The 144,179-nt window shown below is 41.6% G+C and overlaps 4 protein-coding genes across 5 annotated transcripts in view; 1 reads left to right on the top strand and 3 right to left on the bottom strand.

The window, feature by feature from the left end:
* Positions 1–21,952: 21,952 nt before the first annotated feature.
* BATF3 (basic leucine zipper ATF-like transcription factor 3) lies at positions 21,953–35,786 on the bottom strand. The gene is made up of 3 exons (XM_043923543.1): positions 35,480–35,786; positions 32,675–32,779; positions 21,953–22,601 (listed from the first exon to the last, which is right to left on the bottom strand). The coding sequence occupies exons 1-3, from the start codon at positions 35,555–35,557 to the stop codon at positions 22,416–22,418; spliced, it is 369 nt and encodes a 122-aa protein (XP_043779478.1). The 5' UTR covers positions 35,558–35,786; the 3' UTR covers positions 21,953–22,415.
* Positions 35,787–74,292: 38,506 nt separating this feature from the next.
* Positions 74,293–114,209, bottom strand: NSL1 (NSL1 component of MIS12 kinetochore complex). The gene is made up of 6 exons (XM_043923904.1): positions 113,942–114,209; positions 108,108–108,186; positions 97,692–97,822; positions 96,110–96,164; positions 78,270–78,337; positions 74,293–75,782 (listed from the first exon to the last, which is right to left on the bottom strand). Exons 1-6 carry the CDS (start codon positions 114,173–114,175, stop codon positions 75,504–75,506), a joined length of 846 nt encoding a protein of 281 aa, XP_043779839.1. The 5' UTR covers positions 114,176–114,209; the 3' UTR covers positions 74,293–75,503.
* A 50-nt stretch (positions 114,210–114,259) lies between these two features.
* On the top strand, positions 114,260–128,063 carry TATDN3 (TatD DNase domain containing 3). 2 transcript variants are annotated; one of them, XM_043924058.1, is made up of 10 exons: positions 114,260–114,398; positions 115,753–115,785; positions 116,698–116,771; positions 116,982–117,066; positions 119,761–119,823; positions 120,732–120,841; positions 121,012–121,067; positions 122,379–122,491; positions 125,340–125,417; positions 127,124–128,063. In XM_043924058.1, exons 1-10 carry the CDS (start codon positions 114,333–114,335, stop codon positions 127,265–127,267), a joined length of 822 nt encoding a protein of 273 aa, XP_043779993.1. In that variant the 5' UTR covers positions 114,260–114,332; the 3' UTR covers positions 127,268–128,063. The 2 variants fall into 2 exon arrangements, with proteins under 2 accessions (XP_043779993.1, XP_043779992.1); XM_043924057.1 differs by having other exon boundaries at positions 125,337–125,417.
* A 14,536-nt stretch (positions 128,064–142,599) lies between these two features.
* The window catches only part of SPATA45 (spermatogenesis associated 45), a 10,547-nt gene continuing 8,967 nt past the window's right edge, over positions 142,600–144,179 (bottom strand). The window contains exon 3 of the mRNA XM_043924688.1: positions 142,600–142,846. Within this exon, the coding sequence (XP_043780623.1) occupies positions 142,827–142,846 (20 nt within the window). The 3' untranslated portion in view covers positions 142,600–142,826. The remainder of the gene's footprint in view (positions 142,847–144,179) is intronic.

The raw sequence follows: 144,179 nt of genomic DNA, 5'->3' as shown, positions 1-144,179 counted from the left end.
ATACTTATAAAAATTAACCTTATTGAGGTATAGTTTATATACACAAGCACATCCATTTTAAGTATACACTTGGATGAATTTTGACAAATTTATACACTCATGTAATCAAGTTACGGAACACTTACCTCATTCCCCAAAGTTTCCTTTTACTTCATCCTAGTCAATCCTGGCCTGCAATCAAAAACGTCACTAGAAATTAGATGTGACTTTTCCAGAGTTTCATACAAATAGAATCATACAGTGTGTACTCTTTTTGTATCCTGGCTTTTTTGGCTCAGGGTAATGTTTGTATCCATCTTCTTTCTCAGTAAATTCTAGGCAAGCTAAAAGATTATACCTCCCACCCTTCCTGGCAACTAGTTGTCAGTTCAGTTCAGTCACTTAGTCGTGTCCAAACTTTGTGACCCCATGGACTGCAGCACGCCAGGCCTCCCTGTCCATCACCAACTCCCTCAGCTTGCTCAAACTCCTGTCCATTGAGTCGGTGATGCCATCCAATCATTTCATCCTCTGTTGTCCCCTTCTCCTCCTGTCTTCAATCTTTCCCAGCATCAGGGTCTTTTCTAATGAGTCAGTTCTTTGCATCAGGTGGCCAAAGTATTGGAGCTCCAGCTTTAGGATCAGTCCTTCCAATAAATACTCAGGACTTATTTCCCTTAGGATGGACTGGTTGGACCTCCTTGCAGTCCAAGGGACTCTCAAGAGTTTCTCCAACACCACAGCTCAAAAGCATCAATTTTTCCATGCTCAGCTTTCTTTATGGTCCAACTCTCACATCCATACATGACTACTGGAAAAACCATAACTTTGACTAGATGGACCTTTGTTGGCAAAGTAATGTCTCTGCTTCTTAATATGCTATCTAGGTTTGTCATAGATTTTCTTCCAAGGAGCAAGCATCTTTTAATTTCATGGCTACAGTCCCCCTCTGAAGTCATTTTGGAGCCCCCGAAAATAAAGTCAGCCACTGTTTTGATTGTTTCCCCATTTTTTGCCATGAAGTGATGGGACTGGCTGACATGATCTTAGTTTTCTGAATGTTGAGTTTTAAGCCAGCTTTTTCACTCTCCTCTTTCACTTTCATCAAGAGGCTCTTTAGTTCTTCTTCACTTTCTGCCATAAGGGTGGTGTCATCTACATATCTGAGGTTACTGATATTTCTCCTGGCAATCTTGATTCCAGCTTGTGCTTCATCCAGCCCAGCGTTTCTTACAATGTACTCTGCATAGAAGTTAAACAAGCAGGGTGACAATATACAGCCTTTATGTACTCCTTTCCCAATTTTGATCCAGTCCATTGTTCCATGTCCGGTTCTAACTGTTACTTCTTGACCTGCATACAGATTTCTCAGGAGGCAGGTCAGGTGGTCTGGTATTCCCATCTCTTGAAGAATTTTCCACAGTTTGTTGTGATACACATAGTCAAAGGCTTTGGCATAGTCAATAAAGCAGAAACAGATGCTTTTCTGGAATTCTCTTGCTTTTTTTATGATCCAATGGATGTTGGCAATTCGGTCTCTGGTTCCTCTGCCTTTTCTAACTCTAGTTTGAACATCTGGAAGTTCTTGGTTCACATACTGCTGAAGCTTAGCTTGGAGAATTCTGAGCATTACTTTGCTAGCATATGAGATGAGTCCAATCGTGTGGTAGTTTGAACATTCTTTGGCTTTACCTTTCTTTGGGATTGGAATGAAAACTGACATTTTCTAGTCCTGTGGCCACTGCTGAGTTTTCCAAATTTGCTGGCATATTGAGTGCAGCACTTTCACAGCATCATCTTTTAGGATTTGAAATAGCTCAGCTGGAATTCTATCACCTCCACTAGTTTTGTTCATAGTGATGCTTCCTAAGGCCCACTTGACTTTGCATTCCGGGATGTCTGGCTCTAGGTGAGTGATCACACCATCGTGATGATCTGGGTCATGAAGACCTTTTTGTACAGTTCTTCTGTGTATTGTTGCCTCCTCTTCTTAATATCTTCTGCTTCTGTCAGGTCCATACCATTTCTGTCCTTTATTGAGCCCATCTTTGCATGAAATGTTCCCTTGGTATCTAATTTTCCTGAAGAAGTCTCTAGTCTTTCTCATTCTATTGTTTTCCTCTATTTCTTTGCATTGATCACTGAGGAAGGCTTTCTTATCTCTCCTTGCTATTCTTTATAACTCTGCATTCAGATGGATATATCTTTCCCTTTTCTCCTTTTCCTTTCGCTTCTCTTCTTTTCTCATCTATTTGTAAGGCCTTCTCAGACAACCATTGTACCTTTCTGCATTTCTTTTTTCTTAGGGATGGTTTTGATCACCACCTCCTGTACAATGTCACGAACCTCCGTCCATAGTTCTTCAGGCACTCTGCCTATCAGATCTAATCCCTTGAATCTATTTGTCATTTCCACTGTATAATTGAGGACTTCCCTCATGGCTCAGATGGTGAAGCATCTGCCTACAACGCAGGAGACCTGGGATCTGTCCCTGGGTCGGGAAGATTCCCTGGGAAAGGAAATGGCAACCCATTCCAGTACTCTTGCCTGGAAAATCCCATGGATAGAGGAGCCTGGTAGGCTCCGTAGGGACTACTCTCCATAGGTAGAGTCCATAGGGTTGCAAAGAGTTGGACACGACTGAGTGACTTCACTTCACTCGCTTCACTGTATAATCATAAGGGATTTGATTTAGGTCATACCTGAGTGGCAGTGGTTTTCCCTACATTCTTCAATTTAAGTCTGAATTTGGCAAAAAGGAGTTCATGATCTGAGCTGCAGTCAGCTCCCAGTCTTGTTTTTGCTGACTGTATACAGCTTCTCCATCTTTGGCTGCAAAGAACACAAGAGGCGACGCTAGACATGGACATCAGCAGATGGTCAATACTGAAATCAGATTGATTATGTTCTTTGTAGCCAGAGATGGAGAAGCTCTATAAGTCAGCGACTAGCTGTGGTCATATGATAAAATGAGGGCCAAAGAATCATAAGTAGAAGGGTCATGCGGGACTTCAGGAAGACTTTGTAAAAGTGAGAGACAGACAACATTTTTCTTTTCTTCCCCTTTCTCTGGCTGATGGCCAGAAATATGGATATGATAAATGGTGCCCCAGCAGCTACCTTGGAATATGAAGTGATGTTAAGAATAACCAAGAAAAGAAACGAGCCTAGGTCTCTGATAACACAGTGGAAATCTCATGCCATGCCAGCTTGACTCCCTTCCTCTCATATTGCTTGTAAATGAAACACAGGCACACACACACATACCCACACATTATATTTCTTGCCTGGAAAATCCCATGGACAGAGGAGCTTGGAGGGGTACAGTCCATAGTGTCACAAAGTGTCAGACATGACTGAGCAACTTAGCATGCAGTCTTGTATAAGCACAACTATTTGGGGGTTTTCTGTGTTTGTAGTTGAAACTAATGCTACTTACTCCATAAGTAGCTTATGGAGCTTATTCCATAAGCCTTCTAGCACTATCTGATGTTTTAAAATTGTGTGTGTTTGACTAAAAAATAAATTTTGATTTAAATATAAACTTTTATACAAAAATCTGGCAAAAACCATTCAAGAAAAACATCACAGACCAATATCTCTCATGAACATAAGAATAAAAATTCTTGACAAAACTTTGGCAAATTGAATTCAGCCATTTGTAAAAAAAAATAATGTACTATGACCAGATGGGGTTTATCCCAGGAATGAAAGGTCAACACAGCATTCAAAAATCAAAATCAATCAGTGTAACTGACCACAATAACAGAACAAAGGATTAAAAACCAAGTAATCAGCTCAATAGATGCAGAAGAAGCATTTGAAAAAATCCAGTAATCCTTCACAATAAAGTGCCCAGCAAACTAAGAATAGAAGTAAATTTCTTAAACTTGACAAAGGGCAATTCTAAAATAAAACCACAGCTAACAACATACTTAACGGTGAAAGACTGAATGATTTCCCCTAAGAGAGAGAAAAATGAGAAGATAACTGTTCTTTTTTTTTTTTCATTTATTTTTATTAGTTGGAGGTGAATTACCTTACAATATTGTAGTGGTTTTTGCCATACATTAACATGAATCAGCCAGAGAAGATAACTGTTCTTAACACCTGTATTAAATACTATGCTGAAGCACTAGGCAAGAAAGTGAAATTTTCCTTTCCACAGTTTGGAAAGAAAAAGTAAAACTTTATTTATAGACAACATAATTATCTACACAGAAAATCCCAAGAAATCTTAAAAATAAGAATACCTACACTATAATTAGAACTAGTAAGTGAATTGAGCAAGGTGAAATACACAAGATCAATACACAAAAACCAATAAACCAGAACAAACACCTAGAAAAGTATAATCTTACAAATCCCACTGACACTGACATCAGCAAGCATCAGATATTTAGGGATAAATTTAACGAAAGATGTGTAAGATGTCTACAGTGAATTTTTCTAATAGGTTGTATAAGCTGAGAGATATTTAAAATACTTATTAATAAATAAAAGGCTAGATAGATACATCACCTGCATGGATTAGAAGATTCAAGATTATCAAGATGTCAATTTTTCTTCTTCTTCCCAAATTGATCTATAAATTTAATGCAACCCTACTTGAAAACAACTGTGGTTTCTACACTGACAAGGTAATTCTAAATTTATATGAAATTTTAAAAATAATACAGTGAAACTAAAATAGAATAAAAGAAGATCAGTGCTATCACAGAGACACATGCGAGGGTTCTACAACTGCACAGAGGAAGGAAGAATAGTTCTGATTATTCCAGTTCTGACTAGGTAACTCAGGGGATGCCTCTCAAAGGAGGTGCCATTAGAACTGTGAGTTGAAAGATGGCTGAGGGCTTACCAGGTGGAGACTTTCATGAAGGCTGTTGATTTACTTAGGCTTTATTGATCATAAAGAACGAAAACTGTCCATGTGGAACTGTACAGGAAAAGTCTCATGAAAATTTTTGGTGAGACCCCAGATCCTGGACTTAGAGGGCAGTTCTGCATCTGAGGTTCTTTTCCTGACCTTAGCAGCCAGAACCCCTAAATATTTAATGTAGTCTTCTATCTTTTCTTGCCTTCTCCAACCATCTACTTTATTCTCTGTACTTTCAGATATGAAACTAGAAGGATAGGTTAGAAGCAGATGGTGAAAGACCCTGTTTGGACCCACAAGTTCATTTCTATCTTTGTAGCCTCTGAAGATTTTTAAGCAGGAGAAAGAAATGATCGGAGAGATGTAGAGAGGTTAGAGACAGACAGACCAGAGGAAAGTATATGAAGGTCAAAACCAATGGAACTCAATGAACGTGGGGACTGGGTAGTAGCAAAATATATTCTACCATGGTCAACAATTTTATATCCCTTTAGGGGACAGGGACAAAGAGGGTTAAATCAGCTACATTTTGAAAAAAACTCTCCAGTTGATCTTGACTGAGAACTACTGGTCCAAAGTGACACCCATGCTGACAGAGAAACATCCATGGTGATAGAAATGGATGGAAGACAGGGATCGATTTGGAGACCAACTGGACTTGGTGGAAGGAGTCCACTTAACTGTGTAGTCTCCAGCTCAGGAAGCTGAGAGGATGATGGTTTCATTTTCCAGGACTTGGGAAATGAACGACAGAGTATGTTTACATATGAGAGTGGAGAGTGAGAGAGGCTGAGAGAAGAATTACACCCCCAGGGAGCTCAGGAATTCAGTCTCACTGTGTCCAGCAGGCAGAGAGCTGGAGATGGACTGACTCCAGTCAGCCTTTTCACTTTTCCTTCATGAGGCAGACCCTGCTGGCAAGAAACATGTTACCTGGGCATTAGTTAGTCAGACAGATGCTGAGTCTAAGTACAAAGCAATTTTCCCCAAGGTTTTGGTGATGGTGATGTTCCTTATCACAGATTTGTTTGTTGCTAACCAACTGGTCCTTGGTTTATTTTGTTTTTAAAAATCACTGGTGGAGAAGGAAATGGCAACCCACTCCAGTATTCTTGCCTGGAAAACAACATGGACAGAGAAGCCTGGTAGGTTACAGTCCATGGGGTCACAAAGAGTCGGACACGATTGACTTCACTGACTGACTTCACTTTCACTGGACAGTTGTTGCCAGGTACACGCTTTTTAGAGGTAGGATGTGGTCTTAGATAGCTCCCAATTGTGCTTCCAGGAGGTGGTTACCCAGTCAATCACTTTCCTGGTTTGATAGTCTATCCTCTTCAATGTTCTTTTCCCTCAAGTATCTTCTTTGGCCATTTCTGGAAATAACTGTCTCAAATGCCCTTCATGGAAGCCAAACAACTTTCTCATACTCTCCCCTGCTGAAGACAGTTGGGGGCTCAGAGGTTTACATTTCCAGGAGACCTAGTTCTCTCAGTCCTGGATGTCCATATTTTGTTAATCAAATATCTCAAAAAAAAATCTGGATCTTCTTTTTTCTTTTTTTTTCTTCTATTCTTTTTTTTTCCCCCAGTGTATGTCATGGGTCCCAAAACAGTCATAATTTTCTGGAATGTGCATTTTTTTCCTACTCTTAATCTTGGACGCGGTAGGTTTCTGTGGGACTACGTCAGTAAACTTTTTCAATATGACTGTCTTCCTATGTAGAAAATGTTTTGTTCTATGATTAAAAGTAATTGCTTCTGCAACAGACAAAGGATTAATCTCAAAAATATACAAGCAACTCCTGCAGCTCAATTCCAGAAAAATAAATGACAAAATAAAAAAATAGGCCAAAGAACTAAACAGACATTTCTCCAAAGAAGACATACAGATGGCTAACAAACACATGAAAAGATGCTCAACATCACTCATTATCAGAGAAATGCACATCAAAACCACAATGATGTACCATTATACGCCAGTCAGGATGGCTGCTATCCAAAAGTCTACAAGCAATAAATGCTGGAGAGGGTGTGGAGAAAAGGGAACCCTCTTACACTGTTGGTGGGAATGCAAACTAGTACAGCCACTATGGAGAACAGTGTGGAGATTCCTTAAAAACCTGGAAATAGAACTGCCATATGACCCAGCAATCCCACTCCTGGGCATACACACCGAGGAAACCAGATCTGAAAGAGACACGTGCACCCCAATGTTCATCACAGCACTGTTTATAATAGCCAAGACATGGAAGCAACCTAGATGCCCATCAGCAGACGAATGGATAAGGAAGCTGTGGTACATATACACCGTGGAATATTACTCAGCCATTAAAAAGAATTCATTTGAACCAGTCCTAATGAGGTGGATGAAACTGGAGCCCATTATACAGAGTGAAGTAAGCCAGAAAGATAAAGACCAATACAGTATACTAACGCATATATATGGAATTTAGAAAGATGGTAACGATAACCCTATATGCAAGACAGAAAAAGAGACACAGATGTACCGAACAGAATTTTGGACTCTGTGGGAGAAGGCGAGGGTGGGATGTTTCGAGAAAACAGCATCAAAACATGTATATTATCTAGGGTGAAACAGATCACCAGCCCAGTCTGGATGCAAGAGACAAGTGCTCAGGGCTGGTGCACTGGGAAGACCCAGAGGGATGGGATGGGGAGGGAGGTGGGAGGGGGATTCAGGATGGGGAACACATGTAAATCCATGGCTGATTCATGTCAATGTATGACAAAAACCACTACAATATTGTAATTAGCCTCCAACTAATAAAAATAAATGGAAAAAAAAATAATAATTGCTTCTAAGGATCAAAACCCAAAGTATCTACCAATAATAAAATAATCTTCCAAAAAGAAAAATAAATAAATAAAACTCATTGGCCATTGGTGATTTTTTAAAAATATTTATTTATTTTTTGACTGTGCTGCATCTTCACTGCTTGGTGAGTACTTTCTCTAGTCGTGGTGAGTGGGGGCCGCTCTTCATTGCATTGGGTGGGCTTCCCATTGCGGTGACTTCTCTTGTTGCAGAGCACAGGCTCCAGGTGCGTGGGCTTCAGTAGTTGCAGCATGAAGGCCTCAGTAGTTGCCGCTCAAGGGCTCTAGAGCTCGGGCTCAGTAATTGTGGCACTTGAGCTTAGTTGCTCTGCGGTAAGTGGGATCTTCCGTGACCAGGGATCGAACCTGTGTCCCCTGCATGGGCCCACGGATTCTTATCCAGTGTGCCATCAGGGAAGTCCTGGCCCTTGGTTTAGAATGCTGGACCAAGTTTGACCAACATATCAATCAGGTACCAAGATTCTACTCTATGGAAGAGCTTTTAGTGAAGGGACAATTTAGAGGGAGGTGGGCAGGATTAAGGGTACCTTAAGATGTTGAGGCACCCAAGGGATACAAACAATGGATACAGACTCATCTAGGCCTGAACAGGCAGAAGGAAAGGATGGAACCCAGTGGAGGAGGGGGCTGTTGCTCCAGGGGTAGCTATTGTCACAGAAGAACGTGACACTGTCAGGTCTGAGGTTCCAGATCCGGGAGGGACAGGCAAGAAACATCCCAGCCCGCCTGGTCCACCTTTCCCCCGCCAGTCTCCTACCGGTGCTTCCCATTGGCTGATGTAAGTTAGAAACCAGCCAACAGCGCAGAAGGGGCTGGAAGACGGAGGGGTCAGCTTCCTGGACACAGAGCGAGGCAGAGAAGGGTGAAAAAATGGCTCAGGGCGGCAGGCGAGGTACACCAGCACAACCACATCCTCCGACACGGCCTGTGCAAGGCAGTGGTGTGAGTCAATTCTGTGGAATGGCAGAAAAATGACACCCGAGATATGGAGATAGGAGGATTCCCGACAGTCCTGGCCCTCCCGCCCACCAGGCATCCCCAGGGGCACGTGGCTTGCCTCTGGGGCTTCAATTGCTTCAGCTGTCAAATGAGTCAGCTGGACCCCGTGACCCTCAGAGCCCTCCAACACAGGGTCCCTTGATGAGGCTGTGAGTCGGCTGGCTCCGTCACCAGCACAGATTGGGCTCTGCCCCCACTGTCCCCGCCTCCCCGGGCTCCACCCGCTGCAGATAAGACGCCAGGCCCCCCCAAAGCGCAGCCCAGAGGATCCTGGGGCCGGCGGCCTCTGGGACTGCACTTGGCGCTCCTGTCTTCCAGTGAAACCCTGGGACGTGCAGAGTCGACCAGGGACTTTCTTTCACTATGACGAGGCACATTCAAAAAGAAAGCAGCGTGTGTTCATCCCCAGAGAGCAGCAGCTCCCGGCCTGGTGCCCCCCTGCTCAGTTCCTGATAACTGAAGGTGAAACTTGAACAGCAAAAGGGAAGTCTCCCGTCTCCTACTGGGTATCAAATCCTGTTTCTAGACAGTTTCAGTTCTTAAAGACACAGGATTCCATACTTTCTCACCAATAAGCTGGAAGGCAAAGAAACTTCGGTGACCACCAACCGCACTGCCTGGCTCTGGGGTGAGATGCAAGTACGCCGCAAAGCCTTTCTGAAATCCTGGTTTGAAAGCGTGGTCCAGAGATTTCTGAAATGCATCATCATCTTTCTCCTTATTAATGCAAAGAATTAGACTGGATAAGGGCACAGATTTGTTCAGCCTGCTCTGGGGCCCCGCAGTGCCTCTTGGGCGGCTTTCTCCCTCCTAGCTTTCTGCAGGCTGAGATGACTCAGACCAGGGCAGGCCATCGTCTCCTTGTGGAGGTGTGAAGATGGTGCCTCCAGCTTCAGGGACACGCCAAGAGTGGCCACAGGGAGAAGCCCGCTCCTTTGTTGTGCCCTTGAAGGTCTAGACAGCTGGAGAACAGCTTGCAGTGCAACGTGTCGGCTTGTACTCACCTTCAAAGCATTTGTTTGCAGTGACAGGTTCAACCCTGTGTTCTTAGTTTTCTGGACTCTGTAGCTCACTGAAAAGGATAGAGGAGGAAAGAAAGAACACAAAGAGGAAAATATGAATAGGAAAAGTTGAAACAGGTGTGAGTTTTTTTTTTTTTTCTTTTTTTGTTTTGAGGTATAGCCGATTAGCAAACAATGCTGTGATAGTTCCCGGTGAACGGCGAAAGGACTCATACATATACAGGTGTAACGGTTTTTAAGCACAAAGGCATTTCAATACAAAGTAAATTTTAAAAGGCCATGTGTCTGCTGAAAATGAAGGAAGAGAAATATTTCCACAGAGATTCCGTTCATACCCGAGAAGTTTTCTCACGGAAGTCGGGCACCAGAAGGGGTGGTTAGAAGGTGCTGTGAAGTCTCTCACATCAGGATCCGTTCTTTTGCATATTTGACTATTTAAATGCGCTGTAACAAAGCATGGGGTGTATGCTGTGACTCAGTGTACCGTCAAGGGAAGCACAGAATAAGACCATTCAATCCAATGCGTTGGGGATCCAGAAGGCTTCCAGGAGAAATGACCTTTAGCCTGTCATGGAAAGGATGCTTTGGAACTGGAAGAAAAAAATGAGGAGGAGGAACAGCAAAATATGAGGACCTGATTCAGGATAATGCAGTCCAAGACAGCAGAACTGGAGAAAGGGCCCCAGAGACTTTGCTCCTTGGAGGTGACACTAGTCTCAACATACTGTCTCTGTCCACATGGGGTGAACATCTCCAAACCAACAATACTAGGATCATTTGAACCTGCTTAAAAATAATTTTTAAAAAATCATAGCTCTTATTCGGATATAAAATGAACACATGTTAAAATTTTTAGGCACATTTAAGATAAATAATTAAAGATTAAATTAAATCATAAAGAGTAATGATTATTAATCAACAGGGGAGCGGAGCAGTTATAACTAGTTCAGGAGAGAATGCAAAGCCTGGTCCTATTTATGGATTTGGAATATTGAAATGATTGTGCAAATTCAGGCAAACTGGTTTTTGGAGGGAGAGGACGGGAGGAAAATGATCATCTTTTGGTATAATTTGCATGTCTATAGGTAAGAATTACTTTGCATTGCTATCAGTTTGCTACAATTTATAGAATAGTAAAATAGCTCAAAGACACTGAAAGACTGTAATTAGGTAACCTGAAGGGTGTTTTCTGGACAAACTGAAGGGACACCTCATTTTATTGCTCTTTGCTTTACTAGGCTTTGCAAATACTGTGGTTTTTTTTTTTTTTTACAAATTGAAGGGTTGTGGCAACCTTGCATCAGGCAAGTCTATAGGTACCATTTTTCCAAACAAATTTGTTCACTCCATATCTTTGTTTCACATTTTGGTAGTAATTCTTGCAATATTTCAAAGTTTCATTGTTATTATATTTGTTATGGTGATCTGTGATTAGCGATCTTTGGTGTTACTATTGCAATTGTTTTGAGTCTCCATGAACTGTGCCCGTATAAAACTTCATTAGTAAATGTTGTATGTGTCCTGCTTCTTCACTGACAAGCCGTTCCCCCATCTCTGCCCCTTTCCTCATGCCTCCCCTATTCCCTGAGACACAATAATATTGAAATTAGGCCAGTTAGTAACCTCACAATGGCCTCTAAGTGCTCAAGTGAAAGGAAGAGTTACACATCTCTCACTTTAAATCAAAAAGCTAGAAATGATTAAGCTTAGTGAGGAAGGCATGTCCAAAGCCAGGATGGGCCAAAAGCTAGACAATAAACAGTTAACCAATTTGCGGATGCAAAGGAAAAGTTCTCAAAGGAAATTAAAAGTGCTACTTCAGTGAATACGCAAATTGACAAGAAAGCAAAACAGCTTTATGCAGATATGGAGAAAGCTTTAGTGGTCTGGATAGAGGATCAAATCAGGTACAACATTTCCTTCAGCCAAAGACTAATCCAGAACAAAGCCCTAGCTCTCTCCAATTCTATGTAGGTGGAGAGAGGTGAAGAGGCTGCAGAAGGTTTGAAGCTAGCAGAGGCTGGTTCATGAGGTTTCAGAAAATAAGTTGTCTCCATGATATAAAAGTGCAAGATGAGGCAGCAATTGCCGATGTAGAAGCTGCAGCAAGTTATCCAGAAGTTTAGCTTAGATAATTAATGAAGGTGGCAACACACTAAACAACAGATTTTCAGTGTAAATGAAACAGCCTTCCATTGGATGAAGATGTCATCAAGGAATTTCATAGCTGGAGAGAAGTCAATGTCTCACTTCAAAGCTTTAAAGCACAAGATGCCTCTCTTTTAGGGGCTGATGCAACTGGTGACTTGACATTGAAGCCAATGTTCATTTACCATTCTGAAAGTCCTAGAGCTTTGAAGAATTATGCTAAATCTACTCTGCCTGTACTCTATAAATGGAACAACAAAGCCTAGATGACAGTGTATCTATTTACAACATGGTTTAGTGAATATTTTAAGCCTACTGTTGAGACCTATTGCTCAGAAAAAAAGACTTTCAAAATATTACTGCTCATTGACAATGCACCTGGTCACCCAAGAGCTCTGATGGAGATGTATGAGATTAATGTTGTTTTCATGCCTGCTAACACAACGTCTACTCTGTAGCCCATGGACCAAGGAGTAACTTCTACTTTCAAGTCTTATCAGTATGTAAGAAACATTTCATGAGGCTATAGCTGCCATAAATAGTGATTCCTCTGATGGATCTGGGCAAAGTAAATTGAAAGCCTTCTGGAAAGGGTTCCCCTTTCTAGATGCCATTAATATTCATGATTCATAGAAAGAGGTAGAAATATAAATATTAACAGGAGTTTGGAAGAGGTTGATTCCAGTCTTCATGGATGACTTTGAGGGGTTCAAAACTTTACTAGAGAAAGTAACCGCAGATGTGGAAGTAATTGCAGATGTGGTAGAAACAGCAAGAGAACTAGAATTAGAAGATGTGACTGAATCACTGCAATCTTATGATAAAACTTTAACAGATGAGGAGTTGCTTCTTGAGAAAAAAAAAATGGTTTCTTAAGATAGAATCTACTCGTGGTGAAGATGGTGTGAAGATTGCTAAAATGACAACATAGGATTTATAATATTATATAAACCTAGTTGCTAAAGCAGTGATGAAACTGGTCAGGACCCTGTGGTAGGGTCTGCCCAGAGACAGACCCCACCCCTTCCTTATGTCCCCTACCTATGGTGGGCCTTCCCCGAGATCCAAAGAACAAATTTAATCAGAGAAGTGAGAAAATACCAAAACAAAGGAAAGCAGTCAAGCAAGACAAAAGAATAGTAGTTTAGCCATAAAACAAAGGGAAGGACCTTTAGTTCCTTCTCAAGGTTTACAGATCCTGTCCTGAGCCATACCCTTGAGTTGTTTTGCGGATCCTAAAACCTCCACCAAGTGGAAAAAGTTAACTGTATGCTGACCATCAGAATGTAGACCCCAGGCCACTTAGAACCAGAAGGTTGATAATTGAGATTCCAGAAACATCAACCTGTTCCCTCACCACCAACCAATCAGAAGAGTGAACACAGATGGTCATGTACCCTGTCCATCTCCATCATCTTGCCTTTAAAAACCCTTGCCTGAAAGCCATCGAGGAGTTTGGTCTTTTGAGCATGATCTGCCTATCCTTCTTGCCTGGCCCTGCAATAAGCTCTGAACTTTCCTTCAGCACAATCCAGGGTCAGTAGATTGGCTTAACTGCCTATAGAGTGAGCACCCCCAAATTTGCTTCAGTAACAGTGACAAGGATTGACTCCAGTTTTGAAAGAAGTTCTACAAGGAGGTAAAAATGCTATTGAACAGCATTCTATATTGAACAGCCACAAAGAAATTGCTTGTGAAAGGAAGAGTCAATTGATTAGGCCAACTTCCTTGCTCTCTTTTTTTAAGAAACCACCACAGCCAGCTTCAGCAACTGCCACTCTGATGAGATCAGTCATCAGCCAACACCAGCAGCAAAACACTCCACTGGCAAGAAGATGATGATTCATTGAAGGCTCAGATGATAGCACTTTTTAGTAGTAAAGGATTTTTTAATTAAGGTATGTACATTGGGTTTTAGATGTAATACTGCTGCATACTTTATTCATAGACTATAGTATAGTTATAGTAAACATGACTTTCATATGTGCTGGGAAACCAAATAATTCATGTGACTTGCATCATTGCTATAATCCTTCTAAGGCAGGGGTCTGGAACTGAATCCAGACAAGCTCCCAGGGATGCCTGTGTTTTTTCCCACTATGAAGTGAAGTGAAGTCACTCAGTCGTGTTGGACTCTTTGTGACCCCACGGATTGTAGCCCGCCAGGCTCCTCTGTCCATGGGATTTTCCAGGCCAGAATACTGGAGTGGGTTGCCATGCCCTCCTCCAGGGGATCTTTCCAACCCAGGGATCGAACCCAGGTCTCCTGCATTTCAGCCGGATTCTTTACCAGCTGAGCCACAAGGGAAGCATCCTATTAAATTTCTCTCTTTTTTTTTTTCCTCTCTCTCTAGTTGAGATTTACTGGTGATTAATGTATCCCACCCCTCTGTGCACAGGTGACAAGTTAAGTAATCCTAAATAAATATCAAAGGCTTAAATAGTAAGGATTGCAGGACAAATAAAATACAACTGTATTTCAGCTTTTAAATAAAATTGAAGGTGACACTTGAGATTTGTTCCCTGCATGTAATTCTGCCCCCTCCCCCATTCTCATCAACCAGCTTACTGTCCCTTTCAACAGTACTGTTACCAGGCCTTTAAAAAACAACTTCACTGTGGTTTATGGGAATCCCTAATTTACAACAGGCAGGCTGACACAGATGATAAATTACAGGAACAAGAAAAGTAGCTTAGGTCCACACTCTTAAATGGGGAAATAACAATGAGAAATTCACAGCACAAAGAGAGTAATAGTAAGTTTTTTGGGGGGAGTTGGAATGAGGGTGAGGCCTTAATTGGGGTGAAGACTAGGAAAATCCAGCCATCATTCATGCTTCTCCATCCATTCTTCAAACAGGACTTTTTACTGCTAAGCAAATGTGCTGGTTACCATGTTAGGCAACTAGGGATATATGAATAAATAAAACACAATTCTCGTCCTGTAGTTGCTTACATTTTAAAGAGAGGTATTCCCTGTTCCAACAAGATGGAGAAAAGCATTACATTTCCTCCAACTGACACGGGTCTGGAGGTAAGATTTCAGAAATTCTACGACAAGGTGGCCCTCTAAGGTATTTAAGGGCTTGGGGGAATCTTTTCCTTGCTGGTCCTGTTCCCCACCCCAACCCTGCCACACACACAATGGGTACTTAACTACTAATCATTTGAACAATAGTTAATTAGTGCATGCTAAGTCACTTCATTTGTGTTGACTCTTTGCCACCTTATGGACTGTAGCCCACCAGGCTCTTCCATCCATGGGGATTCTCCAGGCAAGAATACTGGAGTGGGTCACTGTGCCCTCTTCCAGGGGATCTTTCCGACCCAGGGATCAAAACTGTCTCCTGCGACTCCTGCTTTGCAGGCAGATTCTTTACTGCTGAGCCACCAGGAAAGACTAAATTCATAATAGTAACTAGTTATTAGTAATTCATTATTTTATTATTTTACAATAAAATTTTTGTTACTTCATAAATAAATGTATTGATATACCACAATAATGAATGAATTTATTTTTATTAATAAATTATTTGTTCACTGCAATAATTAAGATGAATTACAATAAGTAATCAATTCCTAATTAAGTTTCATAATGATTAATTATTTGCAAATGTGCTGCAACCACTCAAGAACTGCTGTGGGGACTATTTGCTGGTTCTTTCCACCCTTTGGCCTCAGGATGCTGGCCACCACTGTTGGTTCTTGAACTCACTTTCTCAATTTCAAAAAGTCCTGCCTGGCAAACTGAGGGTTTGTCAATTTGTCCCTTCTGTGGGTTTGTGACATTTCTGAAGGTACTTTCTGGTCTTGCTGCCAACCTAGAGGAAAGATTGCGAAGAAGCTTGGTGAACCCAGGATGCTCAGGAGACAATCTCGCTTTCCAGACCCCAGTGTCGTCCAAAGAGTTTTCCTCTGGGGTGTGGAACCACACGGGGTAGATGCAGAACAGAGTGCCGCCCTGCACAAGGTGATAGAGAACTCAAACCAGTTCAGGAAGACCCTTGATTACTGGATGAGTAGATAAGCATCTGGGCTTCCCAAGTGAAGCAGTGGTAAAGAATTTGCCTGCCAGTGCAGGAGATGTAGGAAATCCCTGGGTTCAGATCCCTGGGCTCGAACCCTGGGTTCAGAAGATCCCCTGGAGAAGGGAATGGCCACCCATTCCAGTATTCTCGCCTGGAGAATCCCATGAACAGAGGAGCCTGGCAGGCTACATATAGTCCATGAGGTCACAAAGAGTTGGACACGACTGAGCGACTAAGCAAGCATACAGATAAGCAGCAGGGTTATTAAGGGAAGTCAGGGAAGTTCCAGGTACACCTCAGGCCTTCCAGGACAGGGTCATAGAAAGCAAACCCTGGACTCTCCCTCGCGCTTTCCCTCGAGGTCGTGGTTGGAATCCGGAGCTAGGCCTTTGGTCTGACCTGTAGTGACATTTCTGATCTTCTTAAGAACATCATACCAGAAAAGGTCATGCTAGAGCACCCAGAAGAGCAGGTGAGCTGTCTCCAGGGACAGAATCTGCCCTGAGCCCCAGACTGGGGCTCAAACCCGAGCACGCCATGTCAAGCGTACCTCCACCTGCTCACTGCAGACTTTCAGCGCGCATCACGTTGACGGTGATGAGGTCCGTGGCAACGGTAGTAACCACACGGATTTCCTTTGCGCCCGATACGTGGGGAGGAACAGTTTCATCAAGGTGGTCAGTTTCTAAATGGGCGATCCAGGAAATGTCCCTTACCTCCAAGTAGAGCAAGGTTTCCGGAAGCTGGCCTTGACCAGCTCCGCTCTCACGCCTCACGACATCTGGCATTGTTAGGGGCCTTCCAGCAGCGGGCCCTCCTGGGGCTCTCAGCATAACTTCCCCAGGAACAGGGATGGTTTAGGTTCAGAGCTCAAGGACTCCCATCACCCTCTCCCCTTCTCTCCTTCCTCCCTCCTTCCTCCTCTCCATTCTTCCTTCTTTCTGCTGCCCTGCCTTTCGGGGACAAGTCTCCCCGCTGTGGCTCGGGTGACTCTGCCAGATTTCCTTCACATCCCGGAGGGAAGACGAGTCAGCGAGCTCTGGGGCTGTCCCTTTTCCTCCAGCTCCCGCTAGAGCAGAACCCACAGCGCTGGGGAGTACACCCAGACTGTGGGAACCCTAGCATTGATGGGAAAGAAGAGAGGGGCTTTTGGGTCTCTCACTTTCCTGTCCGTTAAGAGTCATCATTCTCAACCGAGGTTTGAGGCCCAAACTGGGGCCTGATTCAGTGATGGAAACCCCAGGTTTCAAGGCTGCGGTGGTGCAATACGGGGCAAGATTGCGGACAGGAAGTGGTGTGGCTGCATGGGTGAGGAGGAAGGACTTCCTCCCTCCCTAACACTTTCTATTCTGAAAGGGCCTTTCTCAGCCTGCTTCCCTTCCTTCCAGCCCAACAAAGAGCCACTCGCAGATTTAATTCACACACAGGGCCCAGTGTCTGGCCCACTGCGGCAGGGTGAACATAACCAATCAAATCCAGTCTCCAGAACAGGTCTACCTCCCCTGTCCCTCTTGGAGTAATTTATACAGATTTTCTACCTTTTCAGAGTAGGAGGTGGAGAGCTGAGACAGCCCCTACTGTTACTGGGATCTTGGCAGAGACGATCTTAGCAACCAGGTTGATCTCTCTTTGGTTTTCAGAACACTTGTCACATCTCCAGTTATCTTGGAGGGGACTTTGCCCCATCACCATTGACTCACTATCCTGGGCTACCGTAGTTTTGGTTCCTTAACTCCAAATTGACTGTTGACATCAAACGTGGGGGGACCTAAATGTGAGCTCAAACTCTGTGAGCATCCAGCTTAGGGAGGAAGCCCCAGAGCTCATCCAATAATCTGAATGAAGTTCTTGATAAGCGTATAAGGCGGCTGGCACATTGGAGCCAAGTGGCTGGATCGGGGTAGTGGGGTATTTAGGAGACATAACCGAAGGACTTGGAGGAATCAAATATGATGTATAGGTTTCTGACCAGGTGGATGTTGGAGCCTCTAACAGACAGGTAGAAACAGACTGAGAAGCGTATTTGAAGAGAAGATGATGAGACCAAGAGTCAAGCTTTGAACATGTTGAGGGGGAAACGCTTGTAAGAGGTCCTCTCAGAGACACATGATGGACAACTGAGTAGACAGGTCTGCCCTCCGAAGGGACAGCTGGGCTGTGGGTACCGATGGGGGAGTTGTCAGCATGGGGGAGGTGGTGATCGAGGCTCCGAGGAGAGGAGAGCCCTTTATACTGACAAGCAGCACAGAAGCTGGTGTCACAGGCCATTAGGAAGTAAAGGAAGACAAAGCCTGGGACATGCCCATTAGATTTGGCATGAAAGGAGCCTTTTAGGGACCTTTAAGGGGGCAGTTTCAGCGAGGTTTGGGGAGCAAAAGCTGGGTCTTCTTATGGCAGAGACTGCAGATATTCACCTAAGCCTCTTCCTCCAGCTCCCAAGAACGTGGCTGAATTTCATTTCCCAACCTCCCTTGCGGCTGAGTGAGGCCTGAGATCTGGCCCGTGGACTGTGGGTGGGAAAGGATGCCCTCTCACCTCCGGGATGCAGCCCTTCCCCACTGTCCTCCCTGGACCCTTCCTCCAAGTCTCCCAGTTAGGGGAGAGGACCTAGGGGGACCCAAGGGGGCCCAGGGCACCTACATGGTAGGGGACTGGGCCTTGGGTTGTTACATGGAGCCAGGGGGCTCTGGCCAGTGGGGCTGGCAGGCTCAGATGCCCCCGGGTCAGCAGCGGAGTGGGTGATCAGCAGTGACCGCAGCAGATCAGTCACAGGACAGTTAGAGGGGTCTGCAAGCTGGAGCTTGGAAGTACTGCAGTGTCCAGGTGAGCCCCAGCCGGAGGGTAAAATGCTCCCTTCAGGAAAGTGCTGGTGTTGAAAGACAGCTGCAGCAAAATGCCTGCGGGTTCAAGACGCACACTCCGCGTGTCATGCTCCCAGCTACATTGGCCCCTGGGACCCCGGCTCTGAGTCCATCCTTCGCAGAAGGGCCACTCGCCAGGACGGGGCAGCCTGGGGAGGTGCTGACAGACAGTGACACCACATGTAGCCACCGGCTCAGCCAGACCCTGCCCGGACTTGGCCCAGCAGCAGCAGCCTGACTCTGTCCACTAGAGTGGATCCACGGTCAGATCTGCCGGGGTCACAACCTGGCTCTGCTTGGCACCTACGAGTGAACTTGAGCAATCCCCTCCCCCTTGCCACACCCCTCATCTGCATCGTGAAGGGATGAGGCTGGATGATTTCAAAGTCTCTTGCACTGGGAATTCCCTGGCAGTTCAGTTGTTAGGACTCTGTGCTTTTGCTGCTGAGAGTCCAGGTTCAAACCCTGGTTGGGGAACTAAGATCTCACAAGCTGTGAGGCTAGATAATGCCACCATCCCCTTGAAACAGCTGCATTCAGGATGCTCTGACCTGGTCCTGCCAGCAGGCACGTGCTAAGTTGCCTCAGTTGTGTTCAACTCTAGGAAACCCCATGAAACTGCAGCCTGCCAGGCTCCTCTGTCCATGGGATTCTTCAGGCAAGAATACTGGAGTGGATTGCCACACCCTCCTCCAGGGGATCTTCCTGACCCATGAATCACACCCGCATCTCTTACGGCTAACCTTCATTGGCAGGCGGGCTCTTTACCACTAGCGCCAACCGAGAAGCCTGCAGGCACAGGCCCTGTTACCTAACAGCAGCCTTCCAGTACCTCTGACCAGGAAAGTCTCGTCACCATCAGCCGGTGTGAGTTAGAAGACACCAGGCAAGACTCCAGCAAGCAGGAGAAGAAAAGAGAAAGGAGAAGAAAAAGAGGCTTGTGGGGAGCAACCAAATGGGATCCTGGTATGAAATCAGCTATTTCTTCACCCCTGGAAGGGTTGCTTTCTATTTCCTTTCTTTCTTTTTTAACCAACTGCATTTACAGTTGGTTACATTTACACTTTCTTTTCTGTCCCTATTTCTTGTTCCCTTTATGTGGGCTGGCTCCACCTTCTACAACTCCTTTGTTCCAGGAATAAAAGAGAATTGGGAGGGGATGGGACTTGCTCTCCCATTTTGCTTTACTCACTGGGGCCTCCTTCAACGTGGCTTGCTTCTGATTTTTCCGGAAGAGTAGAGTTGACTGGGACCTTAGAAAGGAAATAGCCTCTCCTCTCCTCATCTACTCTAACATTTGTTTAAATAGGAGAAGTGCCGCACTCAATATGTCAGCAAATTTGGAAAACCCAGCAGTGGTCAAAGGACTGGAAAAGGTCAGCTTTCATTCCAATCCCAAAGACGGGCAATGCCAAAGAATGTTCAAGCTACCATACAACTGCACTCATTTCACATACTAGCAAGATATGCTCAAAATCCTTCAAGCTAGGCGTCAGTAGTAGGTGAACTAACTTCCAGATGTACAAGCTGGATTTAGAAAAGGCAAAGGAACCAGAGATTAAATAGCCAACATCCATTGGATCATACAAAAAGCAAGGAATTCCAGAAAAATATCTACTTCTGCTTCATTGACTATGCTAAAGCCTTTGACTGTATGGATCACAACAACTGTTGAAAATTCTTAAAGAGATGGGAATACAAGACCACCTTACCAGTCTCCTAAGAAACCTGTATGCTGGTCAAGAAACAACAGTTAGAACCAGACATAGAAGTACACTGATTCAAAATTGGTAAAGGAGTACATCAAGGCTGTATATTGTCACTTTGCTTATTTAACTTACATGCAGAGTACATCATGAGAAATGCCGGGCTGGATGAATCACAAGCTAGAATCAAGATTGCTGGGAGAAATATCAACAACCTTAGATATGCAGATGATAACACTCTAATGGCAGAAAGCAAAGAGGAACTAAAGAGCCTTTTGATGAGAGTGGAAGAGGAGAGTGAAAAAACTGGCTTAAAACTCAACATTCAAAAAACTAAGATCATCGTATCTGGTCCCACGATAGAAGGGAGGAAAGTGGAAACAGTGACAGATTTTATCTTCTTGGGCTCCAAAATCACTGTGAACGGTGACTGCAGCCATGAAATTAAAAGATACTTGCTCCTTTGAAGGAAAGCTATGACAAACCTAGTCAGCATATTAAAAAGCAGAGACATCACTTTGCCAACAAATGTCCATATAGACCAAGCTATGGTTTTTCCAGTAGTTATGTACAGATGTGACAGTTGGTCCATAAAGAAGGCTGAGCACCAAAGAATTGGTGCTTTATTGAATTGTGGTGCTGGAGAAGACTCTTGAGAGTCTCTTGGACAGCAAGGAGTCTCTTGGACAAGCAAACCAGTTAATACTACAGGAAATCAACCCTGAATAGTCATTGGAAGAACTGATGCTGAAGCTGAAGCTCCAATACTTTGGCTACCTGATGCGAAGAGTCAACTAAATGAAAAAGATCTTGATGCTGGGAAAGACTGAGGGCAAGAGGAGAAGGGGGCAACAGAGGATGAGATGGCTGGAGAGCATCACCAATTCAACAGACCCGAGTTTGGGCAAACTCCTGGAGACAGTGAAAGACAGGGAAGCCTAGTGTGATGCAGTCCATGGGGTCGCAAAGAGTAGGACATGACTTAGCAATTGAACAACTCTCCCATTCTATAGTGATTCAGACTTCTATAAAGGAAACTTGCTGCCTGATCCTATGAGTACTAATGGAATGGGAGGTGACCAACAAGTGTACAGAGAAAACACTCAGTGTACAGACTCAGGAGAAAATCAGCCTGGAATAGAAAATCTTCCATGACAATCCAGCCTGGGTGAGGAAGTTGACCAGGGTGGAGGGCCACGCAGAGCATATGACAAGCAGGAGTCAGGCCCAGCACACCTCTGTGCCACCCTACTGGGGGAGGGCAGGGAGTCCCATCCCCACCAGGTGCCTCCCCATCTAGCTTCGATATGTCCTTGGGGGTGATGACCAAGCAGGGAAACCAGACCCAGGAGCTGCAAAACCACCTGAGGGAACAGGAGACGACCTCTTCAGAAAGAGGAAAGGTATTGCGTCTCTAAATTCCAAGAACTTGTCTGAAAGGAGAAAAGGCAGCGCCCTTTTTTTTTTTTTTTTTTTTTAATATTTTTATTTATTTATTTGACCAAGTTGGATCTTAGCTGCAGCATGCAGGATCTTCCGTTGTGGCATGTGGGATCTAGTTCCCTGACCAGGGATGGAACTAGGGCCTCCCTGCATTGGGAGAGCGGGGAGTCTTAGCCACTGGACCACCAAGGAAGTCCCGACAACGCCTTTATTATGCATATGCGAGCGGAAATGATTCTGCAAGGGAAGGTACTAGCTGCCAAAGCAGAAGCACAGCGACTCCGGCCTGGCTCGGCTGGAGGCTCTGAACCAGGCTCCTGCGGGGAGCGTCACGCTGAGCCTGCGCCACCGAGGACCCAGCCCGGAGCTCCGAAGAGGTGACCCAGGCACACGGATGTGGAGAGAAGCCTCCTCCCGAGAGGGGGGCGGGGGGGCTGAGAACCGCCCACTCGTCGGGCTCCTCGCTGGGCCGCGGCGGGCCCTCTCTGGGCTTCACCGGGGCAGGCAGCCAGCCACGGGGTCGGGCCGCGGCAAGGGAACGAAGTTCAAGGGGCCCAGCAGCAGCGGGCACACCCTCTCGTGCTCCTTCAGCGCCTCGCTCAGGTGCTTCAGCTCCTCCGTCAGCTTCCCGATCTCCCTCCGCAGCACTGTGTTTTCTTGCTCCAAGCACTCGTATTCCTGGGAAGACAGGAAAGGCGCAAAATCGGCCCTGAAACCACGTGCCCTTCCTCCCTCCTCCCGCAGATCTAGCTGCGGGCCACGAAGCTCACCTCCTTCCCCGGCAGGTTCTCCTTAACCGCGCCTGCCTCCACCCCTCGGATGTGTTCGTTCATCTGCTTCATGTCTCTTCCCCCGCCCCCCACCGGGATGAAAGATTCTAGGAGCGCTGGTTCTATGAGGGCTTTGAATCTTTATTGAGGGGTGTGTGTGTGTGTGTGTATGTGTGCGCGCTCACTCGCTCAGTCGTGTCCGACTCTTTGCAACCCCATGGACTGCAGCCCACCAGGCTCCTCTGTCCCTGGGACTCTCCAGGCAAGAATACTGGAGTGCCATGCCCTCCCCCAGGGGATCTTCCAGACCCAGGGATCAAACCTCGTCTCCTGTGTCTCCTGCACTGAGGTGAATTATTTCCCTGCTGAGCCAGCGGGGAAGCCCTTACTGAGGTATAACTCATATAAAATAAAAGGCACCAACTTTACGTGTTTAGTTCAATGAGTTTCGACAAGCATAAACTGGGTTGATGGAGATGCAAAACGTCTCCATCCATCTGAAAGTTCCTTGATCTTGTTGTAGCCACGTGTTCCCGTAAACAAACTCACTCAGAAGACCACTGCAGATAGTGGAGACCGGCAGGCCCAAGGCAGAGTCTCCTCTTAGCCAAGGACCCCGACCAGTTTTTCAGAAAACCTTACATACCCTAAGTGTTCATGCCTAAACCGACCTCCCCAAATTCCCAGAAACTAGTCTGAACAAAAGAAAAGAAAGATACAAAGTTAACCCGTGATTCATATGCCTTAAGCCTAGGTAGTTAACAGTGGACAATTATCAATAGGCCTGTGGTCATACCCCAATAAGCATAATAGAATGTATGATTCTATTCAGTTACACAGATAATTAGGGTATTCTTTTAGGCAATGGAGACTCTAGGTACGAGCCCTGGGGCTCTTCCTTCCAGGGCCCGGTTTTCCAGTTGGCATGTCGTTTCCATAGATACTGGGCATAGAGCTCAAACTCCACAGTCCGGTCCAAGATGAGAGTCCTGCTTTCAAGATGGAGCCTGTTCTGCTTCCTCCTTCAGTCTCCCTCTGCAGTCAGCCACCCCTGCCCCCTAGCTGCTGATCTGCTTCTGAAGGTCTCTGCTGGGTTCACTCTTCTAGACCCAGCACCTGGAAAAGTGTCTGGAACAGAATGCATGTTTGTTGAATGCTGAGTAAATGAGTGAAGAATACCTCATGCTTTGGCTTTGCCTCAACACTCACCTGTTAGGTTTCCGCTATATGAGAGTTTACAGAGGCTTAGAACTGTAAGGGGGCGGGGGACGGGAATCAGACAGCCCTTAGCCCAACCCAACCGGTGTAGAAACCTTCCCTGTGTGATCCCATCTCCAACATCCGGCTCTCTCCTCCTTCCAAGGACACATCCTGCCGACGTTTCTGAGCCGCTCCATTAGAAAGCTCCACTCTGTACTGATCTAAAATCCTTCTCGCCTTCACACCCACCTACCGGGCTTGGTTCCACCTATGGAACCACACAGAGTACGTGCAATACTTTCTCAACATCACAGTTCTTGAAATGTGAGGAGATGGCCCCATACCACTTCCCCTTAGGTGTTCTCTGAGCCCAACTGCCTCAGGTCCTCCGGGTTCCTTGGGTTTTAGGACTTCTGCTTCCTCTGCCCCCCTGGAGGCCATTCCCAATGTACATTCCATTTGCCAGGGGCTCTGAGCAAACATTCCCCTAACGCAGTGCATGAGTCTGGGGAGGGCCTGGCCGTGCGGAGGGCAGCTGTCTAGAGGTAGTCTGCTCTGGGTGGGACCCGCATTCAAACCCACCTGGCTCTGGAGATTCTCCCCGAGCTTGCAGAGAAGTGCACGATTTGCCTGCATCTGCTGCATCTCCGTCCTTGCTTGAACGACCATTTTTTTTATATTTTGGCTTAAGGATGGGGTCTACATTCACTTCTACTGAATTTCACCCTGTTTCTTAGGCACCTTCCAGCCCAGCAAAATCATTTTGAATACTGATTATGTCAGCTCCTGAACTGGTGATGCCACACAGCTCTAAGTTTTCCCCTCATTTGATGAAGCAAGTCTTCTTTTTCTTCATCCAACTCATTGCTAAGTCCTGCAATACTCGGCCACTTGCAGAGCCTGACCTTCTCTTAAGGCTGACAGTCTCATTTGCATCTTGTTGAAAAGCTGTTTTCAACCGTTTCTAGGTTGATTCATATGATTAGGCTTTGTCGTACCATGCATTTTCTGAGCTGGGGACCCAACCTTATTATCTTACCAGTAATGTTTAAGAAATATTACAAAAAAAAGTCTGATCTTCATACAAGCATGAAGACACATGCAAATTCTCAGCTCTCCCTCTTTGCTAAAGCTGTTCTCCTCAACCGAGCTATCTTCCTTCTTTCGAATGTGGGCCCAGCTCAAGCACACCACCTCCAGGAAGACTTCCCTGATCACAGCACCTAATGAAACCACATCTCTCATTATCTGTTCTCTTCAGTCTTGTATCATAGTTCAATCTTACTTATAGTAAATAAAGTCTCTCCCCAAAGATTAGAAATGTATAGCAACCAGGGGCCTCTGCTACCTTCTCCTATAACCCTTCTGACGGGCCCCAATGCCAACATCTATGACTCCTCAACATCAATGACTTCTCAACTCTCGCCCTCAGTCTCCTCTTAGCATTCTTTCCTCCCTGCCTCCCACTTCTAGGCACCTTCCTCCTGCTCAGAACAAGGGCCCCAGAGGGGTTCCACGCAAGGTCATTGAAGATATCCCTCTACCTCCTGTCTTTCCAAGAAGGTTCTCAGGGTGGTCTGGAAAACTCTCCATGGCAGCAGGCCTCACCCACATGCCCGCAGGCTGTCCGGGGGTCACTCTGGCTCCCTCAGGGGGCTGGCCAGATCTGCCTGCAGCTCTCCCCCAGACCTACTATCCCCACCTCCCCATACCCTCCTCTGGCCTTTGACCAGCTCTAGTCCTGGAGTCAGAAGTCAGTCTCCTAACGCAGCAAGAGGCCCTCCATGGGCAGGAAGGGTCTGGATGGGAGGAGGGCATGGGGGCCTAGGCACCATGGGGAGCCTGCCCACAGCAGAGGGCTGAGAGAGACTATAGCTCTGGGTAGCTCACAGATGCAGGTATGCAGGTATGCGTGCGCACACACACACACACACACACATACACACACACACACACACACACACACACACCCTCCATCCTGCAACCAGAAAGTCTCTTCACTCCAAGTAAAATGGAGAACATGTTTGAATGGTCCCATGCTGGTGGCTCAGATGGTAAAGAATCCACCTGCAATGCAGGAGACCTGGGTTCGATCCCTGGGTGGGGAAGATCCCCTGGAGGAGGGCATGGCAACCCGCTCCAGTATTCTTGCCTGGAGAATTCCATGGACAGAAGAGCCTGGTGGGCTACAGTCCAGGGGGTCGCAAAGAGTCGGGACACAACTGAGCGACTAAGCACAGTGCAGTGAGCTAAGATTTTAACTGGATTCCAAAGAAGACTCCTTCCTGTGGCAGAATATTCCAAATGCCTTTGTGTGGTTACTGAACTGTGTGGCAAGATGCTCATGAGTGTCTGAGTTTTCCCTCTAGAAGCCACGGGGGCCACGCTACCGAAATCCACTGCTCGCCCCAAACTCCGGCTCAGAGAGGCCACAGAGCGGGCGCCCAGCAGGCCCCCTGGCTGCCTTCTCCCTGGGGACTTTCTCTTCTGCGATTTAAGTTTTAATCATTAATCTGCAGAGGGGGCTTTTATCGAGCTGAGGGAATAAAAAGAGAAGAAGTCAAAATCTTCTTCAGGTAAGACCAGTTTCATAAAAATAAAAAAGGGGAGCGGGGAAGGGGAGGAAGAGGAGGTGAGAACACTGACTGGATGGAGGGGAATGAGAAAGACCGTCTTCAGCCTGAGAATTACCTGGATTTAATATGTGTGTAAGACAAGCCAAGAATGTTAGACCCTTTGCTATTTCCAAAGAGATGATCAGTCTAGCTCCGATCTTGCCGACTCTCGAGTCTCCTGCCCCGGGAGGGTTTGAGGTCACCAGGCTGCCTTCTCTGGGTATTTGCAGGACATAGTCACAGAGCAGAGACGAGAATGGGAGGTGGCGAAATCACTGCAAATCCCAGTTCTGCCTTGGAAATTAAGCTGTCTCGGGCAGTGATTCCCAACTGGGGCAATCTTGGCAGTCCCCAGGGGACATCGGGGGTGGCTGGAGGCAGCCTGGGTGGCGACGGCTGCAAAGGGGCACTGCTGCCTCTAGGGGGCCGAGGGTTGAGCACGGATGCTGCCCGATGTCCTAGGGTACACAGGACACCCCCCACAGTGAGGAAATAGCTGACCCCAAATGCCAACAGTACTGTGGTTGAGAAACCCTGGTCTGAGCACCTACGAGAGGCTGGTTGAGGACTGAGGTGCTGTCTGGGTGGGGAGAGATTTGGAGTCTAAGATGCCTTTGACATAAAGACTGGTATGTGGGAACCAGGGGCCAGAGATGACAACTATGGCGGAAAGGGAAGGAGGGGAAGGGAAAGGCCATCAGGAGGACACAGACCCCCCCCCTTCACAAGCAAGGCAGCCAAGACTCGGAGGTACAGTGACTCTTCCGAGCTCATACACACTTGGGACCTGATCCCTGACCCCAAGATCAGCCTCAGCTCTCAAGCAATGATAGCAATTCTGCTTTTGCTTGGCAGTGCCTGGGCCCAAATTCCCCCCTGTGGTGGTTACTAGCAGGAAAGGACTACTCAAACTCAGGATGTTACATTAAGTCTCTTCCCAAGCCTTAAGCTCATACATTTCCCAGCAGAAAAATTGTGTCACCAGCCCAAGGCAGGACAAATTAGTGTCATAATCACTTTCTAAACCCAGTGAGGACTGACATGGAGCATTCTCTTAGAACATGCAATATCTGAAAACACCAGGGCAACACACACCACAATCACATTGCCCAAGACAGTTGTCAGTTTGTGACATTTAGGACTCCCGAAGACGGCGTTGCTGCCTTCCTTTTCTGACTCAAAATACATTCTCAGTCTTACATCTCTGGGTGCCTGGCTTGAACCAGTGTGACCCACTTCTGACACTCACAACTGGCCTTAGAGACCCGGACTGTCTTCTGGGGCTCCCATCTGTGAATGTGGACCCAGGTCGTGTGCCCAGTGTTCAGAGATGAGTACGGGCTCAAAATCCCCAAGAGAAGGGTAAGTGCTTTGACCGGATGACTTGAAAAGCCACAGTAAACAGAGAGGCGCACAGATACATACTAGGAACCGCTTTCCGTCACTGCAGTGTGGCTTCCAGCAACACCCGCCCGCGGGGGAACTCAGACAACCCTGAAGAGTGAGCCTGGCCTCTCCCTGGCTCTGCCTGCCCAGGCGCCCCTCCCAGCCTGCCCTCAGGGGGTCCTGCCCTGATGGGAAAGATCCCCCATCTTTGGGGCTGGAGAGCTGGGGAAGGAGGAGGGCACCTGAGAGACTTGTAACAGCCAGGACCAGAGGAGACTTTTCTGGATGTTGGAGGGGAAAGACGCTCAAGAACTGAGTGGGCAGGAGAGGACAGTGGGAATTTTTGAACACATCCTGCTCTAAATATTCCCCTTCACGGTGCTCAGGAAAGGCAAAGAGCTTGCATTACTTGGAGACATTTAGCAACGGCGGCCCACCAGATGGGATAGAGGAATTTATGGGATAAAGGCTTTACTCAAGGGGACTTCCCTGGCAGTCTACTGGCTAAGACTCCATGCTTCCACTGCAGAGTGATGTGGGTTCGAGTCCTGGTCCAGGAATTTAAAATCCCACAGGTTGCAGTTTTTTTTGGCATGGCCAAAAAAAAAACTCTTTACTTTACTCTTACAACGGGTAGGCTCCTCTCCTCAGGGAAAAGCAGGGCAGTTGTGGCTGTCGGGTGGTGGCTTTCCAAGCCCCTTGATGTCTCCCAATGAGCTGGCCTCATTCCGAGTCCAAGAAGGAGGTTTCCAATCACCTCTCACTTCTCCCAACCTAGACGTGGCCTGGGAGCCCCAAGGAGAACACGGGGCTTTCATCTGTGACCCACAGCGGTGTGCAAGGTCCCCTGCCCGCAACCCACTGGAGCACAAATTATTCATCCCCACACATCTGAACCAGACATCTCACTCTCAACGTGCAGATGTTTTTCAAAGTTTGAAAACTAGTCACAAAGGTGGCTACTGCCACCAGTGACCAATGACACTCGTGTGTAGCTAGTGACAGTAAACGGATCTGTGTGGTATGGATGGAACCACTGTCCCGGCCTCCTCGACACTGTTTCCCAACAAAACTGGCCTTGCTGCATGGTGCATGATCCCGATCCATCCTGGCAGTTCCCCCAGAGAAAGTGGGGGAGGCCGTGGTCTTCTGTGGAGGGCCTGGGTTTCAGAGCAATCGGCCCCATTTCTGGAAAGAGCAGCTGGCATGGTTATGTCTATGGATAGCAGAACAAGCTAAGAATGCTATGAATGGTCCTCCACCCACTGTTCTAACAGGGATTAGGCAGGAGAAAATGTGACAAACCACCCTTAAGTTTCCCAGAGGTCAAGTTCATTTGGTTATCAAATCCCACAATGACAGAAATTGAGAGAGACCCATCTCTTTTTTTGACGCTGTAGTAAAGTATTCATGTTCCCTTCCATGGTGCACAGAATAAGCTCCCCCCAACCCCACACGCATCAAAGAAGTTTACATCCGATCTCTGGAACCTGTGACTGTGCTACCTGGTGTGGCAAAAGGAACTTTGCAAATGTGATTTAAGTTGAGAATCTTAAAATAGAGAGATTACCCCGGATTACACAGACAGCTCTCACTGTCACATGAGATTATTAAGGAAAGAGGAGTCAGAGAAGGAGATGTAACAATGGAAATGGCGGCACAGTGATGCCGGATGAGACAGACTCAACTGGCCAGTGCTGGCTTTGAAAGTGGAAGGGGACCCCAAGCCAAGGAGTACGGAAGCCTCTTGGAAAAGGCAAGAAAATGACTCCCCTGCAGAGCCTCCAAAAGAAATGAACCCTTGTCAACCCTTTCATTTTACCCCACTGAGACCCACTTCGTATGCCTGACCTCCAAAACCGTGAGATAACGTACATCTGTGCTGTTTTAAGCCACAAAAAATTTGTCATAATTTGTTACAGCAGCCGAAGGAAATGAATACACTTTCCTTAAGACTCTTATTGGGTCTTTCCTTAAGACTCTTATTCCTTAAGACGCTTATCTATTCCCTGATAGCTCAGTTGGTAAAGAATCCACCTGCAGTGCAGGATTCCTGAGTCAGGAAGATCCGCTGGAGAAGGGACAGGCTACCCACTCCAGTATTCATGGGCTTCCCTTGTGGCTCAGCTGGTAAAGAATCCACCTGCAGTGAGGGAGACCTGGTTTCGATCCCTGGGTTGGGAAGATTCCCTGGAGAAGGGAAAGGCTACCCACTCCACTATTCTGACCTGCAGAATTCCATGCCCTATACAGTCGCAAAGAGTCGGACACAACTGAGCAACTTTCACTTCAGTTTCACTTTAAGACTCTTATACCTTCCCAGGACAGGAATGAGATCTGATTCCTCTCCTTGTGACCTAGTGGTAGTGCTGGCAGTGGTTCTTAATTAATATTTGTTGAGGGATTTCCCTGGGGGTCCAGTGGCTAAGGCTCCGTGCTCTGAATACAGGGAGCCAGGGTTCCATCCCCGGTCAGGGAACTAGATCCAGTATGCTGCAACTAAGAGGTGGCATGCTGCAATGAAGATCAAAGATTCCAAGTGCTGCAACCAAGATCTGGTGTATCCAAATAAATAGAGAAAAATAAAAATTTAAAAATATGTATCTGTTGAATGAATCTACTTGACCTGGTCCCATGAAAGATCCTATCCAAGTCATTTAGTCACCTCTGCACACATAATCACAGAGGCCTTAAAACCGAGCATCCTCTGGTGTGTTTTGATATTAACATGCCCATCTCCAACTAGAAGCTCCTCGAGAGGAAGGGTGCAGCTGTCAGGCTGGCCCATGTGTCTGAACATAGCGCTGTGCACCGACTGAGCCGCAAATCCCCTCTGGGGGTTCTTCGGTAACATGAAGCTAGAACCAGGCTTGCTTCACGAGCAAGGGGAGGGAAGAAAGGAGGCAAAGGACATCCCAATTCTTCTGAGGAATTTTACAGAACAATCCAGTCTGGGACAGGCTTTCCCTGACCCTGGTCTGAAGGTCCTAGTCTCTTTCTACAGCCCAGACTTCCTACTTTCAAGAAAGAATCTAACATTCTTTTTTTTTTAACGTAAGGCCCTCCATGAATTTACATCAGTGGGTCTCCTCTCCCTGGAGCCCATGCATTCTAAACCTGTTCTCTGCTCACTGTGAAGGGTTTTTAGAGACAGTCATTTCCCCCTCATAACACCCCACAGTGTCCAATGCTGTCAACACCCTCAGACTGGCTGTGCAGAGACAATCTACGACCAGAAAGAGTGGCAAAAGAGCGCTGAACCAGAACCCTTAAAGATCACATCAACCTGTGTGAAGATGAGCACAGAACTGCCATCCATTCCTTGGACAGAGCCTGGGATGCCTTCTACATCACTTCCTGACATGGAGTGGTTCCCGCGTTCTGGCTGCAAGATTATGTGGGATGATACACAGGGATCTCAGGGAAGGAAAGAGTCTAGCATCACCCTCAGGTTCCTGATCGGGGTGATGGGTCGATGGCTCATTAGCTTCACATTACAATTTGAAGACAGTTGAGAAGAGGAAGTCTCAGGATAAACAATCCCACTATTACGGCCAGGCTGCCACCAAGGAGCCTGCAGGGACCCATTTGGAGGCCTCGAAGCAGACACTGGAGATGTGGGGCTAGGGCCAGGACAGAGGTCTTGCTGCAGTGATCAATGCCTACCTGAGGGTAAGCGATGCTGGGAGCTGACAGATCAACAGATTAAATCTTCCAGGTGAGATGAAAAAAGGGTAGAGTCTGAAAGCATGGTCAGCACCAACATTTGAGAAAACAGACAAGTAGAAAAGTGAACAAAGAAACAGAAAAAAGTGGTTAAGAGGGTCAGGAAAGATAGTAAGCTAAAGACATTGAGGGGGACTTCCCTGGTGGTCCACTGGCTAAGACTGCACATTTCCAATGCGGGGGCCCGGGTTCAATCCCTGCTCAGGGAACTAGATTCCACATGCTGCAACTATAAGATCCTGCATGCTGCAATGAAGACTGAAAAAAACTGAGTGCTGCGACTGAGATCTGGTACAGCCAAAGGAATAAACAAAAACAAACACTCTTTTAAAGTTATAAAAAATAAAGCTAAAGACCTTGAAAGAATGTTTCAAGAAGCTGAGGGTTAGGGGTGTCAGGGGTCCCAGCAAGGTCAAGGATGAGGGGACTAGAAAGAGGTCCCTGGACCGGGCAGTGTCAGGACACTAGTGGACTCAGCGGAGCAGTTTCTGTAGGAAGAGTGTGTGTGTGTGCGCAAATGTGTTTGGGGAGCAAAAAGGATATCACAGTGGACTGGGAAATAAATGGGAACTGGGGACGTGGATTCAGCAGGTCTCTTTTTAAGAAGCAGGGAGGGACTTCCCTGGTGGTCCATGCTCCCAATGGAGGGGGCCCAAGTTCCACCCCTGGTCAGGGAACTAGATCCCACATGCCATAACAATAGATCTTGTCTGCCAAATAAATTCAATAATTTTTTTTTTTTTTAAGAAGCTGGTAAATAAAGGAGGGAAAGAAGAGAAATGGGGCACTAGCTTGAAAGGAAATCGGGATCAAAAGGAAGTTTCCTTGCTTTAAAATTAAAAGAAAACTGTGAGATACAACCAGTGAGGGAGCAATGAGGACACAGGAGAGGGAAGACTCGGAACGCTGGGCTGGAGGGACGCAGCGGGATTAGATGTGCACATGGCCGAAGTGGTGATGGCCAGGGCGTGGCCGCGCGGCCACCACCCTGCAGGGGCGGAGGACCACTCCCCGCCGTGGCCCTCACGTGGTTCTGCCCCAAACACCTGCTCACCTCGTGGAGTTTGTCAGCCTTCTGGGTCTGCTTCTTCCGACTTCTCTGTGCGGCAACCCGGTTTTTCTCTCGCCTCCGGACCTTCCTGTCGTCATCCTCAGGGCTCTGGGGGAAAGGGCGTGGTCAGGTGGGATGCTGAGGCCCCTCGCTGCCCTCCTCTGCCTGCTCTCTTCATCCAGCCCTGGTTGTGGAGCGTCACCGTGTTCGCTGCAGTCAGGGCAGCGCTTGCTGCTCCATCAGCGGGGGAAGAGTGGCCCCTCGTCGGGGGAGCACTAGCCATGCGCTATGGCTGTGAGCTGCTACCCCGCCCCCGCCACCCCCGAGACCTGTGTGGCGGGGCTGCCATCTAAAAGATGAGGAATAAGAAACTCCGAGAGGTTGAGGAACTTGCTCCAGGTATCACAGCTCGTGGGGGGCCGAACGGGAAGTGGAACTCAGGTCTGCTGGACTCCAAACCAACGTTCTCAAACCTTCCACTCCCCCCCACCCCCGCCCCTGGGCGTGTGCCTGGAAGAGGTGTGGTGCTGGTATGCATCTGAGGACGGGAAAGGCAGAAGGCGGCTGCTATCTGGGACTTGCCGTGGGCCAGGCCTTCCACCACCACACACAAACTGGTACTTTTGACACTGTGTGCAAATCAGAACTATGCTGATTACTGATTGCAGCCATGCAACTCTCCCAACACACCAAGTGGTCCTAAGCGCCACAAGCAGCTCCTCCCTTTGAACAAAGCTTGACTGACATTTTGTTTCACAGGTCAGAGCAATTTGAATCAGAAAGCAAACTGATGATGTGTCTTGAAAGCTCTTAGCTATATATGAGATTTAACCAGACTTAATCAAGTCCTTCAAGAGTTATCCTGAAAAGGCAGGCAGAAAAACGCACCTACAATGGTAAAAATACTTCATCCAGTTATAGAAAACAGAGGAGGGGTGTAGTATTTGCTTCCCAGAGGCCTATGAGAAGATTCCATAGAAATACTACCTTTAAAGAGTTTAGAGATCAAGAAATCAGTGGGATACAAACACAGGAAAGCTACTCAGTTATTACTATTAATGGAAAGCAATTATTGATAATATGAAATAATCGATGTTTTCAGATATCATTTTATCTGGTCTAATATTCCAAATAAGAAAGATAAATATCTCCCCAAGTTACAGTGAGTAGAGAATTTTCAGCATATGCAAGAATACAAAGCTATGAAAGGAAAAGAAGAAAGAATGTGACATAGAGAAGTGGCTTGATGACAGTGTTTAAGGGACCAGACACAAGATGTTACGATGTAGTCTTTAAGAGGCAAAGAAGCTTTGGTGGTAACCAGAACACAACAGGGAGTCTGACAAACAGAACGTCAGCTTTAGAAATACAGGTTCTTGGTTCTGTCTCTTACTATCAATATGGCCTTGGGTAAATGACTTATACTCTCTGATTTTTCGATTTTCTCATTTGTTGTGTGATTCATTCATTCTTTCAGTAAGTATTAACTGAGTACCTTCCATGTGCCAGGCACTGTTCTGGGCACTAGAGACGCATGCCCTGAACAAGTGGTCAGTAACCCCTGCCATGATCATCCTAGCAGCCCAGCGCTTGGAGCTGCATAAGATAAAACTAGATTTTATCCCAAAGTGCCACATGGTGTGTCTTCAATAACCTCTGTTAAGACTGCTATTTACTGTTGAGTCCCTTATAGCACTCATCACCAAATCATGCCTCTCTGGTCATCATCGGAGATTCATTAGGCACACAGAAGGAGCATTCATCCTGCCCTGTAAAAGTGGACACTCCAAACTGGACTGATCACCTACCACATGGTCAGACCTGACAGCCAGCAGAAACATCTAATCAAGGCAGAAAGAGAGCAAAAAATGTTGAGATATTCATATATTAATCAGTCCTCATAAAAATCACAAGAAGTTGATATTATATTGATTTTTACACGTGGAGAAACTGAGGCTCAGAGAGGTGAAGCAGATTGCCCAAGGCTACTCAGCCTGTGTGGGCAACGCTGAGGCCCAGACTCAGCTGTGTGACTCACTAGCGTCACCCGATGACATTCTGTGCCAGGCACCTAACTGAGAAGCAGGGCATAACCCTGAAAAGACTCGGTGCTAACGCAGCTGAGTGAGAAGTTCTCGGTCTGCCGTCCCTGCCGGCAACCTTGTGTGTTTCCCCGAGTACGCGGCTGTAAACACCGCGGTGGACAGCGCAGAGGGCCCGGCGCCCGCCGAGGGCTCTCCACCGGCCCTGAGGTTGGAGTCTGCCCACCTCGGGCCCCCACCTCGCGTCCCTGGGGCATTAGGGAGGCTGCCGAAGGGGAGCACACGCTGAGAGTGCCTGGGCACGAGCCGCCCCTCGGAGCGGAATTTCCCCTCTCCACACCTTGGCCCCAGCTCGGCGCCGCGGGGAAGGACCACGCGCTCTGGCGATGGGGCGGCAGCCGGCGGCGGCGCACGGATGGCGACACCCAGGGCGGCCCGGACCCCACGTGCGGGGCAGCATGGACAGTGCCCAGCCCTACCAGGCGTCGGCGCCCTCTGACCTCTGCTCCTCCCAGGCTCAGGAGCCCAGTCACCATCCCGGACGCCCTGGGCACCTGGCGTGCGCCCGAGGCGTCCCGGCAGAGGCGTACACCCGGGTCCCCGCGCGCCCCCCACGCCGCTCGCGTTCGGCTCCCGCTTTGCCCTCCACCCCTGCTCCCAGCAGTCCCCATCCGGGAGCCCCAGCACCCACCTCCTCGCGCCACCCGTGGCGCGCACACCGCTCCCCCCAACCCGGGCATCCCCCCGAGCCTCTCTAGCTCGCTACCTGTGGCCGCGCCTGGTTCCCGGGCACCGAGACGCTCCTGTGCAGGACGCTGCCGGCCGCCGGGAGCCCTTGCGACATGCCGGGCGCTGCTCCGGCCCGGCCCGGCCCGCCGCGCAGCCTCGCGGACGAGCGGCCGCGCGGCCCGGCGCGCCCTGCACGCGGGGCGCTGCCTACCGGCTCCCTCGGGCCGCACGCATCCCCGCGCCCCCGCACCTGCGGGCCGCCGCCTCGGCCCCGCCCCCCCGGGCTTCCCGCTCCCCCGGCTCCGCCGCGCGGCGCCCGGGTTTCCCCACCCCCCCAGGTCCCAGCGCGCCGTCCTTCCCGTCCCCGAGTCCGCCCCGCCCCGCCTTCTCCCACCCCCGCTCCGTTTCCTCCTCTCCCCGCCCTCTCGTCGCACCCCGGGGTCCCAAATCCCACCCCTGCCGCCGCTTTCCGCTGGGCCCCCCCTTCTTCGTGGAAGTCACGTGGTGGCTCCGAAACCCAGAAGGGAGCGCGAAGCCCCCCACTAGAAGCGAGGCTGGGACAGGTTGCGGTGGTGGAGGCGCGGTGAAGCCCTGGGGGGGCGTCTCTCGGCCGCTCTCGGAGAACTCGGGCTGAGAAACTCCAGTGGGCGGTTTGGGGGTGGGTGGTTTGGGGAGGGTCGGTGTTTTTTTTTCCCGGTCCCATCGTTGCATCTTCCTGCGTATCCGCCCCGCCTCCCCTCCCCCCTTCCCGGGCGCAGGGGTCACAGTCTCGGGGGGCTTTCTCTGCGCGCGGTCGGTCACGCGGGCGCCACTCTCCCTCCCTCCGGGGCCCCACCGGAGAGACGCAGGCCTGTGCACCCTGAGACCCACGCGGCACCCCGGGGCCTTTCTGAGGAGAGCACCTTCTCTCTCCTCTTTGCGCCAGTCCCGCGGGGCAGTGGGAGGGAACCAGGCGGGGCGGCCCCGGAGGGTGAATTCCCTCGGGCAGGGTGGCGAGGAAGAGATTGTCCTGGAGATTTCACAGTGGCTGGGCTTCTCCGCAGCCTGGCTGGCACGGGGGACGTCCCTGGTACACAGGTTCGGGGATCTGGACCCTGCGCGCTCACGTGAAATGGACCAGATGCTTTTTCTATGCCAAGGTTCAAGTGGCGGGTGCTCTGCCCACAAGGTTAAATGTGGGACTTCGTGCCAGACGGAGGCCGAGGCTTGCTCCCTCCACCTGCGTGCCAGTGAAAAGATGCAAAGTCAAGCGATGTTCTACGTGATCCCAGCAAAGAAAGAAAAGAAAGAAAGAAAGAAAAAAAAAAAAAAAGTGATTATGGGTTTGTGGTCTGCATACTATGAGCACCGGGAAGGAAGGATAACCGCGAACCTGGGCCGGCGGGTGGGAACCAGAATCAGGAGGTCAGACGTGCCTTCCGAGTGTGGTCGCTTAAGTGTTCAGGCTCCAGGTTCGTGGGCAGCCGTGGGGATGCAGGCGGGGTGAGGGGGATGAGGGGTCGGGGGTAGCGGGGCGGGCACTTGTGACTCCCAGTCTAGTGCACGTGGCTCCCCCACGCCAGGTTTAACACCCTTGAAAAAGTTTTGAGATGCAGCGGGCTAGAGGGCAGGGAAGCAAGCGGTGATTCTTGTCTGTGTGTGCAGGGGCTTGAAGCGACTGAGAGGAGGGTGGAGGAGCACGCGGGCCGCGGGGGGACGGGGGTGGGCGCCCCCCGCGATTAAGGCTGCGCAGCGGCGAGCCCTCTCTGCCCACCTGGATTTCTCTTCTCATCTCCTTTTATCCTTTTCTTCGCTCAGCAGAACTCATGTTTGCCCTGGGGCTATTTTATTCTGCCCGTCATCCAGGTACGCACAATGTGCATAGAACAGGCTCCAAACACGAACGATCAGTGTTATGTATTGTAGGTCAACTGAGAGGGGCTCCTTTCTGGAAAACTCCACGACTCCAATAAAGACAGGGAAATCTGCGGGTCAGGTGGTCTTTAATTTTTAGAAACCCATTCATCCCCTCAGTGTTGTTTTTGACAGAAGAGCAAGGTGAAAACGCAAGGACATTTAGGTGCCCCACACTTCATTCTAGATATTGCTCCTTTTCTGGGCTCGCTGAAACACATTCTAAGTCCTTTGGGCTCTACCTTCCTCCTCTTCCCCCAGGGAGCCTGAACCCTGCCCCAGTACACAAGAACTCTTCACACAGGTGTAGACCTACTGTTTCAGTTACTCAGGGCTTTCCTCAAATATATTAAAAGGAAGAGTCCAGTTTAGTGAGAATTTACAGAGCAGATTAATTTGACCTACATGTCATACATCAAAAGGAAGAATGAAATAATGATAGAAAATAAAATCAGGAAGATAAAGCAGAATTAAATCCTTTATCAAAGCCCTGGGGATAAGACAAAGTGGAGAGAATTTTCTAAGATGAAGGTGATAGGAAAAACCACATTGACAAGACCTGAATGGTATAACAGTGTTAAATTGCCTCAGGTGACAGTGTAACTAGACATTTTAAACCAGCAGATGGGAAAAAAATATTCTGTAAATCTGACAGTGTTAAAATCTTTATTATATATACAGCCCATGAAAAAGAATAAGAAAAATATTGAGACAACCTCCTAAAAGTGACACAAACTGGCATTCTCCAACAGAGAAAACAATCAAGGAAAATAGATACAGGAAAAATACATGTTAATACGACTTTTAAACTTTTAATACTTAAATTAAAATATTAATTTAATATCAAAAGAAAAAGTTGTGGAAGTGTGGTGAAATTGGTGCTCTCATTTTGCACCAGTATCTTTGTAAATTGGTAGAAAGCATTGGAAAGCAGTTCTACTGTAATTTTCAAGAATCATGCAAGACATCACTTTTGACTTAGTTTCCCTGGAAAACTTCTAGAAAATCATTCAAGAAGATCATCAAAAATATTAAAGAGATAAATACTATATTAACTAAAAATTCATGATAATATTATAAGAGTGGAAAATTGTAAACAGCATAAATGTCCCATTATAGGTGACAGCTAAATAAAGTGTGTTCTAACCACGGGATAGAATGTTATGCATCTTTAAAATTACAAGCATGTAGACAAATTTGCTACATGGAAGATTTGTTTGATATGAGGCCAAGTGAGGCGAAAAAAGCAGGATACGAAAGGTATAACAGTAACATGTATATAAAAATACATGCATAACACTACTGTACTTAAAAATGGCTAAGATGGTAAATTTTATGTTGTATTTTTTTTACCACAATGAAAAAGTGTATGCATATGAGAAAAATTAGAAGGGAATATATGAAAGTTCTAGCTTTTCTATTGTGGTGCTGCTACTGCTGCTGCTAAGTTGCTTCAGTCCTGTCCAACTCTGTGCGACCCCACAGATGGCAGCCCACCAGGCTCCCCTGTCCCTGGGATTCTCCAGGCAAGAACACTGGAGTGGGTTGCCATTGCCTTCTCCAGTGTGTGAAAGTGAAAAATGAAAGTGAAGTTGCTCAGTCCTGTCCGACTCTTAGCGACCCCATGGACTGCAGCCTTCGGGCTCCTCCGTCCATAGGATTTTACAGGCAAGAGTACTGGAATGGGTTGCCATTGCCTTCTCCATTGTGGTGGTAGGATTATAAATACTTTCACTTGTCTTTTTTAAACATTTTAGACAATGTTTTTTATGTTAATAACTTAAAATGTTTTATATTTACAAGTGATACTATCTCTCCAAGTCCTGAGCTCATTTGTTACACCAGAATATCAACACCTCTGATCAAGTGGGATGCTCGAATGACAGCCTGTATTATTTGCTTTTCTGTGCTTTTTTCTAGTTCATTTTATTTGAAATCAGGAGAAATAAAAATGAAAAGGAAGAAAAGATAAACAAGAACAGACATTTCAAGTGTCTGCTTTGCTTCTTCCTCCTTTTCTTTTTATTTGCATTTTTTCCTTTGAACTGGGAAGATTATATGATTTGGCAATTTCCTATTACTACCACAGTGACTCTGGATTGCATTTTTGGGGACAAAGGGAGGGGGTGCGAGAAGTTTGTAGCTCAGTGATCAAATCCTCCGGTGATTCACTTCACAAGAAAACATTTCATTATAAAAACAAAGTTGCTCAAATGCTAGAAAATCCTGCCACTGTGTCACCTTTGCTCTTATCTTCTAGGGAAACTGGACTTCCAGTAACTACTTTCACTACTGTTTCTCAGAAGGTGGTCCTGTGGGCTGCTGGTGGGGCTAGAAAAAGGTCCATTAAAGGCAGAGACCCCTGTGTTTACCAGAAATCAGTCATGTTCCAGGAAATGGGCACAACCATGGACTCAACAGAGATCCACGCCTCATGGAGCTCAGTTCTAGAGTGGGGAGACAGACGGAAAGGAAAACATATATTTAGATGGTGATACAGGGACTGATGAAGGGAGGTCAGGATTCCCAGGTGGCTCAGTGGTAAAGAACCCGCCTGCCAATGCAGGAGACCCAGGAGACGTGGGTTCGATCCCTGGGTCAGGAAGATCCCTTGGAGGAGGAAATGGCAACCCACTCAAGTGGGAAAATCGCATGGACAGAGGAGTCTGATGGGCTGCAGTCCGTGGGGTCGCAGAGTCAGACACAACTGAGTGGCTGAGCATGCTCCCATGCACACACAAGGGTAGTCAGGCAGGCTTTTCTGAAGGAGACGGGAAGAGCTGTCCAGGCTGCATTAACAGCAAGTTCAAGAGCCTCATGGGACTGTGCCTGGTCATTCCAGAAACTGCAGGAGACTGGAGTGGACTGAGAAAGGGCTGGATACCACGAGGTGAGGTCAGAAAGGCAAGGGGCCAGGTCACGCAGGGCCACCTGGACTACTGGCTTTTATGGAAGTGAAATGGGAAAACATCGGAATCTTTTGAGCAGAGGTGTGACATGATCTGACTGTCAGTTTTTACGGGATCACGTTGGCCACTGCATTAAGAACAGATTGATATGGGCAAGGAAGAAAAAAAGAGTTGATGGCAACACATCAGGAGAGTGGGGGTGAGGGTTTGGAAGTTGTTGAGAGTGGAGGAGCCTGAGGCCAATTTGCCAGGAAGTCAATGAGCGTCAGCTTCAATGCCTCTCACTTGGACCAGAATGGGCCCTGACAGTGTGTCCATATGGTGACAGGGCATAATAAAATTTGCACAACTGGGATATTTCAGCCACAGATGGTTCAAACCACAGTCTCTTTTCCACCCCGGACTTCCGCTCAGTCCCTTCAAGTCTGGTGGTGTTGAAGTAGCTGTGGGCATTTGGGGGAAGGTTTAATCAGAAATATATTTATATACTGGGATACAGGGATGTGGTTTGCAGTCTCTTCTGTCAAGTCCTATTACTGCTCCCTGTGTGGCTCCCAAGAATATTCCTGCTGCCCTCTGTACTAACTCACCTGATAAGGTAGGTTGTACTGAGACATGAACATTCTTGCACTGCCAGACCCCACACTGATGTCAGTGGTGGAAGAGAAACAAGGTTTGAAATGTACAGCCCCAGAAGCTAATCTCTGAAAATTCTTGTTTAGATTGTCACACCTGTATTGTTCTAGTCAAAATAGCATTCTCTCCTCCCAGGAATGAGATCGACCATAGAGCTTATTCAATAATAAATGTACCATAAGGGATTTTTTTCTTTGTTAATGGGAGTGATTTATTTGATGAAGCTTGATTATGACACTTTAACTGCTATTTGGAAATATGTTCTGGAACATTTTCAATAAAAGAGAGCATAGACTTCTAATTTTTTTCATATAGGGAAGACAACATTTTCTCTTCAATTCATTTATGTGTAGGGTAAGGAGTTAGATGAAATAGGTGAAAGGAATAAGAGGTGCAAACTTCCAATTATAAAGTTGGTAAGTCACAGGGAGGTAATTTACAGCATGAAGAACATATACAATAATACTCTAGTAACTGTGTGGTATCAGATGGTCACTTGACTTATGACAATCATTCTATAATGTATTTAAGTGGCGAATCACTATGTCGTACATCAAAACTCACACAATATTGTACATCAACTATATTTCAATTACAATAAATAAAAAGTTTGAAAATCAATTCATTTGTGTGTTAAAGAACTGAGAGAAAATTCCCTGGTGGTCCAATGGGTTAGGACTCTGTGCTTCTACTGCCGGAGCCCTGGATTTGATCCCTGGTTGCAGAACGAAGATCCCTCAAGCTGCATGGCACTGCCAAAAAAACAAAAAAAGAACTGAGAGAAAAAGACACATAAAATAAGGGAAATGTAAAACATAAGACAAACAATTAAAATCAATAGCAAATTTTTGACAAAAATAAGCAAATTATAACAACACATTTCAGCTTATAATGAATCAGTAATTCCTTTAGAGGAAAATACAATGTCAAATGGAATCAATGAACAAGCTCTTGGATTGTCTGATGACCCACTAATGAGGTAGAGTACATTATATAAACACAATGGAAAAACATTTACAATTCTTGCTGCTCTTATCTGAAATATTGACATTGATAAGGAAACTATACCAGTACAATGAGAACATTGGTAACAAATTGGTTGATGAAGGTCATCAGTTCTTAGAATGTTTAAGATGAATCACTGGAAAATAAAACGTGAAATGTCCTAAAATATTACAACTCACACATTGAAAAATTTAGAGATTTTTTTCAAATCTGACAATTCTAAAAAATTATGTTATTACCAGTCATTTGTTGCGAGGCTGAAAGAAATTAAGCTAACTATTTTTAATCAAATTTTTATCCTTTGTATGGAAAAAAATGAATTATCCTCCTGGTCTCTCTATAGAAAGTGAAATTACAGAAGCATTGTCTTATGAAAAGGAGAAACAGCCTCACAGACGATGAGGTTTCTGGTATATATATGTATATAATGCATCCTACTGGTTCTGTTTCTCTGGAGAACACTGACATACACATATATTGCTTTTCCACATGTTTAAATGCAAGTTTATATTGAGATCCATATGTATGTGTACACATGAAGTCATACTCTAACCTTCCTTTTCACTTGAAAAAAGTGAAAGTGAAAGTCATTCAGTCTTGTCTGGGTCTTTGCAACCCCATGGAATTGTTCATGGAATTCTCCAGGTCAGAATACTGGAGTGGGTAGCCATTCCCATCTCTAGGGGATCTTCCCAATCCAGGGATTGAACCCAGGTCTCCCACTTGGCAGGTGGATTCTTCACCAGCTGAGCCACCAGGGACCCCAAGAATCCTGGAGTGGGTAGCCTATCCCTTCTCCAGTGGATCTTTCCGACCCAGGAATCGAACTGGGGTCTCCTGCATTGCAGGCGGATTCATTACTATCTGAGCCACCAGGGAAGCTCATCTATTACTCTGTTTTCAATCTTTCTGTATGCATAAAAGAAAAATCTATTACTCTGTTGTTTTCAATTTTTCCATATGTGTAAACAACATTGTTATAAATATCATTGTATTAGTCAATTCTGGTTGCCATAATAAAATAACACAGTCTGGGTGGCTTGAACAACAAAAATGTATTTCCCACAATTCTAGAGGCTGAAAAGTCCAAAATCAAGATGCTAGCCAGCTATGTTTCCTGTAAAGATTCTTCTTGGCTTATAGAGGCTGTCTTCTCACTGTGCCCTCACATGGCAGAAAGAGAGAGAGGAAAAGACCTGTCTCTATCTTCCTCTTCTTTTAAGTCCACAGTCCACTGGACCTAGGGCCCCGCCCTTACCACCTCACTTAAACTATTACCTTGTTAAGATCCTATCTCCAGTTATAGTCACACTGGGGTTCACATATGAATTTAGGGAGGGCATATAATAAAGCTTATAGCAATCACGGTATACACATATTTTTGCATTTATCTGATTATGGCCTTAAAGTTTAATTCCTAGGAAAAGAATTGCTAATCAAAAGGAAATAGCGTATTTTCAAGGTATTTGACTCATATTACAAGATGGCCTTGCAATTTGATAGTCTTGCCAGCAGTGTATGAATATCCTACTAGTTAATTAGGTAACTGAGAACTTCCAGATGTACAAGCTGGATTTAGAATAGAAGAGGAACCAGAGATCAAATCACCAACATCTGTTGGATCATACAAAAAGCAAGAGAATTCCAGAAAAACATCTACTTCTGCTTCATTGATTACGCTAAAGCCTCTGACTGTGTGGATCATGACAAACTGTGGAAAATTCTTAAAGAGATGGGAATATCAGACCACTTTACCTGTCTACTGAGAAACCTGTATGCAGGTCTAGAAGTAACGGTTAGAACTAAACATGGAACAACTGACTGGTTCAAAATTGGGAAAGGAGAATGTCAAGGCTATGTATTGTCACTTTGCTTATTAACTTCTATGCAGAGTACATTGTGAGAAATGCCAGGCTGGATGAATCACAAGTTGAAATCAAGATATCCAGGAGAAATATCAATAATCTCAGATATGCAGATGATACCACTCTAATGACAGAAAGTAAAGAGGAACTGAAGAGTCTCTTGACAAGGGTGAAAGAGGAGAGTGAAAGAGCGGGCTTAAAATTCAACATTCAAACAACTAAGATCATGGCATCTGGTCGCATGACTTCATGGCAAATAGAAGGAGAAAAAGTGGAAACAGTGATAGATTTTATCTTCTTGGGCTCTAAAATCACTGTGGACAGGGACTGCAGCCACGAAATTAAAAGACGCTTGCTCCTTGGAAGAAAATCTGTGACAAAACTGACAGCTTGTTAAAAAGCAGAGACTTCACTTTGCCGACAAAGGTCCATATCGTCCAAGTTATGGTTTTTCCGGTAGTCACGTACGGATGTGAGAGTTGATCCATAAGGAAGGCTGAGCACTGAAAAATCGATGCTTTCCAACTCTGGTGCTGGAGAAGACTCTTGAGTATCCCTTGGACTGCAGGAGATAAAGTCAGTCAATCCTAAAGGAAATCAGTCCTGCATATTCATTGGAAGGACTGATGCTGAAGCTGAAGCTCCAATACTTTGGCTACCTGATACAAAGAGGTGACTCAGCTGAAGAACAACAACAAAAAGGGTTGTTTTGAACAACTTTCCTTCTATTGCTCCTTCTATATCCACTCCTCAGAACTGCCTCCCTGGTGCCCAGGATTCCTCGAGGGGCAGGCTATGCAGGCTACAGGCCGATGCTCTGCAGCCTGATTCAAAACCCATCACCACATTTTCTTCACCCAGTCTTCCCACCCTTCGGGTTTTTCTCTCCATTAGCTCTCAGACCAGAAAGACAAAGACAGCAAGTTAAACCTGAGGGTTCATATCACCTTTATTAAAGATACTTGCATTTTATTAATAAAATGAAAAAGTACTGAAGATGCATTTACACAAAGGACAAATATCACATGGTGAAATTTTAGGCTCCATGGCCCTAAAAGTTGGGAAGAGATTTGGGAAGAATCCTTAATCTCCTTATGTTAGCTTGTTATCTTCTTGTTCCCCCAAGTAGAATTGGCCCTGCCAAAGCAAAGAGGAAAAAAGAAAAAGGCCAAAGGAGATAACAGGGTTGGGGGAAGGAGACAGAAAAAGAAAAGAAGTTACTCGTGGTGGGATGCCAGTGTTTGGCCCAGATGTCAAAGAAGGTTCTGGCATAGTGGCTGGAGAATTTAAGGGGCTGGGTTTATATCCTTGTTCTGTCTCTCTGTGTATCTATCTGCTTTTGTCTGTCTGTCTCTCTCATCTCTGCAGCTCTGGCTGTCTCTGGTCATGGCTGCCCTGAGCTCCACCCTCCATCCCTGGCCTGGCTCCTCTCATTCTGAGTCTTTCCAGTTTGTCTTTTGGCACCGAGACCTCCCTCCTGGGCCTCTCTCCTGGGATATCCCACAGACACCTCTGCCTCACAAGATCCACACCAAGTCTATCATCCACTCAAGCAAGCTCCTCTCTGGCCTGGCCCACGTTCGGGTGACAAAAGTTGCCCAGCTGCCTAGCAGAAATCATTGCACCTCTTCCACATCTTCCACCCAACCAATCAGGGCTGGTCCTTGGCTCCCCTTTGTCCCCAAGATGAAGCGCAGCAATCCCACTTGGCCTCACAGGGCTCTCTCCAACTCTCCAACCTTCTCTTCCCCCTCAACCCACCTCACCCCTTATGCACATGCAGTAGCATGCTTGGGGTCCTCCAGACCACCCTGAGGTGTGTCCACTCTCTGTGGTTCCTGTCCTTCTTCTCCCCTCTTCCTTTTTCCATACACATCCCCTTCCTGCCCCTAAATCAGCTGACCCGATGGACATCTACTCCTTTTTCCAGAAGTAGCTTAATCATCTCTTCCTCCATGAAGACTTTCCTTAACGATCAGAATTAACTATAGGACTTCCTTGGTGGTCCAGTGGTTAAGAACCCATCAGCCAACGCAGGGGACACGGTTTGAATCCTGGTCTGGGACAATCCCACATGGCGAAGGGCCCCAACTACTGAGCTCACTGTCTCTAAAGCCCTGTTCTCTGCAAGAAGAGAAAGCACTGCAATGAGAAGCCCACATCCAGCAATGAAGAGTAGCCCCACTTGCCAAACTAGAGTAAGTGTGTGAGCAGCAGCAAAGACCCAGCGCAGCCAAAAAAACAAGAATTAACTACACATCCCCTTTCTCTCCAGTACTCAACTTCTTTAGGAAGCCTTTTAAAAAATATTCATTTACATAAGAAATACACAAATGAACTCTCTTTTTAAAAAGAAGGGATTCAACTATTATAGATAAATGAAAAGTGATCATCGCCTCCAGTTCCACCAGCAGTTTGATGTGTCTTTCCAGTTCTTGTTGTTGTTGTTTAGTTGCTAAGTCATGTCTGACTTTTTGCGACCTCATGGACTGCAGCACACCAGGCTTCCCTGTCCTTCACTATCTCCCGGAGTTTGCTCAAATTCATGTCCATTGAGTCAGTGATGCTATCTAACCATGTCATCCTCTGTTGTCCGCTTCTCCTCCCGCCTTCAATCTTTCCCAGCATCAGGGTCTTTTCCAATGAGTCGGCTCTTGACATCAGATATCCAAAGTATTGGAGCATCAACTTCAGCATCAGTCCTTCCAAGGAATATTCTTATTCATATATTAGTGCCCTACTGTCTTCCCCTACTAGATTAAAAGCCCCATGAAGGCAAAAGCAATGTCTCCTGTACCCCTCTGCCCTCCTCCTCCACCCAGTGCCTCGTTGTAGGAATAACCAGCAGTAGAAATGAGGGCAATGAGGCACAGAGAGCTTAAGAAATTTGCCCAGATTACCAAGAAAAAAATGGCAGAGTTAGCACTCAAACTCAGACAGAGCATGCACTTACTAAATCTTTAATTGATTAATACATAAAGAACATTTGCACTGGGCATCTAGCATTTGGGTTAGAAGAGTTGCCCCTCAAGAAGGTCCAGCACAGACCATCAAGGCAGATGTGAATGTGCTTAATGACTTTCAGAAGCATCATGTTAGCATATGTCACAGAAAAATTAAGTAACTGATTTTTCTTTTTTTTTTCCCCCTCCACTTCTGTTTCCCACAGAAAGACATCTAGTAGAATAATGGTTTAACAGGTTGTGTAATACTAGTATCTAAGGCAACCCCAAATTATGGCATACCATAGGAATTATAATAGCCTAGTATCTGAAGAGATTGCTCATTATTCTCTTTAAAACAATGAATAAGACATTCATGACTCACTTAAAAAAAATAACTTCACTCATTTCCTATAGAACTGACCACTTTCCACAACTAATTTGTAATTTCCTTGAAGGCATCTCTAGCTTCTTGTTGTGCCTAGCACACACTGGTCACACAGCCACTGAATGAATAATAAACTATGAATGACTTTCCGCCAGCAGGCAGTGCACTTCATTAGAAAGAGGATACCTTTGGTATTTCCCCAAACTCTCAAAATGGGTGTCTGTGGCTGTTTCAAGGAATCTCTTTTCCCTTTTAACAGCTGCCCTTTTTGACTTGCTTATGGCAGAAAGAGCCTCTGGTATGTGTAAGAAAGTTGCCTAAAGTCTGCTTCTCATAAGGAACTGAGCTCCTTTGTTATTTCCCCCCAGTAGACCTCAGGTACACGAAATTGGATCAACCTTTATTCTTGGTACCTTTTACTCTGTCATCATTGGTTCATGAATAGACTTCTTTTAATGATTTGTCACTGAGTTATATATTAATAGTACAGTACACTAAGTCTCTTCAGTCGTGTCCAACTCTCTGTGACCCCGTGGACTGTAGCCCACCAGGCTTCTCTGTCCATGAGATTCTCCAGGCAAGAATACTGGAGTGGGTTGCCATGCCCTCCTCCAGGGGATCTTTCAGACTCAGGGATCAAACTTGAGTCTCCTGCAGCTCTTGCACGGCAGGCAGAATCTTTACCACTGAGTCATCAGAGAAGACCCCAATAATACAGCAAACACCTCTAAACCCATCATCTAACCCAAAAACCAAAGCACTGACAATCCCTTTCATTTACTTTCAAGTTCACCCCTATTCCATCCACTTCCCTACCTTAAATATCATAAGTTTTATCCTTTTGTTGCTTTTTTTGTTGTTAAACTTTAAAATTTGGAGACATTTGTAGATTTGCCTTTTTTTGGCCATGTCATGCAGCAGCGAGGATCTTAATTCCCCAGCCAAGCACGGAGTCTTAACCTCTGGACCACCAAGGAAGTCTGAGATGCCATGTGTCCTTAACCCAGTTTCTCCTAAAATCTTGTAAAACTATAGTAAAATATTACAAGCAGATATTGACACTGATACAGTCAAGATACAGAACATTTCTATCACCACAAGGATCACCCATACCTTTTGGTATAGAAATCTCCATTTCTATAACTTTTTCATTTCAAGAGTTTTATATAAACGTAGTCAGGCAGTATATAATCTTTTGAGATTCACTTTTTTTCACTCAGCATAATTCTCTGGAGATTCATCCAAGTTGTTGCCTGGATCAGTAATAGTTCATTTTTGCAGTTGTTGTGGCTGAGTAGTATTTTATGGCATGTATGTAGTACAGTTTGTTTAACCACTAACAAATTGACAGGTACCTGGGTTGCTTTCAGATCTTGGATATGACAGATAAAGCTGCTACAAACATTTGGATACAAGGTTTTGAGTGAACATAAATCTTTACTCTTCAGGAAAAATGCCCAAGAGTGCAACTGCTGGGTCATATCACAGTTGAAGGTCCAGTTTTTTAAAGAAACTGATGAAGTGTTTTCCAGAACAGCTGAACCATTTTAAATTCCCACCAGCAATGTATGAGTGATATTATTTCTCAGCATGTTCTCCAGCACATGTTGTTGTAACTAATTTTTATTTTAACCGTTCTGATAAATGTGTAATGATATCTCACTGTGGTTTTTAATTTGTGCTTCCCTAATGGCTAATGATGTTGACTATCTTTTCTTGTATTTATTTGCCATCTCTATACATTCTTCAGTAAACTCTCTCTTTCCATCTTTTGTCCATTTTATAATTGGGTTGTTGGTTTGCTGTTGATGTTTGAGAGCTCTGCATGTATACTAGATACTAGTCCTTAGTCAGATACATGGTTTGCAACTATTTTCTCCCACTCTGAATCTTGTCTTTTCATTTTTTAACAAGTTCTTTTGCAGAATATAATTGTTAATTTTTATGAAGGCAAATTTATCAGTTTTTCTTTTTTGTGGATCATGCTATTGATATCGAGTCTAAGAACTCTTTATCCCTAGATCCTAAAGATTCTCTCTTATTTTTTTCCTAAATGTTGCATGGTTTTATGTTTTATATCTAAGTGTATGATCCATGTTAATTTTTCTGTTAGGTGAAGTCTTAGGTTGATGTTCATTTTTTCTTTTTAATCTATAGATGTTCAGTTGCTCCAGCACCATTGTTGGGAAGACAGTCTTTCTTCCACCATATTGCTCTTGCATCACTACCAGAAATCAGCTGGCCAAGGGACTTCCCTGGTGGTCCAGTGGTTAAGAATCTGCCTTGCAATGCAGGGGACACAGCTTTGATCCCTGGTCAGGGAACTAAGATCCCACATACCTTAGAACAACTGTAACTAGAGAATCTGTGTTCCGTGTTCAAGATACCACATGCTGCAATGAAGATCACACATGGTGCAACTAAGACCCAATGCGGCCAAATAAATAAATGAATCTAATGCTGAAAAACTTAAAAAATCAGCCGGCTGTATTTATATGAGTCTATTTCTGAGTTCTCTGTTCTACTTACAGATGTATCTATTTCTCTGCCAATACCACTGTCTTGATTACTATCATCACTATATGTTAATAATAGATCTTGAAATTTGATAAATTGATTCCTCCTACTTTCTCCTTCTTTTTCAAGATTATTTTTAGCTATTCTAGTTTCTTTGTCATCCCATACAAATTTTAGAACAATCTTGTATATATCTACCAAAAACTCTTGCTGGGATCTTGACAGGAATTACATTATACCTATATATAAATCTGGGGAGAATTGATATCTTTACTAGGTTGAGTCTTCAAATCCATGAGCACAGTATGTCTCTCCATTTATTTAGATTTTTTATTTCTTTCATCATCATTTTATAACTTTTAGCATACAAGTTCTCTACATGTTTTGTTAGATTAACACGTGTTTCTCTTTCTTCCTTTGAGTGGTTATAAATGGTATTATATTTTTAACTTCAGTGCCCATGTGTTTATTTGCTCTTTCTAGATTTATCTTGTGTCCTATGAACTTGCTGAACTTACCTATTAGTTTAGGAATTTTTTGTAGATTCTTTGGGATTTTTCTATGTAAACAATCATGTCATCTCCAATGAGGGTAGTTTCATTTCTTCCTTTCTGATCTGCTTTTTTTTTTTTTCCTTATCTTATTGTACTGACAAGAATTTCCAGCGCTATGTTAATAAAAGCTGTGAGAGCAAACCTTCTTGCCTTGTTCCAGATCCTAGAGGATAAAGCTTTCAATCTTCATCATGTGAACTGTAATGTTAGCTGTAGATTTTTTTTTGTAGATATTCTTTATTAAACTGAGGATGTCCCCCTAGGCTGGGAAGATCCCCTGGAGGAGGGCATGACAACCCACTCCAGTATTCTTGCCTGGAGAATCCCATGGACAGGGGAGCCTGGCGGGGCACAGTCCATGGGGTCACAAAGAGATGGACTCGACTCAAGCAACTTAATATGCTTGCATGCATGTCCTTTATTCCTAATTTTTCTGGGAGTTTTTATCATGAATTGTTGTTGAATTTTGCCAAGTGCTTTTTCTGTATCAAATGATATAATCATGAGATTTTTCTTTTTTAGTCTGTTAAAATGATGGATTACACCAATTGATCTTCAAGTACTGAAACTACCTTGTCTCTCTGGAATAAACTCTATTTAGTCATGGTGTGTAATTCATTTTTATGTATTGCTGATTTCTACTTGCTAATATTTTGGTTTTTTCCTGTATTCATGGAGGATATTGGTCTGTATTTTTCTTTATTTTGTACGGACTTTGTCTGGTTTTGGTATTAGTATTACTAGCTTCATAAGATAAAATGGAAAATGTCCCCCTCTTCTATTTTCTTGAAGACATTGTATAGAATTGGTATTAATTTTGCCTTAATCCTGGGCATATATCAGAAGAAAACCATAATTCAAAAAGATCCATGTACCTCAATGTTCATTGCAGCACTGTTTCCAATAGCCAAGACATGGAAGCAACCTAAATGTCCATCAACAGAAGAATGGATAAAGAAAATGTGGTACAGCCAGTTCCCCGGTGGCCCAGTGGCTAGGACTCCCAAGCTTTCACTGCTGATGGCCCGAATTCAATTCCTGGTGGGGTAACTAAACTCCTGCAAGCTGCTCAGCATGGCAAAAAAAAAAAGGTGTGGCACATATATATCTAATGGAATACTACTCAGCCATAGAAAAGAGTGAAATCATGCCATTTGTAGCACCATGGATAGACTTAGAGATTATCATACTAAGTGAAGTAAGTCAGACAAAGACAAATGTCATATGATATCACTTATATGTGGAATCTAAAAAAATGATACAAATGAACTTATTTACAAAAGAGAAACAGACCCACAAACCTAGAAAAAAACTTAGGATTACCAAAGGAGAAATGTGGGGGGAGGAATAAACTAGGAATTTGGGAGTAACATATACACACTCATATATAAAATAGATAACCAGCAAGGACCTACTGTAAGCATAGGGAACTATACTGAATATTTTGTAATAACCTATATGGGAAAAGGGCTTCCCTTGTGGCTCAGTGGTAAAAAATCTGCCTCCAGTGCAGGAGATGCAATTAGATATGGGTGTGACCCCTGGGTTGGGAAGACCCCCTGGAGAAGGAAATGGCAACTCACTCCAGTATTTTTGGTGGGAAATCCCATTGACAGAGGAGTGTGGCAGGCTACAGCCCATAGGGTCACAATGAGGCAGACATGACTAAGCAGCTAAGTACAACACAGCACGTGTGGGAAAAGAATCTTAAAAAATAGAATATATGCATGTAGAAAGCCTATTATATACATGTAGAAAGCCTATTATATACATTAAAAAGAATACATATGTATGTAACTGATCACTTTACTATACGCCTGAAATTAACACAACATTGTATATCAACTATATTTCAACAAAAAATAAAATTTAAAAATTGTTTTAAAATTTTCTCTAAAATTCTGTCTTAAATGTTTAATAGAATTCTCTGGTGCAACCATCCATATGTGGAGGTTCCTTTTCACAAGTTTTAAAATTATGAAGCCAATTCCTTCAATAGTTATAAGGCTATTAAAATTATCTTTTGCCACCCCGACCTCTCTCTCCCCCAGAAAAAAGAAAGAGAGAAAAAAAAAATTATCTTTTGCTTATTGAGTTGAGGTAGTTCATATTTTTTGAGGAATGAGTCTATTTCTCTCAAGTTGTCAAATCTTTGTCTATGTTATTGTTCATAATACTCCTTTATTATTCTTTTGAGCCTGGAGGTTCTCAGGTAATGTTCCCTATTTCATTCCTGACACTGGTCATCTGTATTTTCACTTTTTTTTTTTTTTCCTTCTTGGTCAGTCTTGCTAGAGATTTGTCAATTTTGTTAATCTTTCCAAAGAATCACCTTTTTGTTTTTGTGGTTTTCTCTATCATTTCCCTGTTTTTAACTTTCCCTTTCTCTCTGCTTGATTGGACTTATTTTGCTCTTTTCTAGGTTCTTTAGTTGAAAGTTTGACACATTTAGTGCTTAAATTTCCCTCTTGGCATTACTTTAGTTATGTCAAGCAAATTTTGATGTATCATATTTTCACTTCCATTCAAGGTATTTTTAAAATTTCCCTTGCAATTTCCTATTTGACTCATGAATTATTTAGAATAGTGTTTACTCCAAGTGGTTGAAGATTTTCCTGTTATCTTTCTGCTATTGTTTTCTATTTTGATTCCAATATAGTCAGAGAATATACTCTCTATAGTTCAAATTCTCTTTAATTTGCAGAGGTTTGTTTTATGACCCAGGATATCCTCTAACCTGGTATATGTTTCATGGGCACTTGAAATGAATGTGCATTCTGCAGCTGTTGGGTAGGGTGTTCTATAAATACTGCTTTGACCATGTTGGTTGAGTTCTATATCCTCGTTGATTTTTGTTTAGTTGTTCTATCAGTCATCAGATACCTAAATCTTTGCCTGTCTAGGAGGTGGGAAATGCTATTGTGTTGTGGTCTCGATCTGCATTTCCTTAAGTTATAGTAAGATGGAGGATCAAATTAAATATTTTCCTTCCTCTTAAATTGTACTCTTTAAAACATGTTGAGACTTTACCGATTATTCAAACCTATTGCTTTTTCCACTCATTTCTGGTTTTTTGTTTTTGTTTTCACACATGAAGTGAACCCTGCCAATGCCTCTGAATAGAGCAGCCAGGAATATGTTTCTGGATAGATCTCCTTGTATATCTCCATCTAGCAGAGTGCCACAAGCAATTATATACATACTTAGGTCAAAAACCTCTAATTACTCCCCACTCTCTGACAAATACCATCCTAAACTTTAACCCAACGTTTAAAGCTCCTGGCACACTTCTGATATAACAAATCCAGCTATGTCAGTGGCTCGGCATTATCATAGTCTGTCCCAGCTAAGACGGTCCCTGCCGGCACATCTCATCTTTGCCCATGCCATTCCTTCTGCCTAGAATGTACTTTGTCAACCAAATCCTGCTGCTGCTGCTGCTGCTGCTAAGTCGCTTCAGTCGTGTCCAACTCTGTGCGACCCCATAGACAGCAGCCCACCAGGCTCCCCCGTCCCTGGGATTCTCCAGGCAAGAACACTGGAGTGGGCTGCCATTTCCTTCTCCAATGCATGAAAGTGAAAAGTGAAAGTGAAGTTCAGTGTCCGACTCTTAGCGACCCCATGGACTTCAGCCCATCAGGCTCCTCTGTCCACGGGATTTTCCAGGCAAGAGTACTGGAGTGGGGTGCCATTGCCTTCCCCGCAACCCAATCCTACTTACATTTAAAATGGGGCTTAGGGACTTTCCTGGTGGTCCAATGGTTGAGTCCACCTGCCAATGCCAGGGAGATGGGTTCGATCCCTGGTCCAAGAAGATCCCACATGCTGTGGGGCAACTAAGCCCGCTAGCCTAGAGCTGGTGCTCTGCCACAAGAGAAGTCACTGCAATGAGCAACCTGCCTACCGCAACTAGAGAAAACCCATGCACAGCACAATCATAAATAAATAAATAAAATGTGGCCCAAATGCATCCTCTGTGGAGAGGTTCTTAATCATTCCAACTGGAAGTGACGGCCCTCTTCCATCGTGCTCTAACATGTGTGAGAGGATGGGTGGGTTGATATCAAAGTGCACACATCTGGGAAACGAGCAGGTGGGCTCTCATGAGTGATTCAGACCAGGACTGTTTTGCTCTTTTTTATACCTGTGTCTTGGCTTGCAGGCAATGTGCCTCTCCTGTACTAACAGTCTAGCTCACATGGTGAACATTTGTTACAATTCCATCTTGAACGACCAAATTCATCAAAAGTGGTACATTAGAAAAACTTCCAATTCGTTGAGCAGAAATATCCCCTACACAACAGATTGGAAGGATGAATTATTCAGAATACTGATAAACTCGTGCTACAAAGTGATTTCTGCATCAATGACAAATGAACTATTCTCATAGTAGCAAAACAGTTGAGAAGTGTATTTTTTTTAATTCTGATGCATTTTCTTATGCATGGAAATGGACAACTCTCCACTAAGTTTCAAACATTTATTTCTTACACCTTAAACTTATACAGTGCTGTATTTCAATTATACCTCAAGAAAACTGGAAGGAAAAAAACCTCTCACTTTTTCAGGCAAAGTGGAAGTTTCAGTAGACTATATAATACAAAAGAACTTTAAAAAATATCTAGATACTATACTATGCTATTTTTAAAGTAGGAAGTTCCAGGCAAGTTTCAGACTCTTACCTACACAAAAATAACTATGAAGTTTTATATTTCATGTGTGTGCAATTTCACATACCAAGCAATTCCAGTTTTTATTAAAAACTGAGCTATAAATGTTTAAGTCACAGAAGATGAGAATTTTAATAAAATTTTAATAAAAATTCTTATTACAAAAATGAAACAATTATCATAGAAAATAACAATGTCAATACTCACTGATAATAACAAACTATTATATATTTAATTAATAACTAATTAAAATAATTTATTGTAATCAATTTGTCCTTAATCCCTTTATTCAGTAAGAACTGCTGGTAGCATTGAAAGACCTTGGCAAGATTGTTCTAGATCCTTTTTGGTTCCTGTTTAGGCAAAGTATACCTGATAGATTTTTTTTTTTTTTTTTTCAGGAGGAGTCTCTACCCACCCTCAGTGTTCCAGGACCTAATTCCGCTGATGGTCAGCAGTTCTGCATGTTTATTTTCGGTTCCACATGCTGTCCTTCAAACTCATTTCCTCTTGTTCTCTCCCCGGCAGAGGCAGAGAAGCGCTGGCAAGTCTCCCCTGCCTGAGAATCTTGCACAGAATTAAACAAACCACTGCACCGAGCTGCTCTTCTCTGGAGTGAATCATAAGGCTCTTTCTCTTTGGCATTGAGTCTCGTTTCCAGTTATTTTATTTAGACCTCAAAGAGTTGAGGTCTCCCTGGAACCTTCTAAGAGGCTATTTTTCCTGACAACTGGTTGACCTGCTCATTCTCCTTCCTGAGAGCACAGGGCTAGATCAGATGACCTTTGGGCCTTCCTCTCACTTCTGACTTTATGTGCCTTCTCATGGAGCCTGGCTTAGGATTCTACATATGGCAAATATTTACTGGCTGTCAGACAGCATTACTGGTTGTCTGACTCAAGAGTGTGGTTGCTAATAAGAGCCACAAATGGCAAAGGCAGTTCTAGGAATTGGCTGGTTACTCAGGGGTGGTGGATGGAGCAGGAAAACTAAAACAGGCCTCCTGCCCACTACCTACTTACTTCCCCCCACATTCATCATGAAAGGAAGGGTCACCAAGAACAGGCCTGAGGGACCTCACTGTGGCCCTCACTGTGTGTTCCTGGCAGGCGGGCAGCCCAGAGGATTATGTTCTTCAAGGAGCTCTGGTTTCACGGGGGCTGCTTTACTCAACACGGCACAGAGTTCTAGCTAACGGGGGGCTCTCCCGTGTTGCCTCCTCCTGGTCTCCTTCTTTCCAGGGAAGCCGGTTTTATACACTCTTTGGGGCTGTGCACTGCTGCACCCTGCTACCCATGAGCCTGAGAGATCCAGCCATATTCCCCTCTGTGCCTTGACCTGAATCCTTCTAGAAGTAACGGGGAAGCCAGACAGAAGAGGGTCCCAGTGTAGTGACAGCAAGTCTCAGACTCAACCTTTGCAGTCAGGCACTGCCCGACTTTTGCAGGCAGTTCCTGGACTGTTCCACCAAACTCCTTCCCGAACTGGCCTTTTGCTCTTTGCAAACAGCTGTTCGTCACTCCTCTCATCCATCTTACTCTGGTGTCTTGGATTTTAAGGTCGTATCACTTGTTCAGAACATCCCCCAGTTGACCTCAATCTTTTCCCATTATTCGTAGAGTTCCTGAAACCACCTCTTCCAGGAAGTCTTCCTTGACTAACCAGAACAGTGAAATCTCTGGCCTCCTTCCACACTAACCACTCTCCTCAAAGAACTTCCCCTTTGTTTCCACAGAATGTAAGTGCTGCAATTTATTTATTGTCTCATGTGTGTTTTGAATAGATTTTCAAGAAGGATAAAATAATCGGCGACGCCTTTTGAGAAGGAGGATGGTGTCTCACAGATGTGCGGGAGGCCCCACACACCCCAACGCATCAGCAAACAAGTGGTGATGCTCTAAGTGTGATTTTGCAGGTGGCTGCTCAGACTTTGCCTTCAGAACCTGAGTTTCCACATTCCAGTGGTGCGACTTATACATGCAGCATCAGCCAGATGCTTCAGCAGTATTCACTCAACAGATGCCAAGCACTGGGTTAGATCCTGGGGATTTAGGGTCCATTGAAGAATTTTAAGACTATTGTGGTAGCCCATCATTTTGGTGGCCCATCATGAACCATGTCTCCCAGCATTCATGCCCTTGTAGAGCCCCCACCCCTAAACCCCTTCTTAAACCTGACTTGGCCCAGGACCTACTTTAACTAATAGAATACAGAGTAGTCTCAGTTCAGTTCAGTCCCTCAGTCGTGTCCAACTCTTTGCAACCCCATGGACTACAGCACACCAAGCCTCCCTGTCCATCACCAATTCCCAGAGCTTGCTCAAACTCATGTCCATTGAGTCGGTGATGCCATCCAACCATCTCATCCTCTGTCAGCCCCTTCTCCTCCCGCCTACAGTATAGTCTAGTAGACTGTACTAGGACGGTATAGTATAGTCTAGTACAGTCTAGCAGCAGTAGTCTAGTAGTAGTACAGCCTAGTAGATGGTACTGTACAGTCTAATAGACTGTAAAGTAAAAGAAAAAAAAATTCCATTGCAATGGTCCCTATAGCTATCAAAAAAAGAATATAGTACAGGTGATATTGTGCCAGTTCCAGGCTTAAGCCCAAGAAGACCTGGACACTCCTGCTTTTGTGGTTTGAAGATCCTTGAGCTACTGTGTAAAGAGATCAGCTACCCTGCTGGAGAAATCACATGGGAAGTCCATTTGGAAAGAGAAAGGCACTGAGCCTATAGGGGAAGAGAGAGACTCCTGACCATCCCAAGTCCCGAAGAGCCCAGCCTCCAGGCAGCCTGCCGGCTAAATGCAGCCACATGAGTGATCACCAGCATGAAGATCAGAAAAACCATCTAGCTGAGCCCAGCTCAGATTGCAGAACTGTGAGCAAGTAACCATTTGGTTGTTATTTTAAGCCACTATTTGGGGGATGATTTGTTATACAATAAGTCCCTACATACGAAAGAGTTCCATCCTGAGAGTGCGTTCTTAAGTCCAATTTGTTCCTGAGTTCAAGAAAGTTAGCCTAAGTACCCAACTAGCACACTTGGCTATATAGTACTGTACTGTAATGGGTTTGTAATACTTTTCACACAAATAATACATAGAAAGCAAAAAAATAAATAAATAAATGTTTTTAATCTTACAGTATAGTACCTTAAAAAGTACAGAGTACAGTACACCAGCTGGCACACGGGAGCTGGCATGGACTAAAGAGGCGAGAAGAGTTACTGACTGGGTCGGGGAGGAGGTGGGAGATGGCAGAACCGAAGGATCGGCAGCAATAGGAGGCGGAGGGCAGGCTGGCTGCAGTTTCACTCTCATTTGATGTTGGTGGCACAAGTTCTGGCTCCTAGCTGGATTCAACTCTATCTATCCTCTTGAAAAAATCATCCAGTGATGTCTGGGTAATAGCTCTTTCTCCCTCATCATAGATGACACCGTAGCACTGGATTGCATTCTCAACGGTGGCTGCAAACTTTGTGTGCTGTTCTACATTAGGGTCCTGTGATTCAACAACCAACAGTGCCTTCAGGAAAATCCCCTTCCATTTCCTGCGTCATGAATCTCTTCGGCTCTTCAGTTGCTTCTTCTTCCTCTTGGTCTCTCTTCATCCTTTCTCTGGGCCTCCAGTTCTATCAGGTCTTCCTTAGAAAGCTCCTCACATTGCATAGAGAAGCCATCCTCTTGCAGATCTAGCTTGAAATAAAGACGCTGTACTATTGCAGTCTATAGAGTGCAGTACAATAAAGTACACAAATCACAACCACCTCTAAGGATGCACGCACATGTCCATGTACGCCCGACCCATGAACTAACTCATGTGATTGGATTTGCGAGCACAAGTCTGAATCCTTGAAAGTCCATAACTTGAAGGTTCATATGTAGGGGACTTACTGTATAGCAACTCATAACTAAATAAATAAGTAAATCACAATAACATCCTGTAATTCCTAAAAACAAGAGAGGAGTATATGGTATTCCAAAGTGGCTTCAAGACAGATTAATAGGCCCAGGGCTTTGAAATCTAATAATCAAGCAGAGTCATGGTAGCAATAGGCCTTTAAAAAAAACAAAAAGATCATACCAAGATCTTAGATAAGAATTAATCTGTCCATCTTCCTTAAAAAAATAAGCTATAAAATTAATGCAGTTCCCACAAAATACCAACAAGATTCTTTTTTTTGGAGGAGGGCATCTGATGTTAAAGTTCATGTGGGGATAAGAAAAAAAGTAGCCAAGAACTTTCTGCAAAAATAATAAGTGGCAGAGGAATAGTCAATAGAAAATAAATGCATCATAAAACTATAAAAATTAAGGCAGTTAGGTATGACTCTGTCTGGTATCCCCCAGTAGGCTGCCAGCCGCCTCCACTGGCTGGCTGCTCTGATAATCCTTCATGTGGCACGTAGGGAACTCCACCAAATGCCTTCCGTGAGATGACAGAGCCAAGACAGGGTCAGGGGCTAGATTGTAGAACACCACCTCGGCACTGATTTTAGCCTTCTGTCATATCTCAGTAGGTGAGGAGCACAGAGACAGCATCTTCCAGGCTCTGCCCTCCTGGAGTCCCATCAATCTAGTCTGAGACTACCACGCAGAGAGAAGTCAGGCTCTGAGCCTGCCAGCTTCACCCTCCTCATCTTTCCACAGTTCACTGGGGACAGAATGGACCAAGTTTCCCCACCTGCCTTCTCTCCTAGACTGTGCTTATAACCAGCCCACCAGACCTGACTCTTAATGTGGTATATGGAGGCTAATGGAATTAGAAAATCCTTTTCTCTACCCAAAAAATACAGTGTTCAGGACTTGCCTTGTGACTCAAGCTGGGGACTTCCCTGGTGGTCCAGTGGTTAAGAATCTGCCTTGCAATGCAGGGGACAGAGATTCGATCCCTCGTCAGAGACCTAAGATCCCACATACCGGGGGCAACTAAGCCCACGAGCTGCACCTACTGAGCCTGGGAATCCTGGAGCCCATGAGCCACACCAGAGAAATTAGAGCGATGCAAAGAAGACAAGAACAGCCAAAAAAAAGAGGCGCAACTGTTCCATGGTCCTTTGTTCCAGGTGGGGCTGGTGCTCGCCCCCCCCCGCCATTACTGCGGTGTGGTAAGACTCTGAGCTCAGCCTTAGATGAGGAAGACCAGGAGGCAATAAAGTTTAACTGGGAAAATGAAACTAAGTCAGTTTAAGTTTTCCAAACACTATCTTTGTAACAGATGCTACATGTATTTGGAAAACTGACACAATTTTCAACAGCAGTCAACTAAAATTATTTCTTTTATTATTATTATTCACAGCTTGTCAGATCTTAGTTCCCTGACCAGGGATTGAACCCGTGCAGCTTGCAATGGAAGCACAGAGTCCTAACCACTGAACTCCCGGGGAATTCCTCTTTTATAATTTAAATTAATATCATAAACATGTCACCAATGAGGACAATGATTTAAATGTGTGCCACATACTTCTCTGAAAAACTTGATTACTCAATTGTCTGGAAGTTGCTTTGAAAGCTTATTAATTCACAGTAGGCCAATTCAGAATTTATAACTGTAATCTTGAATGGGCAGGACTGTTAACTTCCTGCCATGAAGTAATGGTTGGCTATCATGATTTATATTTCTCAAGTAATTAACAGCAGAAATACACATGCAATCTCCGTAAGATAATCAACTTTTTAAAACCACTTTGAACAATTTCTTAGATGCTGCTCATAACTCCTGGGAAATTTAGAAATGTTTGCGGTTACTATATGTTGCTACATGTCATTAAAAAAAAAAGTGCATGAGGGAGCTGTGGTGTAATGGCAAGGACATTGCGACCGAAGGCAAGGGGCCCTTGCTCTGTGTCATGGGAAGGGGCAGACTTTATTTTTTGGGCTCCAAAATCACTGCAGATGGTGACTGCAGCCATGAAATTAAAAGACGCTTACTCTTGGAAGAAAAGTTATGACCAACCTAGACAGCATATTAAAAAGCAGAGACATTACTTTGCCAACAAAGGTCCGTCTAGTCAAGGCTATGGTTTTTCCAGTAGTCATGTATGGATGTGAGAGTTGGACTATAAAGAAAGCTGAGCTCCAAAGAATTGATGCTTTTGAACTGTGGTGTTGGAGAAGACTCCAGTCTTCTTGGACTGCAAGGAGTCCCTTGGACTGCAAGGAAATCAAACCAGTCCATCCTAAAGGAAATCAGTCCTGAATATTCATTGGAAGGACTGATGTTGAAGCTGAAACTCCAATACTTTGGCCACCTGATGCGAAGAACTGACTCACTGGAAAAGACCCTGATGCTGGGAAAGATTGAAGGCAGGAGGAGAAGGGGACGACAGAGGGTGAGATGGTTGGATGACATCACCAACTCGATGGCCATGAGTTTGAGTAAACTCCAGGAGTTGGTGATGGACAGGGAGGCCTGGCGTGCTCAGGTCCAGGGGGTCACAAAGAGTCAGACATGACTGAGCGACTGAACTGAACTGAACTGATGGGGAGGGGCTGGAGGTGGAGTTTGCAGTCACACCACCTCGCTTCACCGAGTATTGTCTACAGACCCCCAGGAAGGTGGCTGGGCCTGTACATTGTGTTACCTCTATCTCTGCATCCTGAGAATGAAGATGATAATAGCTCCCACCTCATGCATGGTTTTGAGGATTAAATGAGACGATGCACGTGAAGTTCTTAGCATGTTCTTGGCACACAGGAAGCACTCAATGGCAAAGTAACTGTTAGAATTTTATTATTATTATCTTCTGCAAGTAAGTTGATACAGTTATATTTCAACACTTATAGGGAAGCATTTTTGTACCATTCTGGGCATATAGTGAATTCTGTTTGTTTTGTTTTTTGGGGGTGCAGCTTGCAGAATCTTAGTTCCCCGACCAGAGATTGAACCCAGCTCCGGCAGTGAAAGCACAGAGTCCTAACCACTGGCCCACAAGGGAATTTTCAAGTGGTTTCTTTGTGTGTTTGTTTTAAAAACAAACTAAATTTTAAAAAAAATTAAAAAACTAAAAAACAAACAAATACGTTGCCTTAAACAATTTTATAATTCATTCTATTAATGGCCTTTCACCTGATTTCGCTGCACTATTACCTCGTGGGTTGGTTTACACAATTCTTTCAAATCATATTTAAAGGGAGATATGAAAGATAAAAGGGGTTGTGTTAGGGGGAAAAGTGATTTCTGAGAATTCTGAGACTCTGATCTGATGGAGTAAACAGCACAGGGAACCACAGGGCTTATCTGCACATCACGTAGACCATTCGAGGAAATCTCTGGAGAGCGTGATGCCTTCACAGATAACGTGTGGCACACTTGGTCCCGGTCCCTCTGTTGCCGCACCTCATCTGGTTCCTCCTCCGTTTCCCCTCTCTCTGACTCCGACAACAGCTGGGAGGCAGGAGGGGCTCCAGGGCACAGCGCCCAGCAGACCAAGCCCTGTGTTTCAGGGAGGACCACCTCGGGAGTGTCGGAAGTTGGCAGTAAGGGAGCCACACGTCCATCACTCAGAGAGAATGCAGTACTGATTTCAGTCTTTGGATTTTTGTTCCTTTTGAGTGTGAGAGACAAAAAGAAATGAGGATTCATTTTAGTACAGACTATTTCTAGAGAAGCAATCGTTTGTCATATCTGAAAAATTCCCAAGAGGAATACTTGGGTTGGGCTTCTAACAAAGAGAAATCAAAGTAAGTATTAAGATTTGCCTGTAAATGACAGGACTTTCTTAGGGCTCCATCATGGCTTTTGAAGCCAGAGAAAGCAATGTCTTGCAAGCAGCTAATTCCACAGAAGTCTCAAAACCCTTGAGTGTTACTTTCATCTTCCCTCTAGGAGTCTGGAACCCAGCAACAGTACAATTTTTCCCTCCAAACTTGGGGGCCCCTTTCCTTCTGCTCCCCTTTGTCACCTTATTGAATTTCTGGCTGCCACTGACGTCTCTGGGAACCAAAGGCAGATTACTTGTGGGCAAGGTCTGGGCCTTGCTTACATGTGTGTAGCCACACATCTTGGCACAGTGTTTGGATTCACTGAGTATTTGTAGGATAAAAGGAGGTGTGATTATGAAAAGTGATTTTGAAATATTGTTTGGAATGTGATTGGGAAAGCTCACAAAGTCTGGAAATGGAATGTGTTGGACCTGGCCCCAAGGTATCCTACAAACTGGTCAGATGTTATTAACATTATTCCACCTGCCATTCATTCTCTAATGTCCACACACACCCTCACAGGATCAGAGGTCAGCAGATGTGACATATGTAGAGTATGATAAATCAGAGAGAATGCATACCCACACTTATGTGAACCTTCTTCCCAGCACGTTCTTATCAACAGGGAAGAAAATGAAGCAAGATATGCAAGTCAAAGCCTCCTTTCTACTCTTCCTTCCCACCTTCTCCTGTGGCGGAGATGCTTAGGTGTTAAATGACTCCAAAAAAAGGAGCTTCAAATATAGGAACAGGGGACTTCCCTGGTGGTCCAGTGGTTAAGCACATCCCCTTGCAATGCAGGGGACGCAGGTGCCATCCCTGGAGGGGGAACTAAGATCCCACATGCCTTGGGGCAACTAAGTTCACATGTTACAACTAAAGAGTCTGTACACCCCAACGGAAAAGATCCTGCATGCCGCCACTAATAAATACATTAAATAAATATTTCTTCTTCAAATGTAGGAACAAAGGAAGTCTAACCCAGGAAAAGTCACTGAACCAGCTGGTGCTGCAAAGGGCAGGGATGGGAGAACCCAGGGCTATTGGTATGATGCAGGCAGCAAGAGCCCTGAAGTGGTAGGGTAACCCCCGGCTGCTTCTTGGAGGAACTAAACCTCAGATGAGTTTGAAGGAACCAAAAGAATGAGATGTCCAAGCCTCAGATACTTACGGACTGGTGAAGGGGAGTCCCATCCAGGCATGCCAGGGGCAGAGATGGACACAAAGCTCCAGTGGCATCATGGCAGGAGATGTGGGCCACAGAGCCACATATGTGGGCCACAGAGGAGCCCTTAAAATCCACGACTAGGTATGAGCCCAAAGCCATAGGAACCATTGTCTGAAATGAAGCTAGTCCAAGTGGTAATACAGACGGCCTGAGCCTTCACAAGTGCAGGACGAGCTGGAGCAAGGGACCCAGAGGAGCCAGGTTCTCTTACCCAGGCCACCTGGAAGTCAAAGGAATGTAGCCAAAGGAGAAGAGGACCAGAGGGCAAATATATCTGCTAAATTAAAAGACACTTTTTCCTTGGAAGGAAAGCTATGACAAACCTAGTCAGCGTATTAAAAAGCAGAGACAACACTTTGCCAACCAAGGACCATATAGTCAAAGCTATAGTTTTTCCATAGTAGCCATGGATTTGAGAGTTGGACCACAAAGAAAGCTGAGCACTGAAGAGTTGATGCTTTCAAACTGTGGCGCTAGAGAAGACTTTTGAGAGTCCCTTGGACTGCAAGGAGATCAAACCAGTCCATCCTAAAGGAAATCAGTCCTGAATATTCATTGGAAGGACTGATGCTGAAGCTGAAGCTCCAGTACTTTGGCCACGTGATTTGGAGAACCGATTCATTGGAAAAGACCCCGACGCTGGGAAAGATTGAGGGCAGGAGGAGAAGGGGATAACAGAGGGTGAGATGGTTGGGTGACATCACCAACTCAATGGACATGAGTCTGAGCAAACTACGGGAGACAGTGAAGGACAGGGAAACCTGGCGTGCTGCAGTCCGTGGGGTCACAAAGCATCAGACATGACTGAGAGACCGAACAACAAGTACCAGGGAGTCAGTCTAAGGGCTGTGAATGCCTTCCTCTGCTCTGACACTCCCAGGGACACAGGGACTAGACTTCAACAGTAGTAGCATGAAGACTCCAGAGTTCAAATTCAGGGGAGTTTCCCAGTGATTTGCCCTCAGGACTTTAAATTCCCCAGCCACCCATCAAATCCCCACCGTACTCCTCTGCCTCCTGCAACAGTAAGACTATCTTTTAAAGTCATTTAAAAAGAAGATGAATACCACAAGTTATTAACACCTGTGACTGTGATCAAGGGAAACTGACAAGTTAGAAATTTGCAGTGTGAAATCATTCATTCACATGGCTAATATTAGTAGAGGGCCAACAGGCTACAAACAACTTAGAGATACAGTGATGAGTTATAGGAGGACTCCTTGAACTTGAGGCTTCAAATGAATATAGTATTAATTTCCCCAAATTATCTCATATAAAATCTCCAGTAACCTTTTAGTGGTTCTCTAGAAAAATTTTTTTTCTTCATTTTTGTACATAGAGACTTGATAATAGAATCTATTTGCAAAACAAACGGTCAGGGAGAGAAGAAAAAAAAAACTTCAGAGAAATCAAAACTAAAACTCTCAGCCTAAAACAGAATCTTATCTGAAATATACTGAGATAATGGAACTGAAACAACTGAAAGAAACCCCTGAAGTACAATTTATTTCTTAATTTTCAATGATATAAAGAAAAGAAGATAGTGGCGAAGATAATTCATATCTACTTGCATTTGTGTTCCAGTTTTTAAATCATTTAAAAATCAAATCTACTTTTTTTTTTTTTTTTCCAGTGGGTTTTGTCATACATTGATATGAATCAGCCATGGATTTACATGTATTCCCAATCCCGATCCCCCCTCCCACCTCCCTCTCCACCCGATTCCTCTGGGTCTTCCCAGTGCACCAGGCCGGAGCACTTGTCTCATGCATCCCACCTGGGCTGGTGATCTGTTTCACCATAGATAGTATACATGCTGTTCTTTTGAAATATCCCACCCTCACATTCTCCCACAAAGTTCAAAAGTCTGTTCTGTATTTCTGTGTCTCTTTTTCTGTTTTGCATATAGGGTTATCGTTATCACCTTTCTAAATTCCATATATATGTGTTAGTATGCTGTAATGTTCTTTATCTTTCTGGCTTACTTCACTCTGTATAATGGGCTCCAGCTTCATCCATCTCATTAGGACTGGTTCAAATGAATTCTTTTTAATGGCTGAGTAATATTCCATGGTGTATATGTACCACAGCTTCCTTATCCATTCATCTGCTGATGGGCATCTAGGTTGCTTCCATGTCTTGGCTATTATAAACAGTGCTGCGATGAACATTGGGGTGCACGTGTCTCTTTCAGATCTGGTTTCCTCAGTGTGTATGCCCAGAAGTGGGATTGCTGGGTCATATGGCAGTTCTATTTCCAGTTTTTTAAGAAATCTCCACACTGTTTTCCATAGCGGCTGTACTAGTTTGCATTCCCACCAACAGTGTAAGAGGGTTCCCTTTTCTCCACACCCTCTCCAGCATTTATTGCTTGTAGACTTTTGGATAGCAGCCATCCTGACTGGCGTGTAATGGTACCTCATTGTGGTTTTGATTTGCATTTCTCTAATAATGAGTGATGTTGAGCATCTTTTCATGTGTTTGTTAGCCATCTGTATGTCTTCTTTGGAGAAATGTCTGTAATTCAACACTCATTTATGATTAAAACTCTCCAAAAAGCAGGAATAGAAGGAACATACCTCAACATAATAAAAGCTATATATGACAAACCCACAGCAAGCATCACCCTCAATGGTGAAAAATTGAAGGCATTTCCCCTGAAATCAGGAACAAGACAAGGGTGCCCACTCTCACCACTACTATTCAACATAGTGTTGGAAGTTCTGGCCACAGCAATCAGAGCAGAAAAAGAAGTAAAAGGAATCCAGATAGGAAAAGAAGAAGTAAAACTCTCACTGTTTGCAGATGACATGATCCTCTATATAGAAAACCCTAAAGACTCTACCAGAAAATTACTAGAGCTAATCAATGAATATAGTAAAGTTGCAGGATATAAAATTAACACACAGAAATCCCTTGCATTCCTATATACTAACAATGAAAAAACAGAAAGAGAAATTAAGGAAACAATACCATTCACCACTGCAACAAAAAGAATAAAATACTTAGGAGTATATCTACTTAAAGAAACAAAGGACCTATACATAGAAAACTATAAAACACTGATGAAAGAAATCAAAGAGGACACAAACAGATGGAGAAACATACCGTGTTCATGGATTGGAAGAATCAATATTGTCAAAATGGCTATTCTACCCAAAGCAGTCTATAGATTCAATGCAATCCCTATCAAGCTACCAACGGTATTTTTCACAGAACTAGACCAAAGAATTTCACAATTTGTATGGAAATACAAAAAACCTCGAATAGCCAAAATAATCTTGAGAAAGAAGAATGGAACTGGAGGAATCAACCTGCCTGACTTCAGACTCTACTACAAAGCCACAGTCATCAAGACAGTATGGTACTGGCACAAAGACAGAAATATAGATCAATGGAACAGAATAGAAAGCCCAGAGATAAATCCACGAACCTATGGACACCTTATCTTTGACAAAGGAGGCAAGGATATACAATGGAAGAAAGACAACCTCTTTAACAAGTGGTGCTGGGAAAACTGGTCAACCACTTGTAAAAGAATGAAACTAGAACACTTTCTAACACCATACACAAAAATAAACTCAAAATGGATTAAAGATCTAAATGTAAGACCAGAAACTATAAAACTCCTAGAGGAGAACATAGGCAAAACACTCTCCGATATAAATCACAGCAAGATCCTCTATGACCCACCTCCCAGAATATTGGAAATAAAAGCAAAACTAAACAAATGGGACCTAATGAAACTTAAAAGCTTTTGCACTACAAAGGAAACTATAAGTAAGGTGAAAAGACAGCCCTCAGATTGGGAGAAAATAATAGCAAATGAAGAAACAGACAAAGGATTAATCTCAAAAATATACAAGCAACTCCTGCACCTCAATTCCAGAAAAATAAATGACCCAAATCTACTTTTATGCAAGTATTAAATGCACATAATTTAAAGAATCAAATCTACAAAACTTATACCAAAAAATATCAGTCCCTTGGCCCACTTTTCCCACCTAGATACATCCACAAAGGTAACTGCTTTCCATTCTCTTAGCTGTGTTTTTCTGGCATTTACTGAATAATATCCATCTGGGGCTATCTCTCAAGTCAGCTGTTTCAGACACTTTGCATTTACTTTCAGTTGTGGCAAAGACTTCACTCCCCAACATTCCCACTTCGTGGTTGATATTCAGATGGTCAGAGTGAAAACCGTATGAGTTGTTTCAATACTGCAAAGTACTCTTGGTATACTGGTTGGTATAGGAGCTTTCTTAGCATCCCATCCTTGTCACCCTGGATGCTCCGGTTCCTGTCCTGGGAAACCCTGGACTTTCCCAGGACCCAGCCGCTGCGGGGGCCTCCAGAGCCCCTGCTCCCATGCTCTGACCACCGTCTGTTCTGAGCGTCCAGTACTCGGGCTGTACTCATTCATTTCCAGTCCTCTTGCCCTCCCAATATAACTGTCTCAATTTTTCTTTGTAAGTATTGTTCACCGTGTGGCCAACTATGATTACATTTCTTTCCTTGTACAACTTTCTGCTTTTATTGTGGTGAATAATTGCCTGGTATTTTGACATGTTTCTTTAAACATCCAAATACTATAAAATATCTCTATATAATTTTCCATGCTGTCAGTTATATTTTCTCCTCCCGATAGTGTCTCTTTTGGAGTCTTACATGTTCATATTCCAACCTGACCTGACTGCACTCTTCTCTAGATCTACTGAACTGTGTCCTGTGGAATTGAATTTGCCACTATCTTGGAGCTTCTCTTTCCTAGACCCATGGGCTTCTTTGGTTTATACTTTGTAGTGGAGCACATGCTCTAGAAGTGTCCCCAAACAGGATGCTTTGGAGTAATTTTTTTTTTTTTTTTTTTTAAGATTTTGCATGTCTGAGAATGGCTTTTGGATAACCTTTTTGGGTATAGATGCCTAGGTTTCAAATCATTTATACTAAGAATTTTCAAATTGTATGGCTTCAAGGACTCTTATTTAGTGATTTGATGCCATTCCAATTTCCTTTTCTTTGTAATCTTTTCCTCTCGTGGAAGCTTTTAGGAATTTCTCTTTATCCAGCATTTCTCAGTAATCTGCCTTGGTAGAGATGAGTTTGTCTTTTCATTCCTTGTGTTGAATACTCAGGTTTTATCTTCCAGAGTCTTGGGATCTGAAATTTTTTTTTTTTTTTTGTATTCTTCTTCTTTACTGTCTTTTAAAATTGAGATATACTTCACAAACCATACAATTCACCCACTCAAAGTGTACAGTTCAATGGGTTTTAGTATATTCACCAAAAAACCATCACCACTATCAATTTTAGAACATTGTCATCACCCCTGAGAGAAACCTCATACCCATTAGTGGTCACTCCTCATTCTTCCCACACTCTCAATGTAGTCCTGGGCAACCACTAATCTATTTTCTGTTTCTATAGATCTGCCTGTTATGCCATTTCATATAAATGGGATCATACCCACACTCTCAATGTAGTCCTGGGCAACCACTAATCTATTTTCTGTTTCTATAGATCTGCCTATTATACCATTTCATATAAATGGGATCATACCAATCTTATGAGTGATTTATCACTTAGCATGTTTTCAAGTTGCATCCCCATTGTAACATGTACCGTACCTCTTATTGCCAGATAATATTCCACCAGTTGGATATACCATGTTCTATTTATCCATTTGTCAGTTGATAGACATTTAGTTTGCTGCTACAAACATTCACCTACATGTTATTACAAAGACATGCCTTTCATTCTCTTAGGTTTTGACCTCAGAATTGAACTGCTGGATCATATGGTAACTGTATCTTCTCTTTGATAATTTTGACTCCTTATTTTTTTCTGCCCTTTCTTTCTGGAATGGCTATCAACTAGACATTAGCCCTCTAAATTTATTCTCTTTATTCTTACTTTTTCTTCCTAATTTGCTATCTCCTAATCTTTTTGTTTTACTTTTGGGAAATACTCATATTATCTTCCAGCCCTCCTCCTGAATTTATTTTGACCTTTACACTTCAACTGTTAATTTTTGAGAACTCTTGTTTACTAAATTCTTCAATGGAATTTTCTTAATGGAAGCAGTATCTTCTCATCTCTGGGAGAGCAGTAATTATTCTGTAACTCTGCCTTGTATTTGTCTGTTTTTTGTTTGTTTTGGGATCCTCATTTCCCTTTTGGTTTTTGTGTTCTTGTTTTCAGTTAACCAATATGCACTGAGAAAAAACCATGTGCTCTGCAGGCACTAGTTTTGGTACTTCAGAACAAAGATTCCTGCCTTCGGGGGACCTACAGTCTTCTGGTCTCTGCATTTGGAGGCTTCCTTCACATGTCCGGTCAATTTCCACTTGTGTGCTTATTATGTTTTAAAATAAAACTTATATAAAATAAAATGAAGAAATTTAAAGTGCATAGTTCAATGAAATTTTACATACGTATATAGCAATATAAGCACCACTAAGATCAATATACAGAACATTTCTGTCACCCAAAAAGCTTCCCTGTGCCAATTCTGTTAGTATCTCCTCTCCCCCCACAGGCAACCACCATACATTCATTTTGCCTCTTCTGTAATTTCCACACATGCTATGTACTCTTTCGAGCCTGGCTTCTTTCATTCAATATAATGTCTTTGGGATTTATCCAGATCATAGTTAAGTCCCCTACATATGAACTTCCAAGGATGCAAACGTGTTCCATCAATGTCAAGTATGAGTGAAATTGAAGTTCACCCTCCACCTGACTGTCATGGATCCTTCAGCTCCACCGTCTCCCACCTCCTCTCCCTCCTCCAGTTAGGACTCTTCTTGCCTGTTCCCTTGATGCCAGTCCTGTATGCCAGCTATTAAACTGGACGGCTGGACTTTTCTAGGTACGGTACTGTAAGACTTCAAATGTTTTTGTGTGTGTGTGTTTGTTATGTATTTTTGGTATGAAAGTTATTATGAACCTACTACAGAATAGTACTTTATAACCAATTGCATTAGTTGGGTGCCTAGGCTCACTTTGTTGGTCTTATGAACATATTGGACTTTCTAGCGTGCTCTCAGAAGGGAACCTGTTCATGTCTAGGGGACTTACTGTACATGTATCAGCAATTTCAGTTTAAAATTCCTGTGTAATATTCATTATGTGTATACGCCACAGCTTGTTTTTTGACTGTTGATGGGTATTTGGGTTACTTCCTGTTCTTCTTCCACACTGCGCAGGTTGCGGGATCTTAGTTCCCTGACCAGGAATCAAACCTGGGTCCTGGCAGTGAAAAGTGTCAAGTCACAACCACTGAACTGTAAGGGAACTCTCTATTCATTTTTGAGAGTAAAATATATACAAAAATGTTCCTGAAAGCCCTGTGTGAATGGGTCTTAAGAGATGAAATGTCTCCACAGTAGATCAATTGGACTGGTCAGCTGGAAATGTGGCTTGGGACCTTCAAGCATCATTGTCCGGAGCACTTTTCTCTGGGGGTTTTCTAAAGAAGGCCCAGCTAAGATGTGTGAACCAGGCTGCCAGTATCCTGGAACTTCAAGTCTTACCACTCAATAACGGAACTTCACTCTGCCCATTTTTTGTTCTGAGCTTCACTCTTCTCTCCAGGTCTTTCAGTTTTTTCAGAAGACAAACTCCTTTGGCATAATTACCAACAGTGAGTGAAGAGGATAAGTCAGCACCTCATTTTCAGGCTCCTCCATCTCACCTCAGTCTCTGTGGTGTCCTCCACTCAGCTGTCAAGTGATTCTGGGGGGCGGGGGGCGGGGGAAAACTGGGTTTCTCTTTATCAATGTATCACTCTGCAGACACGTTAGGTTTGATATTCCTCTGACGTGTTAATTCATTTCTCTTCTGTTGATACACTTTCCTTCTTCATATGCTATGGTTTGGGGCAACCTTCCTCAAAAGATGAGTCTGTTTCTCTTTCTTGTTCTTGCTATTTTGGCGTAAATGACACAAAAGGGGGACCACGGATTCGATGGATTTTCCACCTCCTGGCCCCTCCTGTGTTGACGTTAATGGCGCCTCACCACCAATTCTAAGGAGAACAAAATTCTTAACAGTTGCTCCTGCTTCTCTCTTCCGGTTCGCCTGTAGCAAGCCTCTTTAGACAAGACCCACACAGAGACTTAGCTGAGAGTCCTCCCGTGCAGAGCTCCCTCACAGCCACCTGCCCTGTTGAATTCTCTCACTGCCGGCCATCTTCCTCCCTCATTATTTCCCTAAAATAGTCAAGATTGCTCAAATGTTGCCTCCTCCACAAAGACTTCCATGGCTTCTCACCAAAGTTCCCCCACATACATCTATGTAGCATTTGCTGCAGTGCATGATCACTGTTCTCCTCACTAGAATATATGACTCTTAAAGTTTTATCCTATGAGTGTTTTCACTTCCTTTGACAAACCAAGTATTAATAATGCTTACGGAACGCTCACTATGTATACTATGTGCCAAGTACTAAAGATTTAATATTATGAACTCACTTCTCATAACACTGTAAGGTTGGTATTACCATCACCCCCATGTTATATATGAGAACACTGTGGTACAGAGAAGTTAAGTATCCTGCTCAATTCTATTTAATAACAGTAGAGCAGAAATCTGAATCCAAGTGATCTGGCTCAGAGTCTATGCTCTGAACCTGACTTTTGAACTAAGTAGTGACTACCAGGTATCTGTTGAGTGGATGAATGAATGAATGAATGAATGAAAGTATATAGGGGAAAACAAAGGCCTTCAATAGAAGTCAGACAAGCTCAGTTTTACAGATAGCTACATTCTGAAGCAAAGTAAAAGTCTGATTTCATTCACTTTGTTCTCTATGCAGCCCAAGCCATGAAGGCCCAAGGAAAGAGGTCTAGGAAAAGATTTCTGTTGTCTAGTGTTATGGACCAAACGTTTGCGTCCCCTCAAAATGCATAAGCTCTAAAGTGAAAGTCGCTCCATCATGTCTGATTCTTTGCAACCCCATGGACAAATTCTCCAGGCCAGAATACTGGAGTGGGCAGCCATTCCCTTCTCCAGGGGATCTTCCCAACCCAAAGATTGAAGCCCAATCTCCTGCATTGCAGGTGGATTCTTTACCGTCTGAGCCACCAGGGAAGCCCATAACCTTGCCCCAAGTGTGGCTGTATTTGGAGACAGGACCTCTAAGGAGGTAATTAAGGTTAAATGAGGTCATAGGTATAGCTTTCTAACATGATTAATGTTCTTATAAGAAAAGACACCAATACCTCCCCAACCACCAATGCATGCATGAAGAACAGAAAGTGAATTTGCCTTGATCGTGGGCTTCAAATCTCCAGAACTGTGAGAAATTAAATTTCTGTTGTTTAGGTCACCCAGTCTGTGGTATTCTGTTACAGCAACTCAAGCTGATTAATACAGTTTCTAATGCCTGACGTTTGGAAAACACAGATATCCCTTCAGTGTTTTCAGGAACCAGCTGCTTTAAATGTTCTCTCTCCCTTGAAACTGGATTTGACCTTCCTGTGTTTTGCTTGTTTGTCTGACTGTGGTTTTTGTTGAAAGGAAATTTTAAGACTCCGTCAAATCCGGCCTTCTTTTACCATAGGTATGTCACCATTTGATATTCTATTTTTTCCTTCAATATTCCTTGCAACTACAGACTTTTTGACTTTTCATCACCTGAGCAAGCTAATTCTCAGTCTATGCAGAAATTCAATTTCTCTTCTTTTTTTAAAAATATCTATTTGGCTGTACCAGGTCTTAGTTGCAGCATGGTGGATCTTTTTAGTTGTGGTATATGGGATCTAGCTCCCTGACCAGGGATCAAACCTAGGCCCCCTACACTGGGAGTACTCGAGTCTCAGCCACTGGACCACCAGGGAAGTCCCTCAATTTCTCTTCTTAAAAATACTTATCAATAATAATAAAAAAAAAATACTTATCAATAATAAATTACTGATATCAGCCATGTTTACCTTAGTTAATAATGCTAATATATTTTCTTTCCTAACGGTATTTCGTTGGGAACTCTGCTGTAACTGTGGGGTAATACTTCGAGCTCTCTAAAAGATGTCAAGTTTCAGCTGTTTGTCTGAGGGCTTTAAAAAGAACAAACTTTCTAATTATAAAAATTTCCAGACCCAGAAGTAGAAAGATTATAGCTTCACACAGATCCAACATTATCAAGATTTTTGCCATACTCACTTCATCTATTCCTCTCCTTTTTTCTTGGCTAACATATCGCAAGCAAATCTAAGACATCAAGTTATTAAACTCTATGTATCTCAATATGAATCTCTTAAAAAGGAGACATTTTTTTTACAGAAACACAATTTAGTTATCTAATCTAGAAGAATTAACAATAATGCTTTTGTTTGCATGCTTTTGAGTGAAACTATTCATACAGACTTTTGTACTGATATTATGAAAAAGAGTGACATTAGTATAGCAATATTCTGTAGACTCCAAACAGTTTTACAGTGAAATTTAGTTATGTGCAAGGTGTCGACCTACCATCCAACTAAAGCTGAGCTCCAGAAGGCCTGAGGCAAATCTTAAAAATACACAGGATCAAGGCTGCAGTCTTTGTACATTTTAATAAAAATACACTATTGCATACAAATATACAGATCTCAAGTTGTAACACTCAAATTCAGAATGCAATAAAGTAGCTTTGTAAGTTTTCTTCACTGAGACAGACTTTCTCATTCATGATTATTAAGACAAAATGAACAAGAGAAGTACATTATTTTCCAACCTTGTGATTAGTAAATTCCTCTGTAAAGGAATGAAGGTATACAATCATTTGTAAGAAAACAGCTGGCAAACTAGATGGCCATGCCTACATTGTGTTAATGTGAGTAAGAGAAACAGTAAGAGCTAGAGAAACTCTACTTAAATGTTCAGAAGTATAGGCAGCACTGCTTTCTCAGACTTCTTCCTACCAATGACTATATACTTGACATGTAAACACTCTCAAATGTAAAATAGTTCAATATGGTTGCATCTGTATTTCTTCCACAGTGACAATTTGTTTAATGTATTAATCTGATATATATTTTTGAACTGGATTCATCTACAAAAAATAATGAGAAATCCTGAAAAGAAATTATTCATTCCAAGTCAACTTATATTTAAAAGTTAATCTATGGAAAACAGAAGTGTGGGTCAGAAACACCAGCTACATGGCAAGTTTCATTTCTAAGAGAAATTCTTACACAAATAATCATCTTCTTTGTCTTACAAAACAAAACCAAAAAAATTCTAAAATTAACCCCACAAATTCAAATTAGTGGAACTTAGAGTAACAAAGTCAAAGCCAGTCTTGTCATCTGCATGTTAATTTGATAAATCAAACTGCACTGGGGGAGGTACCCAAGAAAACAACTGCATCTGCTACTGTGCAGAAATGATGATGACTTTCAGCCCTTAAGTAAAGATAACTGCTCCAGCTCTTTTTTAAACAAAGATGTGCATCTGGGAAACCCAGTGGAACATGTTACTTCTGAAATTCCACAAAAGCCGTAAGGCAGCCAAGTGCTGACAGAATTTAAGGACAGAAAGTTTGCACTCTTAATGACTGTTGACAGGCTTTGTGCCAATATTCAAACATGCTTTTCATGGACTACAGATGAAAATATTACATCATACCCCAGCATAGTGCCACTATATTTGTATTAAGGAATCACTAGTTATCTGCTGCTTTAAACAAAGTCCTGTCCAGGCATTAGGCTGTAATCTAAATGTTGACAGTGCCTAATTTCACCTCTTAAGATGAACAAAAAGGGCTTATGTATCAAGGTTAATTCTCTTTGGCCGCAATGGATACCATTTTCTCTGGGGGCAGTCTTTAGTTTGCTTTCTTCTCAATACCAAGTCAGTAGTTGTCCTAGTAGAAGTCTCTGCGGGTGTGGTTTCTATTTGTGCTATTAAGCTCTCGGGTTTAACATCTGGTTTCCTACAGCAACCGGAGAAGACCTCCTGGTGGACTCTCTGGAGCTGGATGAGAGGCTGCATCTTTAAAACTTGGGAAAATCCATCTCCTTGTTCAATTAATGCAGGTAAGGACTTAAAAAACAAACAACAGTAATACTTAACATTAATCTCAGGCTGAAACACAAACACAGAGATAAGTACAACACTCAAGTATTTAAACTCTTCAGGTCAAGCCTTTTTCCAAAACCTAATTTCTTAGGTCATAGATAATGACATTACTTTAAAATACCAATTTTAGTTGAGGAATTTTAACAAAAAGCTAAAGCTAAAAAGATATATTCTATTCCTATTTTATAATGCCTGGTAGTAAAATAAAACTAGTAAAACAGGAGGTAACAGGGACTTCCCTGGCAGTTCAGTGGTTAAGACTTTGTCCTTCCAATGCAGGAGGTGCAGGTTCGATCCCTAGTAGGGGAACTAAGATCCCACAATGCCTCACAGTGAGGAGAAAAGATTAAAACACACACACACACACAGGAGGTAACAGAATTTCAGAGTTAAAAAATCTAATGTCTGGAATTCCATATTTTAGGATAGTATGTATCTTAGAAATCTTAGAGGAGGCATCAGTGCATTTTTCCTATAAAGGCCTATAGAATAAACATTTTAGGTTGTGAGGGCCTTTACATTTGTCACAATTATTCAACTTTCCTGTTGTAGTGTTAAGAGGCCATGCATGCATGCATGCTCAGTCACATCCCACTCTTTGCGACCCCTTGGACTGAAGCCCACCAGGCTTCTCTGTCCATGGAACTTTCCAGGCAAAAATACTGGAATGAGTTGCCATTTCCTACTCTAGGGATCTGCCAGACCCAGGGATTGAACCCATGTCTCCTGCATTGGCAGGCAGATTCTTTACCACCGCCCCATCTAAGAAGCCCCAAAGAGGCCATAAACAATAAGTAAATGAAAGTACATGGCTCGGTTCCAAAACAATTTTATTTACAAAAAAAGGTGGCAGGCTGGGTTTTAGCCTGGCCCACCACAGTTCACCAACATCTGATTAGGAGCATGCTGTGAGAGAACTGTGAGTACCAGAAAATCATGGGATCAATACACATCACAAAGGAAGGTTACAGAAAGTAATCAAGACAGAGGAGATTCTGAAGGAATTTAAAAATAATTTTCATGTACTAGAAATCTTAATGTTTTTTGTTTGAGCAAAATACATGTCAAGAACATAGACAATTTTATTATAATAATATTAAAACTCCAAGTTGGACATGCAGTTGATGGAAGAAATTTTCACATACTGAGGTATGGGGAAGTCACTCTGGTTTATACCTGATTTAGTTTGAACTGTATGCTAACTCGAACAGCCTGTCTTATGGCCTGTCAAACATACCTTGTACTTCTGCTTTCACCATTAAAGAAAAGAATGTGCTCATCATCCAGTTACACAAAGGGCTACGGCGCGACCCCCTGCAGTCACCCAGGACGGGGAGCCCCGAGGGGAATCAGGATGGGAAGGCCAAGACAAGCATTCTGTGCTTTGGATACGCAGGCTCCCAGAGAGTTAAGATGCACATTTAAGGACAGATTTCAATGACCCCAGATTCTTGCATCTTCCCATACGTGGAAAAAACACTAAAATCATTAACTTGAGATATCTGTTCTTTGTGCTTAGCAGTAATCTTTCACCACGTTGCAATCTTGACAACATTTTTTTCCCAGCCAAAAAATTCATATATACTGGATCCTCCTCTACCCCTTTGGAGCAGTCCCATCAAAGCTACTGAGAAGCTCTTTCCTGGGCTATAGTTCTCAGTTTGGCTCTAATAAACCTCTTCTGCTATTTCTATTATATATTATTTACTGACTATTTGCATCAATACAGTATAATACAGTGGTTAAGAGTACATGTTCTGGAGCTAAACATCCAGGGTTTAAATCCTGGCACAATTATTTATCTGGGCAATCTACTTAGACCCTCTAGTTTCCTTATCTGTAAAACAAGGAAGTAGCAGTACTTCTCTCAGAGGGACAGAGTAAGGATTAAAGGGGGCAATACAATATATGTGAAACAGTCAGACAGGGTCTAATCCATACTAAATGCTGACTAAATGTTAGTAGTATTATCCAAAACTGTTTGATGGATTTCTAACTCTCAGAACTCAAAAAATATAACCAACCTTTAAAGAAAGTTAAGTTAAAGAGTTAGTCACTCAGCCGTGTCCAACTCTTTGCAACCCCATGGACTGTAGCCTGCCAGGCTCCTCCATCCATGTAATTCTCCAAGCAAAAATACTGCAGTGGCTAGCCATTCCCTTCTCCAGGGGGTCTTCCAGATTCAGGGATCGAACCCAGGTCTCCTGCATTGCAGGCAGATTCTTTACCGTCTGGGTCACCAGGGAAGCCCAACCTTTAAAGAAGCCACGTATAACACTGGCACACAGTAGGTACCTAAAAAATGGTAATTATTCTGAATATTACAGTCATTTAATAACTTCATTAAAAGACTACTGAGAATTCCTATTACAACAGACTGAGACACATATGAATGCTAAAAGCAAATACCTAGCTACAAATGTTATTCACTTATAATTTAGTAGTAGTTACCTTCATGGCTTCACTGATCTCCTTAGCTACCGTTTCTCCTCTGCATCTCAAGTTTTCCATCCGAGGGGCTGCAAAGAAACCACCAAACAATATTTCAGGCTTTTTAATCTAATACCAAGTCATAAATGACATGCAGGTGCTATCTGGACAATAATCTGTGAGGACCCTTCACCTTTACTTAACAAGAAAATCAGAGGTTATTCTATATAGAATACAGAAGATCAGTGAAATAACATACTCTATGTATTTGAATATGACAAGGGGGGAGGAAATAATCTTAAAAGAGTATGGATAATATACCAAGACAAAGTACAGGATGTTGAAATGGTGAAAATCAGGAAGCACAATCTATCTACAAATGAGATGGCTTTATTAAAAGTGTTACGTCAAAATAATTCCCTGCATTAAAACATTGGAAAGTGTAGGGATTAAAGCCAATAGAAAACATTATCTCCTACTTTGAAATTCCACCATAATTCAGATTACATTCAGTAATTATATCTACTTAAAAAGAATTCAGAGATCATACAGTCATACTGTTGAAAGGTGATGGAGAATAAAGAATGGATAAGACAAAAACAGAAATATGAGAACTATAGAGAAGATGGCGTTTCCCAGGTGGCAGAGTGGTAAAGAATCCACCTGCCAATGCAAGAGATGCAAGAGACATGGGTTTGATCCCTGGGTCAGGAAGATCCCCTGGAGGAGACAATGACAACCAACTCCAGTATTCTTGCCTAGAGAATCCCATGGACAGAGGAGCCTGGCGAGCTACAGTCCATGCAGCTGCAAAGAGTCAGACACGACTCAGTGACTCCCAGCAGAGAAGATATGTGGTTGACCTTTGTGGGTAGATTCAGAGTAAGAATAAAGACAAGCAATCTAATTAAAAATTTGATACATCATTTCTTATCACTGTACAAAAAGTTTTTCATATACAGTGTGGCAATAATAGGAGGTATTCAAAAATAATTTTTATTAATAAAAATGAGATTCCTACATTTTGTGTGCTTCTATTAATTCAGTAACATCTAGTTCTATTAAAAAAACAAATCTTCCATTACATATTTCCCATTAGCTTTGATCTACACACTGTACCAAAATCTTCTGCAAGTAAAAATGTTGTTGGAAATTTCTAAGTAATTCATCTTTTGAAATAAGGTAGTATGAAAGTTGTAAATGTATCTAAAACATTTCATAATCAGACTGATAAAATGCAACTCTGGTTGCAAAGACTTCTTTTTAGTTCAATTTACCTTTCCTGCATATGTAAATTAACAGAGAGAGAATATTTGAAGACATATGATGATTAAGTCAGAATGGCAGCTACCTTTAAGAGTAGCAGAATATTGACCAGTAAGGGATGTAAGGAAACTTTTTTGGGTACAGAGTGTCTGTAAAGTTGGGAAGCAGGATAAATATGTGTTAGCTATATTTGCAAATAATATAGTCAATATCTTCTTCAACTTCAAGTTACCTTTTCAAGTAAAATTTAAAGCAATGGATCTAACTGTTAAAATGTAAAAAATGAAATAAATGGGACATTTTCCTGATGTTTCCAGATTTTTGGACACTGTGACTATATTTATTGTACATATGAAAACACAATGGGCATATTATTCGAAAATGTAATGTACTATTTAAAAATAGGTTTATCCTATGTTGAAGAAATTGTGGTACATATACACAATGGAATATTACTCAGCCATAAAAAGGAACACATTTGAGTCAATTCTAATGAGGTGGATGAACCTAAAGCCTATTATACAGAGTGAAGTAAGTCAGAAAGAGAAAGATAAATATCACATATTAATGTATATATATGGAATCTAGAAAAATGATACTACTGAAGAATTTATTTGCAGGGCAGCAGTGGAGAAACAGAGAATAGACTTATGTACATGGAGAGAGGGGAAGAGAGGGTGAGAGATATGGAGAAAGTAGCATGGAAACTTACATTACCCTATGTAAAATAGACAGTCAATGGGAATTTACTGTATGTCTCAGGAAACTCAAACAGGGGCTCTGTATCAATCTAGAGGGGTGGGATGGGGAGGGAGGTGGGAGGGATGTTCAAGTGGAAAGGGATATGTATTCTTGTGGCTGATTCAGGTTGAGGTTTGACAAAAAACAGCAAAATTCTGTAAGCAATTATCCTTCAATTAAAAAATGAATAAATTAAAAAAATAAATATATATAAAAAAAGAAAACATAAAAATAGGTGTATCCTCTGTTTCCCAACTCTGCAGACAATATCTAGATCCAAGTGGCAGTTACTGCTTTAATATGTATATATGTGTACAAATGCATCAAGCTATGCACTATATATTATAGCTCAATATATACAAACATACACATAATAATGAACAAAATCTTTTTCAACACTCTAAAGAGTTGTCTTCAGTCACTCAGCACACAGTAACACATGTAACTTAACAAAAAATTTTCTTCTATAAACCCACACTGATGGACAATAGCTGTTTTCCATCTGCTACACAAGCAGTAACAATGTAAAAAGTGCCAAGTAGTTTGGGGTTGCATGTAAAATGGAGTTAGGTTCCAGGCTTGAATAACTATGAACAGATTTTCATGTATGAATGTTTGGTGGAACATTCTAAAGATGAGCTGGACTTACAGTATGTTTAGTATTCTTGGCCCCTGATTATAAAATGCCAGCTATGCCCTCCCATTAGTGCTGTAACTAAAAATTTCCCCCTATTTTTCAAAGGACCACTAGGGGGCAGTATGGCCCCCCAGTGAGAACCATGGTGCTCCTATTTTTCAGAATTTCCTTGGGAACAAGAACCTCATTCTCTTAATCTTGGACTCCCTCTTGCTGAACACAGCGCCTGACTTGTACAGTAGGTGCTTGTAAAGTATGATGTATGAAGGCCATGACAAAGCTTGCCATGGAGGCACAGAGGTGAGGTCAATCCAAATAGGGAATTGGAAGGAGAGTAAAAACTTCATAGATGTTGTAAGAGCTGCCTAGACTAAGAAGATTTCATGCTGGGTGGCTGGGGGTGAGTGGAAATAGGAGGTGGGTGGTAGAGGATGTGCTGTACCAAAACAAGAGAATAAATCAAAAAGGAAGAAAACACAGGAACCAGGAAACATGATCCAAACCATAAAGGAGTAAAGGAGATTCCCAGGATGAGGAAAGAAACAGACGGAATGAAAGCTTTTCAGCAGGCCTAAGGAGCAAACAGTCCAGATTAGAACAGGAAGACAAAAGGCGCCCAGAGAATACCTCCAAGAAACAAGGAAAGGGTTTTAAAAGTGGATTTGATGGAAGTGTTTACTACACTGAGAGGAATTTTACAGTTCTACTGAAGTGTTTGGGAAAGAAACATCAGCAAACAAGGCAAACAGAAAAATAAAGCATTCCGAAGTGGGGGGTAGAAAGATGTTCAAGAAGGAAAATACACTCATAGTATGATGACCTGACTCATATTGAAGAACATTTACATAGTCATAACAATATCAATGCTTAATACTACTGATGATTTTTGACAAAAATGAAAGATTAAAAGTGAAGCTGATGAGTGCAGCTTATTCTTTTGAGAAATTTGGCTGTGAATAGTAGAGTTCAAAAAAAAAAAAAAAATAGTAGAGTTCAAGTAAAAGAAACAAAAGGAATGAAAGTTTTCCCTACGCATGATCTTCTGATAGCGCATCTCTGTAGTATTATGGGCTATCATACAATGCCAATCAATCTTACATATTAACTTTAGCAACTCTATGACAGAAGCAGGTTTCATCAGCCTCTTTTTTTTAGATGGGAAAAAAGCAGCTGTGAAAGCTGAGAAATGTATCTGAACTAAACGAATAACTGAATAAACACTAAATAAAGTTAGAAACTCACAGCACACGTTCTTCTATATTCTAAATGTAACTTTCCAAACTACCACTTTGCCAGGAATTATATGATATTCATATGAATATAAGTTAACAAACGGTCAAAAATTTTGCTACAATAAAAATCTCTTACAATAAAAATAAATTACACCTAGCAAAGAATTTTAAAAAGTCTAGACTTAAATTTGTTTCAACTATTAACATTTAAGTACTGTTTTGTTTTGTTTTTAGTTAAGTAAATTAAATTCCTTTCTTTGAAAACTAAGGAGCATCAATAATTTTAGGAATAAAACCAAAAACACACAGATTTAAAAAAATTCAAAAATGGGGGAAAAATAAACACACAAATATGATCACTAAAAATGAAATATGTCATCTGTAAATGTATCAGAAAAGCATTCACCAACATTAACATCTGCTCAGGAATTCAAAACACACAAACTTTTCAATTCCTCACTTAAGATTATTTTAAATGAATGTTTCACTTGCTATAACTAGTAAGAGCATACGGGTACTCCTGATAAACAAACATCTGACTTAGGAATGTCTCACATCCAGATGGCTGGTCCCTGCCATGCAGGAGATGGCTGGGCTTCCTGCAGAAGCATTCCCAATGGCTCTCTCCATCACCTTAATGGGAACACCTTCATGGCACCATTATTCATGGTCTCACCACAAACCAAGATATCATTGAACCCAAATGATTACCTCCAAATTCTATTTAAATGTCACACAGTGGGACTAATGTACATCTGAAGTGTGATTCTAATATTTTTCATCATAAATGTGTAGTATTTCAGCTACACTATATGTTACATGGGGCTTCCCTGGTGGCTCAGTGGTAAAGAATTCTGCAATGTAGGAGACACGGGTTCAATCCCTGGGTTGAGAAGATTCCCCAGAGGAGGGCATGGCAACCCACTCCATGCCTGGAGAATCCCATGGACAGAGGGCCCTGGCAGGCTACAGTCCATAGGGTCGCAAAGAATCGGACACAGCTGAGTGACCGAGCACACACAGGTTTACATAGGTCTTTAAAGGGTAGCCTAGAAATCATTTGCAAATTTTTTCAGGGGGGAAATACAGTTCAAATTTCAAAGTTCAGATTAAGTATAAATGTCTGAAACGGAACCATTTGTAAGTGGGCGACTACCTGTAAATATTCTAACAACGGCTTAAGGAAGCCGTCATTACTAGGAAAAAAGAGGAACTGCCTGTAAGTCCTTTGCCTGTAGGGTCAGCAAAAGAACTATCATAAAGTCTACTACAGAGAAACTTAAAATAGATCCTTGTCATCACTACATGTTTAGTGAAGGACAGGAAATAATAAAAAGGGAGTCTCGTCGATGAATTTCAAACAACTTTTTAAAAAAGCTGATGATACGGAAGAAATTATTAATTTCACTAACAGGATCACAAAAGGTTATAAATGACAAATGAAAACTCATCCTTTTGGTAGGGAGTTAATTAGAAGACTGCTGCAAAGATATGTAAGTTTGCTCTTAAAAATGTGGAAGTTAGGCACCCTTGAGTACACTGCCTTCCCTAGTCACTTGCTTTCTAAAACACAGGGAAACGAAAAAGTGGAAATGAAAGATTGGGTAATCAACCTTGTTTTGCTTTTAGGTCATTGCACTGACTAAACTAGGAAACATGAAATTCCAAAAGCCTGCACAAATTCAGAAAGAAAAAAAAAGCATTAACTGAGTGTTTCCTTTCCATTTCCACTGTATTTTATGAACATGTAGGAGCAAGAATGCATAACATACGATGTTTGGCTTGTACTAGTTTCTAAAAAGGGTAACTAAAGGCATGAATAAGAACCAGGACTTAAAAAGTAGCATCCCTGGTGAAAAGGAAACCAAAAACTAAGCAGTGATTTATGACTTTCTGGAAGATAACACTTTGCCACAATTTAAACCCATCCGTTTAACACAGGTGCTAGGATCCTTGGCATCCACTCCCGCCTGCACCTCACCAGCTCCCTCAGTACTCAAGAACTGCATCTGTCTTAAGGTACCACATATTTTCAAACTCCAAGCTTGTGTTATCTGGTCTCAGTCAAGACTCTAACCTCCTATAATGCTCTTTCCCTCTATTCCTTCCACTACAGCCTCAGTAGTCTCTTGTTCTATGAATACTCAAGCTCATTCTTAGGAACCTTGTTCTAGCGCTTCTAACCGAAAAGTTCTTCCTCTTGATCGTCACAAGATAAATTCCTTCTTGCTACTTCCTCAGAAAAGTGTTTCCCATCACCTAAACACATCACCCTAGCACTGTTATTTATTTTTCTATTTGTTGATACTTTCCTTCTCCCACTAGAACATAAGCTCCACAGAGCAAGGATCCTGTCTGTGTCGTTCACCATTACATCCTCCACAGTGAGACTAGTTCTGGCATACAGTAGACATTCAATAAATACGTTGAATGCATGAGTGAATGGTAGTCATGCGGTAAGTATTTACTGAGCATGATGCCATATGTTGGCTTCACATAATGCAAACAAAAATGCAACGTAAAAAGCCCATGAAGCTCTCAGTTTTGTGAGAAACCATAAAGAAACAAACAAGCACATGTCATAACAGATGATATTATGGAAATAAACAAGTATTATGATAGAGAATTGGAGAGATTACTTTTACCAGTGTGGGTAGGAAAGACCTCTCTGTGGAGGCAGCATTTAAATAAGAAAAATTGAGAAGATGTCAACCTTAGAAGTACTGGGGGAAGTAAACTCATACACTTATAATCACTTTATCTATGACAAAGGAGGCAAAAACACACACTGAATAAAAGATAGTCTCTTCAACAAGTAGTACTAGGAAAACTGGACAGCTACAATGTAAAAGAATGAAATTTGAACATTCTCTAACACCATATACAAAAGCAAACTTTGTTAAAATGGATTAAAAATCTAAATGTAAGACTGGATACTATGAAACTCCCAGAGAAAAACAGGCAGAACACTCTGACATAAACCATAGCAGTATTTTTTTTTTTGGATTTGTCTCCTAGAGTGATGGAAACAAAAACAAAAATAAACAAATGGGACATAATTAAACTTAAAAGCTTTTGCACAGCAAAGAAGATCATCAGCAAAAAAAAGACAACCTGAGGAAAAAATACTTGCAAATTATGTTACTTACAGGATTAATTTCCAAAATACACCATCAGCTCATATAGCTCAATAAAAAAGAAAAAACAAATAAAAAAATCGGCAGAATACCTAAATAGATATTCCTCCAAAGAAGACATACAGAAGGCCACCAGGCACATGAAAAGATGCTCAACACTGCTAATTATTCAAGAAATGCAAATCAAAACTACAATGAGGTATTACCTCATACCAGTCAGAATGGCCATCGTCAAAAAGGCTACAAATGATAAACCCTGGAGAGCGGGTGGAGAAAAGGGAAACCTCCTACACTACCGCAGCCACTATGGAGAACGGTATGGCAATTCCTTGGGGCGTCTCTGGTGGCTCAGTTGGAAAAGAATCCGCCTGCACTGCAGGAGACTCTGGTTCGATTCCTGGGTCGGGAAGATCCCCTGGAGAAGGGATAGGATACCCACTCCAGTATTCTTGGGTTTCCCTTGTGGCTCAGGTTGTAATGAATCCGCCTGCAATGCAGGAGACCTGGGTTCGATCCCTGGGTCGGGGAGATCCCCGGGAGAAGGGAAAGACTACCCACTCCAGTATTCTGGCCTAGAGCATTCCAAGGACTGTATACTCATGGGATCACAAAGAGTTGGACACGACTGAGCAACTTTCACAGCAATTCTTAAGAAACTAGTAACAGATCTCTCAGCAATTCCACTCCTGGGCATTTATCTGGAGAAAACTGTAAATCAAAAACACACATAGTCAACACTATGCTCACAGCAGCATTATTTACAATAGCTAATCAAGACATGGACACAAACCAGGTGTCTACTGACAAACCAATCAACAGAGATGTGGTACACGCACACAAGGGAATGCTTCTCAACCACAACAAAGAGTGAAATGCTATCTGCAGCAACACTGATGGACCTAGAGATTGTCATACTAAGCGAAGTTAGACAGAGAAAGACAAATATCATACGATATTGCTTACAAGTGGAGTCTTAAAAAAATGATACAAATGAACTTACTGACAAAAGAGAAATAGACTCACAGCCATAAAAAACAAATGTATGGTTACCAAAGGGTAAGACGGATAAATCAGGAGTCTGAGATTAAAATATACACACTACTATATGTAAAAGGGATAGCCAACAAGGACCTACTTCCTACATATTAATAGCATAGGGAACTCTACTCAGTATCTTGCAATAACCTACAATGGAAAAGAAACTAAAACACACACACACATACATATACACACACAGCTGAGCCACTTTGCTGAAAGAGGGGGTCTACAGAGGGCTAGAACAAAAAGGAAAGCTTTTGAAATGAATCTGGAAGGGCCAGGTCACATAAAGGAATGCTGAGAAGGTTGAAGTCTATTATGTGTTCTTTAAAATTGGAAGACTCTAGGATTTTAAGCAGAGAGGAATGAAAGTTGATTTGTGTTTTTAAGAGTATCCTAAATTTCTAGTCAAGGTGGTTCATAAACTCCCCACTTCTGTCCAAAGTACCACTGGATAAATACAGAAAAATTTTAAAGACAAATTCAAAGCATATACAAAGTAAATTTCTATGAATCAGAAAAAAGTAGAAGAGAAAAAGCTGTTAAGTCAGGCTAAAGTTACAGATCCACTGGAGGGCAGATGGAAGGTAGGAAGTAAATAACCAGGAATTTGCTCCCCACAAGATAAAAAGGTATCAACATGCACCAGAGGGGCAGGAAATGGGGAGAGCTGGCCTCATACATGAAACCAAGGGCTTGAATGGAGTTTTCCTACCCTGAAAAGGAGGCTGGGGTGGGGGGGGGGTGGGGGGAAACTGAGCTACTGAGCTGCAGAATACGTAAAGCTACACTAGTTGATGGGAAGGAGAAAATGCCTCAAAGCCAGGGCCTATATTAAGCTGCCTGCTGACTTAGTGACTAGATCCACTATCGCCAATATTACAGTGGAACAGGGGCCCTCCCAGTGTCAATTTAAGATGTGGTTCCTGCCTGGGACTGTTCAAGGGCCAGACAGAAGGCAACCACAAAACTACTAGACAGGAAGAGGGGAAAGCAGCAATAAGAAAATAAGCACATGAAAAACTTAGTCAAGAAATACTTGCTAAGCAAAATTCTTAAATATATAAAGAAATTACAACCATTAAAGACAGCCAATACAACCAAAGTCAAGGAGAGGAATTTGCTGCAGGTAAAATAAAAATAGAGCAATCTGAAAATGATTTTTAAAGGTTTAGGATCCTCCAATAGCTAAAGAAAGGCTTCCCAGGTGCTACCGGTAAAGAACTTGCTTGCCAATGCAGGGAAACTTGAGAGACATGGCTCCGATCCCTGGGTCAGGGAGATCACCTGGAGGAAAGCATGACAACCCACTCCAGTATTCTTGCCTGGAGAATCCCATGGACAGAGGAGCCTGGCGGGCTACAGTCCAGAGAATCACAAAAAGTCGAACACAATTGACGCAACTTAGCATGCATACAATAGCTAAAGGAATTCATAACAGACATTACAGAAGAAAAATAAATCATGAAATAAAACAAGAATTGTACAAAAATAGAAGAAATGATAAAGAAGCAAAGTTGAAAGATTAAATAAGTTAAAGATTTTCTAGATGGGAGTCCTCAGACAAAGTATACATGGAGTTGTGAGTGGAAGACGAGAAGAGGAAGCAAGCAAAACAAATAAAAAAATACCCCCTACCCAAAACCAAAAAAAAAAGTTGTGTGTATGTGTACGAAAGCATAAAAAAATCACCTATAAGCACAGAGATGAACCATATGTTACATAGTTGAATGAAAATAAAATCACAGAATAAAATATATTATATATATTGTATATATATAAACAACTCAAAACTCCCTATGCCTATCTGCCCACATACAAATGTACTGATAAAGATCTAAGATTAGACATATCAAGCAGTTACAGTAATTGTCTATTTGAGGGTGTGTGACATCAGATAGACTGGGGAAGACAAGTAGGTTGGATTTTCATTTTCTACTATATATCCACCATTGATGATTTACAAGTTAATATTAAGTTTACATTTATTAAGAGCACAAAACAAAAACTAGTTATAAAAACATAATTTAAAATATAATGTGAGATATATGGTAGTTGAATTGGAGAATTCTCCCATATATAACAGTAAGGTATAGATAATGTGAATACATAAATCACTTTTCTGTAAAATAAATTATGCTCTCCAAATGTCTAGTATGAATGTATTTCAATATGATTATATGAAAAGAGAAAAATGGATAAATGGATTCACACCAGATTAGTGCTGTATCTCTGAAGGAGCAATGGCTGGGAAAGCAGGAAGGAGGCCAAAAACAAAAAGTTAAATGCTACCCTTATTTTTAAAATTTTTAAAAGAACATGTATAATTATGTACTTATTTCATAAATATTTCCTGAGTGTATGTATTATGTCAGATAATGATCTTAAAGCTAAGGGATACAGAAGTGGACAAAACAAAGCCCTTGTTCACAGGGAGTTTATAATACAGTGAGGGAAGGGATGAAAATAAAATAAACAGAAATTACATAATGTCAGTAAGTAGTGGGGGAAATAAACCAGGTTAGGGTGACAGAGTATGGTGACCCAAGACTAGGTTAGGGTCACCCAAGTTAGGATGACCCAAGAGGGTCAGGAAGGATTTGACACAGACTGTCAGGGAAGACCTCTCTGATGAGGTTATACTTTGAACAGAGCTGAATGAAGTGAGAATCAGGCAGGTAGTTTCAGATAGGAACCAGGGAGCAACAAGTGTGAAAACCACAGGGCCAGCGCGTGTCTGGCACATCCTGGGTGAAACAGAAAGCATGCCGGTGAGGCTGGAGCTCAGCAGACAAAGGTGAGAGCTGAGAAACGAGGGTCAGAGATGAAATCTGAGCAGCAGCCAGGGACCAGGTCAGAGAGGACTGCAGACCAAGGGAAGTATGATGGGGAGCCACTGGAGACTATGAAGCAGGGACTGATGCACCCTGATTATGCTTCAGAAAGAATCCGCTGGACGCCATGTGGCAAACTGACACGGAAGGCGGCCAGCAGACTACGGCAGCAGTCCCACTGAGAGAGTGCGGAGACAATGACAGCAATGGCAGAGAAGGACCTGACAGGAAGTAGCTGAAACTGAAATATGTTTGCAAGGTCAAGGCAGCGAGAACTGCGGGTGGATTGAAGAGGCAGCAATAAGCAATATATTATAATACTAGTCACTGGTTATAAACATGTTAATAGTGGTTATCTAGAGTACATGATTCCATGTGATTTAAACTCATTTCTTATGCTCTTAATACTTTTGGAATGTGAATGCATTTTGATATAATGAAGAAAAAGCAAGAAAGTTATTTTCATTGTTAAAAAGAGTGCACCCTAAGCACCATGTTAGATAAATAAAAAATAAACACCTAACCATATTGTGCTAAAACTGTAGAACATTAAGAATACACAAAAAAAAAAAAAAAAAAGAATACACACAAAAAATTATGAAAAATCAGGAGAGAAAATACAGATTATCCATTAAAGAATGACAATTAGTCTCTGAGCAGACTTATCAATAACTATGAGTACCAGGCCTCCAGACTGGAAAGGAAGAAGTAAAACTATCTAATCTGTCGATCACATGATATAATCTTTTATGTACAGAACTCTAAAGAACCCACTAAAAAACTATTAGAACTAATAAATGAGATCAGCAAGGCTGAAAGATACAAGATCAAGATATACACAGCAATCCTATTTCTATACAGCAGCAATAAACAAACTGAAACTATTTTTTAACTCCATTTACATCACCAACAAAATACTGATACATGCTGTAACATGGACCTTGAAACATTATGCTAATTCAAAGAAGCCATTCTTAAAGGATGACATATTACATGATTTAATTTATATGAAATGTCTAGAATAGTCAAATCTGTAGAAACAAAAAGCAGATGAGTGCTATAAAGTTCTAGACACAAATAAGAAGGAAAATTGAGGGAGGGATGTGCTTATTCAGTCGGTAAAGTATAATAAAGTCCTTTTCTTGCCTAGGAGGGAACCTGAAATACTGCATAACTCCTGACTATGTTAGATAATTTTAGAACTACAGTATGCTAAAACTTTAACAGGTAACACTAAAGGAAGAGCAGCATAGCAGATAGCTTTCAAACCAGAAAAAAAGGAAAATAAGAGACAAAGAAAAATCTATCAACATGGCAGATGGCAAAAAAGAGGAAAATAAGTAAGACTCCTACATTTGGAAATGAAAAAATATTTGGAGTTAAACTATGAAAGTTCTACATGTTGAGTCTTGAGGATATGGCCAACGCAGGACCTGGAGATACATCTGTAGACTTATTTACTAAAGACTGAAGTAAACTAATCAAGTGTTTAATTCAAGAAGTTAAAAATAACACATAAAACTCAAGAAAGCAGGAAGACCACACTAAAGATAAGATCAGAACTCAAGGAACCAGAAAAGTGAAAAACAATAGAGAAACTCAGCAAAACTAAAAAGATGACTTTCTGAAAAGACCAATTAAAAACAAAGAAATCTAGAGCAAGATATCAAGAAAAAAGAGAAAGCAAAAACAACATTAAGAAATAAGCATATGTGGAACAGAAATTTTTAAAATTATATAAGTGACTACCATAAAATTTCATGCCAATATACTGAATACATGGATGAAACAGACTGTTTTTCAAACAAATATTACCAAAATTGATTTAAGAAAAAATAAAAAACCTGAAGAAACCGATAACCATTAGATATACTAAGTCAGTTTATAACTAGGCTCAGACAGTTTTATACATGAATCTTACCAACTCTTTTTTTTTTTTTTTAGTTGGAGGCTAATTACTTCACAACATTTCAGTGGGTTCTGTCATACACTGACATGAATCAGCCATGGAGTTACATGTATTCCCCATCCCGATCCCCCTCCCACCTCCCTCTCCACCTGATTCCTCTGGGTCTTCCCAGTGCGAATCTTACCAACTCTTCAAAGACCAAAAACCCTCTAACATTTAGAAACTGTTTTATGAGGGTAGCATAACCTTGATGACAAAATTGGAAAGGGACAGTATGTTTTAAAACATGTTTATTTTTTGTGTGACTACAGATGCAAATATACTATAGTTTAACATAGTATACAAATATAAATAAAATACAGGTAAATTTAATTCAAGTATATAAAAGAAAAAATATACTAAAGAGTAAGTGGGGTTTTCTCTGTGAATGCAAAGATAACCATCAGAAAAATCTGTCAACATTAACTCACCATATTAGCAGAGTTAAGAGACAAAAAGCATAAAATTTAGGGGCATAAGGGAACTTCATGAATGATGAAAACTTCTGTATCTCAATTGTGGTCATGGTTACAGAGTTGTATACGTTTGCCAAAACTCAAACTCTATGCGTAAAATGGACGTACTTTTATTATATGTAAATTATACCGCAAGAAAATTCTATTTTTTTAAAAAAAGTATGTATATATAAGGTCATTATAAGTAGTTATAAGACAAGCCAAAAACTGAGAGCAAATATTTATAGTGCTTATAACACTAATGTCTATAATGTGTGTATGCATGCATGTATCTTCATGTGCCTGTGTATATGACTCTTAGAAATGAATAAGGAAAGTTCAAATAACCCAACCAAAGAACAGACAAAGAATATAAATAGGCAGCTCAAGGACGAACAACCTCACCTTAAAAACTTCTACATGCCCATCACACTGGCGAAAAAAATTTAAAAAGTACAGAAAACCTGATGGCAATTAATTTCTGGCAAACTACAAAGAAGCAAGAACTTTCAAACCCTGGTGGTGGAACCATAAACTGATATGACTACTTTGGAGGAGTAGTAAAGCTCCAATGTAATAAACCTGAAAACAGACAAGCTCTCTGGACCTAGAAATTCTGCTTCTGGAAATCTATCTCAGAAAATCTGTGGCATTAAATATGCCACAGTTGGTGTAAAATTATTCATTGTAAAACTGTTCATAATAGCCAAAAAAAAAAGACAAAGAAACCAAGTGTCCCTCAGTAGAGGAATGGACTTACAGAGAAGTATTCATGCTCGGAATATTATATAGAAACTAAACGAATGCAGATAATGTGTATACAATACTGATGGGGAAAAACAAGTTGCAGAATGATACGATTGGTATGATACAGCTTACGTAAAATTTTTAAAACAAATGCCACACAATGTTTATGGATATACATCTATAAAGTAAAAGCATAAAAACATGGATAGGAAGGATCCTCTCAACTTGAGCATAGTAGTTACTTCTGAAGTAAGAGGGAGTGGAATGGGATGGTAAAAGGGTAAAAACAAAGTTTCAACTGTATCCATACCTTTTAATTCCTAAGAAAATCTGACCCGAGTTTGACAAAATATGAATAGCCCTTAAAAGTAAGTAAATTCTCCAAGCCAGGTTTCAACAATATGTGAACCGTGAACTTCCAAATATTCAAGCTGGTTTTAGAAAAGGCAGAGGAACTAGAGATAAAATTGCCAACATTCGTTGGATCATTGAAAAAGCAAGAGAGTTCCAGAAAAACATTTATTTCTGCTTTATTGGCTATGCCAAAGCCTTTGACTGTGTGGATCACAACAAACTGGAAAATTCTTCAAGAGATGGGAATACCAGACCACCTGACCTGCCTCTTGAGAAATCTATATGCAGGTCAGGAAGCAACAGTTAGAACTGGACATGGAACAACAGACTGGTTCCAAATTGGGAAAGGAGTACCTCAAGGCTGTATATTTTCACCCTGCTTATTTAACTTCTATGCAGAGTACATCATGAGAAACGCTGGGCTGGATGAAGCACAAGCTGGAATCAAGATTGCTGGAAGAAATATCAATAACCTCAGATATGCAGATGACACCACCCTTATGGCAGAAAGTGAAGAAGAACTGAAGAGCCTCTTGATGAAAGTGAAAGAGGAGAGTGAAAAAGTTGCTTAAAACTCAACATTCAGAAAACTAAGATCATGGCATCTGGTCCCATCATTTCATGGCAAATAGATGGGTAAGCAGTGGAAACAGTGACAGACTTTATTCATTTGGGCTCCAAAATCACTGCAGATGGTGATTGCAGCCATGAAATTAAAAGATGCTTGCTCCTTGGAAGGAAAGTTATGGCCAACCTAAACAGCATATTAAAAAGCAGAGACATTACCTTTCAACAAAGGTCCGTCTAGTCAAGGCTATGATTTTTCCAGTAGTCATGTATGGCTGTGAGAGTTGGACCATAAAGAAAGCTGAGCTCCAAAGAATTGATGCTTTTGAACTGTGATGTTGGAGAAGACTCTTGAGAGTCCCTTGGACTGCAAGGAGATCCAACCAGTCCATCCTAAAGGAGATCAGTCCTGAGTGTTCATTGGAAGGACTGATGCTGAAACTGAAGCTCCAGTACTTTCGCCACTTGATGTGAAGAACTGACTCATTGGAAAAGACCGTGATACTGGGAAAGATTGAAGGCAGGAGAAGGGGACAACAGAGGATGAGATGGTTGGATGGCATCACCAACTCAATGGACATGAGTTTGAGTAAACTACGGGAGTTGGTGATGGACAGGTAGGCCTGGTGTGCTACAGTCCATGGGACTGCAAAGAGTTGGACAAGACTGAGCAACTGAACTGACTAAAAATTAGTGGTAGGTACAAAGATGTTCATTATGTTATTCTCCTTATTTTCTATATGTTTGAAATATTTCAAAGGGTTTTTTAAAAAAATCAACTCTGCCTGATGGATATGCAACAGACTGGAAGAGAACAAGACTGAAACAGAAGACCTTAAGGGAAGTATGTCTAGAAATCTTAGCTAGAGTGATGGTGACCTAGATTAGAGGTAGTAATAGCAAAGTGGATGAATGTGAGATTGTATTTCAACGGAATAATTTGTACGACTTCTTGATGGACTATATATGAAGAGTTCAGGAGAGGAAAGATTCAAGGCTGACTTCTGACTAAAGCAATACAGAGGTGAAGGTGTTATTTACTCAGATGGGGAAAACCAGGAAAGGCATCAGCTCGAGGACATAAAGGAATATTGCTTTATATTCATCTCTTATTTCTACTCAGACATAAGCTCTTTATGAGGAGAATCTGTCCTGTTTATCTCCATATCCCTCAAAGTTCCTAACATAACTATGCCAAATCATTGTCATACACATGGGTATGCATTCTCTCTGATTTATCATACTCTACATACGTCAGAAAGAAGAGAGTGAAAAAGCTGGCTTAAAACTCAACATTCAAAAAACTAAGATCATGGCATCCGGTCCCATCATTTCATGGCAAAAAGATGGGGAAACAATGGAAACAGTGAGAGACTTTATTTTCTTGGGCTCTAAAATCACTGCGGATGGTGACCGCAGCCATGAAATTAAGACACTTGCTTCTTGGAAGAAAAGCTATGACAAACCTAGAACATATATTAAAAAGCAAAGACATTACTGTACCGACAAAGGTCCGTCTAGTCAAAGCTACGGTTTTTCCAGTAGTTATGATTGCATGTGAGATTTGGACCATAAAGAAAGCTGAGCACTAAAGAATTGAAGCTTTTGAACTGTGGTGTTGGAGAAGACTCTTGAGAGTCCCTTGGACTGCAAGGAGATCAAACCAGTTCATTCTAAAGGAAATCAGTCCTGAATATTCATTGGACAGACTGATGCTGAAGCTGAAGCTCCAAAACTTTGGCCAACTGATGAGAAAAACTGACTCACTGGTAAAGACCCTGATGCTGGGAAAGATTGAAGGCAGGAGGAGAAGAGGACGACAGAGGATGAGATGGTTGGGTGGCATCACCGACTCGATGGACGTGAGTTTAAGCAAGCTCTGGGAGCTGGTGATGGACAGGGAAGCCTGGCGTACTGCAGTCCATGGGGTTGCAAAGATTCAGACACAACTGAGCAACTGAACTGAACCAAACCAAACTGATGACAAATTAAGTGTTACTAGGTTAATGTTTATTATCAAATACAGTGACTGCTATGATTTTAACCAACTTCAGCCTACATTTGCTTCCCTTTCTGTTTATCCCATTGGCTTGGGACACTTTGGAAGGGCAGGGGACATGTTAGAAGGTAAACCAGAATTCAAGGGTGAGGTATTCAAAGCCATACGTACAGAAATCCCATAAAAATAAATCAAGATCTTAACTGTTTCACAAATACTTCAAAATTGGTACTTTAGAGTGCCAAAGGCAAATTCCAAAATGTGTCTTAGGAAAATTGTTACAAGTTTTTAAAGGTAAGAATAGAGCTATTTAAAAATAGGCATGATCCACATTTTTAGCAATGTTAGTTCTGTTGCTGGATTTACAAAGTTTATATTCTTTTTATTTCTTTGTGTTTTACAAGATGCACCTAAGTGGAAAACAGAATTGAGTTCAAAGGCGTAACAAGTGTACATATCTCTTAAGTTCAATATTATATTTTTATTGGATTTTATTCTGTAAATGATGAAAAACCAATGATGGTTATCACACGAAGAAAAGATACTGAGTGCTTTAATAGTAAAACTTTGGCTGTAATGCAAAGAATGGATAATATAATAGTATTAAAGACGGGAGGGTGTTATAGGAGAAGGTAGAGATGGAAAAGGTGTAATACTCTAGGTCAGGAGACTGCTTAACAGAAGTCCAGATTCCTGGGTCCTGACCCTAGAAATTCTGAGATGGTAGGTTTAGAGCTAGTTCTCATAAACCTAAGTGAGAAAAAGACCTAAACACTTATGACTGAGAGTGAGTTAGAGCATCAAAGGGATGATACCCCTGATGCTAAAACCTTTAAAGGAGTATCAGGAACTCCTAAAAATTACAAGCTCATGCTTCATTTTTACCACATATGAATACTGGCTCACCTGGATCAGGGTCATATTTTAGGTCCAACGGATGTACAACAGGGTGGTACTGCTTCTAAACATAAAATAAATTAAAACAGATTTAAATTAACAACTAGGTGACTTACAGAAACATTTTCTTTGGCTAATATAAACAAATATTAGTCAGCAGTATCATTCTTTTGCCAAAACAAAACAAAACAAAACAAAACTTCCAAATTAGAATCCTGTAGGGGAGGAAGGAGAAAAGAACAGATAAAATTAAGTCTGAATTATACCTTTTAGAGTACTGCCACCTACTGCATACACTAAGACGCAGCAACATAAAGAGGCATAAAAGCAAATTAAAGGCATAGTGACAGAATCTTGTGTTTATATAAAGTATAAAGTAGTTTTCAAACTATTAACGGACTGTTTTTGAAAAGTTCATTTTAAGACAAGTGGTTAGAACTCAGAACTCACATTCACACAGAAATCTGTTTTTAAAAGTCTCCAGCACACAAATGCCTAGCTGTGACACACTGGGACTGCAGTAGAACTCTAAGAACAGGGTCCATAATTCAGGCAAAAAGGAAGTGGAAAATGTCCTTTCTCGTGCCCAGAGCAGCAGGAGCCAAAAAGGTTTTTGGTTTGTTTGTTTTAAAGCTATCTTTAGTATCCTCACCCCATTCATTTTTGCATCAATTTTTAAACTTCCACAGCAACACCCCACCTAGGTCAGCAAACCTTCTTTTATGTAATACTGACTATAGGTTTTTTGGTGGGGGGGTGGGAGCAGGGAGGAAGGGTAGTAATAGGGAGAAAGATACTGGAAAATAAATACATTTTGAATGTTTTTCCTGAGGAAACTTTAAAAGTAGATGAGGGAGATGGGAGTGGGGTATTTCTTGGAGAACTGACATTTCTACAGAAAAAAAAAAAAGTTTTGCTTGTAACTATTTTTTTCTCATAGAATGATAAGTAAAATATTTTAGATAAAGTACCTGCTTTCACTCTCTGAAACAATTCCTGAAAAGGAAGCAACTGGAAAATTTATATGTGAAAGTATGCTAATTTTAAAAAGTAGGGACAAACAGTTAAGCAAAGCTGAAAGCCACATATATGTCTCACTCCAAAGGCAATGCCATTCCAGCAAACCTCCTTCTGCCTCGTCATGATTTTTGGAGCAAAAGAAATTACACACAATTCATAAAGCAAATTTTGGCATTATAAACAGGTAATCTCAAACTTCATCACCAAAATATATAACGAAGACAAGGGTCTCACAAAACACATACCTATACACAAATAATGTGCCAAATACAAATCACAAATAGAAGGAAGAGGCTTAAAAAATAAACTTCTTTCTCCTTCCTGGACTCAGATAAGTTATTGTCAGTCTTCCATCTTCAAATTCTACTTTATTTTATTATCAGCTGGATTCAAAACCTAGTGTGACTTAGAAGGGTGAAGTTTTATAACAGACAAACAGTAGTAATTCAGGCAGGAAAAACAAAGAAAACAAAATGTCATTTATCTCCACTTGATCTTACACTTTAACTTTTTTACTGTAGTAAAACAGACATTACATAAAATTTACTATTTTAAAGGTAAATCATCTTACCAGAATCTCTTGTTGTGCCTTTATGATTTTGATGACACATTCAAGGATCTTTCTGGGATACTGCTTACGTTTTGTGGCTAAATCAACTATGATTTCATCAAACTGGTCTTCAAGGACTTTGATATCAGAATCTATTTCAAGTGAAAAAATAATATCAAAAATTCCTTAAAACACAGTTTATATTATATATGAAAATGTAACACAAATAAACTAAATTTAAAAAACAAAATTTAAGGAAAACAAATATGGCAAGTTAATGGATGCCTCACTTTGGTGACTGACTCATCTATTCATTTAACAGTCAAACTTACTGGGCCCCTGTGGGAATCCAAGCCCAAATCAGAGAAATACAAAGATGATTAAAAAAAGAAAAAAAAAGACACAATGAGAAAAAACTTACAGGACAAAGGAATTAGAAGAAAGTTATCAATTATACTGTACAAAGCAAATGAACTAAACTCTAATATAAAGCACAGCATACTGACTGGCATTAAAACAAAATCCAACAATCTAATGCCTAAAGAAGACACACAAAAATATACGTGGGCTAAAATCTACAGAATAATTTAAAGCATGCAGTATCTGTGCAAATACAAAAAGGAAAAATCTAGAATTTTCTATCATGGTAAAAAACTAAGACAAATTAATAAGGTTATGATTATTTTAAATAAATTTTCATGAAGTCATATTAAATAAGAGAATATATAACAATATTACCTGTGTCAGTTCCAAACAATATAGTAACAATATATTCTGAAGAACTACTGATTAAAAATGAAAAATATAGTTGTACCTTGAAGCCTTATCAGTTTATAATGTCAAGTTTAGTAAATATGAAATTAAAAATAAAAATACAATTTAAAAACCTGTATCAAATAACAAATGACATAAAACCCTGTAAGAGTAAAATTTAATGACAAGACAGAAAAATAACTTAAAAGAAAAAAAGAGAAATAGAAAGATAAACATAACACAACCCCTGTTCTCTAAGAGCTTATGGTTCACTGGAAGAAACTGATGGATAACTGCAAAACAACTTCACAAATGCAACAGAGGTATGAACAAAATGCTACCAGGACAAAGAACAACTCGAACAATAACTATGCCTTGGGAATCTGAGACTTTAAAGAGAAAGTAACATTTGAGTTGGATCTTGAAATATTGATATAAGTGTAAATCCACTGCATTAAAAAAAAGGTAGGGAAAAATAATACGAAGAAGCACCTGAGGCAGAGAAAACAGCATCAGCAAGATCAAGAGTCTTTAGGAAAAAGTTCTAAATGGCTGCAGGATAAACTATAAGGAAAGAAGGGTGATAATATAATGAAAGAGCCACACTGAAAGCATTTAACATTTGATTTTAATATTTCTTTGATTTGGCTAAAGCTATCTTATCAGTTGCTTTCCTATGTTTTAAAATACAGTACACCCTTAAACAACGTGGGAGGTAGGGGCACTGACCCTCCACACCATCAAAAATCCAAACATAACTTTATAGTTTCAACATCTATGGATTCAACCAATTACAAATCGTGTAGTACTGTAGTATATATATGGTAAAAAAAAAAAAAAAAAAAGCCCTATATAAGCGGATCCTTGCAGTTCAAATCTGTTGTTCAAAAGTCAACTTTACTGATTCTCCAACTCCTGGAGGATGAATAATCACCTGGAGGACTTGTCAGAAGTAAAAAACAGCTATATTGAGGCATAACTGTCATACAGAGAACTGCACATATTTAAAAGATACAATTTGCTAAGTTTTGACATGTGTATATCTTTGAAACCACCACCACAGTCAAGATAATGAACATAACCATCACCCTAAAAGTTTCCTTATGTTCTCCTGTAATGTCCCCCTCCAGCTCCTTCCAAACTGCTCTCTATCCCAGGCAACCACTTGTCAAATTTTCATCACTATATTCTAGTTTTCGTTTCCGAGAATTTTATATAAATGAAATCATACAGTACACATTCTTTTCTAAGGAGAAGGGCAGAAATTTTGATTCTCAACAGAGGTCTCTGGAATCAGGTCCAGAAATCAAGCACCTCAGATGAAATGAATGCAGGGAATACATTAACCTTATTTTGAAAATTATTTTTTTATTTTTACTTATTTATTTGGCTGTATAGGATGGCATGGGGGCTCTCCGGTTGTGGCTTAGTTACCCCAGGGCATGTGGGATCTAAGTTCCTGACCAGGGAAGGAACCCTGGTCCCCTGCATTGCAAGCCTCATTCTTATCACTGAACTACCAGGGAAGTCCCTGGAAATTATTTTTTATTTTTATTTATTTATTTTTAAATAAAAAGTTTTCTTGGAGAAAAATAGAACCACCTCGAACACAGGGAAAAGAGCACAAAAATTCAACTGATACAGAACTGCAAGTCACAACTACCCAATGTTGTTTGCGATTACTTTTCAATTTCTTAAATGGCTTCCCTCAATTTTTTAAATAGCCTTGCCAATTTTTTTCAGCTGAAATAGCATCGGGTTTTCAAAAAATTAAGAGCCTCAGCGAAGGGACCAGCTTTTAAGATAACAAAGGTGACACCAAGAGTCTCCTAATAGGACCAACTCTACCGAAAAATTCCTGAAGCACATAACTACTGAGTCTGGTAGAACAGTAGCTCAGAGACCATCAGGGATTAGTTAGAACACTGACTCAGACGGTCCAGTATGCAGAGAGGGCAAACAAAAAAGCTGCATTTCCCTGTCAGATGAGTTCACGTAAGAAAACCAAGGAGGTGCTAAGAAAATACAGGCAATGGCTGCTCAAAATAATTAAGAAGGCATTCTAAACACCACATATTATTAGACAACAGTGTGTAAAGTGATGCAATTAGAAAACAGGCAACTTAAAAAAAAATATGGTCACAGGTCTTTGAGAACTCAAGAAAACAATCAATAGCAAACACAAGAGCTGAAAGTCTCAACTGAGGGTTCAAAGTGAAAGTGAAAGTGAAGTCGCTCAGTCGTAACCGATTCTTTGAGATCCCGTGAACTGTAGCCCACCAGGCTCCTCCGTCCATGGGATTCTCCAGGTAAGAATACTGGAGTGGGCTGCCATTTCCTTCTCCTGGAAATTATTTTTTAAAGTAGCAAACATTAAGTAGTTAAAAATACTAAAAAGCTATGTCCTCAGCTTAACTGGTTTTGCATCCTGTGTGTTCTGCTATGTCAAAGTCTATGGCAAAAATAGATCTATTTATCTTATTGAGTAGAGAGCTTCAGTAGAGAGCTTTGGACAAGTCTGAAACATGTTAAATACATATTGGGGAACATTTTGAGACATTGCTGACATAAACCAGCATAAACATACATATCAGGTAAAGATTAATGAGGTCATGTGTGACCTTTCCTTCATCAAACAAATATTCACTAAGTCCAACTAAATTACTCCTTCTGAGAGTATTATGAAATATAGTCATTATTACTTTGAATACTCATTTAAATGAGCAGCCTTCCCTATATTTTATTTCATCTATTTAAAAAGTTCAATCACTAGGCTGAAAGGAATACTGTTACTATTTCACAATCAACTATCAAAAACAAGTCTCCCAGCTAAATCCTGTGTAGAGAAGAAAATGGTTTCTTAGCACCACCTAATGATAAAGCTAAAAGCTGAAATGTATAAATTTAGTTCAGTTCTGATCACTCACTCAGTCATGTCCGACTCTTTGTGACCCCATGGACTGCAGCACACCAGGCCTCTCTGTCCATCACCAACTCCCAGAGTTTACGCAAACTCATGTCCATCGAGTCAGTGATGCCACCCATCTCATCCTCTGTTGTCCCCTTCTGCTCCTGCTTTCAGTCTTTCCCAGCATCAGGGGCTTTTCCAATGAGTCAGTTCTTCGCATCAGGTGGCCAAAATATTGGAGTTTCAGCTTCAGCATCAGTCCTTCCAATGAATATTCAGGACTGATCTCCTTTAGGATGGACTGGTTTGATCTCCTTGCAGTCCAAGGGACTCTCAAGAGTCTTCTCCAACACCACAGTTCAAAAGCATCAATTCTTCGGCACTCAGCTTTCTTTATAGTCCGACTCTCACATCCATAATGACTACTGGAAAAACCATAGCTTTGACTAGACAGACCTTTGCTGGCAAAATAATGTCTCTGCTTTTTAATATGCTGTTAAGGTTGGTCATAACTTTTCTTTCAAGGAGCAAGCATCTTTTAATTTCATGGCTGCAATCACCATCTGCAGTGATTTTGGAGCCCCAGAAAATAAAAGTCACTGTTTCCCCATCTATTTGCCATGAAGTGATGGGACCAGATGCCATGATCTTAGTTTTCTGAATGTTGAGCTTTAAGCCAACTTTTTCACTCTCCTCTTTCACTTTCATCAAGAGGCTCTTCAGTTCTTCTTCACTTTCTGCCATAAGGGTGGTGTCATCTGCATATCTGAGGTTATTGATATTTCTTCCAGCAATCTTGATTCCAGCTTGTGCTTCATCCAGCCCAGCGTCTCTCGTGATATACTCTGAACAGAAGTTAAATAAGCAGGGTGACAATATACAGCCTTGAGGTACTCCTTTCCCAATTTGGAACCAGTCTGTTGTTCCATGTCCAGTTCTAACTGTTGCTTCCTGACCTGCATATAGATTTCTCAAGAGGCAGGTCAGGTGGTCTGGTATTCCCATCTCTTGAAGAATTTTCCAGTTTGTTGTGATCCACACAGTCAAAGGCTTTGGCATAGCCAATAAAGCAGAAATAGATGTTTTTCTGGAACTCTCTTGCTTTTTCGATGATCCAACAGATGTTGGCAATTTGATCTCTGGTTCCTCTGCCATTTCTAAATCCAGCTTGAACATCTGGAAGTTCATGGTTCATGTACTGTTGAAGCCTGGCTTGGAGAATTTTGAGCATTACTTTGCTAGCATGTGAGATGAGTGCAATTGTGCCGTAGTTTGAACATTCTTTGGCATTGCCTTTCTTTGGGACTGGAATGAAAACTGACCTTTTCCAGTCCTGTGGCCACTGCTGAGTTTTCTAAATTTGATGGCATAAATTTAAGCAGGGAAGAATTTGTCACTACTCTGGCATCCCCACTGGCTCAGGGGTAAGGAATTCACCTCAATTCGGGAGATGTGGGTTTAATCCCTGGGTCAGGAAGATCCCCTGGAGAAGGAAATGGCAACCCATTCCAGTATTCTTGCCTGGGAAATCCCATGGTCAGAGGAACCTGGCAGACTACAGTCTATAGGGTCATAAAAAAGTTGGACACGACTTAGTGACTAAACAAGTATGTACTGGGTTGGCCAAAAGATTTGTTTGGTTTTTTTACATAACTGGCTCTAGTAGTGCTTAATTGTCTTTAATTTCATTCAAAACAATTTTGTTAAGAGTGTACTGTGACAGTTGTCATATCATTGTGTATTTTTTAAAAAAGCTTATCAATTGGTGAATTTTTGAGTAGCCATTTTAACACTGACCATGGAAGAAAAAAGCAACATTTTCGGCATATTATGCTTTATTATTTCAAGAAACATAAAAACGCATTTGAAACACAAAAAGAAAAATTTGTGCAGTGTATGGAGAAAATGCTGTGACCAACTGAACCTGTCAAAAGTAGTTTGTGAAATTTCATGCTGGAGTTTTCTAAAGGGACAATGCTCCACGGGTGGGTAGACCAATTGAAGTTGAGAGAGATCAAATTGAGACATTAATCGAGAACAGTCAACATTACACCATGCAGAAGATAGTCAACATACTCAAAATATCCAAATCTAGCACTGAAAATCATTTGTACCAGCTTGGTTATGTTCATCACTTAATGTTTAGGTTCCACATAAGCGAAAAAAATCTTATTGAGCATATTTCCATATGCAATTCTCTAATGAAACATAATGAAAAATGTCCTGTTTTTAAAACAAATTGTGACGGGAGATGAAAAGTGGATATTGTACAATAGTGTGGAATAGAAGAGATTATGAGGCAAGTGAAATGAAACACCACCAATCACACCGAAGGTTGGTCTTCATCCAAAGAAGGTTATGTTGTATATATAGTGGGACTGAAAGGGAGTCGTCTATTATGAGTTACTTCCAGAAAACCAAACAATTCATTCCAACAAGCGCTGCTTCCAAGTAAACCAACTGGAGGCAGCAATAGGTGAAAAGTGTCTGTAATCAGTCAACAGAAAACACATCATCTTCCATCAAGATAACATAAGACTACATGCTTCTTTGATGACCAGACAAAAACTGTTACAGCTTGGCTGGGAAGTCCTGATTTCATCCGCTATATTCACCAGACACTGCACCTCCAGGTGTCCATTTATTTTAGCCTTTATAAAATTCTCTTAATAGAAAAAATTTCAGTTTCCTGGAAGACTGTAAAAGGCACCTGAACAGTTCTTTGCTTGAAAATATAAAAAGTTTTGGGAAGATGGAATTATGAAGTTGCCTGAAAAATGGCAGAAGGTAGTGGAACAAAACAGTAAATATGTTGTTCAGTGAAGCTCTTGGTGAAAATGACAGACTGTCTTATTTTTTACCTAAAAAACCAAAGGACCTTTTGGCCAACAACATACTATATGCCAAGCCAAGTACTAAAAACACAGTGATGAGGAAAGTATATATATTCCCTGCTCTCAAGGAACTTACTTTTTAGGTCTTTTTAAAAAAATGTATTTATTTATTTGGCTGCACCAGGGCACAGCTGCAGCATGCGAGCTCTTTGATCTTCATTGGGGCATGGGGGATAGCCCTCTCAGAATAGAGGGGCAGGGAGAAAGTTGGTTTCGCTTGTATATTCATTCTTTCATTTGTTCACTCATTTGCACAATAAATCTTGTGAACAAAACACAAAAGCCTCTGCCCTTGTGAAACTTACTAACTGATTCTATGTATTAGATCAAATACAAACCCTATTCTATCTTCTGAACATCTCTCGAACCCATCTTTTTTTCCTCTTTCTTAGGGCGGTCTTCACCGTCTTTGGCTGTATTACTGCAATAACTTCCTAAGGTCTGAGAGGTTCTCCCTTGAATTTCTCCCTTCTCCAATCCGTCCCTGACACACCCAGCAGTTAGATTCTAAAACATAAACTTTTTCTTGTTACAGTAGTGCACCCTTATCTGTGGTTTCACTTTCTGCAGTTTCAGTTACCTATGGTCAACCACAGTCTGAAAATATTAAATGAAAAATTCTAGAAATAAACAATTCCTAAGTTTTAAATTGTGTGCCATCCTGAGTAGCATGATGAAATCTCAAGTGGTCCTACTCCATCCCACCCAAGACATGAATCACCCCTTTGTCCAACCTATCCTGCCCATTAGTCATTTGGTAACCACCTTGGTTATCAGATCCACTGTTGCAGTATCTCTGTGTCTGTGTCCAAGTTACCCTTATTTTACTCAATAACGGCCCCAGAGCACGAGTTGTGATGCTGGCAATTCAAACAGGGAAAAGAAGGGCTTCCCTGGTGGCTTAGTGGTAAACAATCTGCCTACCGATGCAGGCGACACAGATTCAATGACTTGTCTGGGAAGACCCGACATGCTGCAGAGCAACTAAGCCCACCGCTACTGAGCCTGTGCTCTAGAGCCCACAAGCCACAGCTCCGGAAGCCTGTGAGCCCTGAGCCCACGCTCTGCAACGAGGGAAGCCGCCTCAAGGAGAAGCCCGCCCACCACACCTAGAGAGCAGCCCCTGCTCACTGCAACCACTAATAGAGAAAAACCTGTGGAGCAACAGAGACCCAACACAGCCAAAAATAATAAATGAATTAAAAAAAAAATCAAATATGGCAAAGAGAAGCTGTAAGGTGCTTCCATTAAGTGAAAAGGCAGAAGTCTGCAACTTAATAAGGAAAAAAAATGTAGGCTGAGGTTGCTAAGATCTACAGTAAGAATAAATCTTCTCTCCATGAAATTGTGAAGAAGGAAAAAGAAATTTGTGTTACCTTTGTTGTCATCCCTCAAACTGCAAAGGTTACAGCCACAGTGGATGGTAAGTCTTTAGTTCAGACAGAAAAGGCATTAAATTTATACAGTAAGATATTCTGAGAATGAGGGAAAGAGACCACATTCACATAACTTTTATTACAGAATATTATTATAATCATTCTATTTTCTTATTAGTTATTGTTGTTAATTTCATTAAGCCTAATTTCTAAACTAACCTTTATCATAATTATATATAGGATGGATAAACAAAGTCCTACTAGCACTGGGAACTATATTCAATATTCTGTGACAAACCATAATGAAAAATAATATATATATGTATCTCATTGAGTCACTTTGCTGTACAGAAGAACAGCAACATCGTAAACCAACTATACTTCAATAAAATTTTTAAAAGAATAGTATACACAGGGTTTGGTACTATCTGAGATTTCAGGTATCGACTGAACATCCTGGATACATCCTCCTAAAGGGTATGGGGAACTAGTTTCGGGATGATTCAAAAGCATTACATTTACTGTGCACTTTATTCATATTATTATTACATCAGTTCCACCTCAGATCATCAGAGGTTGGGGACCCTTGACCTACAGGACAAAGTACAGATTCCTCTGCATATGCTACAGGGCTTTATGTGATTTGGTCCCAACTTGGCCTCATCTATCTCAATTCACTTCTGACATTTTCCAAACATATCACTCCTTCGTGCCTTTAGGGCTTTCCTGATAGCTCAGTTGGTAAAGAATCCGCCTGCAATGCAGGAGACCCTGGTTTGATTCCTGAGTCGGGAAGATCTGCTGGAGAAGGGATAGGCTACCCACTTCAGTATTCTGGCCTGGAGAATTCCATGGACTGTATAGTCCATGGGGTTGCAAAGAGTTGGACACAACTGTGCGACTTTCACTTTATGCCTTTGCACATGCTTTTTTCTTTGCTTCAAACATCCTTCCAACCTCCTTTCTGTCTACACTTTTATTTATTAAATGCATTTAACAGCAAGCTACTCTGTCATGTCTTCTCCCACTTCCTGAAGAGTAATGTGTTTTTGTCTATTTCCTTCATTTAATGAATGGTAAGAATCATATCTTTTCATTTATTTCCTGGAACTTGGTATGGTGTCTGACATTTATCAAGGGCCCATGGAAGAAGGTAGAAGTGTAGTATTCTCAACTATTTCCCCTCAGAGTTAAAAGGGGGAGGGGGGCGGGGAGGGACAAAGAATATCCAGTTTTCAGCCATCCAGCAAGGCTGCCAACCTGTCATAAAACACACGTGTTGATCTATAAACTGATTAATCATATGCTAAAGGCAGTCTGGACCAAACAATACAGCAGTTCCAAACTGACTTCACAGAACAAGAGTCACATAAATACTCAGTAAAGTCTGTCTAGTTTGAAAATACTCCTAGGTGATTCTGATATGCTGCCTTCCCCACTAATTGGCAATCACTCCGATAATAGTTGAAAAATCTGATGTTGTTTTTTTCATTTTAATATATAAACCACAAAGTGAACTCTGGTGTCTTTGAAAAGATAATTATAATAATGCCAGGGAGCAGAAGTAAAGTCTTCTGGGCAAAGAATTATCTTAACGCTGAGAAGAAAAATTATAGCCACAGAGAATTACAGGGCTTATAATAAGCTCAGAGGTATAAGTGGTTAATCTTAACAGCTAGCAGTGACATCAATCTATGCTGGTCAGATCTCTGCACTATCACCAGGGGGACCAGAAAGGCACTCCAGTCCACCTGTCAGGACAGCCCTCTTCCTGGACGTTGCTGGAGAATTCTGTCTCTCTTCCCACACTGATCATTCTTTTTCTCCTACATTTTTTTCCTTCCTACACTAACCATTTTCTTTCTATTAAAACTTCAATTTCTTTAAATATGTCACCTTTATTAGATAGGGTGCAATCTAGTCTGCCTGGACCAGCAAAATATTCTGCCTTTTAAAGGAGGTTTCTGCAAATATTAAACTCCTCCTTTATATGGTACTCATACAGTTTAACTTCACATTTCTAAGAGTATTTCACTATCTACTCAAAGGATTGCTTATAAAAATATAATTTGACTTATAAATTATTAAGCATAGGAATTCTCTGGGCCTGCTTCTTCATCTCACGATAGTTCTATAGTATCTTCCAATAAGCTACTGATGAGGGTACGAGATGAAAGTCTTGTGGGAATGCCAGATAGCATATATAAAGGATCATGGTAACCACTACGTTGTTTGTCTCAATGTATGACCTTAATAGTCTTCTAGATTAGTTTTCTCTTTTCTTCCAGTAAAGGAACTCTGCCAGTAAAGAGGTGACACTGAAAACAGGCAGGAATTCCCTAGCAGTCTAATGGTGAGGACTTCGAGCTTCCACTACAGGGGGCAAAGGTCTTGATCCCTGGTTGGGGAACTAAGATCCTGGAAGTGACATGGCAGAAAATGAAATGGAATGGCTACAAAAATAACTCAGCAATGAATGACAGAGGGACAAAGTGAAGTCACATACCCATAAAGCAACTGTCTGAAGCTTCCTGCCATGCTTGCCCATTAATGCTGACGTTCTCTTGCACAGCTGATTCAAAAGTCTGCAATAAAGTCACAAAAATCAAGTCACTGAAAATAACTATAAATACTGAATTCAAACATTTGGACAATTCAGATTTGTGATAGAGAATATATAAAAAAGTATAAGACTAGATTACTAGCATGCTTATGCTTTTCAATGAAGTGAGATTCCATTTCAATCAATTATTCTACCTACATTTTAGTTACAACAGCCATTAAGCTACCCATGAGAAAATGTGAGGAAAAGTTTTAGAATACTGGTGCAAAAAAAAAAAATTAACTTCTTATATGAAAGGAAAACAAGCTAACAAACTGGGCTCAAATGAATCTCAAGGGTATAAGTAATACATCTGCTGCTGAATGAGGGTCAGTGTTAACAAGTGGGAAAATACACAGGCTTAAAAGAAAGTGAAATTAATTTCTACTTTACAACAGACTATATTTTTTTTGGGGGGGGGACTGCATTGGGTCTTAGTTGCAGCATGTGGGATCTTCGCTGCATCACTGGAGATCTTTCACTACGGCAGACGGACTTACACAGACTCTCTAGCTGTGGCACTTGGGATCAGGGTTTCGGTGCTCGGGCTTAGTTACTCTACAGCATGTGAGTTCTTCCCAGACTTGGGGTTGAACCCACATCCCTTGCATTACAAGGCAGATTCTTAACCACTGGACCACCAGGGAAGTACTAGGACTCTTTTTTTGAGATGTACTTTGAAGTAGGTAATGATGAAATGACATGAGAGATGCAATTTGCTTTAAAAGAGAAGTATAACATATTTTTGATAACTGCCAAATTTGGTGATAGACATATGGATGTTCACTGTGCTAGTCTATTTTTTGTAATGTTAAAAATGTTCATAATACATTAAAAAGTAAAAAACTAAAGAAACTTGATGGTATCATCCAAATTTTAAATGCACATTCCCTATAGCCTAACAATTTCACGTCTATCAATATAACCTAAAGGACCATTCTCATAAAAACATAAAGAAAATAAACTGAGAATGCTTATTTCAGTTTGAAATTCTGAAATATTGAGGGAAAAATATCTAAATTCAAAACTAGGAGGATGGCTAAATATACAATATACCCATATCATACAATACTAAAAGAATGAAGTCCATCTCTATATAACATTAACAAATAATAATCAAAGACATATTTGTTTTTTTAAACAAAATCAGGATGTTAACAATATATCAGCATGACACTATTAGTATTAAAAAAAAAAAAAAAAAAAGAACACTTTTTAAAACAGAGAGATAGCTTTAAAGCCAAAAAAGAGAAGGATTATACCCTCCAAAACAGTTATTTCCAAGAAGGAAGAGGGATAGTGGAGAGGAATTGAAAGATTTTTGCTTTATGCTATTTTTCATAGTGAGAATACATTTTATATAATTAAAAATAGTTTAAAATTATCCTTCAATTTAAAAATAAATTTTTAAAAAAGGAAAAAATAAGCTTAAATCAAATGATGACTGATAATTATGAGTTAGAGTATGTATTCTATACTTTAAAGATTTTTTTTTTTTAAGATTTTTATAAAGTAAAATCCTTACTCTATCCAATTCTATTCAAGAATTATCCAATAATATAATTGCCTTTTTAATATTCATTGCATAGTTGTATCAATTTTTTTTAAAAATTACTTTATTACTAGAGAAATGCAAATCAAAACTACAGTGAGGTATCACCTCACACCAGTCAGAATGGCCATCGTTAAAAAGTCTACGAACAATAAATTCTGGAGAGAATTCACTGTACTGTTGGTGGGAGTGCAAATTAATACAGATACAGTGGAGAACAATATGGAGGTTCCTTAAACAACTAGGAATAAAACTACCATATGACCCAGCAATCCCACTACTGGGCATACACTCTGAGTAAACCATAATTCAAAATGACACATGTACCTCAATATTCACTGTAGCATTATTTACAACAGCCAGGACAGGGAAACAACCTAGGCGTCCATCTTCAGACCAAAGGATAAAGAAGTTATGGTACATATATACAATGGAACATTACTCAGCCATAAAACCAAACAAACGAGTCAGCTGAACTGAGGTGGATGAACCTAGAGCTCGTTATACAAGTGAAGCGAGTCAGAAAAGAAAAATAAATGTCATATATTAACGCATATATATGGAATCTAGAAAAATGGTACTGATGAACCTATCTGCAGGGCAGGAACAGAGACACGTGTAGAGAACGGACCTGTGCACACAGCAAGGGAAGGCGGGGATGGGATGGATTGAGAGAGTAGCACTGACACGCATAACCTACCACATGTAAAACAGCTGGTTAAAAATCCACCTGCCAATGCAGGGAACGTGGGTTCAATCCCTGGTCTGGGAAGAGCTCACATGCCCTGGAAGCTGCTATATAATACACAGAGTTCAGCCTAGTGCTCTGTGACTACCGAGAGGGGTGGGAAGGCAGGGGTGTGGTCTGGTGGGGCAGGGGTTGGGAGAGAGATTCAAGAGGGAGGGGATATATGTATACTCATGGCTGATTCACGTTGTTGAACAGCAGAAACCAACACCTCATTGTAAACCAATTATCCTCCAAATAAAAAATAAATTCCATGGTAGCTGAATAATGGCCCCCAGAGATGTCTGCATTCTAGTTCCCAGAACTTGTGAATATGTCATCTTATACGGAAAAAAAGGGAGATTTTGCTGGATGTGATGAAGGATCATGAGATGTGGACAGTGTGTTTGATTATTCAGGTGGGCCCAATGTAATCACAAGGGTCCATACCAGAAAAAAAAAAAAAAAAAAGGGCAGGCGTGTCAAAATCAGAGGGAAGGGGTGTGTGAGCAGAAGTCAGAGTGATGTGCTCAGAAGATGAAGGAAGGAGCCATGAGTCAAGAAGTGCAGCCTCCAGGAGCTGGGAAAGGCAAGGGCAGGGATACACCCTAGAGCCTGCAGAAGAAATGCAGCCCTGCCAGCGCCCTGACTTTACGACTTCTGCCCTCCAGAACTGTCAGAGAATACCTTTCTGTTGTCGTAAGCCACTCAGTGTGGTAACTTGTTACCTCAACAATAGGAAATGAATACACTGTCCACATCCTCTATCTCTGTTGTTTTTGGATTGTTATTTTCAATCTCTGTCCCCAGCCCACTACCCACACCCAGTATAAATAAATTAAAATATTAAAAGAAAAAAATACACAGGACTTTCCTAGTGGTCCAGTGGATAAGAATCCGCCTGCCAATTCAGGGGACACAGATTTGATTCCTGGTCTGGGAAGATTCCACATGCTGTGGGTTAACTAAGCTGGTGTACCTCAAGTCTGTGTTCTGCGACAAGAAAAGCCACTGCCATGAGAAACCCGCCTGCCACAACTAGAGAAAGCCTGAGCACAGCAATGAAGACTCGGTGCAGCCAAAATTAACCAATTAATTTTTGAAACCCTTAAATAAATAAGTCTACAAATTATAAATGCTACTCTTTCATGATTGGTGGGAATGTAAATTGATACAGCCACTATGGAAAACAGTATGGAATTTCTTCAAAAAATTAACAGTTGCCATATGATCTGCATCCTACTCCTGGGCATATATCTGGAGAAAAGTACTAAAAAAAATTTGAAAAGATATGCAGGACTTCCCTGGTGGTCCGGTGGTTAAAAATCTGCCCACCAATGCAGGGGACATGAGTTCAATCCCTGGTCTGGGAAGATCCCACATGCCATGAGGCAACTAAGTCCATGCACCACAGCTACTGAGCTTGTGCTCTAGAATCGAGGAACTGCAACTCCTGAGCCCACACACCACAGCTACTGGAGCCCACATGCCCTAGAGCCAGTGCTCCACAAGAGAAGTCACCACAAAGAGAACTCATAGCATAGCAACGAAAGCGTAGCTACCACTCGCCGCAAGTAAAGAAAGTCCTCGCGCAGCAACGAAGATCCAGCCAAATACAAAAATAAATAACTTAAAAATTAAAAAAAAAAAAAGATACGCATCCCAGTGTTCACTGCAGCACTATTTACAACCACCAAGACATGGAAACAACCGAAATGTCCATCGACAGTTGAAGCACAAAGACGTGGTACACATATACAATGGAATATTCCTCACCCGTAAAAAAGAGGAAAGAAAGCCGTCTGCCACAACATGGATGGACTTGTAGATTATCATATTAAAGTGAAGGAAGTCCGATAGAGAAAGATATATGATATCATTTATATGTAGAATCTAAAATATGACACAGAAGAACGTGTCTATGAAACAAAGTCACAGACATAGAGAAGAGATTTGTGGGTACAAAGCAGGAGGTGCATGGGAGAAGGATGGATTAGAAGTTTAAGATTAGCAGATGCAAACTTTTACGTGTAAAATGGATAAACAACAAGGTCCTCATGTACATCACAGAGAACTATATTCAATATTCTGTGATAAACCATAATGGAAAAGAAAGCATACATATGTATAATTGAATCATTTTGCTATACAGTAGAAATTAACACAACATTGTAAATCAACTATACTTCAATAAATTAAAAAAAAAACTATCACAAAAAATGTTACTATATTAAGTGGTTTTAGATAGAGATGTCAACATTACTGAAGCCTCCGCCTTTTATCTGTTTTCTTAATTAAAACACAAGTGAATTCCCTTGGTAGTTTAAGTCTTCACATCTTTTATCTTCAAATTTACTTTCTCATCCATTAATAAAATATAATCGGTTAAGCCAAGTTCCTCTTTTCCTGTAAGGAGAATTAATGTTCCAAGTACCTTAGCACTTCCTGGAAAGGGGTAAATTCTAAGATTATTACACAAAGAAAACAAGTCTTCTCCCATGAAATTACTACTACAAATGTCCTCAGGTATGTCTCTATCCTTCTCTTGCTAGCAAGCGGGGAATGATATAAAAGTCAATGTATACAACACTGAACACAGAATCACAACCCAGGGCGTGTTCCTACATTCTTCACCCACTTAACCTTTATTTTGTTTGCACTGTGGTCAGTAAAACTGTACTGCATTACAAACATTTTAACATTTTCCCCTGTATATAAATAGGTTGTGTGCTTTCTTCAGACTGGCACAAATCCCTCAATTTGTTGTCTTCCCCCACCCCTGATCTTCTACAGAGCTTTGCAAAATACTTGAGAAAGGAAGGGGAAATGGATTATAAGGGTCAGTGTGATCTTAGTGAAGTTTATAATGGAAAGCTTCCTTACCTATTTTAGACTCGTAGGGAAAATGTTTTCGCTCTTTACAAGATATTCTAAAAGCAAGCAAAAAGAAAGACCAAAAGCTAGCCTGGTGACTGACTTCCAGGATTCTCCTTACTGAGTCTCTGTCTACACCGTCCAACAGGGTACAATCCCCTTTGTGGCTGCTGAGGCCTTAAAATGTAGCTAGTGGAAAAGGACATGAGGTGTTAAGTTTAAGACAAACGTGAAAAGCTTGGTATGAACCAAAGAATGTAAACTAGCTGTTACTTTTTAAAAATTATTACAAGTTAAAATGGTATCTTGGACACAGTCCGTTAAATAAACATCATAAAAATTAATTTCACCTATTTTCTTCCTTTTAATTTCAAGTGACATACATGGCTCGCCTTGCATTTTTCGGTCGGACAGCACTGGTCTAAGTTAACTAACACCCAGCTGCCTCCAGCATCTATCTCGTTCCCTCGCGTTCCCCGGGCACGTTAAACTCTGCCCAAGCCGGCCGTGGGCTCCTCCTGACCACTGAGACCGGGGTGTGGAGAAAGCGGGTGAAAAGACAAGAGATGGCTACTGGGCCCGTACCCACTGCGCGTCTCGCAGCGCGGGCTCCCGAATCTCCTCAGGCAGCGCGTCCCCGAGCTTTTGCACGAAGCTGCCACACAGTTCTAGCATTTCCGTCACGGCTCGCTTCGAGGTGCAGCGCACACGGAAGTCTTTTCGGTGTGTGGCAGGGACCGAGGCCCTGTCTTCTGTCCCGGCCACTCTCCCCACGTCCCGCGAAGGGGAACGAGCCACCGACCCAAAGGCCCGCTCCATCTTTCCAACTTAAACTGTGGGCGGGAACTCGAAGGGCGGAAGGGCGGGTTCCCCGGGAGGAAGGAGCACCCGTCCGGCCGGAAACTTAGCCCAACGAGGCATTAGCGTTCCGGCTGAGGCTCCGCCGGAGAGTCCACGGGTTTTGGTGGCTGCGAAGATGGGGGCGGTGGGCGTAGGGATGGTGGACTGTCATTGCCACCTCTCCGCCCCGGACTTTGACCACGTACGTGAGGGCGAGGTCGGGCCCGTGGGAGCGGGGCGGCCCCCGTCCTTTACCCTTCGAGTTATCCTCCCGTGGGGCGAAGTTCCACGCGTAATGTCAACGTGCTTTACCTGCTACATTGGAAGCCAGAGGCTAGTATTAGAGAAAGAAGAGGGGGTTCTGTTTTGGCGGACACCTCTCAAGAGGTGACCCTTAAGTTGGGGAAGAAGGACAAAGCGGTGGGTGCATGGTGATGAGGAAAGCAGGCGGGTCGCAGGCCTCCAGACAGGACAGAATTTGGCACGTTCAAACTATCGAAAGGCTGGGTGGCGTCTGATGAGCTAAAAAGAGAGAAGCATAAAATCGCACTGAAGAAGTTTGCATAGGAACGGTGAGGCACGAATTCACATTTTATTAGAATCACAATGGGGATCCTGTAAAATGGTTTGTCGGATGGTAGGGTGGTTGAAAGAGAGAGACATAATCTGATAATCCATCTAAAAACCTTTCTGCTGATGTGTGGGTAAATGGATAGAGGAGAGCAAGGGTTAGAAGTTAGAAAACCGGTTTGGAGGCTTTTGCAGTGTTGAGACTACAGATGATAGAGGTTGCAGGAGAGTTGCAAGGGAGAGAAACAGATGGATTCAGTTATATTTTGGAGATGGATTCTAAAGTACATACTGAGAAGAATTGGATGTGCAGAGAGGGAGAGAAAGAACTTGAGGATGCTGTAGAGAGATGATGGTGCTGTTTACTGAGATGAGGGAAAACAGATTGGAGAAGGCAGAAGGAATAGATTTGTTGGGGAGAAAATAGTTATGCTTGGCAAATGTTGAAACCTGATGTCCATCTGAGTGGAGATGTCATATGGTCATTTTAAAACGTGAATCTTGGGTTCAGGAGAGAATTACAGACTGGAGATAAAAATTGGGGACTCACTAGCATAATGAGTATAGTAACGAGATCACGTAACGGGAAGTACACAGAGAGAAGCCTACGGTCCTGAAATCAGAGGAGAGAGAGCCAGTCGAGGAGGCTGGATAAGTAGCCGATAGCTAGAGAGAAGTATTTGCAGAAGCCAAGAGTAGAAAATATTTGGGGAAGAAAAGAGTAGACAAGTAAGGAGTTTCTAATGCTGCTGAAGGGTAGAGTAGGACAGAGAAGTGTCTTTTATATTTAACAATAACAGTTTCTGTTCCAGTAGAGTGGGAACATAAGCCAGAATTTACTGAAAGAGTAAATGGAAGGTGGGTCAGCTAGGCTCATCACACCACCCTGTTCCTTGCCATCATTGTCGTCTTTATGGTGCCTCAACTGCATTGGTTGATGCATTGGTTGCATCTAAAATAATCATGATTACGTATGTTTATTTTAGGATCTGGATGATGTGCTGGAGAAAGCCAAGAAAGTAAGCCAATAGCTATACATGCTCTTTTTTATTTTCCTACTAATTTTGATCTAAGATAGCTTGAAATTCAGATATAATATGTTGATGTTGCTTCAGTAAAAAAACACATTAACAATAACCAGCATCTATTGTTTGCTATGTGCCAGGCCCTGAACTAAGCCCACTCTGTACATTATCTCATTTAATGTTTCTCAACAATATTCTAAAGGAGCTACTATTTTATAGCCAGCCATTACCTGTTTTATAGATGAGGAAACTAAGGCCTAGATTAACTTGTCCAAAGATGCATCACTAGTAAAGTGATTCAGACTATCTTGTCATGAATCCAGAACTCATGCCCACAGCCACCAGGCATGCCAGCTATATAGAACAGGTTGGTCCGTCTGTCAGTTCTTAAATTAGCCTTATTCTGAAGATCTTGGAAAAATTATAAAAGTTTTCTGAAACATTTTGAGTTGTTTGGGGGAAATTGTTAATTTTTGGAAGCATTTATGAAAGTCATTACAACTAGCATTTTGTGGTCTTCCTTGAAAGTTATAGAAATGGTTGCCATTTTTATTTATAGCCATCTTTCACTACCACAATTTAATTATGAGTGTGGTATTTGGAGTAACATAGACCTAATGATCTTGGGCAAGTTATTTGACTCCATCCAAATGTCTCTTGATCCATACAATGGATTACAGCAATTCCTGTGTCAAAAGGGTGTGCAGATTAAATGGGGTAATATTTATATTCACTGAACATAGTGCCCAAAACACAATAGCTAATTAGTGATAGCCATTATGATTATCTTGATGGAGTGTGAGTGAGCAAGGATAACTAAAAGCACAGAAAACTTTAAATTTTTATTTAACTGTAGTGGATGTATATTGTTTGAGACTCTAACTGTTCTATTCATTTTTGTTTCAGGCCAATGTTATGGCTCTTGTGGTGGTCGCTGAACATTCAGGAGAATTTGAAAAGATTATGCAGCTTTCAGAAAGGTGCTACGTCTCATTAGGAAATAGAATTGCTAATAAGGATGCATTTATGGTGCCATGTTTATAATATCAAAGATCACCCATATTTAAAGAGAATGAGAAGAAAAAAATTACATTAACAGCCTTAAAAAAATCCTTTCCTACTTGTTCTTCAGAGTAACATTGTCTCCTAGTCTAATAATCCTGCTTTCTTAATTCATTCTACATTTTTAGGTATAAGGGGTTTGTCGTGCCATGCTTGGGTGTTCACCCAGTTCAAGGAGTTTCACCAGAAGACCAAAGAAGTGTCACATTAAAGGTAATAGTCTTATAAAACAGGAGCCATAAAAAAACGGTATTACCCTTTGACTCAGTAATCCTCCTCTTTCTGATTTTTATTCTAAAGCAATAATCCAAAAGAAAGAAATTCTATCTTCTTTCACAAAGAGGTTTATTACAGCATTATTTGTAATAGAGAAAAAGTGGGAACAGCCTAGCAGTTCAAAAATAAATAGTTAACTTATACAGTGTTAAATATGATGCTACAGTGTTAAATATAACTTTACAGAAAATGTGGGTTATAAGGTATATGTGCATGAGTGCTAGGTCATTTCAGTTGTGTTCAACTCTTTGTGACCCTATGGACTGTAGCCCGCCAGGCTCCTCTGTCCATGGGATTCTCCAAGCAAGAATCCTGGAGTGGGTTGCCATGCCTTCCTCCAGGGGATCTTCCCCAGCCCAGGGATCAGACCCGCATCTTCTGCGTCTGCTGCATTTTGGGCAGACTGTTTACCCACTGACCCATACATTGGCTCCTGTCCCTCCTTAACCCACTGCACTCATTTCTGTTGAAAGCCTGACCCCTGTTCTAAAGGTTCTAAAGACTAAATATTTTCTTTAATAAAAAATCAATTCTAAAAAAAAAAAAAAAAATCAATTCTAATTATTTTAAATCAGTCAGAATAAATCTCTCCTCTCCCTCCCCTTTGCCTTCCTTTCCTTCTCTCTCCTTCTTCTTTGAACAACATAGTGGAAACATCATAAACTTTGAAGTCAGAGAGACTTGGCCTGCTGCCTCCTGCGATCTATGGCACTTAACTTTGCCAGGTTTCCGTTTCCTCATGTGTGAATCCTGAATAATTATTTGCAGTATTCCCAGTCATAGAGTATAAAGGTATAGAATATTTAAAAACCCCATAATAGAACCATTAGCTATTAAGGAACTTGAGATCTTATGGAGGAAGTAGGAATAGAGCTAAAGTCAGAAATAGACCTATGGATGTCTTTTGAAATATTTTTACATGTATTAAAATGTTAAAGACCACATATATTTATACATATTAGTGATATGAATTAGTATTTCTATTAATAATTTACTATCCTTGACTTGCCAGAAACTTCCAAATTATTTCATGAAGAATTGAAATAGTCTCATTGTAAGTTTGTTTTCCTGTTTTTATAGATAATACATATACCCTCAGAAAGACTTTTTCCCTATATCTGGTCTTCATCCAAATGTGTAATTTCTTTATCTTAAGATTTTCTAAGTGTGCTACATTTCCTGGGTAATGTGTCCAACTTCTCCAGACCCTTTGAGGTCCCAGACACACAGATTAGTTTGAACGTTTGATACAGAAGATCTTTTCCTGACACTGACCTACTCAGCTGTTGTTAGACAGGTAACTAGGGTTATATACGCTTAGCTCCTCTTGACAATATTATTTCTTCTTCATTGAGTCTACTGGAATTGTAAGGCCTTGATTTATCCTCCCTCATCTTCTTTTCTCTCTCTTGAGGCATAATTATAACATCTTCTCCTGTTCTTCAACCATCTGTTTTACCTCCCTTTTCTTAATTCTTCTTTTTCTGATTATTCTCACTAGAAGTACTTTGCCTTTATATACTCTGAGACTGAAATCCTCAAAGTAATTTAAAATATCTAGAAGCAAATTTTCCACATATTTGTTTTTCTCTTGCCTTACAAGAAAACCCTTACAGGGGAAATTCTCTTTTTTTTTTTTTAATTTTTAAAATTTTTTCTTTATTTTTTATTAGTTGGAGGCTAATTACTTTACAATATTGTAGTGGTTTTTGCCATACGTTGACATGAATCAGCCATGGATTTACATGTGTTCCCCATCCCGCTCCCCCCTCCCACCTCCCTCCCCACCCCGTCCCTCTGGGTCTTCCCAGTGCACCAGTTCCCAGCACTTGTCTCATGCATCCAACCTGGACTGACGATCTCTTTCACACTTGATAATATACATGTTTCAATGCTATTCTCTCAGATCATCCCACCCTCGCCTTCTCCCATAGATTCCAAAAGTCTGTTCTATACATCTGTGTCTCTTTTCCTGTCTTGCATATAGGGTTATCTTTACCATCTTTCTAAAGGAAATTCTCTTTAAGTGGAAATAGCGATACGGAAACTAGTAGTACACAGTTACTTCAGTAGTTGACAAACAGCCATATACATGATATTTAGTATTTATATTGTTGAAACTTTAAGACAAAAATAGGGTATGTAGAACTATAAAGATGAAATCAGTGAAAATAGTGGAAAAGATGTTTGGGATTATCACTATTAAAATTCACAAGTCATTCATTCATACCCTAAGAGGAGAATATAACAGTGCACTCCCAGACTCACCAAGGTGACCACCTGGTGGCTTTATTCTTTCTTGCTCAGCTATTCCAGGAAATCCAGATCACTCCTCCTAAATACCAGGTAATGCCTCCTAAACAGAAGGAAGTGTTTAAGTGGGAATCTTCATGAGAAGTAATGTTCTTAAAACTAATTGGGTATGGGACATTTCTGCTCAAATTTCCAGCTAGAATTACTCACCATTATAGAAGGATTACCATTCCTAGTTCCTCAACTGGGTAAAGGCTATGTATGTAAAGGACCCAGCATAGCATAGTGCCTGGCATATAATAGGTGTTGGTACAAAACCTATGAAATTCCTCGCCTTCTATTTGAATGAATTTACTTTTTTTTTTTTTTCCATCACAGGATTTGGATGTAGCTTTGCCCATTATTGAGAATTATAAGGATCAGTTATTGGCAATTGGAGAGGTAAATATCCACTAGCTGATCAAGTGATTTCTAATCCAGACCTCCATGTGATACATGAAAGCAGTCCTTAATTCAGTGTTGGTGATTATAACAGACTTAGATAATTATGTTCACCCTGCTCAACTGAATAGTAACTTGTCAGTACTTCCTCAGTAAGCAAAAGCACTTGGGGATAAAACAATAGAACGCCTCCCCATGGGCTTGTTAATGGAAGAAAACTGCCTTATTAACATTTCAATATACTTTGCTTTTTTTTCTTTTGCTTAAATAAGGGCATCTCTCTGGTTAGTTGAAATAGTATGTACAAGCATACTTTAAATATTAATAGGTTAGAGTTTATAATTTTAAAACCTTTTTATTAAATAATTTACAGTTGTGAAACATTTTATCACTTGGTAATTCCACTTGTAAAGATAAAAGATAAGAGTAACACATTCAGAATATAGCTTATAGCAGTACATGCCAAAATAGCATCAAGGGAGGCAGTCCTTTATAATCATGACTGTCCAGCATGGTGACCACATGCAGCTATTGAGCCCTTGAATTGTGACTGGCACAAACTCATGTGTGCTATCAGGATAAAATGCACAGAGGATTTCAAAGTCTCAGTACCTCAAAAAAAGAATGTAAAATAACTCAATAATTTTACATTGGTTATGTGTTGAGATAATAATATGAATGACTATAATAATATTGATAATGTTTTAGGAATAGTGAATTAAAGTATATTATTAAAATGAATTTCACCGGTCTTGTTAGTGTTTTTAATGTGGCTGCTGGAAACTGTAAAGTTGTGTATGTGGCTTGTGTATATGACTCATATTTCTCTTGGATAGTACTGCTCCATCATCTGTCTTTTGGGATTCATTAAACCATAAACGTGATTCTGTTTTATTTTTCTGTTATAGGTTGGACTGGATTTCTCCCCCAGATTTGCTGTCACTGATGAACAGAAAGAAGAGCAAAGACAAGTCCTAATCAGACAGGTCCAGTTAGCCAAAAGACTAAATTTGCCTTTGTAGGTTAATTGTCATCTTTCTATGTTAATAGTTTTAAAGCACATTATTGATAAATAATGATTCTCCTGAAATGGAGCTCTATTTTTCTCTTTTTCTTAACTACTTTAATAGATCAAAAATAACATGTTCATAGTAAATACTTAAAAGGAATTTTTTTGTTATTAAACAGAAATGTTCACTCACGCTCAGCCGGAAGACCTACCATCAGCCTCTTAAATGAGCAAGGTATGTAGGTTCCTGAGAAAAATGTTCCTAATGTTTAAACTTGACAATTCCAGTCTATGTTCTCATAGAACAAGCCATCTTTATTTCTTTTCTTAAAGGGAAGGGAAAGGGTCATGGGTAGAGATGGAAATCAATTAAGATGGTTTTGCAAGTCAGCCTACTATTTACAAGGTTTTCAGTGTGATTGTAATGTTCATCAGGCCAGGATAAAGCAAATGAAAAATTAGATCAAGTGAAATAAATAAATAAAATTTTTTTTAATTGGATCAAGTAATCTTTAGTGCCTTCATTTAAAAATTAGCAGCTCCAGTTTTTTAAGCAGCTTAACCAGCTGATTGGTGAGAAAGAGGAAAACACACAGCAAAGAAGGGTGATCGCATTGGGGTTAATGTTTTGCCTGTTTTGTAGCTGCTGCTTCAGAAAGTGGCGTTATTCAGATTGTGGCCGTCATACATAAAATGCACTGTCATCTTCACCAGTTGTTCCTAAAGGAAAAACACTTCTCATAGGATTACTTTTCAAAGTTTAAAGTGAAATTTTTAAAATTTCTTCTTACAGTAAGAAATGTAGTTTATTTTGAAACTCGGTGTAGACTCATATAGAAAACTGACAGAAGTTTGAGAAGCAGTACATCTGTATGTATGTGTGTATAGGTATATGTGTGTGTATGTGCATGTGTATGTATGTATTTAATATAAGCACACGCTGGCCAGTCATGACCCACAAAGTTGATTTCATAACTCACAGTTGTAACCCACTAAATGTCACACCTGCCATTTGAAAAAACAATATCAAATAGTGAGGTAAACGTAATTGCCTACAACTTGAAAGCATTGTACTTTTCAGTGGGGAGTACTGAATTCCTTGGGATCACTGAGAGCATGATTTTTATGGAGGCTGAGCAGCCTTGCTTTGAGAACTGGAAGTAGTTTTTGGGAAACCTACTCTGGCTGTTGAATTTGTGAATCATTCAATTCCTCATTTCCAGTAGCATCCTTCTTAAGGACAGTTTGACCACTTAAAAACCTGTTAGGAACAATAATTTGAGAGTTCACAAACTTCAAGAAGGTTTGGTATGAGAAGTTTAAATAATTGTTTAAAATTTGTTTCAATTTTATTTACTTATTCTGCAGATTAAGAATTTACTATATTTTTATTCTACTGGTTGAACACTGTACGTTTATCTACCCTTTAGAAACCACAGAACCTTCTAGTGACCAACATTTACTTAAAATCTGTGTTGTTCAATTTGATTAGTGGGAAAACCTTTCATTAAGGAAATAAAATGAACTCTGATTTAATTTTTGAGAGGTGCTGACAAAGTGTTGCTGCATGCGTTTGATGGTCGGCCATCTGTCGCCATGGAAGGAGTAAAGGCTGGGTACTTCTTCTCAATTCCTCCTTCTATCCTAAGAAGTGGGCAGGTAAAATCTTTCATTAAGTTTCGTTCTACACTTCGTGAAATAGCACTTTAAAATATGAACTTTTACTTTGCTGTCGTGAACTTTTACTGTTCAGTACTGTTTACGTTACTGTACTGTTGTGTACTGTTCTGGTTTCATTACAAAAGTTAATCTTAGGTCCCTACCTCATACTTACATCAAGAGTAACTCATAAATGGATCAGAGACCTAAATGTAAGAGCTGAAATTACAAAACTTTTAGAAGAAAACAGATCTAAATCTTTGTGACCATAGATTAGGCAGTGGTTTTCTTTGCCATGACACCAAAAGCACTAACAACCAAAGAAAAAAATAGATAAATTGGATCCACACACAAAAAATTGGGCAGCTCATGCTCAAAAGACCTTCCCTGATAGCTTTCAGAAAAGTGTTTTAAAGGCTGCGTGAGGGAGAAGGCTGCAGGGCATGTGATCAGCTTGTGCTCAGTTCTCAAATTGGCTGACATCAAGATAAAGTTTTAAGCATCATCAGTCAGTCTTCTGGTTTCAAATGGTCTGAGATCTACATGCTTGAGGTCAGCAGTTTTCATCTGGTGACGGTCTGCTTCCTGTAAAAACAACTTTGGAATGTGTGTCAGACCTCCGTCTGTATCTTTCAGGGAACTGGAAATTTGGTGACTCTCCTGTATGACTGATTTGTAGTCTAAGTTGTTACCAGTTTTCCTTATCATTAACTCTTGAACCACCTTTTGAGACTCAGGGGAGGCCTGGAAGACTAAAGTTGAAGCACTTTATTTCAAAATACTGGGACACTGGACTTTATTTTCAGGTGGAATGTTCTAGAGTTTCAGGTGGGATGTTCTAGAAATAGGTCAAGTTAATTAATAGTCCAAAATTATTTTTTATTTACCAATTTAGCTTAGTTTTGTTTTTTTTAATTTTTATTGAAGTATAGTTGATCCAAGATTATTTTTATTTTTCCTACTTTTATCATTCATGGAAAATTTCTTATTTAGTAGTACTTTTTAGCAGTGGTATTTCTTTTTCAAAACTAAAATGCTATTATTTTTTCTAAGTTTAAAAATAATATTTGTGCATTATAGAAAATTGAGGCACTTCAGAAAAAGACAAATTTCAGGTCAACCCAACCCATCCTACCACTGAGACAATCATTGTTAACATCTGATTCATATAAAATATGAAGATGTCATATCCTTTTTGTTTTGTTTTGAGTTAGCTTCATGGGTACTTTTTCTATCTATAAACATAGACCTATTTCTTCTTTAAAATGATTATATAATATTTTACAATCTGGATGTACTGTAATTTAGTTAAGTGAAAGTGAAGTCGCTCAGTCGTGTCCGACTCTTTGCGACCCCATGGACTGTAGCCCACCAGACTCCTCCGTCCATGGGATTTTCCAGGCAAGAATACTGGAGTGGGTTGCCATTTCCTTCTCCAGGGGATCTTCCCCACCCACGAATCAAACCCGGATCTCGTGCGTTGTAGACAGACACTTTACCGTCTGAGCCACCAGGGAAATTTAATTTAATTAAGCATTACCTTAAGTAAAGGTTACGTTGCTTCTAGTTTTCACTGTTAAAAACAGCACTTCAGTGAATAGCTTTGTCCGTCCACAGTTGTTCACATAACTTTTGCAGTTACTGTGTATAAATGGAACCATTAAGAAAAAGGGTATGTATTTTTAAATATGTGGTTAAATTGTCACATTTCCTTTGAGGAAGTTTATACCAGTTTAATTTTTGTCTGCCAGCAGTGCATGAGCATACCTGTGCTTTTGAAATTTTACTCTTTTTTTTGGCTGTGCTGGGTCTTCGTTGCTGTGCTGGCTTTTCTCTGGTTGTGAGCAGGGGACTTCTCTTTGTTACAGTGTGTGGGCTCCCCCTCGCGGGGCTTGTCTTGTTGGGGAGCACAGGCTTTAGGGTGTGCGGGCTCAGTAGTTGCAGGTCCCAGGCCCTAGAGCGCAGGCTCCTAGTTGTGGTGGGCGGGCTGAGTTGCTCCTTGGATGTGGGGTCCTACTGGACCAGGGATCGAACCATGTCTTCTGCATTGGCAGGTGGTTCTTTGCCACTGAGCCACCAGGGAAGCCCTGAAATTTTTACTCTTAAAATAATTTATTTTATCATTGTTCCACTCTGCATCATGTATCACCTTTCCATTTTTTAACCTTAAAAAGTGCAGAGGCAACAAGAGAATTGCTCGTGGTGTAAAACTCACTGAGTTAATTGAAGTCCTTATAATCCAGGCAAGATCATAAACAGAATATAAAACCATCTATTTCCTAATCTAAAATTCAAAATATGCATATGAACTTGGATTTATAAACATAAAACCTTCACTGCCTTAGAGTGAATACCAGGAGGAAACCCTGAGTATGGTAGCGGTGGAGAAGCAACAGACATCTCTTCTGTGGATCTTTCAGTGAGCATGTGATACCAGATGTTTGGTTCTTGCTGGATGTACCTCATTTTTCGCTCTTGGTTACTACTCTTGGAGTCCCTAGAGGCTTCAGATAATTTTTGACAAACTATGTAGTGTTGTTTTTTTTTTTTGCCACACTGCAGTGCTTATGAAATCTTAGTTTTTCATCCAGGGATCAAACCTGGGCCCCCTGCAGTGGAAGCACAGAGTTCTAACAACTGGACCACCAGAGAATTCCCAAAAATGTTTCTTTTTAAATCTGTTAGCGCAGAATGGTGAGAACATAGTGGACATTTATTAGTTGAATATTCAGGCATGAATTTTAGATTCTTGCAGAGTAGAATGCATTGACAGGTAGGTTTAATGCTCCTTATTTAATCTTTACTTCTCATGATTTAAACTTACTAGCTTTCTCTTTTCTCTAAGAAGCAGAAACTTGTGAAACAGTTGCCTTTAACTTCAATTTGCTTAGAAACGGATTCCCCTGCGCTGGGACCAGAAAAACAGGTAAATGATTTCCTATTTCTACATTATTTAGTGTATCTTTCATTTGAAATATTTTCGATTTAGCTGTGTTTCTCATTACAGTGTAAATACAATGGAATTTTACTTTAGTGCTAAGTTGAAAGGTTATATTGACTTAAATTTCATCAGGTCTTTTCCAAATATGGCTGTAGTGCTCCAAAGAATATTATTTGCTATGGGTCACAACCTAATTTATGTAATATTGAAATCTAGGCCAGTATAGTAGAAAAGCTTAGTGTCTACACCTGAAACTACCACCACAGATTGCTCATGTTGAAACCTCAATTGGGCTGTTTACTAGCTGTTTAGGATCCCTTCTTATCTGTAAAAAAGGGATGGTAATAATCATAGTACCTATCTCACAGAGTTATTTTGAGGATTAAATGAGAAATTCCATGAAAAACTTAGAACAAAACCTTGCCTATGATAAGCACTAAATAAATGCAAGTTCTTATGCCCTTCCACACTTTTTTCCCCACACTTTTTTATATCCATATATGTACACATAATATATTTCTCATAAAAATAGAATTAGCCTTAACACATCATCTCATATCTTGTTTTTATGTGGTGAACATGTGTGTTCGTCAATAAATAAACACTTTTCCTCATTCTGGTTAATAACTATATAAATTTTAGCGTGTGAGTATATTTAACTGGATATTGCCATGTAGGTTGTTTGTTTCCAACATAGTACAGTTGACTCTTGAATAGTGAAGTGGTTGGGGTACTGACGCCTTCTCCAGCCCTGCTCCATACCGTGGAAAGTCCTCATCTATCTGCCCTCCATGTCTTTAGTTTTACATCACTGGATCCAGCCCTCGTTCACATGGTACTGCATCCACAGATTCAACCCAAGTTTGGATTGTACAGTACTGTAATTTTTATTGAAAAAAACCTATGTATAAGTGGACCCACCCAGTTCAAATCGTGTTGTTAACAATATAAAGAATGTCCTTGAACCTAAATCTGGGTGTATGTTTTTCATTGTTTTTTTAGCAGCCTATATTATCAAGGTTATTTTTTTTTTTACTCTTAACAGTTATCTTATTCCTCTGAACAGTATCATCCTGAGTAAATAATAATAACAGTAATATATTTCATCATCTCTAAATGCCAGTGATTGTAGATGTACCACTATTTTGTGACCCTTAAGGGAAAAAACACTACCAATTATACTTCGACATGCCATTGAATGTCAATAAAATATTTACCAGTTTCAGAGACATTAAGATAGGGGAGAAATGCGTCGTAGAATGTGAAATATGGGTGCATAATCTATTTACTCCTGAGACACACGATGGTATCACTTGAATCACACCACTGCGGCCTGTGGTGGGTAGTGGCCACGCAGCAGAACACAGCCTTTACAAGCACTTGCCTGAGGAGCAGGTCCCCCAGTGTCCACTGTGCAGACTGCGTTGCGTGCTAGGTTCTGGGACCTCAGCGGTTAACACCCTGCCCTAGGGTATTGTGAGCCCTGTGTTTCAAGAGCAACATAGCCTTACAGTCAGTGTTGTAGCCCTAGCTTTCAGGCTGAAGTTCAGGGCCTTCTCCCCACCCCCATTTAAAAAAAAAAGAACCCATGAGTTGTTAGCTACTCATTTTCATCTCTTTTATCCACAGTCTCCAAGGATTGCTTCCGTCAAGTGTCACGGTTGACTCAGTGTCTCTTTGTTCTGTTTCAGGTACGGAACGAGCCCCGGAACATTTCCATTTCAGCAGAATATATTGCCCAGGTGAAAGGGGTCTCAGTGGAAGAAGTTATAGATGTGACAACACAGAACGCGTTGAAACTGTTTCCCAAGCTTCAGCGGCTGCTCCCAAAATAGCCTCTGAACCAAACCACCTGCAGAGGGCAGTGTTTGAGAAAAATAAGTGTCCTGACGCGTCTCAACTGGAGAAGCCACCGGAGAAGTATCAAGATGGGGAAGATTATAATTTTAGAGAGAAGTTTCTCTCAGAAGGAAAACTGGGCTTAGATCCTGAAACCCTGGGTTCAAATTCTACCTTGCACAGCTTTTCATTTCATGAACTCATAGCAGGAGATGGGGAACACTGCTGCCTCTTACTTTGCCCGTTAAGAGCAACCACCCAATGAACTGAAACCGTTTCTTCTGGCGAGGGTGGCTCCCACAGATAAGAAATCAGCGCTACTGTGATGGCATGGAACAGGCCACAGTTTGATTCTCTACCACCTCTTTGATTTCCCAAAGGATTTATCCAGTGACAGGAGAGTAGCTAGTTTCTTCTCCTGTCAAAATCCTGTCTTTTCTGGGTTTGCAAAACTGAACTTTGCATTTTGAATTCTCTAAGGGAAAAATGATCAAGGTTTTTATATTGATCTTATATATTGATTCTGACTTGTGAAGCCAGTGGTTTGTACAATCATCATTAAACACCAAGCCCCAAAGTTTAGTTACTTGATTTTAAGTTCCAGTCTGAATTTTTTCACCTGTTCAAAATGTAACTTCATTAAAAATGTATCTGACATTTTTGCATGCAGTAATATTTTACATTCTTAAGTTTTGAAAATCTCAGGAGTGAAGAGAATCTTGTACATAGTGGTGATGGTAGCACAACAATATGAATATGCTTAATGCCAATAAACTATACTGGTAAAAATTATTAAGATGGTAAATTTTGTTATGGGTACTTTGCTACAATTTAAAAAAAAAATCTTAAATGTAGTTTATAAAGTATTGTGATTCATACCAAACCCTGAGTATTTAATTTTGTTAAATTTTATAAGCAGCAAACACTGGAAAAAGTACCTGCCAGAGAAACAACTTCCTAAAATCAAAGAGATTTTACATAATCTTCAATATTTTGAAATGAATTCATTTATGGAGGCGTGAGGGTAAAGGGTCCCCAATCAAGTTAGACCATCTTAAGAAGCAGAACAGGACCCTTTATGAGATATTCAGTCACTCATCACCATGATGACAGATGAAATTCCTACATTTAGTGGGAGGTTGTGTTAAAACTGGGTTTCTGAGTTCTGTTTTAGCTCTCTCTCTTTTGCCCGTTTCCTACCGCCGTCTGCTCACAATCCCTTTGTCAAACGTCTTCTCACCTTTAAATCCTTCAACATCCAACTTACATGACTTTAGCCCACGCAGTCACCCCAAGCAGACGTGTCTTTGCCCTCTAAACTGTGTAGCCGTTTTCTTCATTTATTCGTCGGTTTCTTTCATCTGTTACACAAATAGTTACTGAGCTCTTCCTACAGGTTGCCCACTAGTCTTAGGTCAGTAGGCTACAGAGAAAAACGGGACAGTTCTTGTCTTCAGCTCTCAGTAAAGATTGACAAGTGGACAAATTTTGAAGCAATGTGAGAAGTAACTATAATGAAAAATGAAATGCTATGAAAACCAGTCTGATGACATTTAACACGTGAATCCTTTTTATTAGGGTTACTTTATGTTTTTTACCTCCAGAGATTGTAAACCTTTTGACGGCAAACTATTTTTGTCTTTGCATCTTCTACGTGTCCCGAAGCAAGGTTTGCAATATCATATGTTCTCACATACTTATTTTAAATAAGTGAACAGAGATGGTCAACGAGAGGGCGGGATGGCAGCATAGGAAGACTCGGAGCTTACCTCCTCTCAAAGGCACACAGATTACAACTATTCACAGAGCAAGTATTGAGGAGAAAGACCAGAAGACTAGCAGAAAAGATTGTCTACAACTAAAGATATAAAGAAGGAGCACAATGAGACAGGAAGGGCGGAGACATGGTATCATCAAGACCCATACACCCAGGTGGGCAATTCACAAATGAGAGTTGATTACAACTGCAGAGGTTCTTCTCAAGGGATAAGGGGTCTGAGCCCTACATCAAGCCCCCCAGGCCCGGGGTTCCTCCACCAAGAAGATGAGCTCCCAAAGTGTTTGGTTTTGAAGGCCAGGGTGGCTTACTTTCTGGAAACCCAGGGGTCTGTGGGTAATAGAGACTTCACTTTTAAAGGGCGCACACACAATCTCACACACCAGGACCCAGGGCAGAAGCAGTGGTTTGAAGGGAGCCTGGGTCAGACCTCTCTGCTGACCTTGAAGAGCCTCCCAGAGAGGCAGGAGGCAACTGGAGCCCACTCTGGGGACATAGGAACTGGCAGCAGCAGGTTTTAGAGAGCTGCTTCTACCTGGTGGACAGTGGTACCGGCAAGTGCCAGTTTGGAATCCTCCTTCAAGTTCATTAGCACCAGAACCTGGTCCTGCCTACCAGCCCGTCTGCCCCAGTACCAGGACACCTCAGCCCTGAGAAGCAGCTCGGGGGAGACACAGCCCCACCCATCAGAAGGCCTGATGTCTTAAGACCCCTTGAACCCACAGTGACCCTGGGACCCAGCCCTGCCCACCAGGACACCAACACCAGCCTCATCCACTGGTGGGCAAGCACCAGCCTCACGATCACCTGGGCTGAAGCCCAGCCCCGTCCATCAGCAAACCAGCTTACCAACCATGAGACCCCCCAGGGCCCTGAAGCCAGAGGTCCCGGGACACAGCTCCTCTCAGCAGTTGGCCAGCACTAGACCCAGGACCCCCGCAGCCCCATAACCTGCCATGTGAGGACCCAGCCCACACCAGCAGGCTGACACCAGCTCAGAGACACCTTGGGACCCCTCAGTCAGCCGCTCCAAGGTTTAGTCCTACTCACCAGCGGGTCAGCACCAGCTTTGGGACACCATGGGACCCACAAGCAGCCATGTGGGTGGGTGGAAGCAGCCCCACCCACCAGCAGGCTGACACTAAATCAGGGAACCCCAGCCCCACCACCAGCAATCCCAGAACCTGGCTCCACTGACCAGTGGTCCTGAGACCCCCCAGGACTCCGCAGCGAGCCCCTCACAGCCTGGTCCTGCTCACTAACACCTAGCAGCCTCTACACAAGGCAGGGCCTGGCAGCCGACCAGACCAGGGGCCAGCCACACCTTACCGTAGCTTCCACAGTACTCAACTTCCCATAACAGAAGGACCCACACAGTCCACAGAGGGGGCACCCCTAAAGCACATAGCTCTGGTGACCAGAAGGGATTGAGCAGCAGCTATGAAAGGCGAATTTTCCAAAGTTAGGAAATGGAACCAATATACCGAATACACAGGAGGAAAAAAAACCCAGCAAGTTAGGCAAAAGAAGGTAACAGAGGAATATGTTCCAAAAGAGCAAGATGAAACCCCAAGAGAGCCAAGTGAAATGGAGATGGGTCATCTACCTGATGAGAAGTTCAAGGTAATGATCATAAAGATGTTCAAAGAACCCAGGAGAGGATTATAGGAACAGAAAGAGAGATTCGAGGTTTTTAACAAAGAGTTAGAAAATGTAACAAAGAATCAAATAGAGATGAAGAATACAATAACTGAGATGAAAATGCATTAGAAGCAATCAACAGTAGATTAAATGATATGGAGGAAGGAATCAGTGAGCTAGAAGACAGAGTGGAAATCACTGACACTGACCAGAAAAACGAATAAAAAGAAATGAGGACAGTTCAAGAGACCACTGGAACAACATCACGTGTACTAACATTCACATTCCAGGGGTCCCAGAATGAGAAGAGAGAGAGTAAAGATCATATTTGAAGACATAATAGCAAAAATCTTCCCTAACTTCAGAAAGGAAACATTTAGCCAGGTCCAGGAAGCACAGAGTCTCAAACAAGACCAACCCAAACAGGACCACACTAAGACACATTGTAATTAAAATGACAAAAATTAAAATATTAAAAGCTGCAAGGAAAAATCTACAAGTTACATGCTACAAGAGAATTCCCATAAAGATATCAGCTGACTTTTTACCAGAAACTTTTGATCCCTGGTTTGGGATGATCCCCTGGAGAAGGGAATGGCTACCCACTCCAGTATTCTCACCTGGAGAATGCCATGGACAGAGGAGCCTGGTAGGCTACAGTCCATGGGGTTGCGAAGAATCAGACATGACTGAGTAACTAACACGTCTGGAGGCCAGAAGGGAGTGGCATGATATATTCAAAAGAATGAAAGGAAAAGTCCTATAACCAAAAAGACCCTACCCGGCAAGTGTTTCATTCAGATTTGACAGATCAAAAGTTTTACAGACAAGTGAAAGCTGAAAGAGTTCAGAAACAGCAAACCAGCTTTACAAGAAACGCTAAAGGGACTTCTCTAAGTGAAAAAGAAAAGGCCACAACTAGGAACATGAAAGTTACAAGAGGAAAAAGCTCATTGGTAAAGGCAAGTATGCAGTAACAGTGGTATATCAACCACTTATAAAGGAAGATTAGAAGACAGAAATACTAAAATTATCTACATACGCAACAGTTAAGGGATACGCAAAACAAAAAGATATAAAATATGATGTCAAAAACAGTAAACACTGGGGAAGTGGTGTTACAATTCTGGATTGTTAAAATGAACTTGAACTTAAGAAATCCACAAATTACAACAATTACATTCAGAGATTGCTATATATAAACCTCATCATAACCACAAACCAAAAATCTATAATAGACACACACCAAAAAAGAGAAAGAAAAACAGATAATAAAAAAGAAGAAGATATTAAGAAAAGAGAAAGGAATCCAAACATAACAATAAATGTAGTCATCAAGTCACAAGGGAAGAAAGACTGCATAATTTCACTCTTATGTGGAATCTTAAAAAAAAAAAATCAACAGACATAATAAAACAGAAACAGTTCTAGATACAGAGAACAAACAGGTGGTTGCCAGAAGGGGGTTGAGGGAAGGAAAAAAACAAATTTGAGAGATTAAGAGGTACAACTTCTAATTGCAAAATAAATGAGTCACGGGTATGAGATGTACAGTGTGGGGAATATAGTCAGTAACTGCAATATCTTTGCATTGTGGCGTATCATAACTAGGCAATCATGGTGATCAGTTTGAAATGTATAGACGTCACTGTGTGTAATAGGAACCGAAATAGTGTTGGAGGTCAATTATACTTTAAAAACAAACAAACTCACAAAAAGAGATTGTATTTGTGCCTGAAGGTGGGTGTGGGGGAAGGCCGAAGTGAAGGTACAAAGTTCCAGTTGTAAGACAACTAAGTACTAGAGATGTAATGTATAACATGATAAATTTAATTAACACTATTGTGTGTTATACATATGTTAGTCTTTTAGTAAATCCTAAAAGTTCTCATCACAAGAAAAAATGTTTTTCTGTTTAATTTGTGTCTATGAAATGATGGATGTTCACTGAACTTACTGTGATAATCTTTTCACGATGTACGTAGCTCATTATGCTGTAACCTTCAACTTAGTGCTAAATGTCAGTGGTATCTCAATAAAGCTAGAAGAAATGAATAAATAAGAGGAATGGAGGCAGTAAGTCCAACTGATGGCAGTTGAGAAGTCAATATTTTATCTTTCAATCTACTCTTTGAAATGGATATTGAATATTAAATACCTCTTCACTGGTTTGATTTTTTTAAATATGCTTATTATTCTCCTCCTAACCTATAAATGCATTAACTGCTACGCAAATATTTTTTAATGTTAAATCTTTTGAAAAATAGGAGTGAACTCTCTTGGTCTGGAAAGGCAAGTCTTTGTTTTATCCAGGAGCTGTTCCCCAGCTGAAACGTAAAAAGAGCTTTTGCCCTCTATGTATATGGTGACCTGCCATACTGGAGGAAGCATTTCTTACTCCAGCTGTCATCTTTTTTTATTCTAGTAAAAAACAGATGGAATAGTATCATTCTTTAAATAAGAAAAACATCAGTCCTTTTCTTTCATTCTGATGCAACCAAGAGTTCCCATTATCACTTTGGAGTTCAGTCTCCCTCCTGCTCACTACTTGTCTGTCATTGTCCTCCTCTTTACTGTTGCTATTGCATGTTTTCTTCCCCTCTCTCAGATCCCTCTTCTAAACTAAACATAAAGAAGAATCCTGTTTTTGCATGGTTGAGCTACAGTCATACTTCAAAGTTTAATTCCTGCTTTGCCCTTTCTTGCCCTTTTCATGCTTTTGATTGAAGACTTCAAAGCAGCTTATTGTGAACTGACATTTCATTTACAAGATCTGAGTAACTTAAAAAGGGTTTCCAGAGACTGGTTCTATGCTTTTTAGAGCTTAGCTTTTCATGAATATGCAAATCTCACTGTCTTTTTTATTTAATTTATTTATTTAAATTTTTGACCATGCCATATGGCTTGCAGGATCTCAGGTCGCCATCAGGGACTGAACCCGAGCCAAGGTTGTGAAAGCCCAGAATCCTAACCACGAGCCACCAGGCAACTCCCTCACTGTCCTTTTAAAATTATGACCAAGTTTGTGCTAAAATTACAAAGTCAGTCAAAAATATAGTATGGGAAAAGACTAGATAATTCAGGGATTATCAACGTTACAAGTTTAAACATGGAATGACTTCCATTCCAGCTCTTTTTTTCATATATCACAAGAAAAACATCCTAATACTTCTTATCCCCCTTCTTGTTTAGTCTCTAAGCTGCCTCCAACTCTTCTGTGACCCCATGGACTGTAGTCTGCCAGGCTCGTCTGTCCATGGGATTTCCCAGGCAAGAATACTGGAGTGGGTTGCCGTTTCCTTCTCCAGGGGATTTTCCCTGCTGAGAGGTCTAACCCATGTCTCCTGCATTGACAGGTGGATTCTTTACCACTGAGCCAGCTGAGAAGCCCCCTCATCCCCCTTATCTTTGCCTAATTCCAAAACAAGCATATCTTTAAAAAAAAAAAAAAAGATGACTTCTTTGGTGAGCATCTCAATTCAAGTAATTCATGAATAACCTGAGTGGTATTTATACCTTGGGTGTTAAAAATGGTGTAAATTACTTCTCATTTCCCAGTTCAGTTACTTAATGTATTAGAGAACCATGCATAGCATGTAAGGACAGTAAGTGTTAGAAGTCCAATATCTTCAGTACAGGAATTTTATGTGGATTACTTCTAAAGTCCAAGTAATTTAAATAAATTGTGTAAATTCTTGCAGCTAATGTGTGACACATGTAGATTTATAATCCCCTGACTTCCATTTTAGCACTTTCTTTCAAGTATCACAAAGCCTCTCAACCTGATGATCGCTGTTGGCTTGCGTGCTTAGTCACTTCAGTTGTGTCCAACTCTTGGCGACCCCATGGACTCTAGTCCACCAGGCTCCTCTGAACATGGTATTCTTCAGGCAAGAGTACTGGAGTGGGTTGCCATTCCCTTCTCCAGGGGTTCTTCCTGACCCAGGGATCAAGCCCACGTCTCTTGCATCTCCTGCATTGGCAGGTAGGGGTTCTTGAGTTTAGCCATTATTATATATCTATTTTTTGTATCCACCTTCTAATTTGTTTTCTTCATAGACACTAGTAAAATAGCTTTTTATAATGAGAGTTTTGTAAAAACTTACCAATTTAGAAGTTTCTCCAGTTTCAAGGATCCACTGTCTAGCCACTGATGAGTCGCATGTTAGCAACTCAAAGCATAAAATTCAAGATGTGTCCCCACAAGAGAGTACAAAGGATGCAGCCTTCACAAGAGCCAGAAAGTTTACTCGTCAAAATAGTTTAAGTAAAGACCTTCATTGTATTTGTTCAGTCACCCAGTCGTTTCTGACTCTTTGTGACCCCATTATATAGACAGGCACAACAAAGGTTGAGATGACAAAGCCTCTTATGGTCAGGGACCATTTGTGACAAATTTGCAGGCACAGCCAAATGAAACAGCTACTCAGAATCCCAGGCTATTTGACTGGCTGCCAAATGTATATCATATGTATATATTCTGAATGGCAGAGATCAAGCTCTCAAAACACAATAAAAATGCCTAAAATCAGGTAGAAAAATTTACATTTCAAAGGACCAGGGAGAGAAACACAAGTTTCTCCTGGAAAGCCTTTTGTTTCTTTAAGGTCAAAATTCTGAAAATGTGTTTTATCCAATTAGCTTTCTCTAACCAGTTTTGGACAGAGTCCATTTTCAGGGTGAGATTTCCTTTAACTCTCAATTAAGCAATAACTTGTAAGTATAAATTCTGTATGTATATAAATCATAGTAGTGGTAGTGTTAGTCGTTCAGTCATATCCGACTCTACGATCCCATGGACTATAGCCTGCCAGGCTTCTTTGTCCATGGCATTCTCCAGGCAAGAAAACTGGAGTGGACTGCCATTCCCTTCTACAGAGGATCTTCCTGACCCAGAGATCAAACCCGGGTCTCCTGCATTTGCAGGCAGATTCTGGGAAGACCCTATATTAACCGGCAGTTCAGTTCAGTCGCTCAGTCTGTCCGACTCTTTGCGACCCCATGGACTGCAGCACACCAGGCTTCCTTGTCCATCACCATCTCCCAGAGTTTGCTCAAACTCATGTCCATCGAGTCAGTGATGCCATCCAACCATCTCATCCTCTGTCATCCCCCTTCAATCTTTCCTAGCATCAGGGTCTTTTCAAATGAGTCACTTCTTCGCATCGGATGGCCAAAGTATTGGAGTTTCAGCTTCAGTCCTTCCAATGAATATTCAGGACTGATTTCCTTTAGGATGAACTGGTTGGATCTCCTTGCAGTCCAAGGGACTCTCAAGAGTCTTCTCCAACACCACAGTTCAAAAGCATCAATTCTTTGGCGCTCAGCTTTTTTTATGCTCCAACTCTCACATCCATACGTGACTACTGGAAAAACCATAGCTTTGACTAGACGGACCTTGGTTGACAAACCGTACTGGGGTATTATTAGCAGTTTGGAGGTTAGCAATCTGTCACTCCTTTTTCTGTTATTTTGAAAGTTGTTTCCTATTCAGATATCAGTTTGCCAAGCTAAAACTGCTAATGACAATTTTATGGTGAACCACTGTGCTGTTGTGAGGTTAACGTCTCCAGGTGTCACCCTAGAGCCATCTCCGCGCTCTCGTTTCTCGGTTCCTCCCTCTGGCAGTCTAAAACCACTGTGGCTGCTTGGACCACTGAGTGACCAGCTCTCACATGTGATCCCTGGATGAGGAAGTTTCCCCACTCCCTTTTTTTCCCCCCACACCGCTCAGCTTGTGGTATCTTAGTTCTCCGACAGGGGATTGAACCCAGGCCTTTGGCAGTAAAAGAGCCAAGTCCTAACCAGCGGATGACCAGGGAATTCCCGCATTTTTTAACTTAAATGAGTAAGCTTCCTATGGGTTTACTACATAGTATATGAGGATTTACCTCCACCAGTCTTGCAAGTTTCTCAGTTGCCTGAGGAAGCCATTGCTGGCTGAAAGGAGATGTGTCCTTCTTCTTTGGAGCTGAAAGCTCTCATGTGATATTTTCACTTTTATTCTGACAAATTCTATTAAAGGAGCCAATTCAAGGAAGAATGACAGGCCAGTTTCTTACCAAATCACTCAGCCAAATGAGTTTTGGCTTTTACTCAATGAGTAAAATTGCCCCAGTATTTTTCAACAGAAGTAACTAAGGTACCTTTTTTTGAAACTAAGTTCAAGGAAATCACGTGGATTTTGTCTTTTCATGTGTTTTTTTTTTCTTCTTTTATTGATGTGGTGTGTCACAGCGACTGATTTTCATATGTTAAAACATTCTTGTGACCCTGGAATTAATCCAACTTTATCATGGTATGTGGTCTTCTCTATTTATTGTTGGACTCAGTTTACTAGTATTTTGTTTAGGATTTTTACATCTCTATCAAAAATATTGGCCTGTAATTTTCTTCTACTGTAGTGTCTTTGTTTGGTTTTCCCTCAGGGTTGACCAAAGGGCAGCTGTAATGTGACAAATTGATGGCTGCAACATTCTTTGTTTACTGTTATGGCAGGAAACATCTTTTCATTAACAAAGGAAGGAGGGTGAGGAAGGGAAGGCTTCCAGAAGATGGTATTTATTAATTGATGGGCTGCGTGGCATGCGAGAACTTAGTTCCTTGATCAAGGATCAAGCCCGTGCCCACTACAGTGGAAGTGCAGAGTCTTACCCACTGGACCATCAGGGAAGTCACTGAAGAAGGGAGTATTTAAGCTACAGTAGGTTCCCCCTTATCTACAGGGACAATTTCCCAGACCCCAGTGGATACTGAAACTGAGGATAGCATAGAACCTTATATATACAATCTTCCCTACACATATCAGGGGAGCAAAATTTGTCACCCCAAAATGTCTCTGGCACACGAGTTTAGGGGAAACACACTAACTGAAACCGCCCACCCTGGCCAGGCACCATATAACCATTTGTGTGAGTGATTTTTACAGCAGGAGGCCCTGGGAAGGAACATGGAACCACAAGGCACCACCAATCAGAAGAGTTTGGGAAAGGTCAAAAGGAGATGCCGTGTGTCCTTCCACCTCCCAGAATCCTCCTCGCTGGCATCCATCTCGGTCAAGCATTGTATGCGCCGCCAGGAAGCATCCTGAGTCAGAAGGATTGGCCAGAGACAACCCGGAAACTAACCCCATCACCATAAACCCGGAGACTGCAAGCCACGTGGCAGAGCGGTTCTCCTGGGCTCCCTCACCCTCCTGCTCTCCGCCCAGGGGACCCCTCCCAATAACGCCTTTTGCTTTGTCAGCACGTGTGCCTCCTCGGACAATTCATTTCTGAGTGTTAGACAAGAGCCCCTTTTCCAGCCCTGAAAGGGGTCCCCGCTTCCTGCAACACATGGATTAATTTAATCGGAAAACAATCAATTTCCAGAGGACTCAAGAAGACCATTTGTCCTACCTGCCTAAAAGAATTTAGAGGACTTTTTCTCTTCATGTGAATTGCCTTCCTCCCAGTTGAAGTCCCAAACCACTACCCCCAATATCCTCTTTTTGAAGATGGTTTTTAAGGTAAGGGTTTCAGCCATTCTGGAAAGTTACTGAAGTTTCCTGGGTCTCTCTCATGTATACACGTTATTAAACTCTATTAGATTTTCTCCTGCTAATCTATCTCATGTCAGTTCTTGGGCCATCCAGAAAAGCCTAGAAGGGCTTTTAAAGTTTAATGCCTAGAAGGGCTGATAAAGTTTAATTTATAAATTAGGCACAGTAAGAGATTAACAACAGCTAATAATAAAATAGAACAATTATAACAGTATACTATAATACAAGTTATGTGAATGTGGACTCTCTCAAAATGTCTTATTGAACAAATTTAATACTTTTTCAACTTATCACATACTGTGGCTGTAACTTTTGCAGTTCAAGGTGCGACAGCAAAGGCAGCACAAATTTTTTTTCCTTTTTCACAATTTCACACATAGAAGTTTCAATCTTACTGTAGATCTTAGCAACCCCAGCAAAGGATTTTTTTCTTTCCCTTATTAAGTCTAGAACTTTTACCTTTTCACTTAATGGAAGCACTTCTTGTGCTCTGGGGCCATTATCAAATAAGGATTACTTAAACACCGTGATACTGAGATAGTTGGTCTGTTAATCAAGTCAGCTACCAGGAGACTACTGGGCAGCATACGCTGGACAAAGGGACGGATGATTCATGTCCCAGGCAGGATGGAGCAAGACAGGGTGAGATGTCATCATGCTGTTCAGAGCACTGCAAAATTTTAAATTTATTATTAATTGCTTATTTCTGGAATTTTCTTTTTTTTTTTCATTTATTTTTATTAGTTGGAGGCTAATTACTTCACAACATTGCAGTGGGTTTTGTCATACATTGACATGAATCAGCCACGGAGTTACATGTATTCCCCATCCCGATCCCCCCTCCCACCTCCCTCTCCACCCGATTCCTCTGGGTCTTCCCAGTGCACCAGGCCCGAGCACTTGTCTCATGTATCCCACCTGGGCTGGTGATCTTGGAATTTTCTATTTAATATTTTCAGGCTATGGTTGACCACAAGTAACTGAAACTATGAATAGTGAAACTGTGGATTGGGGTGGGGGGACTACTGTAAAGTTAAAGCTGGCCAAGTAACAGAATAAGGTGGAAGGTGGGTGGTGACAGAATAAGGCAGAAAACCACAAATAGTTGAGGAAGTAGTGGGGACTGAAATGAGGTTAGAAAAGTTAAGTATATTGTACACAACCAGACATCATTTACTATTTGTTTATCTCCTATGATTCATCTTCAGTTCAGTTCAGTCGCTCAGTCTGTCCAACTCTTTGCAACCCCATGGACTGCAGCACACCAGGCTTCCTTGTCCATCAGCATCTCCCGGAGTTTGCTCAAACTCATGTCCATCGAGTCGGTGATGCCATCCAACCATCTCATCCTCTGTCATCCCCCTTCAATCTTTCCCAGCATCAGGGTCTTTTCAAATGAGTCAGTTCTTCGCATCAGATGGCCAAAGTATTGGAGTTTCAGCTTCAGCATCAGTCCTCCCAATGAATATTCAGGACTGATTTCATTTAGGATTTACTGGTTTGATCCTCCTTGCAGTCCAAGGGAGTCTCAAGAGTCTTCTCCAGCACCACAGTTCAAAAGCATCAATTCTTCAGTTCTCAGTTTTCTTTATGGTCCAACTCTCACATCTACACATGACTACTGGAAAAATCTTAGGTTGAACCAAGAAAAGATTGGCGCTGTATCTGTAGCCTTTTACTTGGGCTGCCAGGTGTTGGGAGATCATTTTCCATACACAGGTCTCTCACATTTCTGCAGTTTTGTGCCAGAGGGACCAAAAGCTTTTGTTCCAGGCTATCTCTTCAAGGGTATTTATATTATCACGGGTCTTGGTAGATAGAGATAGTGTCCCCACCGAATCAAAGGGAGGGTTTATTTCCTGTCCAGTATAATAAAGAGAGTGTCTTCCAGCAGGCAAAGACTGGCTCTCTTGACCTTAGTGGTCTTTAGCCGTGAGGCAGAATCTCTGTGTGTGTGTCATCTATCTAAACAGCTCCACAGTGTCCTGCGGATTTTAGAAAAGGGAGGATGGAGGGGAGGGCAAGAGGAATCAGCAGGTATGTGAGGTTTGTGCTACTTGCCGAGCTCCAAATAACAAGTCCTTTGCCTCAGAACTAGGAGTCTTATGTCTTCTGTCAACGCCCATGAAACTGTGGCAGGCTAACCCTTCACAGCTCCTGACACTACTAGGTGTTTGCCTTCTTGAAAAGCAAAAGCTTAGGTTTGGGCCTGTTTTTTTTTTTTACATGCCCTCAGATCTGATGGATCTTATTCATACTATGCCGTGGTGCAGTGTTAGCTGAGGTAGGGTTGTAGGCCAGTTGCCTGGTTCATCCCCCTTCAATATTAAAATCCTTTGGCTTATGAATCTGAGCTTTCTATGGAGGCAAAGGGCAGCCAAATAAAAGGTGAATATTTCACTGATATAAAGACAAATGCCAAGAAACAGCTGTGGTCCAGGCCAGGCAGTGCTCAGCTTGCCATATGAAATAGGCTCTTAATAGAAATCGAATAGCAATTAACTCAAACTACTATACGGAGCATAAGCCAGGATAAAATTTGAAAATTAGTATGCTATCCAAACATCAGTGAAAGATAGGCCACCCTAGCCAAATAGGATTTGACCATGAGATGATTTAAGCAGTGCCCACTTGGGGTGGGCAATGATACACAGACCACCTGTCTCCTGAGAAAGCTGTATGCAGTTAAATCCAGACAAGGAACAACTGACTGGTTCAAAATTAGGAAAGGAGTACCACAAGGCTGTATATGGTTGCCCTCCTTATTTAACCTATGTGCAGAGTGCATCATGCGAAATGCTAGGTTGGATGAATCAAAAAATGAAATGAAGATTGCTGAGAGAAATATCAAGAACCTCAGATATATACCACTCTAATGGCAGAAAGTGAAAAGAAACTAAAGAGCCTCCTGATGAGGGCAAAAGAAGAGAATGAAAAAGCTGGCTTAAATCTCAACATTCAAAAAACTAAGATCATGGCATCTGGTCCCTTCACTTCATGGAAAAATAGAAGGGGAAAAAGTGGAAGCAGTGACAAATTTTATTTTCTTGGGCTCCAAAATCACTGCAGACAGTGACTTGCAGCCATGAAATTAAGAGACACTTGCTCCTTAGGGGGAAAGCTATGATAAACCTAGGCAGCATATTAAAAAGCAGAGGCATCACTTTGCTGACAAAAATCTGTATAGGTCAAGCTATGGTTTTCCAGGAGTCATGTACAGATGTGAGAGTTGGACCATAAAGAAAGCTGAGTGCCAAAGAATTGATGCTTTTGAACTGTGGTGCTGGAGAAGACTCTTGAGAGTCCCTTGGAGTCAAACCTAAAGGAAATCAACCCTGAATATTCATTGGAAGGACTGATGCTAAAGCTGAAGCTCCAATACTTTGGCCATCTGATGAGAAGAGATGACTCACTGGAAAAGATCCTGATGATGGGAAAGATTAAGGGCAGGAGGAGAAGGGGTTGACAGAGACTGAGATGGTTGGATAACATCACCAACTCAATGGACCTGAATCTGAGAAAACTCCAGGAGATAGTAAAGGACAGGGAAGCCTGGAGTGCTGCAGTCCATGGGGTTGAAGAGTCAGACATGACTTAGCAGCAACTGAACAACAACAGCAATGATATACAACAGAAGCCTCTATGGGAATCTTCTATTACCTTCTCAAGTATGTACTTATTCAAATTATCAAAATCATTGCTCTAACAGAGCAAGGTAATATAAGTAATCAATAGAAGCAAATGTTAACTTCGGGAAGCTTTAGCCTTCAACTTGATTGGTGTGGTTGGTCAACACATTCCACTGATTTGCAGAAACAATATAAACTTTGGGTGTGGGAAGAAGGATAAATTAGGGGCTGGAATATATATATACTACTATTTATACTATGTATAAATATAAATAGATAATCAACAAGGGCCTTCTGTATAACACAGGGAACTATACTCAATATTACATAATAACCTGTAAAGGTGAAGAATCCTAGAAAAGTGTATATATATACATATATATATATATGTATGTTTTATGCATGTTTGAATTGCTATGCAGTACGTCTGAAACTTACATAATATTATAAATTAACCATGCTGTTTGTTGTTTAGTCACTAAGTCATGTCCCACATTTTCTCGGTCCCATGGACTGTAACGTGCCAGACTCTCCTCTGTCCAGGGGATTTCCCAGACAAGAATATTGGAGTGGGTTGCCATTTCCTTCTAAATTAAAAAATACAAAACAAAACCTTTTTTTAAAAATAATTAATAAAAGTAAAACACTTGTAACTCTAAAAAAAAGAAATAATATAAACTATTTGAACATTTTAAATTAGTAAAGAGAAGATCACTGTGAAGTGAACGTTTAGGTCATCCATCTCTGAAAGTATCTTTAATAACTCAAATCCTCTCTTCAAAACATTTAAGTCTAAATGATGGAAGGCAGTGAAGATGTAATACATTTTGTGTGGCTCAATGGTTTCTTGATGATCTAATGAATAGTTTTCTTTGGCTTCTCTTATAATTAATATTTGTAAATAATTTAGATGGATATTGAAGAAGGATCAAAGAGATTGTGTTTCTATGTGTCTTTGTAGATGGACTTTATCCAAATATGGCATTATCTGAAAAATAAAAGAATAAGTATCTATTACATATCTTATAATACATTTCATAGTTCCAAAATAACCCTGAAGGCAGAGGAGAAGTACTGTTTCATGCTGCTGCTGCTGCTAAGTCACTTCAGTCGTGTCCGACTCTGTGTGACCCCATAGACGTCAGCCCACCAGGCTCCCCGTCTCTGGGATTCTCCAGGCAAGAACACTGGAGTGGGTTGCCATTTCCTTCTCCGATGAGTGAAAGTGAAAAGTGAAAGTCAAGTCGCTCAGTCGTGTCCGACTCTTAGCGACCCCATGGACTGCAGCCCACCAGGCTCCTCCATCCGCAGGATTTTCCAGGCAAGAGGACTGGAGCGGGGTGCCATTGCCACTGTTTCATGGATACAAGGAACAAGGCTTAGAGACACTGAAGGACTAAAAGCATGAGACCACTCAGTCTCAGAAGCAGAACTTGAACCCAAGTGCAAAGGGCTGGATGTTTGTGCTTCTCCAGATTCTTATGCTGAAACTCTAATCCCAATGGGATGGTATTTGGAGGTGGGGCCTTTGGGAGGTAATTAAGTCAAGAGAGTGGAGTCCTCATGAAAGGGATTCATGCCCTTACAGGAAGAGCCCAAAAAACTAGCCAGCTGTTTCTATCGTGTAACAATACAGCAAGAAAACAGCTCTCTGAAAATTAGGAAAAGGGAACTCCAAGAACCCAATCATGCTGGCACCCTGACTCAGACTTCCAGCCACCAGAACTGTGAGAAATAAAGTTAGTTTTTTAAGCCACTCAGTCTATAGTAACTTGTTAGAGCAGCCCAAACTGAGTAAGACACCAAGTCTTCCATTTTTAAGGCATGGTTAAGTAAGACTCTCCCTCTTTTGACTGACATATCTCCAAATAGAAAATTAAAGAGAGAGCTTCAAAATATCTGTGAGTCTGTTTCTGTTCATTTGAGTTTTATTTTAGATTCCACGTATAAGTGATGTCGTATGGTATTTGTCTTTTTCTGACTTACTTCACTTAGTATACTAATCTCTATGTCCACCCATGTTGCTGCAAATGGCATTATTTCTTCTTTTTTTGTGGTTGAGATTGTGCAGGTTCTCTTAGAATTGTGGTGGTTCAGTCACTAAGTCGTGTCTGACTCTTGAGATGCCATGGACTGTAGCTCGCAAAGTGCCTCTGTTAATGGGATTTCCCTGGCAAGAATACAAGAGTGGGTTGCCATTTCCTTCTCCAACGGATCTTCCTGACCCGGGGAAAGAACCCTGGTCTCCTGCATTGCAGGCGGATTCTTTACCAACTGAGCTACCAGGGAAGTGGAATACTTCCTCCTTGTAAAAGAGTTAT

The sequence above is a fragment of the Cervus elaphus genome, chromosome 14, assembly GCF_910594005.1.
Source record: "Cervus elaphus chromosome 14, mCerEla1.1, whole genome shotgun sequence".
NCBI classification, from domain to species: domain Eukaryota; kingdom Metazoa; phylum Chordata; class Mammalia; order Artiodactyla; family Cervidae; genus Cervus; species Cervus elaphus.
The sequence above is the reverse complement of the archived record's forward strand: the minus strand, read 5'-3'. Positions and strand labels throughout refer to the sequence as shown.

Excerpts from the sequence above, each read along its gene's own strand:
- BATF3 (XM_043923543.1), bottom strand. The coding sequence starts at position 35,557 with ATGTCGCAAGGGCTCCCGGCGGCCGGCAGCGTCCTGCACAGGAGCGTC. Across the intron at positions 32,780-35,479 it reads GGAACCAGGCGCGGCCACAG|AGCCCTGAGGATGACGACAG; the intron begins GTAGCGAGCTAG and ends CCTTTCCCCCAG. Across the intron at positions 22,602-32,674 it reads AGGCTGACAAACTCCACGAG|GAATACGAGTGCTTGGAGCA; the intron begins GTGAGCAGGTGT and ends CTGTCTTCCCAG.
- NSL1 (XM_043923904.1), bottom strand. The coding sequence starts at position 114,175 with ATGGAGCGGGCCTTTGGGTCGGTGGCTCGTTCCCCTTCGCGGGACGTG. Across the intron at positions 97,823-108,107 it reads TTCAGACAGTTGCTTTATGG|ATTCTGATATCAAAGTCCTT; the intron begins GTATGTGACTTC and ends CACTTGAAATAG. Across the intron at positions 96,165-97,691 it reads AGGCACAACAAGAGATTCTG|AAGCAGTACCACCCTGTTGT; the intron begins GTAAGATGATTT and ends TTTTATGTTTAG.
- TATDN3 (XM_043924057.1), top strand. The coding sequence starts at position 114,333 with ATGGGGGCGGTGGGCGTAGGGATGGTGGACTGTCATTGCCACCTCTCC. Across the intron at positions 114,399-115,752 it reads CCGCCCCGGACTTTGACCAC|GATCTGGATGATGTGCTGGA; the intron begins GTACGTGAGGGC and ends TGTTTATTTTAG. Across the intron at positions 119,824-120,731 it reads AGTTATTGGCAATTGGAGAG|GTTGGACTGGATTTCTCCCC; the intron begins GTAAATATCCAC and ends TTTCTGTTATAG.